The sequence below is a fragment of the Perissodus microlepis genome, chromosome 20 (genome assembly GCF_051167445.1).
Source record: "Perissodus microlepis isolate ML-2025 ecotype Zambia chromosome 20, ASM5116744v1, whole genome shotgun sequence".
NCBI lineage: Eukaryota > Metazoa > Chordata > Actinopteri > Cichliformes > Cichlidae > Perissodus > Perissodus microlepis.
In genome coordinates, this window is record NC_140480.1 from 28,345,791 (window position 1) to 28,466,014 (window position 120,224).

At 39.7% G+C, this 120,224-nt stretch overlaps 9 protein-coding genes across 10 annotated transcripts; 6 read left to right on the forward strand and 3 right to left on the reverse strand.

Moving 5' to 3' along the window:
* Window positions 1-626: 626 nt before the first annotated feature.
* LOC146364792 (inactive dipeptidyl peptidase 10) lies at window positions 627-26,277 on the reverse strand. The gene is made up of 25 exons (XM_084916657.1): window positions 25,929-26,277; window positions 20,356-20,470; window positions 18,940-19,035; window positions 18,666-18,760; window positions 17,062-17,133; window positions 13,134-13,186; window positions 12,459-12,540; window positions 11,874-11,994; window positions 11,619-11,773; window positions 11,258-11,355; window positions 10,966-11,089; window positions 8,490-8,531; window positions 8,304-8,408; window positions 7,588-7,679; window positions 6,722-6,769; window positions 4,617-4,735; window positions 4,477-4,524; window positions 4,083-4,181; window positions 3,739-3,805; window positions 3,408-3,602; window positions 3,254-3,308; window positions 3,060-3,159; window positions 2,892-2,950; window positions 2,064-2,136; window positions 627-1,965 (listed from the first exon to the last, which is right to left on the reverse strand). Exons 1-25 carry the CDS (start codon window positions 26,178-26,180, stop codon window positions 1,748-1,750), a joined length of 2,583 nt encoding a protein of 860 aa, XP_084772783.1. The 5' UTR covers window positions 26,181-26,277; the 3' UTR covers window positions 627-1,747.
* Window positions 26,278-27,542: 1,265 nt separating this feature from the next.
* racgap1 (Rac GTPase activating protein 1) lies at window positions 27,543-39,070 on the forward strand. The gene is made up of 17 exons (XM_084916658.1): window positions 27,543-27,747; window positions 28,061-28,168; window positions 28,276-28,478; window positions 28,597-28,739; window positions 28,981-29,050; window positions 30,124-30,177; window positions 30,271-30,348; window positions 30,539-30,656; window positions 31,006-31,148; window positions 31,705-31,869; window positions 31,981-32,076; window positions 33,400-33,598; window positions 33,948-34,053; window positions 36,050-36,182; window positions 37,207-37,342; window positions 37,457-37,556; window positions 37,810-39,070. The coding sequence occupies exons 2-17, from the start codon at window positions 28,084-28,086 to the stop codon at window positions 37,883-37,885; spliced, it is 1,905 nt and encodes a 634-aa protein (XP_084772784.1). The 5' UTR covers window positions 27,543-27,747; window positions 28,061-28,083; the 3' UTR covers window positions 37,886-39,070.
* Window positions 39,071-39,421: 351 nt separating this feature from the next.
* LOC146364794 (uncharacterized) lies at window positions 39,422-42,355 on the reverse strand. The gene is made up of 5 exons (XM_084916659.1): window positions 42,084-42,355; window positions 40,765-40,870; window positions 40,411-40,517; window positions 40,016-40,188; window positions 39,422-39,929 (listed from the first exon to the last, which is right to left on the reverse strand). Exons 1-5 carry the CDS (start codon window positions 42,238-42,240, stop codon window positions 39,651-39,653), a joined length of 822 nt encoding a protein of 273 aa, XP_084772785.1. The 5' UTR covers window positions 42,241-42,355; the 3' UTR covers window positions 39,422-39,650.
* A 2,127-nt stretch (window positions 42,356-44,482) lies between these two features.
* bin2a (bridging integrator 2a) lies at window positions 44,483-48,112 on the forward strand. Its single transcript, XM_084917734.1, has 12 exons — window positions 44,483-44,566; window positions 44,675-44,755; window positions 44,950-45,004; window positions 45,092-45,186; window positions 45,343-45,438; window positions 45,588-45,695; window positions 45,786-45,871; window positions 46,007-46,082; window positions 46,161-46,243; window positions 46,598-47,186; window positions 47,279-47,326; window positions 47,463-48,112. Exons 1-12 carry the CDS (start codon window positions 44,483-44,485, stop codon window positions 47,481-47,483), a joined length of 1,422 nt encoding a protein of 473 aa, XP_084773860.1. The 3' UTR covers window positions 47,484-48,112.
* Window positions 48,113-49,602: 1,490 nt separating this feature from the next.
* On the forward strand, window positions 49,603-54,304 carry LOC146364796 (uncharacterized). Its single transcript, XM_084917474.1, has 6 exons — window positions 49,603-49,843; window positions 50,205-50,239; window positions 51,213-51,272; window positions 51,419-51,478; window positions 53,325-53,372; window positions 53,473-54,304. The coding sequence occupies exons 2-6, from the start codon at window positions 50,233-50,235 to the stop codon at window positions 53,643-53,645; spliced, it is 348 nt and encodes a 115-aa protein (XP_084773600.1). The 5' UTR covers window positions 49,603-49,843; window positions 50,205-50,232; the 3' UTR covers window positions 53,646-54,304.
* Window positions 54,305-55,612: 1,308 nt separating this feature from the next.
* Window positions 55,613-60,675, reverse strand: dazap2 (DAZ associated protein 2). The gene is made up of 4 exons (XM_084917473.1): window positions 60,518-60,675; window positions 58,908-59,026; window positions 58,560-58,808; window positions 55,613-58,458 (listed from the first exon to the last, which is right to left on the reverse strand). Exons 1-4 carry the CDS (start codon window positions 60,528-60,530, stop codon window positions 58,330-58,332), a joined length of 510 nt encoding a protein of 169 aa, XP_084773599.1. The 5' UTR covers window positions 60,531-60,675; the 3' UTR covers window positions 55,613-58,329.
* A 1,933-nt stretch (window positions 60,676-62,608) lies between these two features.
* On the forward strand, window positions 62,609-73,312 carry pou6f1 (POU class 6 homeobox 1). 2 transcript variants are annotated; one of them, XM_084917680.1, is made up of 12 exons: window positions 63,138-63,367; window positions 63,669-63,761; window positions 64,312-64,356; window positions 64,694-64,886; window positions 64,993-65,129; window positions 65,676-65,901; window positions 67,409-67,668; window positions 67,755-67,883; window positions 68,544-68,777; window positions 68,918-69,053; window positions 69,137-69,305; window positions 70,766-73,312. In XM_084917680.1, exons 1-12 carry the CDS (start codon window positions 63,251-63,253, stop codon window positions 71,109-71,111), a joined length of 2,085 nt encoding a protein of 694 aa, XP_084773806.1. In that variant the 5' UTR covers window positions 63,138-63,250; the 3' UTR covers window positions 71,112-73,312. The 2 variants fall into 2 exon arrangements, with proteins under 2 accessions (XP_084773805.1, XP_084773806.1); XM_084917679.1 differs by lacking the exons at window positions 63,138-63,367; window positions 64,312-64,356 and adding an exon at window positions 62,609-62,997.
* A 2,246-nt stretch (window positions 73,313-75,558) lies between these two features.
* tfcp2 (transcription factor CP2) lies at window positions 75,559-88,417 on the forward strand. The gene is made up of 16 exons (XM_084916773.1): window positions 75,559-75,937; window positions 76,245-76,441; window positions 77,384-77,535; window positions 77,680-77,756; window positions 78,441-78,546; window positions 79,612-79,718; window positions 79,993-80,145; window positions 80,283-80,393; window positions 80,901-80,989; window positions 81,143-81,191; window positions 81,647-81,740; window positions 82,021-82,111; window positions 82,235-82,341; window positions 83,098-83,240; window positions 87,030-87,081; window positions 87,217-88,417. The coding sequence occupies exons 2-16, from the start codon at window positions 76,320-76,322 to the stop codon at window positions 87,252-87,254; spliced, it is 1,491 nt and encodes a 496-aa protein (XP_084772899.1). The 5' UTR covers window positions 75,559-75,937; window positions 76,245-76,319; the 3' UTR covers window positions 87,255-88,417.
* Window positions 88,418-88,775: 358 nt separating this feature from the next.
* csrnp2 (cysteine-serine-rich nuclear protein 2) lies at window positions 88,776-97,833 on the forward strand. The gene is made up of 5 exons (XM_084916772.1): window positions 88,776-89,467; window positions 90,983-91,156; window positions 91,270-91,532; window positions 92,414-92,710; window positions 94,721-97,833. Exons 2-5 carry the CDS (start codon window positions 90,997-90,999, stop codon window positions 95,660-95,662), a joined length of 1,662 nt encoding a protein of 553 aa, XP_084772898.1. The 5' UTR covers window positions 88,776-89,467; window positions 90,983-90,996; the 3' UTR covers window positions 95,663-97,833.
* Window positions 97,834-120,224: the final 22,391 nt, after the last annotated feature.

Here is a 120,224-nt window from a genome sequence, read left to right on the forward strand (position 1 = left end):
GAGGTAATCCCACCCCCACCCCACCCTAAACTATCTATCACTCCTGCTACATACCACTGTCTCGCTGTCTTCATGTGTGTTCTTCACCACCCTCAAATGCTTCTTTCCCACTATTGACTTCCAGATGCAGTACCATAGTCCCTGTCTGTCATATACTTACTCCAAATCCACAAAAGCACTCCTTCTGACCTCCTCTATTCTTCTCTAGCAACAATCTGAGATCAACCATGTCATCTGTACTGTTCTTTCTCTGCATGAAGCCATACTGCTGCTCACTAATCGTCACCTCTCTTCTAAATCTAGCCTTCTCATGTCTTCATGGTGTAGCTCATCAGCTTTATCCCTCTGCAGTTAATACTTTACAATACACTACACTACCCATGTTCTTTAAACTCTATACCAGTAGCTATTCTCATTTCCTCCAGGATCCTCTCACTCCCTAACATTCTCTATTAGAAATACTCCACATGATACTAAACAATCTGGTTAAAAGGTCCACTGTCCTCTCTCCTAGTCTTCTTCCATACCCCCCACATGTGTGTAATCTGGAACAACCTGCTTTCCACTCTTCATCCCCTTCATCACTGCCCTTACTTCCTCATTACTAGCAAAGAAAGCAAAATGTATTTTCACTGTAAAATGGGAAACTTTATTTTCAAGGATTTATGGGGAAAGGGATAGCTGGTTGTCTACAATCAATGGCATTCTTTTCATACCAACTGCATGCATGGTTGACAGACTGATGGTCAGGCCCAGCATCTGTGGACTGTAACATAATGGCTCAACAGTTTGTTTCAAGGAATACTTTAACTGTGCAATACATGAGAAATGGTTAAAATGTATCAAAACAGAAATGTACTGCATTTCCAAATACAGTACACAGGCCTACAATTGTTTTCATTCTTAAACTGGAGCATTTAGTATAAATACGCTCAGCCTCAAAGTCATTCATAATCACAAAATGCAAACAAAACTAGTGGATAAAGTCCACAAAATGTATTTGGCACACTAAAAATGATCCTTATCTTAGTTTATTTAAGCCGGGAACACACTACATAAAAAAAGAATTTGAAATAACTGATTTTACAGTGACATCTCAAATACTGTGCAGAGTATGCATAGCTCAGTGACCAGTGGTGACAGCTTGTGTTGTAACTTAACTTTTGTGATGCAGACATCTTGCATCACAGCTGTCCCAAATATTTGGTTTTGTAAGACTGGACTCGTTCAGATGGGGTGATCCAGCAGCTGATTTATTTTAAGCCTTTTAACGGCATTTTATGCAAATCACTAAACATGCAAGGCTGATTCATCTCTTACACTGAGTTTCCTTTAAAGTGCGTCGTGTATTCCCGGCTGTTGGCAGATTTTGCCTTTGCAGGCAAGATTTAAAATCAGCAAAACACCCAAAATGCAATGTAAACTAATCCACATCATGCAGCCATTACGACATGCACGTTTTAAAATCTTTGTAAACTTTCAGCAGAATCATTAGCTGTCTAGTAGTCCACATCTTCTAAAGTGAATTTTGTAAACAAATAGGGCCTCAAACATACATTAAAACAGCAGGAACTGTGCAACACATTATACAGTACATCAATGTTTCCAGAAGTTATAAGAGGTGATCTGATGCGGTTGGTCCCCACTCCTGTGCTCTTGCGCCTAATAATCCGACCCAAGGTAATGCATTAGATGGCATACAATCCTTAGAGTGTCCCTTCAGAAGAAAGAAAGGGGAACGCTGGGCTCAGTCATCTTCCTCCTCCTCATCCTCTATGGGATCTAGGAGGGGCCTGTGCTTCAAGCAGGTCTGGAGGTAGTTCACCACTGTCCGCTGGAAGTGTTTGATGCTGCGGGGCTCTCTTAGGATGTGGCCTTCATCTGGGTACAGCTGCAGAGAGTAGTTGGCCTCCACCTTTACCAGACGGCTCAGGAGCTCAGCGCTGTGCTGGAAGTGTACTCTTGCTTTGGATGAATACACACAAACCCACAAATAATGTAAGGAAAATTCACCCCCCAAAAATATAGCTGTCACATTTTTCATAAAATGAACACGATCTCACCGTCTGCAGTTCCATGCAGAATGAGGAAGTTCTCATCTTTCAGCTTGTTAACCTCCTCCAGCATGGAGGCAGTCTGAAAAGATTACAAAAGGGGATGAGATATTGGGTACACCTAAGCGAAATAATAGCAGTCTATCACACTGGCTCCGCAGTAAATCCCTCCTTGACAAAAAAAGTTTCAATGTTTAGTATTGGTTTAACTCTCTACCCCTTGAAAGTAGACTAGAAGTAACCCTTAAACGACCTAAGCTCTTTTCTGAACCGAACAATCAGTTTCTGGGTTTCTGTCATATTTCAGGGTTGCTTACATAGCAAAATTACTGTGTCTATATGAGATGTAAGTGAGGGTGGTCTTGACGGCTATCTTTGAAAAAAAAAAAACAACAACAAAAAAACCCAGTAAAAACTAATCTAATGGTCATCAAATCATGTATTTATTGATACACATCATATACTGAAATGTCAAAACTCATAATTAAGGTTACTGGTGAGGTTGTTAAATGTCGTCTTAATCGGGTAAAAAGTTAAAGGGTGGTGATTCAACTTAGAAATCTTCCATGAGGCTGTGGTTTTTTGTTCAGGACAATTTTATCATCAATGTATTTATAATATTTCGCACCATTCATAAATCAGCGAGGGAACACAGTACAATTCAACAGCTCTGCAAACTAAAGTCTCCAAAATGACCATAAATTGTTATTAACAACTTGGTAAAATGGTTTCGTTATTAGTGATTAACTTGCAATCAACTTCAAGTTATCTCTTAACCTATCAAAACACACTGAGACACCTGAATGTCTCAGTTCTAGACTAACTTTTGAGTCTCACCAAGTAAGCATGTTCCTCCTTTGCAGGAAGTCCCAGGTACCTCTCCGAGAATGCAGCACCTTCAAACAGTAGAAAATTTTTTACTCTGATAAATTAACAGCCTCTGAGTTGTGACACAATTTTCGTAGCCCGGTTACATGAATAGTTAATGACAAGATCTCTGCTCACTGTAAAGCCTGAAGTCAGTTATTGGTGCCACAGCAGCTGAGCACTGGAAGAGCTTATCTGTTGCTGCCAACATCTTGAGAGTTAAATAACCACCAAATGCCTGTATTGAGAAAATGAAACGTGTTAACATCAATTATATCTGCGATGAGTTTCATCCAAAGGAAATAAATGTCTAAAATGAAAAGTGCCATAACCTTTCCATAGAGGGCCATCCGGCGATCGTCTATATAAGGTAGCTGCATTAACAACCTGCGGAAACAACGTAAAAGACCTTTAGTTTTTCAATTACCAAGATTTATTTTTATATTTAATCTATAAATGCTTCTGTTTTAGCATAACTGGACTGACTCTATAACTGCCAGATAATCTTTGACTCTCATTGAGCCAAGTTTGCGCAGATCCACAGCAGTGGTCTTCTGTCCACGGCCAACCCCGCTCCTGCCATCCACCCAGGCCAAGGCCACGTTGTGCATGCTGGAGAAGACCTGAGGCCAGTCGAGGGCAAACTCCTCCGTTACAGACTGACTGCCAGGAATGCCATCTCTGAACAACAAGAGGAATAGGATCAGCAAGTGTGGCGAAATCTGTTAGTCTCGGACGAGCGATGAAAAGATTAGGGGTCACAGGTTGCAAAACAAATGGCAGCTGTCATTTATCAAGCTTGTTTAATGATACTTACACAATGATGAGGAGAGGGTGCAGGTTGGCCTCATACCCCTGAGGTAGAGATAGCTTCAGGTGCAGATCTACAGAAAGGAAACAGGGCTTGAAGAAACACATTTGTCTGCAGATATTTTTTTAGTTACTAATTACATCCCAACCAAAGGAAATTTTTACTATCACTCACAACCAAATAAAACGAATTACTGCTTTGGTCAATACTTAACTACAGTTGTCCCTTCCAGGCTGAGATTCTTGTTCTGCCAGTGCTCCATTGTTTCTACTGATATTAACTGATTGCTTAAGAAGTATACTTCTTCAAACAGAGTTTAACAAATAAGTGCAGCGGTGTCTTTGTGGTACCATGGTTATCTGCTGAGAGTGTCCTGAACAGAGTCTCAGGGAGTCGTTTGTCCTCCAGAGCTTTAGACAGACGGCTGTTATCTTCCAAGACGACATACCCTGTGGAGATTAAAAGACAAACAAACCCCCCCAATACTGTCTTAATGTTTTTCCCCCATCAAGACAGGCGCAGCATGCCACCTGGTTCCATATCATCTTCACATAAATGGCTCTAACTGAGAGCCACAAGCAGAGGGCAGTGTTCACAAGCATGACAGTAATGGATTTACACTTGGGCTCTGCTTGAATGTATTGCTCTCTGTAGGCTGTCTGGGGAAACTGCAGACAGCCGGTGTGTATGTGTATATGTGTGTATTACTTTACCATTACTGAGACAAGAAGATCTAACACTCACTGGAGGGTTCCTTTGTACTGTGAACCGTCACTTTAGGGATTCCTGGGCCTGTGGATTTTTCAAATTGACATTATAAAACCAACTGTCTGAGCAATGCAAGCCTGTATGTGTATAAATATGCGCGTGCGTGGGTGATTTACCCAAACAGTAGAGTGTAAAGTGGGTTTGATTGGGACTGAAAACGGCTTTATAGAAACGGCATCCATCTATGAGGTTACAGGTAATGCACTGGCGCTGAAACACTCCATCTAAGTCCACGCTTTGAAAAAAAGAGAAGAGATTATTGATCACATTTCAAAAGAACAGGAAAGTCTAAAGCAGTTTGATTTGCTCCAGGAGTGGGACAAATGACAAATGACAATATAAAGGAAAATGTCAATGTCAAGAGACAGACTGTTCACAGAGTTGACTTTTCAGAAACAAATGGGGTTCAATAAGGTTAGACGTAAAAGTTGTTATACAGATTGCTCTGTTAGGCGGTGTTGAGTCTCTAAATGTCTCTCCACCACAGTGCTTACAAATTACATACAGTATTAATCATAGACAAAGTTTAAGCAAGCCATCTTCCCTTCTCTATAATGGTGAAGCATTTCCCCAAGCCCGAAGGTATGTAAGCTCATAAAAAAGATATGAAAGCTAGAAGGCTGATGAGGGAACAGACAAGTGGTTTACCATAGGTGAGATCATCTGTCTTAAATGAGTCTGGCCCAAGCAGCTGGTGTGGCTCATATACAGCTGATGCAAAAATGTGCAGCTACTCTTTCTTAGCTTTATTTGATAATTTTATAGAAACATTAATGACCCCCACATGATATCCTGCTAACATTCCCACTAAACATCGCACCACTTTCTTTGGTTTTAAGTAAAGTATCTTGACAGCTATTGCCTGGATTGTGATAAAGTTGGCTTAGACATTTATGTTGCATTTGAGATAAATTAAAATTACTTTGGTCATCCTCTAATTTCTCATTTAGCAACATCCTGAGGCAAAAATAAAAAATTAGGTCTGTCACGGTTTATGGCCAAGTTCCCAGAGCATTAATGACATTTCCACCAGCCTCAGCTGCACTTTCTGTTATCTTCTAATTAGCAAATGTTAGCAAATAAGAACAGCCTCACAGAGCTGCTAACAGAGCAGCAGACTATAGGTCTAATTATATGTTAGAACAAGTAATGTTAATAAGCTAAATATCTAATTACCCTGACTACTGTCACAATGTTGCACAAAATCTACATCAGGTCAGTGTCTATGACAAGCAATTTTAACACTTAAGTGACCTTTTTGTAGTTTCATTTTATGTATCAATAACTGCATTTCTCCTAATGCAACGTTTAATCTTGAAGGTTCCACATTTACATGACTTGCTATAGCAATATAAAGTACTGTAAAGTAACTTTTATACTTTTGGCTGTATTTTTGACATCCTGAATTAACATTCTGGACCTAGACATAGAAAAACAGGTCTTTGGTCAAGAGTCAGGTACTTCTTTTTAAGCACTCTAAGCACTAAAACAACAGAAGTTGACCAGTATGCCCTCCAGCTGAAAGAGCAACAGCGATGAATAATAAGAAAAAAGTAAAACAAAGGTCTGATGGGAGTTAAAAGATCAGAGAGGTTAGGAGGTGCTAATTCATACAGTGATTTTAAAAACAGGCAATAAAATCTTTACATCAATACTAAGATCACCTGTGAGGAAATGCAGAGAGGTGAATATAGTTAATACGTCTTAATTAAATATGCATTTTTTAGGTGACTGCAAAGACTAGCTGCCACGTACATAATTATACAGCCAGTGTGAAATGAATGAGGGAACCACCTTCTTAAAGTCAGAGAAGGAAATGAAGCTAAGAAAATGATTCTGACAACTGATAAGTTTATTTTCATTAAATGAAAAGATTTTTTTTTTGCAAAGGATTAATGGTAGCCAAGGTCACCACAAGGCATGAGACAACAAACAATGTTAAAAGCAGGTTATTCAAAACAGCCAGAAGTGAGGCTGTGAAATTTTAGTTGGTTTTGGAGTACATCTCTAATTAGTAGTTGAGCTGAGAACTACTCTTTGTGTTTTTGGAGTGGTTTTTAATCTTTCATTCATCTTTCAATGGTTTCAAACATCACTTTAAACAGAGGCTCCGTATCAAGGTCTGCCTACCCTTTGGGTCCCTGGGCCTTTACCCCCATTCAAACCATTATATATCATAATCCATTACAAACTAAAATTACAATTTCAGATCAAACATTACCTGTAAAGGTGTCTGCTCTGTCTGGATTCCTCTGTGCTCAGGAAATAGCTGAGGAGGACAAAAACAAATCATAGTCATAGCACGTTACTCACAGTATAGTCCTAGCACTGCAGATAACATCTGAGAGCCCCTACTTCATCCTAATTATTCCAGATATCAATAATTCATGACAAAAATCTATTTACAGCTATTTACATACTCCAGCATGTAATAAAAAATCAGCCATATTTATTTTCTAAGGCAGAATTAGAAATGATGATTTTTCTCACAGTACAGTATTTCTCATGCTTACCATCCACTCCTGTATAAATGTAATCATAGGATTGTACACTTGTGTCAAATGTAAGTAGAACACTGTAAGTCAGAACTACTTGTCTTCAGGCACAAAGCAGCTACCTGGGGGCTTTGAGACTGAAAATAACTGCCTTTCTTTGCTTGTCTGCCATGCTCACACCTCAGTCAATCAGTTCGTGTGGGGTTTCTGGCCCCAGCAGGATAAAGACAGATTTAAGCAATAATCTGCTCTGGTCCAGTCTAAGTAATCCTTTACGCTCTTCAGATTCAATGCAATGCCTTCCAAAGTCAGAGTTAAAGCTGTTTCCTTTGGGGTATTTAACCGAGCTCAATCCTACATGTTAAAATGGCTTTTTAGTTATTTTTAATTACAATCACGTGTGTTTGGCCTGATAAAAGAGCCTGCTCCCCAGAGGTTGACACATCTAGAACTTATTCTCAGCTCACAGAGCATAATTATGGCCAGTGTTTGACTCTACTATACCCGCTGTCACTTGTGTGTTCATGGTAAGAAGCAGAGCACTGATAAAGCCTTATTCGCCCCAGCACCACACACTGTGGCTCACACATACATTTTTCCAGCCTTCTCGTCTAGGGTGCAGAGCACGGTGACGTCCCAGCTCCCTGATGTCAAGAAGCGAGGAGGGACAGAGGGGATGGCAGGCTGCGTTAGACAGAGACACAGAGATAAAGAAGTAGACACCTTCGCTGACTAAAAATAGGCAGAAGGATACAGCAAGAATGCGCCAGAAGATGACAACAAACACGAAGAAAGGGTCATGAAGTTCAGTCGAAGAAACTGACACAGAGGGAGGTGCAGGCAGAGTACTTATAATTATTACGTTTTTTTGGGGAACTAAAGTTAAAGAGATATAGGAGAGAAACCTCAGAATATGAGCCCAAAAACTACAAAGGTGTTAACTTTGAAAAGATAATTTTCTCCTGCATAGTTTATGTTTCTTATAAAGCATCATTAAACATGTTTAATTACCCTGCTCAAGATGAATGAGCTGTAAAATGGAAATAAACTGCAAAGATAAAAACAGCGAAGGACCAAGAAAATATTAATCTGCAAAATCACTCTGGGGATAAAGACTCAATTGTTTGTATAATTAGGGGGAAAATAAATGCAATCAAATAGCTTTGCCTGTGAAAGAAATGGAGGAGACGGTGAGAAAAACACACTTTAGCTTCTATGCTGAAGAGATTAGCAATCACAGTGGGGGCATTTATGTGACCTCCCCCAAATGTTAACAACAGCTTATTTTAAAAACCTCCCAAAACTGACCTGGGCTGCAAGACCAGCAATGTGGCGAAACTCTCCACGAGCACCTTGTTTTGCTGGCAGGATGGTATAGAAAACAGAGCCGTCTGCTGAAAACAGTGGCACATCCTGCCACAGAAAAGCACACAGTCAAAAGAAAGACAGAAGAAGAGGAGTGAACAGATTTCATAGGACAAAAGAACAACATACCTGTCGCTGGTTTTGCATTATGTCCATGGCCATCTTGTGTTTCTGTGAATTTTAATTTCAGATAAGGTAGAAAAACATTAGTTATATGAGTTATAGTCAAAGGAGCTTGCAAAGAAAAGCGTCTGGACTTCTTTACGCTTTTCTTTGCAAGCTCCTTTGACTACGATGACCTGGATGACTGAGAACCTTCACAGATATATGAGTTATAAAGTGCTTTATACCAATAAAAGTGAACTAAAGCAAATGAAAATAGCGTAAAAATAGAAATTGTTGTGGGTTAGTGTTCAGCTTTTATTCTTTAAACTTTTTAATTGAATAGAGTTACCCGAGGCTCTCAGTGTATTAGAGATAGATAATAGTAGAGGAGAGGGCAGTAAACACTGAACAAATATGGATTACATTCTTTCAACTTTTCTCTAATGTTTACTGTTTTTTCTTTAGCCTTCAGGATTAGTCAATTCTGTTAATGTGTTTTTATTATTGGACTCCAGTACAGCGTGCTTTAGCGCAACCTCTGATAACACATCGTCTGACTGTCACGCACAAGTCATTCTAGCTCCCTTTCCTCTTCCTTTAAGCCAGCTTTCTTTTGATTGCTTGCCCCTCGCAAACACAGGGTCTGAACTGTATGGGCGGGGCTTTTGTGCTCACACAGAAAAAAAACTTCGAGAAACCAAGCATTTAGAGCACTCTAGTACGTCAGGATTTGGCTTCCAGGGCTATGCAAAAGTCTTGAGCCACCCCTCAATTCCTCATATTTTTCTGGGAAAATGGGAAATAGATGCAGCAATGTACTGAAACATGCAAACATAAATAGAAATACAGTATATATGTCAAAAACATAATTTGTTCTGGTATTGAAAGGTGGATCAAAATCTGTACTTTTCTGTGTTCATAATTCAGTTTCGATAAGATCTCCAACACCCCTGGCTGAAGTGCAGCCCTAAACCATGACAGAGCCTTCACTGTGTTTTATAGCTGCAGACAGTCACTGTTTGATCTCTCACATGACCCCTTCTATACATACTGATGACAATACAAACCAAACATTTTGAATTTGTCTTCATCAGTCCACAACATGTTCTCACTCCCAAAGCTTAACATTTTACGCTAGGTGACAAATCGTCAATATATTACGCTTCTGGCCACCCAACACGTCCCTGGATTACGAGACTGGAAAAATGAGGAAACATGAGAACCGCTTGGAATGAATCTACACATTTACGTTTGTTTTACTTAAATGGCTTTGGGAAACACTATCTAACATCGTTAAAGTGCTGTTTAAGGTTAGGGATAAGGTTATGGTAAGGGCTGGAATACATGGCTGGAACGTATATTACCGCGGGAGTGTCATTCTACTGGATTACATCCATAACTCGGCGCGTAGCCTGAGAACGCGGACGGACACCTTTCATGTTCCTCAGGAACACCACGGTACGTGACAAAACGTCATTATATTACACCTTGGGAGTGAGTCCCATTTCTTCTATAACTATCAGACTGTAGTGATGATGATTTGAACCAAAATTTTCAAAATCGAATCCACTGGTTGTAACTTGACAAACCTCAGACTTTTTCTCTTTTTCTGTTTCCTTTCCTTAAGAAAAACTCTTGGCAGCCACCCTTCCACTGAGACCATTTCTTCATGAAGCTTCAGTGAACAGTAGATGGATGAACTGAAGGGCCAGATGGATCTCTTAAGTCCTGTGTCAGGAGTTTGCTGGATTTTTCCCCACAATTTCCTAAGTACATGACTTTCTGTTCATCTTCTGTAGATGGGAAATGAGAACAAATTGTGCTTCTCGGGACAGGCTGCTAGTAGGAAAGTCCCCAGAGATACAAGTAAATTTGTTTATTTGCTAAGTTGTCTGCTATGTGTAGACACAGCAGTGGTTCATCCCTTGAATTAGATGCCACTTTTATGCTCGAATGAGTCATCGTTCTGTGTTACTTGCCTTAACAAACAAACAGAGATTCTTCTGAAAACGGTCAGGTACAAGGATCGAACGGAAAATGAGGGCAAAAGCCGCCAATGTCCAAAGAAAAACTTTAAAAGACATTACTTTGAAAACCTGGAGAACTCTTGCTCAAGACCTCTTCAAAAAGTTACAAGCGAGTCTGGCGCCTTGGAAGCAAAATGAGGCCTCGCTTAACATTTTTTCACAGTACTGTATATATGACAAGAAGGAAATATTAAAATAGGTCCCCTTTAATATAATATTTTGGAATATTGAAGTGAGATCTGTGAGGATTTATAGAAGAGCAGCAGGACTAAAATACTGCAGTACATCACTGAAAATTCTTCTCATGCAGCAAATGACCTTAAATATTAATCCAGTCAGTGGAGATTTGGGAGCTTAAGGAAATCAATCTTAACTCCCAACACTGTGTAAATGAAGCAAAAATTCTATTACAGCTGTATATTGCAGCAGAAGGTGCTCAGATTACTAATAAGGAACAAGTGATGACCGCTCACCTCTGAGCATGCCCCTGTGGTAGCCTCGCAAACACAGAGCACAGATTGGTTCTGTGCACGATTCAGCCAACGAACTGCGAGCCGGGTGCTGCTGATCCAAGTCACCATGGATATGTAGTTGTCTCTGAAGGAAAAAAAAAAGGATACATGAAGAAAGTATTAGAAAGTGGTGCAAAGAAACTGAGAGAAAAAGAAAAACAAGCAAGAAAACTTTGGACACGTGTAGTAATTTCAGGTGTGCTTTGAATCCTTTAAGGCTTATTCTGTTTCAGCATTTACAAAGGTGTACTACCTGGCTCTGAGGGAGTCCGGAGGCATCATTTCCAGAGTGTGAGCTGGACCATACAGATTCACCACAAACAGACTGACTGATGGGATACTTGAGCCAGCCTGTGAAGAAAAAACCCCCCCAGATCAAATAAACTTTATAAAAGCAAATCTTTTTAGTCATGCTAACAGCAAGAGACCAACTGCACTACTTGTCAGTCCGCTATTTTGGTTCAGGCTGAGGCACAGCTGCTTCAGAAAGACCCTTTGTTTTTCCCTTTATAGTTTATTTTATAGTTTTGCAAACTCAACTTCAAATGATGAAACAGTGGCATTTTTCTAAACTGCCTACACTTGGTGACTGCAAAGTGCTTAGCTGTTTTCACCTTGGGGTAAGGGAAGAGCACATTGGAGGGGTAGAGACCACCTAAGAAATGAGGTATTTCCATCACAGGTGTAGCAGAGTTGTTGATGCTGAGGTATGCAAGGCGGGCACCATCCACAGACCACCAGTGGGCGGCATATTGTAGCAGCACCTCCTCTGTTTTGGAAGAAAGAACTATTGTAATATCAAAGTAAAAGTATGAATCTGCTTTTCATGACTGCTGCCGTGGAGAGTCAGCAGGTGAACTACATTTTACCTTCATAAGTCCAGTCAGAGAGGCCGTTCACCACGTATTGCTCCTGGTCAGTGGATGTAAGACGCAGGGGTTCGCTGGTCACACTCGGTTTGTAGTAGATATCTCCGTCAAACACAAAGGCCTGGCATGAGCAGCACAGACAGAAAGCACCGCCAATCCATTATCAAAGACAGCAAGGTTGCAGACTTCATTGCTGGCTCCATGATTCGAGAAGCGGACACCCTCCAAGAATGAATGAATCATTGGCTAGCACACACACACGGGTGGGAGCCAATACATCTTCACTTGCCAGTTAATAAGCTGCAGATGAGCACTGACATAGCAGCAAAAGCCAATTACATTGCAGGTCAGGTAGATGAATTATAGATGTATTATGAGCACAAAACCCCATTACAGTGCGACAGTCACTTCAGGTGGAGTTCATTGTATAAGATATTGTACCTTTGACGTTATGATGAATAAAATTATGTCAAATGGAGGATGCATTCAGCATTATTATGGATTTTAAAGGGTGATAAACACTTCCACCATACTGACAGTTTTAATTGATGCAGATGACAACACATGAGTAAGGCCCTCACTTACCAGCTGGTTCCCCTGAGGTCCCCAGGAAGCGTACTGTAGTGCTGCCTTCTGCCCCTCTGGAGGGCTGAGTTCAAGCAGATCCCTGAAACACACACAAAAACTCAAACATAAGCCCTCCATTAGGGAACACTCTCCTCTTTGAAGCCATCCAAGGTCCATCCAAGCCCTGCCCTTGAGGGAGCTACTGCACTGTGAGAACAAAGGGGCAAGATGCAGAGAGGGAAAATGAAACAGAGAACGGGGCTGATTCATGCAAGAGTGCAACATTTCTTTTTCTATATTTCTAGCCACAATTTTTTTTTTATTTCCTTAGGACAGGCAAACATTTTTCTCCAAGGCATACTCGGGCAATATTGCAGGTCCTCCAGAAATCCTTTTCAGAATAACTCCTTAGAATTTCAAGGGATCACCCACAGCTACCAAAGAGTTTTTTCCCAGAGATAATGCTGAATATGATTCTCAGGCAGTGAAATCTGAAGTACAATACAAACCTTATAGAGCCTGGAAAGAACACTGACAAATGAATGGACGTCTGAAAGAAACATGAAATACTGATTCAAATGAAACACGCTTTGGGGAAAGTTTTTTATTTTTTTTTCAATCTGCAGGTCTGCTTGCATTGGTAACGCTCATGCCCAGTGCAGCCCATGCATTAGCAGTGATGATTCCACCTACCCATTAGCCACACTGTAGATAGCATAGGAGGCAGTGAAGGACTGAGAGAACACCTGAAAAAGGTAGAGGATATCATGCACAAAGGTGTGCCGCACATAGATGAAAACACATACTTAAGTGCTCACACATGCACCTGTGCATGTACAATTAAGGTTAAATGCAAATGAGACAAATATTATGACAAAAAAATTTACAGTTAAGCATAAGCAACAAGGAGCTGTGTTTGCATCATCTAAGTGCTTCTGAAATCACTGCAAAGACTGAGTCGAGTGGCTTATTACCTGGCAAAAAGGAGCAGCATAATTTTATTCCAAAATTACAAAGGTAAAGGTTTAGTGAGCCTATAAATATTTCACTGATAATAGTTATATTTAATATTATTCTTTCACCTAACCTAGAATGGAAGTGGAAAATTGCTTCGTGCTGTAAGTATTTGCATATGCAATCATTTTTAGTAGATGGTATTTTAACACTCCCCTACTTTTTATTGAGCCAATCACATCTTTACGTCTTAGTGATATGGACTTAATTTGCAGGAGTCATTAAACTACTGGCAGCAATTTCATCCATATTACATCATAACTGAGATCTCAAGTGAATAAGAGAAAGTCGGACCTTCAAGACTGAGCAAAAGAGACAACACCAAAGACATGGCATGTGAAAGAAAAGCACAAAAAACGAAGACAGACATTTCCATTAAACAGCATCGTTAAAGTTAATATCCTTCACACTGAGCTCTATAGTGGCTGGCAGCTGTGTCGCAAACCTTAGAAAAGCATCAGAAGCTCTGAATAATTAAATTAACACGTGTGTGAACGAATTTGTGCATGTAAGTGTGTCTCTTAACCGCAACTGATCAAAGCAATAGCTAATGAATTCAAGGCAAAATATTGATTTGCACACCTCTTTTTTTAAGCAAAGAGTTGGAAGCAGCATTTGCCCACTGGCCACTAAGGGCCCCAGCCACCTGGAAAACCAATCCCTAAAGAAATTAAATGTCACATCCTCTATACAACACATTTAGTAGTGAAATTGGATTTTTTTCCCCCCTTCTTCAGTGCTGTCTGTTGTTAGAAAATGCATGAATGGAGTGACACAGCGCTAAAGCTGCAGGGATAAAGGAGTGGAAATAAATTTTAAGGCTATCTAAATGAAATCGAAATCTGATTGTAGCATAACGGCTGCGCATGAGGGGCTATGCATTAGGTGGAGCAGAAAAAGAGCTGTTCACAACACAAAACAGGAGCAAGAAAAGGAAGAGGATAACATGAAGTGGTGGACACAAAAGGGAAAGTGAGGGAAGAAGATAGAGCGAAAGAAGCCGCGACAGGACGTTAAAGGGGGGTATCAGTCTTCAAGACCAAAGGGGGCAGCACTGCCGTCAGCACCATACTAAATCAGCTATTTGTGATTTGTTTAGAAACCAAAAGATTCTGCTTGTGATTTAACATCACTGGCAGATTCTGTGTTATTGTGTGTTTGTGTGATAAATAGAAAGAGAGAGTGAGAGCATCTGTCATAAAGAGGCAGAGTGAATTCTAATGTGGTTGCCAGTAACATATCATAAATCCTCCAGATCGCGCTGCCTGTCAGCCTCCCTTTTACTACCCACCCCCTCCATGCTGCCAAATAGGGGGGTATGGGCACAACACATGATTACATTGTCAGAAGATATTGCTGGATAATGTGACAAAGACTGCGTATAGAGATTACAGCACCCTTTGCAGGAGCACAGTTATTAGAAGCTTTTGTACAACGTAAAACTCACAATGCGGAGATAATAGCATCCTTCCTTCTCAACATTGTTCCTGCCTCACATGCATTACTTAGCAGCCCCACAATGCGCTGCCTTTGATACAAGCACCCATCAGGGTTTGCTGCAGAGTGCAGACCCAACTCCCTTTGCTTTTTATTTGTCCCGAAACTACACTGTCTTGGCAGGCACCGGTTCATTTGCCTCCGCTCATCAATCCTGGTAACCTCCACCGCCGCTGAACTATTTCAACATCACTCATTTGAAAATATGTACGTCCTCTCTTTTTTGCCTTTCTGCTCTCACACACACAGAAAAGAAACTCTTAAGGCAAACCTCTTTAATTCAAATAAGCTTTAAGAAAAGATATTTTCCTGTAGGAAACCTGCTTTCTCTTGTTCCTATGTGTGGCAAAATTCCCTAACTGACTTATGCACATACTCTCTTATCAAAATCCATTTATTTTCACTCACAACTCTCCCCTAAAGCCTCTAGAGGTAGTACAAAATCCAAAAAAGCCTTTTAACTTTACACATAGCCTGCACACACATTTCTCTCTCTCTACTACAGCTCTCTCCTTCTAGTATCTCGGACATTTTTGGGTATTCTTTCTGACTAATTTCAACTGGGCATTGTATCTAAGGTCAAGCGATGCATATCCCATTTGCAAACTCCTCCATCGTTACTGCCTTTCCCCACTGCTTTCTGTTTTTTCCTCTCATTCCCTACCACTCTCTGCTCTTCTGAACGGCAAAGCCGCTGCCTGGCGCAAACTGCTTCAGTCAGCACAAATCCCCCCAGAGATAGACAGAAAAAAGTGAGTGAGGAAGATGAAGCAGGAGAAAGAAGGAGGCAGCCACAGAAAAGAGGAGCATGGAGGAGGAATAGCCCCCGCGCACACTGACAATATGCCAGCCATGCTAACACAGAAATTCATTTCTAAATAAACAAACGATTCCAGGTGCCATGCCCATTGTCTCTGATTTCTTCGAGTATGCGCACACTCTGAGCATACAGATTAGACAGGACATTTCCTGCTGATATCAAAGGAAGTATGCTAATGACATAGAGTACGATCAACCAAAGCAACCCACAATCTGGGCACGGATCTGAGCCCTTTCTCTATAGAAATGTGTGAAAGCTGATTGAATCCCCACTAACTGCTCAATAATTTAGTTAGAATGGATGCACTGTGTTTGTGATGATGCTGTAATACAGCAACAGGCTCATTCGTTCCCCCCACACAGAGAAAATATGATACGCAGTGATTAGAGCAAAAGCAGGTCTCTAAAGGAAACCCAGAGAAATGGAAAAGGCTGTGAGGTTGAATAAAGAGGAGACCGAGAAAGCATAAAAATCTGTTTAAAGATTGTTAATAAAAACGTAGGGAAATGTGCTGAGAGCCTTCATTTCCTCCTAATTCTGTTTTCTTGCCTCATCGATTACTTGCACATTACACAACTTGCCTTCCCTTTGAAGAAAGATTCACCTATTTATTAACCATGAGAGCATTTAGAGAGCGAGGTGGCTGGTGGGGGGTGGAGACACCGAGCTACGCGGTGTTAAAAGTAAAGTGAGCAAAAGATCTGTGTTTTGTCCACCCCAGCGCTGATCTGAAACCACCTGCAATTGAGATTCTCGTCAGATTCTCATTAAAAATCCCCCCCCCCCCGCGAACAGGCAGAAGTGATTTCATTACTGCAGCTCCAACTTCACTCTTCATCTCCTTGATCTCCCCTTCCCCCATTTGCACTTGTGTGCTAAACTCTTCGCGGCAATCACATTCAAAGCTTTCCTCAACTCCCTGCACGTCGTGCCATCAGCCAGTTTAAATATTCAGCCCCTCATATGTTAACATAGGTCATCGAGCAAGTGGTGTTATGGAGCTGAAGATTGCTGCAGTTGCATAAATGAGCTCACTCACACGCTCTTTTCTCCTCACACTCCTTCTGTTCTTGCTCTTCTCCTCGTTTTTTCATTGAGGCTCTGATCAGGATGCATGCCGCAATTGTTTTGCTTGTCACTAGTGGCCTGTCAGACATATGGTGGTCTGTGAGTCATAACAGCTTGTCTTTGATACTAGTGGATAATTCATGACCCTGGATAATTTCTGGATAAGATTGATGATTCTTTCTGGGGAAGTCTGAGCCCACTTGTCATTCAAAGGCAACTTACCGGTCGAATGTTATATGCCAAGAGGACAAACCTCTTGTCTGCAGACACTTGGAACTGAGTAGTGGTCAGGTCCTACAGAAAAAAAGACAACAACGCTTTATTAGAAAATCTTCTTTTTCATTCCAAAATGTTTTAGAATATTTAGTATGATAATTCCACTTTTAACTGCCTTCTAACATTTCAAATAAAGCCTGTGACTGTTATTCTCTGATGTTGAGTTTTTCCTCAAGAATCATGTCTGTCTTGTACTTTCTATAGCTGCTTTACTGGAAACATAAGCAGCCCATTATTATGATGCCGATAATGCATTTATAATTTTGTGAATTCTGCACATCTTGCAAATGCCACATAAAGTCCCAGAGGAAAGAATATGATGTAAATAACGTGGAAATAATGTGTTTTTCCAAGTGACATTGAATAAACTGAGCCACACACGCACATTAAACTTAATAACTGTCATATATCCTGTAATTTTTGTTTCCTCTGTTGTGTACGGGGTCTCCAGCCTTTCATGTATCCAGAACAAAGCCAAAGACCATCAAATATAAATTACTGCCGACAGAATATCAGTCTTCTTTTCACCATTGTGGTATTCACTAAAGCAAAGATTTCTTCAGTCCTTTTATTCAGTGTGTAACAAGACATACACAGAAAACTCACAAATAACCAAAACTACTGTTTGTTCTTCAGTGCTATAAAAAAGCTACATAGCTTCAAACATTAATCTACTGTTCTCCTTCACATTTCGACAGTTTTAATGTTTTATATTCTAGTTTAAACCAAGTAGCTGTGGGACGATTATAGTTTAGTTTAAAATTCTCGAGGACATTTTCTAGCTAAAACTCCATGTCACACTAATTCCTTCTTCAGATTACTGACTTCCTCCATAATTCATGACTTAATTAAAAATCCCTCTTACAAGCCAGTTTTGTGTCATGAGAACATGTGCCATGTGTTTAAGGCTTGTGGTGATTTAGCTTTTGCTTCCCATGTTTTTGCTTTCATTAAAATCTTCATTCACTCGTTCTTCATTGTCTCTTATACAGGTACGAAACTCTTGGAAATAAAGTTTTACTGATTTAATGTGAATTTTTTATCTTAAGGATAGACACTATATTTAGGTGGATCTGTCTCAGCGATTCATTTATTTAAGGAAATCCTGTATACTTCTTCATACCAAAAAAAAAATCTTTTTCTGGAATTGGAAACAGCAGCAAAGATGAAAAAACGCTCTATCCCAAAACGAGGAGTGACTTCTCAACCTGACAACACAGCCCTGCTTTAAGCTCCTCGGCAATGACCCACATAAGTCTGTCAGTGTCGTGCAGAGGCGGCGTTCAAAATGATGCCCCTGCTTGGGAAATTCTCTTTGAAGGCTCGTATTGAGGGCTCACAGAGCAGCCAGATTGGGGGGGAAATTAGACGATGCTGTCACTCTTCCAAATCTTTTTTTGTCTGAAGTGTGGGATGTGGAGCAGTGGGAAATACAGCATACTCCTCTTAATCTGTCTATTTGGGCATCAGTGTGCCCAGGTCTCTGTGGATATGATCAATTGTGTATACTGAAATCTATTCTCTAAAAGTTTAGTGTTCCTGTTACTCACCAGGGAGCTGTTGTCCAGCAGAGTTGTGGTTAAGTTGCTGGTGAGGCTGAACGACAGGACATGTCCCTCTCTGGTGCGAAGAGCAACTTCGTTTTCTAAAAAAAGTTGAGTTCACAGAAGAAGGTCTTGTGCTATTAGAATGAAAGAACAGAACCAGTGGCTGCTGCTGCAAACCAGTGGCTCAGTCGTAGGTGACCTCATTAAAGAGGCGTCAGACTGTTATGAGGACTTTATCAATGAAGAGTGATTTGTGAGTGAGAATATGGATCCTTACCATTCAGCCATGCCACACAGGGGTTATGAATCTTAAACTCTTCACTCTCGAGGTCCTCCATCGTGAGATGGGAGCGAAGTAACAAGTGAGACTCGTCTTTAAAAGCAAAGAGACAGCGATAACTAGCACATCGAAAACTCTCCTTTGTTTACAGAAATGCAAAGTCTGAGGCTTTTCGCAACTTGGCCTACATTCCTGCTTCATCTTGGATTCATATTTTGCATTCTCAAAGTTACTGTTATTATTTTGCAACACTCAGTGGAATATTTTCTATAATGTAAGGATGGGGGGGAATACCACTGCGAGCTTGCCTAAAATTATCAGTAGTAAAACAGACATCTCAGTTCTTTAAAGGGACTCAGTATGGCATCAAGCACAGTACAGCTACAGGAGCATCGGTGCATTTAATATTTGTACGTGTCATTACCATATTATGAGCACAGGGCAGATGTCTCATTACCACATAAGTCTCAGTTATGGAGCCATGTTGCTATTTAAATTTAATAATAATTCTCCTCTCTTGAAGAAGAACATTAAGAGTTTCATGAGACTCCAGAGCTGTCCACGCAGAACTGTCAGTAGCCCAAAGAAACCACCTCACTCAGTCATTGAATTCAGTATCTGAGTGTGTGAACTAATCTATTATTAACCGTCACAAAGTCGGACTTTTAAATCATAGCACGGTGCTTTAAGGGATATTTTGGCATTTGAGTCAACTCATTTTATGATTTCCCATTAAACATTTTCCACGTTATTAAATACCTACCACTACTAAAATGCAATTTACAACAACGCCCTTTTCCTTTTTTTGGACTCCTTGGATCTGAATTTATATTCACTGAGCAGCCTTGGGGGAACCGCTAACCTGGCCCGACAATAACAATCTACCAGCAGCTCTAATTAACAGAATATATCCTGTTTGTTTAATCTTTACTGAATCTAAAATGTGAACCCAAGAAGTCACTTTTGGAGGTTTTTATGTTCTCTCTAGTGTGGCTGTATAGCTTCCTGAATTCGTCCTTGGTTGCCTGGCAACTGCTCAGGGCCAAGAAATTGTCACCTAGATTAAAATCCCATAAACGGTTGTATTTACACTGTGTTTTTTTGTCAGGATTAAACAAACAGGAGAGACAGCGTTAATTAGTGAGCTTTAGAGGTGCTGGTAGGAGGATGCTGTTACTTCTGGAAAGAAGGGAGCTGGTTCCCTCTGTTTCCAGTCTTTATGCAACTGAGCTAAGCTGCCTGGCTGCTGGCCTCATATATTCCCTGCCCTACTATAGACTTATGAGGAGTGTATGCAATCAGCACTGCATTAGAGGTTCTTCAGTGCTCCTTAAAACATCTCCTCTCTGCTATGATACTCTTCCCCAACATCTTTCCAACTATTTTAACCATTTTCTTTGTCCACATTCTTACCAGGTGTGAGGAGGATGACGGAGAGAATGACCAGAGACATAACAGCCAGGATCACCACCATGGCGATCCCTATGCCCTTCCAGTTCCTCGGAGGACCATCTGTACTGCCCAGGTCCTTATGTTGAAGAGTACACAAACACACAAACACTGTGATGAATGCGAGAACAGCTGAGGAGGAGGACATTAGTGCTGCTTCATTTCCACAGTCACAGAAATTTCTCCCCGACAGGCTCAGGGGGCTAAGACCAGCCTTCAGCATCGTAGGGCTCTCACTGAATTACACCAATTTTCCATATGAGAACAGCACAAAATTGCTGCATATGAGAGATATGGCTTTAATTGCGGCACCAATTTTAGCCACTCCGTAATTTTTTTTTTTTTTATCTCTGCTTCATTTCACCTGTTACATGACTGATGGGCCATGTGGTACAGCTAAAACAGAGGGGGATGAGTTAAAGAGTTGTTGAGAAATGTGTTGTTCTTGTGTGCATTTACAGAAAAAAAAAAAAGCTATCTCATACTTCACCTCCAAAGAGCGGCTTTGTGTGTCGGGATTAAAAACAACAGCACTGGATGAAGTTGTTAAAAAGGCAATAAAAGGAAGAAGAAGATAATATGATGAGCAACAAACAACAAGCAATTACCAAGAGAAAAAAATTTCAAACTTTAGATTCTAGTCCTCGTGTACCCTCCGAATGCAATCAGGGGAAACTGATAGAATGAGCCTGCATCAGTATCAGTCACAATTAAACACAATTGTGTGTCATTCCCAGGCTGTGCCCTGCTCCCCTCATAATGAGTTGCTGGCACTGCTGGAGCCACGCGCCTGCTGGAGTGTGAAAGTTCAGTCACAAAGCAGCCATAAAACTCAGGCTTCATTATTTCTGTTCATCCCTTTGACTTGGCCCTCAAAACCTCGCTGGTCCTGATCACTTTCCACCAGGCCATCAAGAGGAGGGCAGCGGAAGAAGGGCATATGGGGTGCACTGGTCAACAGATTGCTGCTCTTCCGTGCTCCCTGCATGACACCAGATGCCCCAGTTCTGTGCTATACTATCCTTGACATCAGCCTTTAATATCTTAGCACTTTCTATCCCCCACACATGTGCCCTTACCTTTCTTCACTGTCTGATTTAAAGCCCCCGATACTTTGTCTATTAAAGTGCTGAAAACTGACAATGTACTTACATAGCTGGAGTTAAAATGTCTGGAAAAACTCATTTCCATGTGTGTTTCTTTATGGGTCCAACTGCATCAAAATTTTAGTTCTGAGACACATTTTTTACCACTTTCTAAAAGATTACATGTTTTCACACTCAGGGCCTGCCAGCACAAAACTCCTGCCAAGGTCTCATCTTTAATAGATCTGCTCGGCTGCAGTATCGTAACATGTTCAAAATTAAAACCAGTTACACCTGCAGGGCCAACTTGTAAGCGATGTTTGAACTTTCTGTGCAGGCCAGAGCTAGAAGATTGATGTCGAAGGCTGTGTATCTCCTGGCTGGTCTAACACTGTTTTATCACATTCTCCTGCCCTCTTGGTTAACAATTGCTCCCCAGTCTGCTTCTGTTAGATAAAAAACCTATAGTATGTGAAGACTTTGGTAGAGTACAGTTACTGAATCATATTGCACAGTTAGCACTTTTGGCTAAAAGTTTGAAAAACTGCTATAAAAAAAATTGAAGGTCCATAACAAAACAGTGGATATGCTGTAAAATGCAGTCATTATTAAGCATAAAATAAAACTGCATTGTTATTTCAGTCAAAACAGGCATTTTCAACTAAAGTCTTCACTTAACTGATACCACTACACTTTGTTTTCATTTGCATGTCCTTTCTCTCTTTATATGAGCAATATGAGACCTGGAACATCTGCCTAATGAGATGCACAGCTCTTATTATTCTCCTGAGCACAGACATTAAGCTATACTTCCAATTAAGGTCGCGCTGTTGTTAAGGCAGACAGGGGGAATCCCAGATTTCAGTATATAAGGAGTTTTGTCACGCTTGTATATGAGGTACAGAGCAGACAGACTGAGCAGAATCCCCAGAGTGAACATTGGCGAAGCTGCTAGTGCCTACTGGCTGCTGGTCACAAAGCATGTGGGAACCTAATGCAGCACAAACTGCTGTCACAGTCGAACAGATGACAAGCTGTATGACAGACCAGGTTTATCTCAGTCAGCACCCTGACGGACAAGCAAAAATATCTCCATGTGGGTTTTCTGCTGAGCCAAACCACAACTGAATCACACATAGACAGTCTTTTTATTCAGCCTGCGTGATCCCACATGAGCTGGAGTGGAATCCGGGATGTGGTGTCAGTCAAACACCAGAGGGTGCAAGATTGCAAATCAAAGGCAATACCTCTGTGGATAACTCATCCTGAAGGCATCCCCGTGAGAGGATTTTTGGCGAACCACGCAGAACTGAATTTGAAGAGAGAGAGAGGTCTTACATTTGCCAGCAGAGCCACAGGCTTTTCATTCAGCCAAATCATAGAATCAATAATGTGTACAAGGTCCAAGGGGAAACAATTAACAGTGGGAATACAGCCACTGAGAAAACTTTTAGATAGACACTCTTCGTTAAACACTGTTTCCTGCAATATATGACAGCTCCTAGTGGAAGAACCTCACAAAAACTAAGCCTGTTTTGTGCCTTCTACCATTTTGACTTAGAAATTACACTAAATAGAAGCAATTGTTTATTTACCTGCACACAAACAGACTCAAACAAACTGGCCCCCTTTCCTCAATGAAGTGCACACAAAATCAGACAATTTGAACTGTATTGATCAAGTTTGCACACTACAAAAGCAAGTCACGCCAAATACAATTACTCAGTCTGCACAGCCATGCACCACAACCGGGTTGCGCAGAATCCAGGCGGCGCTCAGAATTCATAAATTAGGCTCAGGAGACCTCCTTAACTCCATCTTCTGTGTCTTTGAAGCATCCAACAATAAATCACATGCAGGGGAATGAGGAAACCAATGCAGGCTGTTCAGGGATTCTGCTTGTAGATTTGCATACCTCCGGGCACCCACCCTACTCCACCCCATCCCTTAATACTGGCCAGTAATGTTTATTGCACACAAAACATTGGAGAAGGCATCAACAAAATAACTACCAACATATAAAAGGGAGAGATGTATTGGCAGTCACATACAGCCCTCGATATAAACAAAAGCTTCCTGATTTTAAGGATTCACAATAACAGGTTGCAAGGGACATCTGCAGATAACCCACATATGCATTATCTTGTCAATATTTCCCCTTCCCTTCATTAAAAATGAAAGTCATCATTAGAGCAGACTGCTAACTTTAGCATAGTTTGAATAAATGGTAACCAAACTGCTGTAGTAATGAGATCAAGACTGATCCGTATCTAAGGCTGTCTTTCATGAACTTCAGTGCTCTAACTCACTGCACCAGAATTATGATTTTTAGTTTCTTATCCCCCCCCCCAAAAAAAAAACACAAAAAAAACAGTAGGTGGTAGGACACCATATGGAACAGGGCAGTTCTTTTTGCCCTCGAGGCTATTACCAGACAATGCAGCAAAAGCCTTAGTGAAATGAAAGGCTGCTTTAGCCTCTACTGCTGCAAGGCTGCCCTGTCTTCTTTTCATGCTCCCCATCACACTCACGAAAATTACTGTACAAAAGGTTGCTGTACAAGGGAGCTTTTCCTCAGCGTGTCCAGCCACTCAAAGTGGCCAAGCTCCTGCCTTAGGAAATAAGCAGCATCAGTAAAAACACATGTGGGAGAGCTACGGGTGAGATATAGAGTTACAGTACAAATAAAAAAAAAAACGAACATGCCATTTTTTAGCAAGCTCTAAAGGGATACCAGCAAATGATATACACGTAATAGGTTCAGTGTAAGAGCTCACAGTGTCATGTTGGCACTTAACCAGCGTTAAGGATAAAAAATATTGCTGTCACTGCTAGTTGCATTCCTTAATGGCAGGGATTTACTGAACCACAAACAAAGCGCTATGTTTTTCTGACACAAATATGCTTTATTTTGTTGATGATTGTCACATTAAGTGGAATCCACAATCCACTTTGTACATTCTCTATCTAATATTTTGACACACCAACACACGACACAAGTCATTTTCACTTTTTTCTTTTCTGGTCCAAAGGCCAAGAGACAGATGGTGCCTCGTGAGGCTGTAGATTGCAGTCTTGTAATACTAGGCTTTATAGTGTCAATAGTATTTGAACTTCGCTGACTTGAGACAGGTGAGAGTCTATAACCCAGTGAAGCAGCAACAAACCCTCTTATTGAAAATGAACAAATATTATTGTCTCATTAATTGCTTCGCGTATTGATTGGAGACTGCACTGAGATGCTGTGTCACTTGCAGCTAATGGAATATTTATAAGCCTCACAGCCGTTTGTGGCCCTCTGAAAGAGACAAAAGTGCAGAAGGATTACAATAAAAGATTCTTTTAGACTATGATTTCATTAATACTTCCTCTCATCAGCCTGTAAGTAAAAGACTTAAATATAAGTGTGTCACTTAATGCCAGACATCTCCGTGATCTGTATCACAAATAGGCTACGTACTAATTAGATATAATTAAACTACTCAATCTAGTCTCTTGAACACTTTCACCTTCAGGGTAGCCGTGTTCTAATGACCACTTGATTGAAACCCTTTCCCAAGAAGAGTGACAGTTTGACCTGTTCATTATTTGACTTGCCAAGATTTGAAAATGGACTCTGCTGAAGAGAAACAAAAAGCAGCCAATATAAATTCCTGAATAATTCAAGATTTATTTTTTAATTTAAGGGTTAAATTCAGAGTTTACAAATGATGCCACCTAACGTACGTGTATTTTTAATTTTACATTAAACCATTTATAATGCAACCACACTTACACACCATTGGTGAATGAAAGGCAGAAATGAATCTTGCAGATCACATCCTGTGCAATAACATTTCATGTAAATGCATATCAGTGAGCTCACAAGTTGTTTAGAGGCAAAACTGTCTACTCATGAAAATACATGAATGTTACATTTGAATAGGGAATCTGTATGGAATCAGAATTACAGATATTATGGAGTATGTGCCATAACTAGCAAGGGTTTAAAGTGTAAAAAGAAGGTATTGGCTCATAATCTTTGCTCATTGACAACACATCTATGCAGCAGAGGGCTGATCAATCATACAGCGCAGCCTGCCTCTTTATCACTGTGCAGGTCCACGCTGGAGGGGACAGTCTCTTAGAACAAATTCTCACGTCTGACTGTTGGAGGAATGGGCATTGTTTCTGGTGCAGATATTTTGCTGAAAAAGTCTGCATGGGACAGAAAGACAATGTAGGAGTGACAACGACCGGACGTTAGCCCAGCCTGCACCGCAGTGCACAGAGTCAAGCCTGTCCAGGTGATGGATATTAACGAAGAAAAGTGTGAACGGGCGAAAAGGCAAAAACACCACACTGCACATCACAAAACACTCCCTTCTCTCACACACATACACGTGCTCTGAATCTAAAAAGAAAGAAAAAAGAAAAAAAGTGCGGACAAAACAAAAGAAAATGCACACATACCAGATCCGTGGTCATATTTTGTTGAGTTGTTGCAATCATTGTTATCCGCTGCAAGCTCTGCTCTGCCTCTGTAGCCTCAAAACTCGCCGAGCTGCTGCACTGTTGTCTTGCGGAGCCTTTTCTATATCCTCTGCTTCTTGCAAGTTTGTCCTCGGTGGGCTGGTGGTCCCCCTCCCCACACTCAACCAACCCACTCCCTCTAAACGTCTCTCTCCGCCTCAGTTTCTCTCTGGTTGGGTGCCTTTCGTTCATTCACTCATCTGTTTTTAGGCTATTAATCATGATAAAATATTGTTGGGCATGTAAATACAACCGTGGGCGACTCCAGCTGTTCAGCTTTTCCAGTCCCCCTTTAAAATGCGTAATTATAAGACAATAAAACATGTTGGAGGTGATATAAACCAGATTAACGTAAAAGCACTGGCAAAGGTTAGTGCCATAATTTAATAGCGTGAGTATTGCTTCTATAAGTAAATTAAAGCGCAGTGAACGCCTATTTTAATATAAGGAGTACCACAATAGGCAAGGACCTTTATATAGACACATTTAGCCAATCTGTCATGACTTGACTAGCTCATACACAATTATGAATATAATATGGCCAGAGAAGAATAGTATTGCTTTAAAAGTATGATTGGAAAAGTTAAAAGTTAAGGATGTGTGTTTTAGGGGGTCGAACAGAACACATTTATTATGGAAAAAGTGAAACTATTTGCACTCCTGTCGAAAAGAAAAATACCCATATTATAAGGTGAAGATAGTTATTTTTATAGGTTTATTAAAAAAAAAATTCAATAATAAATTATGCATAAAAATTAATAAACACAGTCTAAGCGAAAGCCCTTTGGGACGTTATGCTCTAAAAACATTCAAATATATAATTAATTTTAAGCAAAGCAATAATCAAAAATTGACACGGAAGAGTTTGATATACAGTGTAAAATTCTTAGCTGCCCTGCTGTGATCCTGGTTGTGCAGAAGGGTTCGTCCTGTTAAAAGGGAGTTGTTGTTTTTTTTCTTTAAAGTGCTCGCACAAATTGGGCTGCCTGATTTGGGGGATTTTCTCCAGAAAGCTATAGGGTCTTTACTTTACGGTATAAAGCGCCTTGAGGCGACTGTTGTCGCGAACTGGTGCTATATTAAAAACAAAACTAACTGAATTATGACCTCTGTTGGACACAAACAGGTTAAGGATGGTAATTATAGTTTTTGGTGGATCCGTGGCCCTGCAGATTCTGGCCATATTACTTGCTAGCATGAGCAGTATATGTTTTATAGAGTGTCTGTGTTTTGACAGCCGCAGCATAACGGCATTAACAGTCCAAACTCGGAAGTCGTTATTTTTCCACTTACGTGCTCTTGGGAAAAAACACGGGTCTCTATTTTTGAAAGATATGACCGGAAGTATTACTTTTTATTCTCATTTCTTCTTTGTTCTAAATTTGTTTGCTTATTTGTTTGCTAAATATTAAATGTATTATCATTAGGGTTAACACTGGATCTATAAACAGTTCTACCCATTCTGACGCAAATCTACTCGCTTACCTGTGAAGCGACTGGCCGTTACGGGGGTTTTACTTTGAAAATACAAACACGGAAGTTGCATCTATTTTTTGCGTTCACACCCGAGCCGTCTTCATCTCTCATTGGGTAGCGGTGAAATTTGAAATGCAACCCGCTCAGTGTGGCTGTAGCTGCCGAAGGATGTGGACAAAGGTTCGAAAAGCTAACAGCTAAAAAAAAAAAAAAAGGAAACGGAAAAAGAGCAGTGTGGTGGCTAAATATCACCGAAAGGCTTTTTTGTACAACGCCTCTCCAGGTATGTAGGTAACTGTTGCTTTCTGAATTTTGCAAATGGAGGAGATACACCACCTAAACTTAGACCCATCGTAATCGCCATGTTGTTTAGGCAGTGTGCGGTTAATAGAGCGTTTAGTCTTTCCTGGCGTCAGAAGAAAAGCAAAATAAGCCAGCGTGTTCAACATAACGGCAAACACATATTTGCGTGAGCATACCAAAACAGCAAGTTATCTGTTTTGGTTAAAATACTTGCAAAACTGAAAGGCAGCTAGCAAATCTAGATAATCCACAGTATTCTGTGTGGTTGAACTTTAAAATGTATTTCTTCTCATAGGGCCTTAAATTGTAAGACACCATGGAGACTGCGGTGCTGAACCTCCAGAGCTTATATGAAAGGATGAGGACGCAAGTTGACCTTCTCAGTGAGAACATTGAACCCAGTGAGTATATCATGGCTACAGGTTCTGTTGTCTTTACCTTCTATTAATTCACACAGGCACTTCAGGCCCCTATAGACTATACTAATGCTCCCATTTCCCCCCCCTAGACTTTATTCAGATGGCACAAAACTTTGATGACTGCCGTCGCAAATGGCTAAAGACTGAGCATGAACTGGGGTCATGCAAAGAGATGCTGAGAAAAACTGAGACTGAGAGGGGAGCCTTGGAGGTCAAACTGAAGCATGCCCGCAACCAGGTAGACGTGGAGATACGGCGCAGACAAAAGGCTGAGGCAGACTGTGAGACACTGGTAGGAAGGATGACTGGACCCTCATTGCCAACCCTTCTTTGTTGTTGGTGTCAATTTAGGCTACAGTGTGATTTCAATTGACTCATTTTTGTGTCGTGCTTGGATTTCTATGATACAGGACCGTCAAATTCAGTTGATCCGGGACCTCTTGACCTGTGAGGGATCCAGTAACAGCATCCAGTTAAGTGCAGAACAGCGCTCAGCTCTGGCTTTCCTGAACACAAACTGTCAGGCAACAACCAACCTTAATACCAGCCGAAGGTAAGTAACTCAAGATGTTTTATGTTAAATTCAAGCTGTTTAATGTAAAGCTCTTATTTCTGATCACTGATTGTTTGATTTTAAGGTACTTTCTCTTATACATGGGTACATCTAAACATTTCAGCCTTTTTATTGCATTACTACTTAGAGTTTTGAATCAGCCATTAAGTTAGGTGGGACACATGTGAGTAAAAGAACAGCATTAGCTGATCTGATGCATATTTTCTGTTGCTCTTGATAGACTGATGACAATAGATGAATCAGGCTCCATCTTGTCAGATATCAGCTATGACAAAACGGATGACTCTCTTGTAAGTATTTCTCTTTTAGAAAGAGTTAGAACTTGAATGTATGAAAAAAAAACCCTTTAATTTTGAAACCTTTTTTTTAACTTTATTTTTATCACTTTGTTTCAAAGGAGCAGACATAACAGAGCAAAATAAAACAGGTCACCAGGGGTAGGTGATACAATAAAACACACAGTTACTGTGTGCTTTATTGTATTACTGCTTTACTGTGCTCTTTTATTGTTTTTTGAACGTTATTTTTATCATTGCGTTTCAAAAAAGCAAACAGATTTCACAAGACAGAGCAGATCAAAACAGGTCACCTGGGGTAATACATGAAGCACACAGTAGCTAGTTAAGTACATGATAGCGATTGTTTTTTGAATTAATCCCAGGGGGGTCTACCCACGCACCTGTGGAAAATCAACAAAAGAAAATGAATGGAAGTCCAGACTAGTCCATCAAGTCCTTCCAGACCCCAGATGAAGCCAAATGTTCACGCATAAAAAAAGTCGATTATGATCAGTGCACAATGTTCAAAACTATGGTTACCACAGGAAGAATTGTCTAATTTGATATAGTTATTATATAATTATCAGTCCATCTTCTCCTCATCTAAAACTGCTGTTCATATATAACAGCCATTTTAATCAATACTTCTGAAAGGTATCTCTACAAACTCTTTTCATTCCTTTTCCATTTCATACATTTCTTTTACAAGGCCAGCCACATTCTCAAATTTAGTGTCTTCAATTTATGATACTATCTCTGAGCAGTAAGATTGGACTGCTGGACATTTCCAAAATATATGATAGTGGTCAGCCAATTTATAATTCCATTGTCAAATCCATGAAAATTCTCTCCACTGGCTACGACTGGAGGTGCTGACATTTATTTCACATATATTTTAGCAATCCTCATTTGTTGGTGTTATATTTGCTTCCTTCTCCCATTTAACTTTGAAATATAAGGTGAAGTGTTTCCTGAGAAATTGCATACACTAATACATTGTAGATACCAGATTGTTGTGGATGTTGTCCCTGTCGGTATCAATGAAAATAATTGAAATCTGTTAATGACATGCTCGCTCTTGACAGGATTGGGATTCCTCCACTGTGAGGACAGTGCGACTCAAGAAACGAGAAAAAAGGGTGTGTTACTTCTGCTCTTTCAAATTTGAGAAGTGATGACATTGTTTTATATGTAATGGAAATGAGAGTGTTAAAGTTCTGTTTTGATTTTAGCGCTCCTCGAGAAATCATGTTGATGGTCCTCCAGTTGCCTCCAAAAGGTCTCGATCAACAGGAAAAACTTCAGAGATGGTAGGTTATTTATTTAGCGCTGGGTATTGCTTTCATATATCATACATGATCTTAATCATTCATCGTTTTTGTTAGCTTTGGCAACCAAATGCTGATGGCAGATTGCAGCCAAGTCTTGCAGCTCATTGCTGTGCCCTGATGTAGTTTGGCTGTATTTGGTTATTCTGACTGTTCTTATGTATTGTGACAGGGAAATGAGGCCATTGTGACAAAGACCACAGTGACTGTTCCTGCAAATGGAGGATCTGTTGAAGCAGTTTCTACCATTGAGACTGTTCCATACTGGACCCGCAGCAGGAGAAAGACTGGTAAGATGTCTGTTATGAGGTAGTATACAGCTAAAATATCTGTGGACGCTGCTTTTATATGTGGCTTATCTATGCTGGAGTTATATTCCAGCCTGCTCAAATGATTGTGCTTAGTTTCATCCAGCTAACTTTGTTCTTCAGTAAGTAAAATCATCTACTCGGCTAACAAGATAACAACATGGGGCTCTGTTGGGTTTTAGCAAAAGTAATAACACATAATTTAATGGAAAAACAGTGTTGGATGTGTTGGAAAAAAACTTCATTATGCAGTAGGCGTGATTCAGAACTGCACGATGAAGGTTTGTGCTATTTTACAAGCAGGTATTTATTTTCTATCTCTCCTGTTCAGCTGCTATAGAATGGGACTCTGAATCTGTCAAGTCTGAGGATGTCTTCAAGCAGCCTGCCAACCCTGAGCTAGAGATGAAAGCTGCGCCTAGTACTCCACAAAGCAATGGAGGCGTCCGCCTTCATGAGTTCGTCTCCAAAACTGTAAGAATGACATTAATGCGAAAGAACAGCACTGACTGAATGTAACTAGAAAAGCACGTTTCCCTTTCGGATCAAAGGAGGGTTCTCTTTATCTCCAAATTAAATATGTTTTGCCATTATACAGCAATGGCTGAAAAAGTAAAAGGGATATTTACTTATATATTTTAAGAATTGAATATGTTAAATTATTTATTTTTTATTGACTTAATTTAGTGTTGCTATAGCAAGGGTGCACAATTAATTTCCCCAAGGGGCCACATGAGAGACTGGGGCTATTGTGGGGACCTGCACTAACATGCTTATGAAAAGATAAAATTAATATTGAACAGAATTGAGTTCAGCTTATTGGTTCCCCCCCCCCCAACAAAAGTCCCAGTTTCTCTTGCGGCTCCTTGGGAAATAAATTACCCAGCCCTGCGCTTCAAAAAAAATGTTGGCATCCATATTGACAATGTTGTTTGCTCATTTGTATCGCTATTAAACAAAGTGTCTCTGCTTCTTTAGCTGCATATATATGGTAGATAACTTCACAGTCTCCTGTGGAATGTCTTTATAGGTCATTAAGCCTGAATCCTGTGTGCCCTGCGGAAAGAGGATCAAGTTTGGCAAGATTTCACTGAAGTGCAGGGACTGCAGGGTGGTCTCGCACCCCGAGTGTCGTGAGCGCTGCCCTCTACCATGCATCCCCAACCTGGGTGGCACACCAGTCAAAATTGGGGAGGTATGTAATAAAATTTTTACTCTTCATGTGCAGGTGGATCCACTGAAATTTAATCACAGTTCTGGCTGCTTAACCCATATCCTGTCTTTGTTTTTGTTTTGTTTTTTTCAGGGTGTTCTCGCAGACTACGTCCCAGACACATCACCCATGATCCCTCCCATTGTGGTCCACTGTATCAGTGAGATCGAGCAAAGGGGACTGCATGAAGTGAGTGCTATTTCACTGTCCTAATATTATGCAGAAATGTGAAGAACAGTAAAGCCTCAAGCCCCAGTAGTTATTTTTAATGTCTTCCCTTTAAGCTGAGACAGAGCTGTAACTAAGATTTTACAATCTGTTACTGGGAGCTTAAGTTTGTAATTGGGCTATGGAAAGGCTCCAGATCTGCTGATTGCTGTTTGACTTTGTTGCCATCTCTTCTTTCTGGGTTGTTTATTTAGCACTTGTCTTACTTGCCTTTTTTGTGCATAATTATCAATTTCATGTGAAAATTGTTGAGTTTTCCCTACCTGAGTCTCTTGTGCCTTTTCTGTTTTTATTAGATATCCTTTATCTTAACAAGATGAGTTGTGGACTCATCAAACTCTCTTATTTGCAGAAATTTTGCTAAAATTAATGTGGAAATGGAGCTAAAGTCTGACTGACTGACAGATCTGCTGATACAAGCTGATTAAGCTGTTTTGTTATTGTTCTAATTTAAATGCATTATTATTATTATTATTATTATTATTATTATTATTATTATTATTATTATTGCTTGTTGCTACTCTGTGTGATTTCATGTGCTATTCTTTGCTATTTATCAGTAAATATTTAGTTGAACCATTTCTATGAAAGGGTGAAAGAGGAAGGCAGAAAATTAAGGAAATTAGAGCTAGCAAATGTCATGGGGATGTTGTCTTTTGGATATTGGATTTTTTTTATTCGCATAGTACTAAATCACAGCAGTAACAGAGTTAAGACACTTTATATTGAAAGATAAAGACCCTACAATAATAGAGAGAAATCCCCAACAATTGGACATTGCCTTATAAATAAGCACTTGGCAACAGTGGGATGAAAAACTCCCTTTTAACAGGAAGAAACCTCAGGCAGAATCATGGATTGGGATGGGCAGCCATCTGACACAACCAGTTGGGAGTGATGGGGGAAGACAGGATAACTAAGGGAGAGTTCAATCACCTGATCCAGCCCAAACTATCAGCTCTATCAAAAAAGAAATTAAGCCTAATTCAGACTGGGAGCTTTTCCATAGAAGAGGGGCCTGGAAGGCTTTTCCTCCCAGCCCTAGGAACCATAACAGCCTACAGTATAAGAGTGAAGTGCTCTGTTGGGCTTATATGGTACTATGAGGTGTCTAAGATAAGATGGGGCATTATTATTCAAGACCTCTTGTTTCTGGATTTTAGTACCTTGCTGCAGAGGTGCCCCTTCATATCAAACAGTACATTACAGATAACAGCTACAGTAATTTTCCCTAGAAACAATATCAGTATAATTCAGATAAAAAATGTTTTTCCCCTTACTCAGGCTGGACTGTACCGTCTTTCTGGTGCTGAGCGCACTGTGAAGGAGCTGAAGGAAAAGTTTCTCCGTAGCAAAACTGTTCCCGTGCTCAGTAAGGTGGATGATATCCATGCCGTCACTGGCCTCCTCAAGGACTTTTTGAGGAACCTCAAGGAGCCTCTTCTCACCTTCCGCCTCAACCGTTCCTTCATGGACGCAGCTGGTAAGCGTGTGTTTACTAGTCTAGGGTTTTGGCACAAAGCAATGTCTACTTGAAATAACTGCAGTGTTGAAAGTTAAGCAATTTATCCAACACATGATTAAATACAGGTTTCATAAGTGCTTTTGCTTTACATTTGTGATTTGTTTTGATGAGTGATGGAAACCTCTGGTGGGAATTTGCCTGGAACAAAAACAAAAGATTGATCTCTAAGTCTGTTAGTATTTTTAGTGTTTGTTTTCTACTGTAGTCAGATGCATTTTCCTTCTAGCCGCTAATAAATCCACAGAAGTCACAACACCCTATTTCTTGGTCTGTACTGAAAAAATGTGTTTTCCTTGTTTTCCCACAGAGATTTCAGATGACGACAACAGCATAGCTCTGATGTACCAAACCATTGGTGACCTGCCACAGCCCAACAGAGACACGCTGGCTTTTGTAATCCTTCACCTTCAGAGGTTTGCACCTACTCTTCTCTCACCACATAAGTCATATATACTGTTACGAAATCAGTTTTACCCCGGTTCTTTTATTCGTCGAGGCATCCAGAGAATGCACCGGAACTCAGTAGTTATTTCACAAAACCTTTATTCATCTTCATTTAAGCATGCACTTCTAGAAGGGAAGACGAGGCCTATGTCCCTCTGCAAAATCTTCACCCCTTTGTTAGTTACAGCCAGCTTTATAGAGGCGACCCCATCATAAAACCCCCATGGTGTGCTCCAAACTCTGTGTCTGTGTGTATGTGCACGAGCACGTGAATGCCTGTGTGTGCGCATACCCGTATGCCTATGTGAGCGCACTTGAGTGAATGTATATGCGTACCTGTATGTATGTGTGAGTGCACGTGAGTGACTGTGTACGCATGTGGGTGTGGGTGCGTAACAGTTAAAGCACTGTGGGTGTGTGTCTCTATGTACGTGACTCCCTGCCGGTCATAAAAATCCATCTCCCTTCCAGACCACAGTTATCCAGTTACAAATGTTGAGACCCCCACCCAGGTATCCTCTGGGGAATTTCCACTCAGCATTAACTCCTCTTTGTCTTACTTTCACAGTTCAACTGGGGGAGGATCTCCTAAAATCTACTCCTACGTTCATGACACAGTCAGGCCTTTATTTATATCCAGGGCAGTGTCAGTGTCTCACAATTCTATATCCTATCTAACACATTCCTAAACTCTAAAATAAGCTAAACATTCCTACAATACATCATGTTAAAAAAAGAAAGTTCATTCTCTCTAAAAACAACATAGCAGCGCAGTTTTGGTTCGCGAAGTTGCATCTTAACATCATCTGTCTTTACGGCAGATGAGACCAAAGTTTTTGGCCATAATGCACAGCATCACATTTGGTGAAACCCAAACAGCACAAATTATGTCAGCACAAATACATCATGAAGCACTGTGGGGGAAGTCTGATGATTTAGACTCGTTTTGGGCACCTTGCCAGCACGGAGTGGAGCATAAACTCCTCTTTATACCAAAGTTATTCCAGAGTCAAATGTTATGCATTCTGCCTCACAGCTAAAGCTTGGACCAAACTGATTAATACAACAAAAAAAAATCTAAAACTGAATGGCTGAAAAGAAGAATCAAGGTGTTGCAATGGGCCAGTCAAAGTCCAGATTTGAACCAAAATGAAATGGTGTAGCATGACGTTGAGAGCTGCAGATAAATAAATGCCCCACAAACCTCAATGAACTGAAGCAGCACCGTAAGAAGTTGGCCAGAATTCCTCCACAACATTGTGAGAGCCTGATAAGTTATTACTTCTAAGTTATTGCTGCTAAAAGTGGTTCTACAAGATATTGAATTATGGAGTATACTTAGTATTTCACAGGCTTTCAGAGTCCTGTGGTAAATTTCTTTTTCAAGCGACAGGTTGCTTTGGTAGATATATTTTAACTCTAGTCTCTCTGTACCTCACCTTTATAGAATATCGATATGCATTCTCTAATTGTAATATCAGTCGAGCTACGTCTAGGGAAAAAAGTGCAGAACTGCATAAACAACCTGAACTTTTTACTTTATATTTATTTCTGCTGTTAAACTTAAAATGAACTTTTTTTAAAGGATGCTTTTGTTTTTACTTTTTATTATATTTATTCAAAAACATGGTGGATGCTCATTTTTAAAATGTTTCAAATCAGCACATGTACTGTTGATGCCTGTGAGCCAAAAGCGCTGTTTGAGTTTTCTAAACTAAGTCAAAAGGCTTAAAGGCAGAGAGAGGCTGCTCCAAGGACTGTATACGATAAATGATTATTTTAAGTGGTGAATGATGCAAAACAACTTTCTGCAGGCACCAAATTAACATTTTGGAGCTGGACAAGGGCATTATAGGCCCTCTTTAAAATATTAGGGTAATCTCTCGGGAGTTATTTTCATATATATTTCATATTTCGTTGATTATACATCAGCTGGTCAGTACTGAATCTAATCAATTCTTTCAGAGTTGCTGACAGTTTGGACACCAAGATGGACATCAGTAACCTGTCCCGAGTTTTTGGTCCAACAATTGTGGGACACGCAGTTCCCAATCCTGACCCTATGACAATCCTACAGGATACCAAACGACAGCCTAAGGTAAGCTTGGAAGATGAGACACAGCTCTTGCATACCTGTCCTAGTGTGCACTTGTTGAGCGCCTGCTGCAAAAATAAACTAAAGAAGCGCAGCGGATGCCTCTCTTTAAGGTGTAGTTGCACACACGTTACAACTGCACAGTTTCCTTTGCCTTAAACTGAAGCAATCTGAAATGCTGAGAACAGCTCTTCATCTTTTTCAATTACTCTTGGATTATTTATAACTGATTCTCTGACAAAAGTGACCATAATAAACCAAGTCTGTGGCAAACACAGTTGGCTCATTTCAATGTGTTTGCTGCAGGCATCAACAAAATGTGTAATTTGCCCAGGGGTGGCCAGACTTCTTGCAGCTGTTCCCTTCATTACACTTCTTGTGGTTACAGTCTCCTTCCACATTTGCTGGTTGAATACTTTTAATGTGAAATACCAAGTTGGTGAAAGCACTAATTTATCTCAATGACACAAAATGACACGCAGTTTTCCTGTGAATCCCTGTGAGCTGTTATCATATAGAGATGTACCTCCACAATGTAAAGATTGTTTAATAGTTAGTGCTGGAAAAGAATGCATAAATAATTTTTAAGATGTCTTAAATCTCACAGATTATAAATGCATTATACTTTCACTAGAATGTGCAGCAAAAGCTGCCATTTCTTAAACATTTACTTCTAATATTTATAACATATTAAAGTGTTTTTGTTTTTTTTTAAAAAAATCTAATTCTGATGCATTTTGCTATTTATCAGGATGACAGTGTCTGGCAACAGATTTAATATAAATTATGTGGAATGGCTAAATCTAGGAGACTGAACACACACAACAGCTGGAGGCCACAAAAAATCTCCTTACAGTGTAATATTGCACAGAAGAAGAGCATAACACCATTATTTATTTTTTTAGTAACTCCCCTCGATCTTGCTTAAGGCAAGCCTAACTAGCGTAGCACGGGCGGAAGTGGATTAGGCAATACTCTGAAATAACCCTGATCTTTTTCCATTTTTTACTAATCCCTTTCTGTTCAGGTTGTGGAGCGTCTGTTGGCTCTGCCAGTGGATTTCTGGGCCCAGTTTGTGATGGCAGCAGAAAACGAGCAGCCGAACTTGGAGCATTTGATCATCGAAAATGCAAACTGCTATGCCACCCCTGAGAGAGCTGGAGGTTCGTTGAAACTTTCTTTGTTGTTGCCGTATGAGTGTGGGCGCAGTCGTTTCAACAGCCTGACATTTCATGGGAGGCTGAGATTGTAAATGTTAACTGTTTGTGATATTTCAGTGAGCATACTGGGACCTCTGACCACTCCGGAGTACCAGCTCAATAAAACCCCCTCCTCCAGCTCTCTGTCTCAGCGCATGAAGTCCTCTCTGACACCCAGGTAATCACATGAGCACAGTCCTCCCGGCCCTGCTGGTATTATAATCAATGATCTCATGATTAATTGAGAAGATAAAGCTACAAAGTGTTTTCTCTCCTAATTTACATAAATGCTGACTTCTTCTGACTTTCATATAACTTAATCTACTGTGCAATATCTCATTATCATTCATCAGCTCTGTTTTATTGACTATAGCTCCTAATTAATAATTCCATCATGTTTTGTTTTTTTTAATGTATGCTGTTTGTTGCAGATTTGGGTCAAAGAGCAAATCAGCAGTGGGATTTTCTCGCCAAGGAAAGTTCTTTTCTTCTCCGCTCCTCAAATAATAGCAAAGCAGCTGCATTTAATCCTTTATTCTTACTGCAATAACAGCGACTAGTTTGTTTTATGAATAACACTTAATTGTGTCTATAAACACCTCCAATGTAGTCTTCCTCTGCATTCTTAAAAATTCTGTTTCTGAATGTTAGTTTTTATTGTTTTGTTTTTTTTGTTTGTTTTTAACATTTGTAAAATGGGAATTTTTTTAATTTTATTTTTTTTTTAAAACAACTAGTTTTTTCTGTCTGTGCACACTTGTGTCTTTAGGACTGTTGCTCCTAATAAATGTCCAGTGTGGCATTCTCATTTCAGATGACAACACATGAAAATGCACTGTCTATTCACTCTTAGATAAGTGTGCTCATAGATGAAAATATGTACTGTATATGAACAGTTTTATTGTGACCCGCTTCTAAATGTAATTGTTTCCCTTTAATAGTTTTTCAGCTCATGTGTCACTCAGAAGTTGAGAAACGTATTTTTTTATTATTATTTTTTTGGTATTTCATTCTAGGTTATAGTTGATTGTGTGGCTGATGTTTGTATTTCATTTGTTTTTATTTTATTTAGATTGTCTTCATCCCACAGTATTTTGTTTAGTGAATATAATTTAGAAGTGTGCATACCCTTTCCTTCTTGCTTAATAACAAACTGTAGTAATAAGAATTCAATGAAAACTTTTCAACCAGATCTACTTGGTCATCGTCTGCAAGCTTCACTAGGTGTGGATCGTTTTAGTAAATGTCAATGATCTCATTGTCATTGAAAGGCAACAAAGCTTTTACCAGGAGTTTTGGTCACTAGTTTGTGCTGCAGGCTGTAGCCTCTGCTGCACCAGACCCTTTGGTGTTTATTGATCTGTGTAATATTTGTACTGTGGGAGGTTGCTTATAAGCAGTCCTGCACAAAAGGCAATTACAGTGTGCTATTAGCCTGTCGAATTACTGGGGCATTATTTGATAAACTATAATCACGCAGTTTGAACAAAAATTCACTATCTGAATTTCATATAAAATACATTTACAAAAATGTCTCCTGTCCTTTCTGTGAATGTTTGGTGTAGCTTCTTTACATTTTGAAAATTAATCAGTAAATGAGGGTGCAATCCCATTTAGTCTCTTTAATATCATTATGTGGGATCATCCTGAAAGGAAGGCTAAAGCTGGTTGAGTACGTGATCCATATTGCCGAAAGCCACTGGAGAGGCTTGTGCTCACATTGTTAGGATGATTAGGTGTACTAAGAGCCTTTTTTTTTTTTTTTTTTTTTTTTTTTTTTTTTTTTTAAAAATTTTGTATTGTTGCAACCAATAATATTGCTGATGTGAGGACTCCATATTTGGATTTTAAGTCTTAAGAGAAACATTGGGAAACCTCAAGAAAAATTCTAACTCCTGTAACTGATACCACCTCCTCTGATGACTGATGGTATTTCCACTTTGATGCCCATTAACATGTTTCACTCTTAATGCCAATGACGCCGGAATATCTCAAAATTATTACCAGCACTCAAAGTAGAAACATTGAATGTAAAAACAGAGGTGACTTTATACTCAACAAAAATGTATATATTCAGATATTGATCAAAGCCCCAACAAAATATTTAATGTGACTTTTATGTAAATGGTGTATGTGAAAAATTTACATTTAAAAATTGCAGACACCAAAACTAAATTACAAAAAACCTCACTCATTTTCAGTGATTTGAACGTGCGTAGCTTCTTTGTGAGAGGTAACTCTTGTTCAGTGTTCAAACATTATAAAAGTGACATCAAAATTTAGGGAGTGGCCACAGAAGGGGGGTATTTTTCACATAGTTCTGGAAGGCGGGGTCAGATCCCCACTTCCTCATGGCCTGCTTTTCTAAGATGGGGATACCGCTGACGTAACGTAGCAGGAACCAGACGAATAGAGGGGAGACCACACTGAGATACTGGGAACCCTGCATTGCTGAGGAGGCTGAGAGCCAGAGACCTGACCACTGCAGGATTTCTCCAAAGTAGTTAGGATGTCTACTGTAAGCCCAGAGTCCACTCTGGATGAACTTCCCCTGGAGGTGAGAAAGTAAATTGGACAGTACAGTTACAACACTCGGTGAGTGAGACATTAATACAGTTTAGGGTTATTCTCACTTACAGCATTATCTGGGTCACGCTTGAAAACCCATTTCTGCTGGTCAGCAATAGCTTCTGTAGCAAAGCCAAGGCCCCAAATGGTCCAGCCAATGTAGTCCCTCGTTCCCAGAGGCACATTTTGCTTCTCACTGTTCAGCATGAGGGTGGGCAGGAGGGTCATAAATACCCAGACAGCTGAAAGAATGGAGGAAAAAATGTATGATTTTCAAACAGCATAACCTTAATACTTCCATGAAATAAATGTAACTGTAACCAACAGCTCTTGCCTAGAATAAATACATATAAAGAGCCAGAAACTAGACAGTGATTTATTTGGGCAAAGTCTCCCTTCACTTGGGTGCAGTTGGTCAAGGACTCTGGTAACAAGAAAGAGGTGTTTACATTACTTCCAAGTACCTTGAACAGTCCAATACACAAAGAATGTCCCAGGGCTGTCTCTAACATTGTTAAACCTGCGATCATGACCGTCCTTCAAGATCCGCATGAAGAGGAATGTCCCCAGCCTGCAGAAAAAACATACTTAAAGTCTTTTCACATTAACCAAGCCATTATTCATTAACTTGAGTTACCTGGCTTTAAAGTCTCACATGCATTAGTTCCTCTGACCTCACCAATGACCCTCTAGGACTAAAATTACACAAAACTCTGATAAAAAAAACATACAACCTGCTCATATCTCTGTTTAGTTTTCTAGCGTAGCAGAGCGGTCAAGAGGTGTTTGGCACTTGGCATCAATACTGACTGCCTTACCTGAGTCCCCATGCTGTTACCAACCCTGTCTGCACCTTCTGCCGGGTATGACTGGCCCCTCCCCAGATACGACTTAGGTGTGCAAGTAGTATAAATGTGCCAGAGCCTGGAAAATTGTAGAGAGACAGAGTTGTAGAGTGAGGGTGGTTTGAAAGTGGGCACGGCTGGTGGCTGTACTTGTTGCAGACTAAGGTGTGTCCGATAAATCTTTTACTCAGGATACTGCAGACAATTGGTTCCAAAGTTCAAGGGTACAAATACACAGGAGAACAGTGCGGAGTTGGAAAACCAGAAGAAGACGAGTAAAAGAGAAGTGTCAAGGTGATTAATTTGGGATTTCTTTTTTCTAATTCCGTCACTGGTGTGGACAGGTAAGCAACGTCAGTCTATATCTGACAAATGTTTGAGAACTAACTTTAGGCAGACTATGTTCATTTCTATACTTCCTTATTGATTGTGAGCGTACGTTTTTTTAATAGATATCACAGGCAGATTCAAAGTCACACCAGGCTGCAACTAACATTTATTTTTTAATAATTTGTACATCTTAGTTATTTTCTCAGTTAGAAAGTTTGTAATGTGTGGTATTGATAATAATATGGGCTACATGATGCTGTATTAACCTGCACAAAACCCAATGACATTCAGTTTTCTTTCAAATGAAAAAATGACGACCCCCCCCCCCCCCCCCCCCCCCTAAAATTAGGTAACTATATGTAGAAGTACAAAGTAAAAGCTATTCAATTATCAGAATAAGTGCAGTGAAATTTGCTGTAAACTGGCTTACTGACTCATTGGGTAATTCTGTCAGCTGTGGAGTGCAGTAACAAAATGTAAAAATGATTAAATATGACACTAATATCCTCCTACAGCCATATGAAATACTGTTAAGCTTTCTCTCTGTCTCTCTCTCTTTTAACCACTGCATGATTAAAACTAATTATGAATTGTTTAATGGGGGCCCTTAAAAAGCGCCCTTTTTGACTCAACCCAGGATAGCTGTGCACGCCCCTGCTGACACATGCGCCTGTTAAGCCGAAGGAGGAGCTCCTTCCGCGCTGTTTCACAACAAAGCTGTTTTAGATAATGCAGGTTTTGTAATGATCAGTCTTTTTTTAAGTGCAAAACACGCTTTTACAAATTAAATCAGTCTACACGGATCAGATATATCGACTGTTCCCCCTTTAGATGTATTTCTCTTTCAGTCGAGTCCAGTTCGAGCACTTTTTAGTTGCAGTTCACTGACAGATAAGCAAAGCTGCAAAAGCAGTCAGTACAGGGTCGTAAATTACTGTTTAGGAAACGGGTTTTCAGATTACCTGCCAAGTCATAAAACTTCTCGGTTTTGAAAGCCGCAGCCAGAGCCCAGCCAGCCCACTGGATGCCCAGGTCGGTGATGGCACATTTGGCCAGAACGCTCCCCATGATCATGTCCTGCAGCTCGGCGAGTAGCAAGGGAATCTGCGACTCTGTCATAAGACCACTCCTCCTACGCCAAAAGTAATAAAAACACTCCGTGTAGGCGAAAGTTCACCAATATCATACTGCTGGAAGTGGGTTGCCGCAGGGATTTCTGGGTATTGTCGTTCTAAGTGGTGATGTAAGCAAGTTCCATAAGCTGCTGCCCTATATGGAAGACTCCGAGTGCCAAACGAGTTAAGTCAATGCATTAATAAATAATTAATTACATTTGACATAATAAATTAGTTATATACAATGTTAATTAGATATCAATTTAATTTATTTAAATTATTTCATAAGTTATTTATTTATTTCTGATTTCAATTAATAATGACGCAGTTAGTATGAATTAAATGCATTTATTTAATTCATTTTGTCACTTGAGGCCTTCTATAATCCCCCAGTGGAATCAGGGGCGTTTCCAGGATTTTTTCAAAAGGCCCAGAAAAGTCAAGAATCCTCAGAGAGCACAACTTCCCCCGAAGGGCAACACTAAACACTAAAACGTTGAGTTTTACAATACGATGATGTCAACTTGTGACGACGCAGGGTGTCAGACTGGAAAAATGCGAAGTGCATTTTATTCTCTCCATGCCCTTTCATATTCAATACATTTCCTTGAAATTATTTTTCAAGGTCAACTTTGACCTTAAGTGCTAACAATGAAGATCAAGGTAAAATACTAACCCTAGGTACTCATATGACCAAGGCCTAGTATATTGTTGTGAAGTTTGAAGACATTTTAAAAGTTTTTACTCATTTTCACGTTGCTTGTGACCTTGACACAATTTTCACCAACATTAAATCAGCTTGAGCTGTTATTGGTATTTACTGTCACAAAGAATTTAAACATTATATCTTGGAAACTGTGATACATTAATGTATATGTGACTTAAATGCTGCTGCTGGAGATTATTTTAATGACTTGTTGCTCTGTCTGCTGACACACAGACTCGGCTTTGTAGTGGCCACTATTGTTTATTTGCAAAAACTGTTCACACTTTAGCACTGTGGGGTTTTTTTTCCAGTCGTGCACATTGTGACAACCCTGCACTGCCATGTGTACTCAGGGTTAGATTTCTCAGTTGGTTTCCAGCTATTGTCTGTGCTTCCATCCTGCGTTGGTGCCAGCATGCTGCTGCATAAGTAGAAAAGACTTATTAGTCCATGTGCAACAGCTGTCCCAGTCAGCCTCTCCTCTGCAGTGAACCTTGAACTTCCTGCTTCATCTCTCCCCCCCCCCCCCCCCCCCCCCCCCCCCCACCCCCACAGCTGAGCCAAAACCCTGCCGCCACACTTATATACAGTAGCTTTATTTATATGTGGCTCCTGCCAATGCAGCAAGGGTCCTGCAATTTAGTTTTAGGTTGATTTATAGTGCTTAACAAATTTATTCTACCACCCAATGTAAGGTTAATGTCACAGTAATTTATTTGCATCTACTTGACGTAAACTAACAGTATTGGTATTTACCAAAATCCTTTTTAATGTTTCTTTAATGGTTAGACTATTATTATGTGAAAGTTCTTTAATAAAAGTGATATTTAAATAATAATTTTTGACAGATTTAAAAAATATTTGCATTTGTAGTTATTCAAATTCTAATAAAAAGGCACATGGTCAATGATCTGTTAAAGCAAAAAATTGCAGAGGCACATCAGACTTGCACATAAGGCCATAATATATATACAGTAATTTTAAAGAGTAATCTGCCAAGTGCCAAATAACAGTACTTCAGCTGTTTTGTGATAAAAAAGAAGACAATGCATGAATGTTTAACTAATTGTCCCACACAATATAAAACATTGTGTCTTTGTTCCACATTTAGTCTGTTGGTTTCTTGTTACTAATACAAGTGTCATCAGTGTGTGTTGCCTACAAATACGGCTAGGAATTAAATGTATCCTGTATCATTCTATTAACTGTAGTTATGCACATTTTAAACCTGATTTTACCTATTTTATTCTCTTATATTAATACTATATTGGTGTGCATTAATTTTCCAACCTGTGATTTCCATCTTGTGTGTTTCCATCACTTGTAATCACTTGAATTGCATTTAATTTGTATGGAAGGTGCAACAAACTGAAATTAATACTGTGATATAACAGCCACAAAGGTAACAATGCTCCCAGGCAAAATATATTTGAACCAGACATTCTGCAGAAGTACACCTAGTAATTGTGATGTTGCAGGACAGTATTGTGATTTTTTTTTCTCTTTTTCCTCTTAGGAATAAACACAGACAAGACAAAATATGGCAGACAAGACAAGTCCGAGAGGCAATTCTGGTGACTTTGCTAAAAAAGTCCAAAGACAGTTGAGCAGAGGCAAAGAAAAGGTACATAGTCTGCAAGTTTCTGTTTCCCCTATGGCAAGAAAGACTAATTTATTGCCATTTAATTGCTGTTTCTTTGAGATTTAGCTTTTTTCTGTGCTTTATCTGCAGGTAATGCAAAGGCTGGGAAAGTCAATGGAGACCAGAGATGACCTTTTTGAACAATGTCTCCAAAACTTTAGTGACCAGCAGGTAATCATCCCCCAGCATTGTTTTTATTATGGGAGTTGAAAAAGACTTTGAGCAGAAAGTTTTTCATATCTGTCTTAACACATTTGCAGTATATGCAAACACAGGGTTATTGAGTAAAAGCAGTGAATCAAACATCATAAAAGTTAATAAAGGTAAGCAAGATAATCATGTGTATACTTATGCTTTATTTGCAGAGTGATGGGAACCGAATATACAAGGACTTGAGGGTCTACGTTAATGCAGTTAGAGGTGAAAATAGTCTTTGTTTGAAGATGCTGTAGAACTGTGGATTTGTGCCCTCTGCAGGTCTCAAATAGTCGATTCTGCTTTATACAGACATGCGTGAAGCTTCAAGACGCCTTTCTCAGTCTCTGTTTGATGTTTATGAATCTGACTGGGCTGGAGAGGAAGATTTAGGAGCCATTGTTGAGGTCAGTGGTACTAAAAAAAAAGACCTATTGCAGCACATTTTAATTCCACAAGTGCAAAAACAGCGAAATGCATGCATCACCAGGGGAACAAGACCCCACATTTTTCTCCTTGTTATGCATAATTAATGCAATATTTATGCTGTACTTGTGATGCAGGGGGAGGACCTCCTGTGGAATGACTACGAGGTGAAGCTATTAGACCAGGCCGTGCACACCATGGAGTCCTACGTGAGCCAATTCCCTGATGTCAGGGTAAGGCAAACAAGTATGCAGTCAATATGCAGACAGACAAAGAGCCTGAGAGCAAATGCACAAAACTAAGTTAAGACAAACATGTAATTCACTTACATATACATAGACAATATGTATGACTCTGTTTTGCTCCATTGTAAAAACTGTAGGACAAAATTGCCAAGAGGGGAAGAAAGCTGGTTGACTACGACTCCTCCCTTCACCAGCTAGAGGCACTGCAGACTGCGAAAAAGAGGGATGATGTCAAGATAAGCAAGGTAATTAGAATAACATCAATATCTCTTTGTAATCAACCCTAATTTGTTATAACACATGCATTGAAATTGACTTGCTTTTTCATTCTGCAGGCAAAAGAAGAGATGAATACTGCCAAAGTTATCTATGAGGGGATCAATAACGATCTGAAAGAGGAGCTCCCAGTTCTCTTTGACAGGTCTGACAGTATATATTTATTCTGTCAGAATGAATATGAAGATTATTCAGTATTGGATATTATTCAAATATTAACTGAATTTGCAACAATTTATCTTTTTTAAACACATTACTTGTCAATGTTTGTCTCCTTTAGTCGTATTGGATGCTACGTAGCTGTCTTCTCAGCTGTGTCAAATTTACGAGACATCTTCTACAAGGAAATGAGTACGGTATGTTTGCTCTCTTATTTGTGACCCAATATTGATTGTTCTGAGTTTTTTGTTTTAACCATCCATCTTCTATTTTAGCTCAATCAAGATCTACAAAATGTGATAAAGGAGCTGCAGGCTCAGCATCCAGACAAAGCATTTGCTGTAAAAGGATTGTCCCGGTGAGAGTTTTTTTAATTCTTAACTTTAAAGCTTGAAGGCAATTTCCAAATGAAAAACATTTTTAATTTCTCATTACAGTTTCAGAAAAATGTGGAAATTACCCGCCATAGTCACATCTGTGTCTTCTCCTAGAGTAATAATACAAGCAGCATTTTCTTTTAATTATTACTTTTGCAGATTCAGAAAACATTTAATTGTGCTTTATGGCTAAATGCACTGTTGTTATAAAGCTTTATTCATTTGTGAATTGTTCCACCATATTCTGGCAATACTCCACAGTACTGAACTGAATTCTTATCTCCATGATTTGATCTTTCTCTATCTCACTCCCTCTCTCTCACTATATATTCCAGGTATGGCTCACTGAAAAGACGAAGTCTGATCTCTCCAAAGGCTTGGAAGGCCAGCTTTTCTGAGGTTCACAGGAGCTTCAGTCCTAGAACGAGCCAGCGGTTTAGTTTCAGATCCCCGGAAAAACCTCGACACAGCACCTTGTCCAGAGAAGGCAGCATGCTTAGAGGGTCTTTAGTTGAGTCCAGGGAACTGGATGTAGGGTCGTACCAAAGTGAGGTCCACAGCCCTTCTGCACAGGAAGATGCTGTAGAGAGTGCATCAGGAAGTGAGCTGAAGTCGGGAGACAACAACAGTCAAGTTGAAGGAGAAAAGGCTGTGAAAGAAGAAGAGACTAAGCCACCCGTTGAATCAGAAAATAAAGGAGATGGAAAAAAAGATCTACCAAGTGCAAGCAGCTCTGAACAAAATAACTCCTATGAATCAGATAGCTTGGAGCTCCAGCTGTCTGCAGCAGACAATGGCCCACTGCACATTGAAGAGACGGACGACAGCCCGGTAACCCTTGAAACTCCAAAACTGAACAGACTGGAGAATGGTGACGCTTCTGGCTTGAATTCTGACGCCAAGGATCTGAGCATTCCTCAGAAGGTTTGTCACTCGAGTAGCACACATGTGGTGCAGCTGTCCTTTTTTTATGCATATTGTGTCATAACTCTCTTTTTTTTGGGTGTGCTGTGTAGGACGTCCCTGCAGAGAAAGAGATATCCTCGAACTCAAAAAACACAATGGTTTAAAATTTTCATAATAAAACAAAAGGTTTGTGTGTTTCATTTTATTCTACAAGATGCCATATTATTATTTCTCTTCTTTCTTTGTCTGTGTTTCTTCGTTTGACTTACTTTATCATCAACCTTTGAACGCCAGAACCAAACAGCGCCGAACTGACTGAAGTCAACAGCTGCAGAAGAAAGAAAAAAAGACAGGGAGACAGTTGCAACTGACAAGTTCAACTGTGATTTCACGACTGACAAACTGTTGCTGTTAGCTTTCTTATTTATCTTTTAAGGAAATCAACTTTACATATATATTGGTGTCTTTGGGAAAAGCTATATTTTCATAAACTCACTCACTGCATTATTAAAACAAATACATTTTAAAATGAGGGATTTATACAACTAATGCTAGCAAAGACAGAAGCTCTACATAGGTTTACACTGCTAAAAAGATACTGACCACAGAATGGTTAATCTACACAGATATGATATGTTTCTGTCTCTGTGTAAACGTGAAGTGAATGCCACTCCACTCTTATTTTGGAACCGACAAGGAGGCGTTTTAATCATTTTAGCCTTTTAGTCTGTTTTATTATTTCTTTTTATTTGTTTTTGATTAGATTTTATTAATTATGCCTGCAGTGTGAGGACAAACTTTGTAATTCTGAAAAATAAACATAGTTCACATTTTGTTTATACTAAAGCTGAATTTCTGACTTTTTAATTTTTGGGTTATTCGATGTATATGTGCACAGGATATAAGAACATTGTGTAAACGGCAATAAAAACTGGGTAATGTCACCATTTTGTCTCTCTGCTAGTAGATGTTTAAGATGATGGGGTGGAAAATGGTGAGCGCTCACTCAGCCTGGACTTCAGTACTCATCAGATGTATACAACATTGCTTGCTTAATGATTTGACTGTCATGACAAATTATCCGTGAAATAACATAATTGATTAGACAGTATTGGAAAGGTTTGATTTGATACACATGTTTTAGCTTATGTTTCTTTTATTATAACGAAACAACATGAAGGGACAGCTTCCTGAAATTTCTTGTGGTCATCTGAGCCCAATGTGTCTCACTTCTTGATGTGGAACGACAAGCAGTTTTGTTTTCAGTTAGACAGCTGCTAACTTACTTACTGGATTTTACTGGTGACCGTTACACATGACAAATGAATGCTTACGTGTAAGAAGGCTTACCAAGCGCAACTACATCTACAGAGGTTTTCAATCTGGCTATTTCGGCTTAAGATTGTTCCTGCTGTATGTGCAAACAATGTGAACTTTGTCACATATTTAAATAATCTGTCATGACTCAGTCCTCCATATTTATGCATAATGTAAAATAAAATTGCTTTAAGGAGATACACCTACACCTATGTAATAAAGAACCCCAGACATAACTAGGATTCTGTATTACATAGATTTCTACACTAGGGCCAGCTAACCAGGGCCATCTTTGTCACAAGTAAAATTATGTTCAGGATTAGTAAAATATTTTTAGAATACATTTTGTCATAAGAATTTTTTTTTTACTTCACTTAATCGATGTATGTTCTGGCATTCTTTAAGAATTAAAACAATGTTAAATACTACTACTACTACTACTAATAATAATAATAATGACCCAAATGTATTTCAACAGGTAATAGTTTATAATACCATTGTAATAATTAAATAGGTAAATTTATTTCAACTATTAGTTATTTTCTGATTGTTTGCTATGTACTAGAACACTGTCTGCAAAGTTAAAACACTTGATAATGTCATAGTGTGTCATTTATAAAGTCTTTGTAAATGATTAATACATACCATAATGCAGCCATAAACATTACAGGCGTGGCTAGCTATTAAGTTGAAACTAATGCTCATAAATCTTGTTTGCAAGGAGTGTGAAGTAGGCAGGTGGGGAGGCGACTGAAGCTGCAAATCAAACACGTAAACCTGGAGAGCTGGTTTGTGTCCTTTCCTACTCACTGTTTACTCTGTTTTCACTTACTCTTTGGTTGGGTTAGCAAAGGATTGTGGTTTACGTTCAAATACCACGAGTCAACGCGTACACTAAACCAAATATCTTCTCATCTGTGACACCCTACACAAACCTATGCTGTATATAATTCATATCTAATGACATATGTAACCCATTGCATAAGGAATTATTATTAACCATAGTAATTAGTCATCATTATCATCGGTTTACCCTTATTAAAGGGGTTCGCGGTGGAAGTGATACATCTTGATGAGAGACGATCTTTGACATGGAGGAAAGGGAGGCGAGGCGGAAACTGAGCTCGTGTGCTTTATGACTCACGAGTGCTGGAAGGAAAACTGTGACTAGTTAACTGTATTCAACAGACGCAGATTCAGACCCCTTACCAGAGCCGCACGCCGGTTAGATTACCAGACTTAAAAAAGGCAGTGGGCGTTAGTTTTCTCCACCATAAAAGCTCTCCCAGGAGGGGGGGAAACTCAGTGAATTTGTCCGGTTTTGTGACGCGCTCCTCCGCTGCGCTGCGCCCAGACAGGTAAGCTCACTCAACAGCTGCGATGAACAATGCCTGATTGATCAGCTCGAGTTTGAGAAGTGTAGAAACTTCTTCTGGAAGTGTGTGTGTTACTCACTCGTCGGTTTTTGCCCCGGGCTTCAGGTGGATTTGTACCAGTACATTTTCAGTTGAGGGCTCCTTAAAAAATAGTCAGATGGTTGACTGTGATAAAAAAAGACAGCTGGGCTGCGAAACGCGTTGGTAACAAAGCCGAGGAACGAGGTGTTGGCCGGTTTGAGAAAACATGTGTGACAGATTCACATCAACATGTTGGAAAAGCTCTGAGCGGAAATCACCATGAGCTCGTTGTCTGTTTTTACAGTTTGTGTTTTTCTTTCAGGTATAACCGGTGAGAACAATAACCAACCATGAATCGTAAGCTCTTTCTTTTTTTTTCTTTTTGTACTATATAGACTTTTATTGTTTTCTTCCTGTTTTGTTACAGGTGTCATCTGACAGTTTGATATATTGTTGCGTTTTGGAGAAGTAAAGTTTCAATCTACTTTTACTCGAGTAGTTCTTGTTGGATAACATTTCAACTTGACCATCGTAGAGCTTCCACTCTGGTCGATTAACCGATCACTTCAGTGAAAGTTAGTTTGTAGCCATTATGTAAATTGATTATTTAAGTAAATAAATACAAGATTGCTTTCCTTTTCCTGGTCTTATATTACACTATATTGTAAATCCTCTGTGTTCAGTTTTGACTTGTTGAATGAAACAAACCATGTGTAATGGGAATTTAAAAAGTCTTCTTTAAATGTGAAAATATTATTGAAATAACTATATAGTAAAGCTGCATTTAATAGTTTCTTTGTATTTTCTTTTTTACAAGATATAAAAATCCATATATGTCTGTTTTATGTTTTTATTACTGACCATTCTCAAAGGTACTATAAACTTTTATTGATTAAAGCTCCCTATAAGTCTGTAATAACATAGAACCCAAAATGACATCTTTATTTGTCTTGCTTTAACCACAAAATGTAAATTTGCTGCAATGCAAAGCTCAGAAAGGGAAAAAAAGGCCCAAAGCGATGGCATTTTTGCTGTTTCTGTTAAATCTGTGATTATTGCAGCTCTGAGTTTTTATATTACAGTTACTAGTAATGTGTTTCTCTTTTCCGTGCTCTGACTAATACCATTGCATCACAGCTATTCAGAAAAATAGGAGTTGGACAGGTTTGTTTCAGTCCCAGCCCTTAATAATAATCAGATTACTGTGTCTCAACAGTGAATATTCCCTCCTCAGCCAGCAGCTGTGGTGTTACACAAGCCCCTCTCAGCAGACTGGGAGCTGAAGATAGAGCACTGTGACATTTTTAACATGCTTTTTTTTATCTTCCAGATACAGATAGCGAGAATTTGACAACAGCCTTTACCACCACATATAAAAGCAATAAAGTGTGTAAGTACATTTGTCTTTCACTACGATTGTTTTTACTTTGCTTAGACACAACCAACAAATGTTCTGATATTGTGACCTTTAGTTATAGTTTTTCTTATTTTAATAAATAATGTTTATTTATTTTTTTCTTCCCCCATTTTTTTCAGCCCCAGATGTGGCACTTGTTGAATCATTTCCCACACAACCAGAATCCACTACCGTTCAGGGTATGCTCGAAAGCTTTTTGTTTTATGTTTTCCTTTACTAGTTGTCTCTTTCTGAACTCACAGCATTACAAATGGCAACATTTACTCAAAGTAGAAGTATATCCTGGTGATGCACGTCTACTTAGCTCTTGTTGTGCGACTTTTTTCTTCAACTAAATACTTCAAAATCAAGAATCGAACTGTTCAGTAGTACAAATCATTTTGAAAGTGCCCTAGGTTCCTTGTCTGCTAATTTGATGCCTTCAGCGTGAAATTATTGCAGTTTGAATCCCTCCCAACCTTTAAACAACACATAAAAAAAGCTGTCCAATTCTGCTTCTTTCAAATAAAAATCCATTCTCTCAAAACCGAAGGGGAAAAAAAATCTCCTGGGTTGTCTGTATACTTTAGAATTGGTTTTAGGATTTTACTGATCCTTTTTAACATGTCTCTTATTGGTCCCAAAATGCATAGATTTTACTCTGCATTAGCCAGTTCTGGACCTTAGGTCCTCCAATATGGCTTTACTGGCTGTTCCAAAATTGATGAAGACAATGCAGCTTAATGAACTGATCATCAGCAAGTCTAGACACATATATAAACACATATGTTTTGGTAGCTTGCTGTCTGGAGCATTCAGGTGTGTGTGCAAGTGTGTGGGGACAGCTGCCAATCTTCTCAGGAGTTGACATCCCACCAAATTCACCGTCATACTGTGCAATAATTAGAGAACCTACAGAAAACAAACCAGATTCTACAGGCCCCAGTTAGCACCTTAAAGTTAATGAAAGTACAATTAGAAAAAGACTGAACAAGTATGACTTCTTTGAAAGTTTTGCCAGGAGAAAGCCTTTTTTCTCTAAACAAATATGGCAGCACAGCTTAGGTTTGCAAAGTTCTCAACAAACCCCATATCATTTTGAAATGGTGTCCTTCTAGATAGACAAGACCACGCTGAGTATGTTTGACCATAATGCAGAGCACCATGTTTGGTGAAAACTAAACACAGTATATCAGCCCAAACACCTCATACCAGCTGTAAAGCACGGTGGTGGAGGGGGTGATGATTTGGTTTTGTTACACAGCCACAGGATCTGGGCCCATCTGTCCGACAGCTAAAGTTTGGCCAAAAATGGGCCATGCGACAGGACAATAATCCTAAGCACAGGAGCAAATCTACAAAAGAAATAGCTGAAAGAGAAAAGATTCAAGGTGTTGCAGTGGCCCAGTCAAAGTCCAGACCTCGACCCAAATGAAACGCTATGGTGGGACCCTAAGAGACCCCCAACACTGGACTGAAGCAACACTGTGCCAAAAGTGAGATAATGACAGTGAAACAAAAAATAATTGCTTATTGTTGCCAAAGTTTGTTCCACAAACCGATGAATCACGCATGGCATATAATTAGTTCTTCCACATACTGCTTCTGCATTTTGGCTCAGTTTATGCTAAATGCTGACACGGTGTAACATGTCATGTGTTGTTCTTCACAGGTTGTTTTTAAAGATCTTGTAAGGACTACATAGTGTTTCATGTACTGATTCGTAAATCCTTAGAAATGAAAGCAGATGTAACTTATTACATACTTGCTTATTTTTCTATTTTTGACGGTGCTTTAGGGGTCTCTTGACTTCTTAGATCACTTCTGAAAATACATTTTTGTAGACTTTGTGTGGCAGCTTTTTATAACACTTCTTTAAGCATTTGTTTATCCTTTTTTTCAAGTTTTGTGTATTTCTGTTGTACTTTTATTCCTTTAGTAGCATTAATTTGTTGAATTGTATTTATTTTGGTATTTACTATTGTACATTTGATTTTCAGAGTACTTGGTAAACTCTTTTTAAATGTTCTATTTTCTTTCCCTCAGTGTTAACAACAGTTGCTCCCACAAGTTCAGACTCTGCAGTTATTGCAGGTAACTGTTTGCACTTTATCTTGAGATTTATTTCTTCTTCTTCTTTTTTTTTTTTGCTGCAGTTCAAAGTGTCTTCTAAACCTGCCTTTTTCCCCCCCAGTTGTTGTTATTCTCATTCTGCTGACACTAGCTGCTTTGAGCGTTGTGCTCTGCCGGTATCTGTACCACAACAGAGGGGACTACAGGACGACAGGGGAGCTGGCTCCAGGAGAGGACCCTGATGAAGAGGACAATAACAAGCCTGCACCCGAAAAAAAGGAATACTTTATATGAACCTGGTGGAAGACTTATAGCGAGTTAGTTGAGCTTAAGAAAATGATCTGTGGAAGTGTGATAAGAAGGAAAACTATTTCCTTGCATGTGTGTTTTGAGGGAAACCCGTTACTGGCAGCACACTGTGCAGAGAAAAAAAAAAGCCTTGTTGAAGATATTTTTCTTTAAAAATGCAAGTGAAACCAAAGAAAAGAGTACCACTGTGGGGGTGAATGTTGATTGGCTGAAGGAGGTGAAAGCTGAAGTTGTGCACAGGTTAGCAGAGCTAAGCACAAAATAGTTACATGATCAGTAAATGCAAAACAGTCAAATCAAAGGAGCGCCTTGAATGTAATATTTATCATCCACATTTAAATTTCTCTTTATTTGCCATTTCAGTTAGTTACCATACTTTTCCCAAACTAACCATGTTTAAGATGATTTCTGGTGCTATTATGGGCTGTTACTTTCATAGTCATTTGCTTTTAAGAAATACTTTTTTTATGCAATTCTTTTATTATAAGCTGGTCAAAGAAAGTGGTTATCTTTTAATAGAACAGGACAGCTACACAATATTTCTTGTTCTTGGTTGTGTTTTGTATACCTGAAATGGTTGCTGGTTACTTCCTTATTTATGATAAATGTGGAAGTCAATTAAACTTGTTTTTGGACGAGTGTTATTACCGTGTGACGGTGTGTGAATGTTTTAATGCATTGCTGCCCCCAGTCTGACATTGCAGACAATGCACTAGCACACTGCACATTAGACTGAATAGGTACACTTGGCTACATCCAATGTAAAGTAAAACCTGCTCAAACCAATATGTTGTGATGCTGTTTAGTCTTGAAAGAAATTCCTTAATTTACAAGCCATCTATGTCCCTTGTGAGCGACCATCTTTGAACAGAGAGGGTGGTTTACGACACTGTCTGTCTGCCACCTGTAATCCAGTTTTGACATCCCTTCCCAGACGCCTTAACGCCCATTCATATCCTGGGCCTTTTGACCTCGGGAAATCACATGATAGGGTGGGGCTAGGTTTCACAGCGGGTTTACCCGAAACCTTACCTTGGCTGATTGTGACCTACACCCGTTTTCACACCTTGTCTCGTTTGATTAGGAAGAGGATCAACAGGGGGTCCATGTCCCTGTTGGGGGAACACCCCCATAGGGCTTAAATCTGGGACTCGCCACCATTTGACCCTAGAATTGAAGAAGCTTCTTGGATGAGAGGTGAAACGTTTTCAAGCAACTTAAAGAAGTCCAGACACTTTTCTTCCTAAGCTTCTTAGACGACGATGACCTGGATGACTGAGAACCTTCACAGACGTATTTCTTAATTTACAATAACCAGAATCGCAATATTTTCCATTCTTATAGGACAGAAATAATTACTTGGCCTGATGTTGTAATGCATCATAAATTTGTAAGAACAATGAACTGAAAACAGTGGATTTGCTTCATTTTGGTTTGGGAGTTTAAGTATTCTGGGATCTTGTTAGTGTGTAATGTAAAATGGAGCATGAGATGGACAGGTGGATCAGTGCAGCATCAGCAGTAATACAGGTAGTACGCCATACCATTATGATGAGGACAGCTGAGCCTATGGCCATTAGCTCTGGGTATCAAAAGAAGGAATGAGGTTGTGGACACATGGCTGAATCAAATATCCTATGCAGGGTGCCTGGTCCTGGACATAAGATCAGAAGCTCAGACATCCAAACTTATACTAGAGTGAGTTGATCGCAACACCTAATTGGATGCTTCCTGGGCACCTTGCTTTGGAGGATTTCCTGGTACGTCCAGCTGGTAGGAGACCCATAATACACTAGAGAGAAAATACATCTCACCTGATCTGGGAACATGTTGGGATCTCTCAAGATGAAGTGAAAAATGTTGCGGGGAGAAGAACATCTGGAATACTCTGCTTAGTCTGCTTCGATTCAGAAAATTGAGTGACTGATGCACAAAAGGAAGACTTCGCTATGTTTCAAATTTCCAAAATAACCTTTATTCTAAACTTACATTTTAAATTTTAAGTTTAGTATAAAAAAGTTAAGTGCACCTAAGTTCTTTTTTCAAAGTATTCCATCTTTGACATGTCTCAGCAAACTGTAGTGACACTCATCTCCTTTAGTAATCTTAAAAGATAGAATGTGTACCAAAGTCCATCACATCACTTTAGTACATACATCTATTTTAGAAAATATTGTAAAGAGAATCCCTGAACTATAAATGTCCATAATCCTTCAACAAAGAGTGCTCCTTTTGCTGGCTGTGGTTGGCATAGCATCTACTGGTCAGCTGTAAATTACAGTACTTCATATTGCTGGGACAAAGCCACCGTTATGCTGCTTTACAAACAATCAGAGCATAGATGGGAAAAAAAGATAACGTTTGTACAGTTTCTAAGTTTTGATAGCTGTGGCCTCCTTTTCCAATGAAGCTGTATGAAATGACAGCATGAGCGGGTAAATAAATGGACATGGAGATGACTGTCACATCTGGTGCTGCAGCTTTATGTATGAGCTGCGGAGGAGAGGTTTATTAGAAGAGTGATGCAGGTTTCCAGACAGATGATTCTTCTGACTTAAATAACACTTGAAAACACTAAATGTTGGTTGACAAGAAAACAGGTTTTGTTTTCTGGCGGCCACAGCTGTTAAAACTTGATATGCTATGTCGGATACCCAGTGACACATTGACGCTTGACACAAATGAACAAGTCTACAAATATTAGCTGATAGTATCCATACAGGCAACTTGCCTATGTTTAGCAGTCTTCTTTCAGTTTGCCAGATTATGTAATATGTAACGACCCTAAGGAAACGAGTTTAAACAGCATTAAATTAAAAAAAAAAAAAAAAAAAAAAAAAAAAAAAAAAATCCTGGAAATTAAACATTATGCCGACAGTCATTTAGCCTCTTTCCAAAAGGTTTGCATACACGTGCAGGCAACTAAACAATGTGACATGTCAAAAGTTTTAAAATTGTTTAGACTGGATGAATTTTAAAATGTGAAAAGTTCTAAAAAAAACCCCAAAAACCCACCCACACAAAAAATAAAATAAAAAAATCCCCAAAACATCACAGCTTTCTTAAAACCATGAAAACTGATTTAAAGAGGAAGAAGAAGAAGAAGAAGAGCCCCTTGTCTGCAACTCCTCCGTTTTGCTTAGCAGTGCATTTCAGATAAAAAGTACTTTAATCTAACTTTTACATAGCAAAGGTGCAAAAGTATGCAGCAACTTAAAGATGCAGTTTACCCACATTAACTAACAATTGCAGTCACATCAGACCAAAGGTTCCAATGGCCAACAGTGTCACAAATTCTTGTCCAAGGAAAAGTTTGTTTTTAAATTGTGACATTTCAAATATGACGTCACAACCAAACATAAGTGCATTGTAGACCAGATCTTTGGTACAACCAGCTCATTGGTTATACTAACAAATTTATTAGCCTAACTACTTGCGTAAGTCACTTAAATGTGGAAAAGTAAAGAAACACTGAAATATAAGTCTCAGTAATTTTGCTGAAAATGTTACCTAGAAATGAATGCTATCACAAAAGGTGACATTTTTCTGTGGAGAATAAATACTTGATGATCTAAGATATACTGCGTGAAAAGGAAATAATGAAAAGTAGTTTAAATCTGTACAATAAAACATTTAGTGTATAAACTCTGGGTATCCGACTGTGAAATAGAAACAAGAGACAAAAAAGCTAAAATGTTACACCAACCACCCCTTCCCATCCATCTTTCTATTTGGATTTACTTTAATTTTTCTTTCCTTTAAGTTTACTGAAGTTAATTTGCTTAAATTTAGGGCTATCCCCAGTGCTCTTTGGCACTTGACTATGTTCATCTACAAGTTGCCCAACAAGGTACAGTAAACCACTTTCATATTGCAGTAAATCTTTTGATTTTTTTATTCTTTTTGCTTTAATTTCTTTAATTTACATGTGATTTAAATAGAACAATCTCTCAGAAAGTTCACTGTGCAACAAATTTTCCGTGGTATTTTGGATACTGTGCAAAAGACAAGACATTTCTAGCTAAAAGCATCCAGGATGCTGACTTTTTTTTTCTTCTTTTTTTTTTTTAAATAGTTGAGATGTAATTTCTCATAATCATACTGGTACTTACATGGAACTACTAGACACCTATTAATTGAACTACACTAAAAGTTTCAAAAAAAGACAAGTGGATGTTTTTTTTTCTTTTTTACTGCAACTTTGTAACTGCGTTTCACTTTCACCATAAAGCAGCTAAACTATATTTATGCGGGTCTGATATTTCAATATTTCATTTAAGTATTTTTACAGGAGTACAAGAACATCTCAGTGTAATTTGCAACCATTCAATCAAAGAAGAGAAGATCTTGTTGACAAATAAAGATGCCTGAAAGAGGTCAGATCTGGAATGACCAAAGAGGTTAGACCCAATGAAGAACTATGGAATGGATTCTGTAACATTACAATTTTCACTTGTCCTCTTCAGGCAATGGAGTTTATCATTTCATCTCTAGGTCAGAAGTGGAGTACTGTACCTTTCACAAGGGCTCTAAAATATTACATTCCATTAGGTGATATCAGTATTGTGGCATGGCCAAGCAGCCTGAAGAGGGAGGCATATGGGATGGGGAAGAACTGGGGCATCATCTGGGATGGGGACATGGTTTAGGCATGAAGAAGGAGCTGCTGTTACCAGATGGTATAACCTCCACTGGATCCACCCAGGAAGAAGTTATTCTTGCGCTGTGTCATTACAACATTGGCACCTTGCATGGCAGCCAGCTGAGCGGCATTAGGGGGGTGTCCAGGAGGTGGGGGCTAGCAAAGGAAAGAAACAAGCACAAACACAGTTAAAGAGTTCCTCATTTTAAAGTGCATCTCATCTAAGGTGGATATGACTTCTTGGGATGGACACTCACTGGGATGGAAACACTGCTGCCGGCCGTGAAGCGAGCACCAGCATCATAGCCGCCCTCCACCATCACAGTTGAACCATGCGGGTAGACTGCTCCCATTGGATAATAAGCCATGGGGACATTCTGGCCCACTGGCCCAACTGGCATATGTGGCTGCATGGGCATATACACCTGAGCACCAGGATAGGGAGAGGACATCTGAGGCACCTGACCAGGCACCTGAGGTGGAAGCACATATCTGGGCTGGTATATCTGGAGACACAGAACGGAAAACAGATTTTTCTTTTGTTTATAAATGTAAGTGCGAGTTTTAACTCTGCTCATCATTTGACTTAAATACGGATTGGTTACCTCAGAATATGCAGGTGGTGTGTCTGTGTAAGGAGGTGCCTGAGGAGACATTTGCATAGCAGGAGGGTATACAGGCGCAGTGCTCTGCTGAGGGTACACAGCCTGCTGTGGATATGAACCTGCAATAAAAGATTTTACATTAAAGGAAATAATTAAGAAAGGACAAAACTCTTAGGGACCAAACATTCCTCTGTCGTGCCTAGTGGTATTAATACATTTTCTACTGTAATAAAAATGTCATTTTGTTTAAATGTGGACAATAGAGGAATGCAACACATTCAATTTTGCTTATGGGGTCAATGTCCATTGTCCAGTGAACTTGAAGATGGCTTCTGAGAGCCTATTAGTAAGATGTAAATTTCCCCAAATATATATTTTTCCCAATAGTTACATATTCATAATCACAGAAAACCACAAAAAACAAAACAAACCCCCCACAAACTGTTTCTTCGGGAGCAGATTATAACAACTCACAGTACACAGGAGAAAAATGAATATATAAAAAAATAAGATTCAGGGTTTCTTGGCTACACACAAGTTATGTTAAGTAAAATTTGTTTTATTATTACTATTATAAGAAAAGGAAAAAAAATAACCCCATTTTAAGAAAAGGGGGGGGGGGGGGGGGCACTACAAGTGATCAATTAGTAAATCAATAGGGAATTAATTAATTCTGATATGCAAAATAATATTTAAAAGTAAGAACTGCACTTCTCCAGTTTTAACTTAACAAGTGTGACTGGCGGATATTTTTTTTCATACTTACTGCTCTTCTTAAACCGAAAATGTAACTAAGGCAATAATAGGCAAATTAAAAATACTTTATGTATGTCTGTTGTGAAACTCTAGGCCAATACAAACGCAAACACGGAAAATAAAAACCTGTCTGACTGGAATTTATTTATTTATTTTGCTTTTATCGTTGTTGTTATTTTTGTAACTTTTCTGGACAAAGAAAAAAAAAAAGAAATCCTCCTATCCCCCGATGTCGATATCGTTCTCCTCTTAAATTACACAGTTACATATTATTTCCTCGATACAGATGGCCGATACATCTTTTTAGTCAACTACAATCATAACCATCAAAAAGCTAAAGAGTTAAAATGTACAGATACGAACGAAACTGGGGACAAAAGAAATGAGTGTGTTTAAATAAAATAGTCAAATAATATATGAGGATATAATACGTAAATTGACAACAAAAGAAAACAAATATTACTAAAATGAGCCTCACAGATTATATTTGTATGATGGGTCCTACAAAAGAGAAGGAAAGAGTCACGTCAGCTGTGCCTTTAAAATGTGCCTGTCTACAGAGATATTAGCTGCCTAGAAAACATGTGACCTGCCCACTAATGGTATACGAATATAGAGAGACAGTAAATGTAAGATTTCACTGTAAACTGCTTCACTACTAACAATATAGCCGCCTTGGTTCAGAGTAGGAGCCACACTGTTACCCAGGAAGCGTCGGGTTATTGTTATGTACGTGGCTAAACGTGAAGTCCGCTTCGGAAAGCCATAACGGCAGCTCTTCGTCTCTAGTTAATCACGTCAGCGTCGTATAGCGAACAGCTGACTAATTACCTAAACGAGGTCTGGAGAAATACCTTTGTTGTTCATTGTCGTGTTATAATTCAGAGGCTGAAGAATATCAGGTTAAACGGAGCTCTGCGTATCTTCTCACGGCCTTAGTTCAGGTCACGGCTTCACACAATCGTCCACTTCCTTGTTTTTCAGCTTCTTGTTGTTGTGGAAGTGGTGACGTCACCCGTTCTCTATCTATCTGCGGTTGCACGCACGGTTTTACGTGCACGCCCGCGCCCCCTACTGGTAGAAATGGAGCAGAGGTTAGCCGCCAGCTGGAAGGAAAAAAGGATTGTCTTGGTTTTAAGGCAGAGGGCGTCAAATATACTTTTAATAAAGCCCACACTGATAAAGTTGGGCTCACATCAAGGGTCATGCATACCTAGTTGCTTCTTCTTCTTTTTCATCTTCGGGCTACTCGATGTACGAGCTGGACACCACCTTATCTGCCCCCATCTCACCATGTCCCTGCCATCCTCCTCTGTTACACCAACCCTCTGAATGTCCTGCTTCACTACATCTATGACTCTCCGCTGTGGTCTTCCTCTTTTCCTCCTGCTTGGCAGCTTACAAACCACCCACTCCACCCTACCTGCACTCTTTTCTTCACCTCTGCACTGCACTGCATTGTTTTGGATGGTTGACTCAAGGTATTTAAACACATGAACCATTTTCCCTGATACATCCCTGATGTAATCCTACCCTGACCTTGAACCCATCTGTCACTCTTGCCATACAATCAATCCTACCATAAAATTATCCTGGATAATGCTGGTGCATGTCCCATACAGTAATATCACACACAATTCGGTCCGCATGAAGGCCTCAAAAAAATCAGCAGAATTTCATGCTATTTACCTCGTTTTTATATTGTTTAATCAATCACAACAATAATAAAAATAAAAAGATCTTTGGGGAGTTCACATGTACCACATGTAAACTGCCTTCTAGTAAGAAAATATATGGACATAGACATTTATGCAGGTTAACCTACATTTATTGCTGGGCACAATTTGCAAAGGGCCCTGGACCTTGGGTTTGACATATGTACTTTAGGGCCAGTAAAATATAACAGAAATATACAATATTATAACACCATCATTGCTATTTTCTTGCGTGTCCTTAATATACTCTTGCACGTCCTATACAGCATCCTCATATACAATTTGGTCCAGATAAAGACATCAACAAATCAACAAAAATTAATAAATCAATTATGTTAAGGTCATTTCAGCTATTCATGTTCATAAACATGAACATGAATAATGTTCATGTTTATGAACATGAATAGCTCATAAACATGAAACACTCTACACAGGCTCTCTTGTGTAGAGTGTTTACTAAAACTTGCTTACTAATTAACTCTTATCAGTTATATCCTGTTTTACTTTTATATTTAGTTGTCTTTTAGGTATTATTTTAAGTTTTATTTCCTCCCCTGTCTAGTGATCTTGATTATCTGCACCCTTAGCTTGTTTTCCCCAGGTGTCTCCACTCTGTCCCGATTAGCCTTCTGAGTATGTGTGTATGTATACAATTAATCTCAGTCAGTAAAACTCCCGAAAATCATTGGGATGGCAAACCAAGCCGATAAAAAATATTAATTTTTGGCATTTTTTTATTCTGATGGGTTACCTAAAAAATTAACATTATTAAAATGGTTAGTTTTGTGTGAGTCAACTAATTTATTCATCAACTAAATGATGACCTTTGATCTCGGAACTACACATTCATTTCTTATGTATCACATTCAGAATTAACACGGGATTATTCAAAATAGCACGACTGTCTACACCATGATCAAAGGTTATATATTATCTTCCCATTTAAAAAATATGCTATGACAATCATCAGTCAGAAATGTTTTAATCCAGTGAGAAACACATATAGAGCAACCACAAAAAACATATCTACGTCATTTTAAGAAGAAAGCCCACAAGTCTCCATAATTATTTCTGCTATATTAAATAATTTAATTCTCGTTCACATAAACGCAAAAACGATGCGAATATCGTGATATTACAGACAAACAACGGTGTTGGGAAATTGAAACGTATCGGCACAGTGTTTCATGAAAGCGTCTCCATTGCTCGTCTTTGTGTGCGCTACTTCCCCTTTAAGAGAACCATGGCACCTCTCAAGTCGAGGCAGACATTTTTCAATGCAAGATTTTTTCTTGCATAAATTATGTTCATGACGTAGTGCAAAAGGCCAATTTTGTAGCAATTTTGTCCGACTTTACAGCTCAAACAGGATTCTGTGAGACACCTCAAGGATTTTTGATTATCTGAACTGTTGCAGAAAGGGCATCGTCATTAAATATTAAGAGACAGGAGATCCTAACATTGCAAGCCTCCTTATCAATGCAAATACCTCTTTTGTGTGCAGTCACAGCGCCTGTCTGGGAGCTGAGATGAATTTTTAATTATGTGTGACTGAAACAAACTGTGACAAGGACCTTTTTAAGAGCCGGGGATTACAGAAAATAAGCTGCATATACGCGGTAAGTTGAATATAATAACCGGACCGTATTCTGGCTTGCGCTTCGCGCATAGCAGCGAAATGGCGAGAGGAAATGAGTTTTGGTTAATATGCAATGTTCGTAATTAGCATAATTTATATATTTATGATAAAGAGAGGGAAATACATAATATTCGGTCTCTTGGCACGGATCGAGATGATTTCCGTCGCCTGTGCTCCGTGCTTGCTGCTTGTCCTCAAAAGTGGCCGACGCGGCGAGACTTTTATTGGCCAGGATGGGGGTGGGGAGCCCATCAACACCCGCTGAAGTTTTTGACAGATCCTCATATCTAACGGGGCATTGCAGCAGGAAACGCACCGTCTCGAGTCTTTTTGTGATCCGTGGTGGACGCGTAACCACTTAACGTCCACGACCAGCGTGTTTGATCACGTTTTCTGCTGCTTAAGTGCAAAACAGTATGGCCTGTTTACAGGCCCCTTTCAAATAGTCTACTCGTGCAATGACTATAATAGCAATGAATTGAAAAGAAAGAAAAAAAAAACCCTGTCCTCTGCATTTGGTTCTGTTTAAGCTGGGTTTGTCATTAAAGTGCAGACACTGTGGGCTTATCCGGGAAACTTGATACATATTTTAATTTCTAAAATGGTTCTACATTTTTTAAATCACTTTTTTCCCCTTTTTTGTTAACCCAGAATGCCAGGAAGACAGTGATTGTGGTGGTGCAGCAAGCCATGAACTCCCAGGATCTGCCTGCCAAAGATGCCCCACTTACTGTCAATGAGCAGGTAACACTCATGTGTTTGTTAGGGAGCAGTGGACCCCCCCCCCCCTTCCCAACCTACTCTTGCAGTGAGCTTAACTAAACATAACTTTGCCTTCGACTTGTTTGCTGCTGTTTGCTCCTGTCACCCTCCATGCGCCAGCGTGCCACTTCATAATGGAATGATTAACAGTCACACAGCAGACCACTGAGATCCTGATGCACCTTTGTGTTTTATAGACTAATAATACCTATGCTTGTGTTGGAAACAGTCTTTGAATTGCCATGCTTAATAATTAATTGTGGTTTTTCTCTCTCTAGTAACATTGTGTCTAGACATAGTCAGCAAACAAAAGCAATGCTCTTCACAGAAGCACAAAGGCAACCTTGAAGAAAGCATTGCTTGAACTGCTTGTTGGCTGATGCTCTTATCATTGTTTATGTGTACTCATGCTCTTTTCATTTATGTCTCTTTTTTTTTTGTTTTTTTGTTTGGTTCATTTTGTCCTAACATGTGCTCGGCTTCTCTGTTCTCCTTAGCCATTCACTGTCTGACTGCAGAAGTCTTTTTTCAGCCATTTAAATCCTGCACTTTGAAATTCCCTGCCAAAGACAACCAGGTATGCATCCTCCTCTCTCTTCCTGCATTGTCTCTCTGCACCTTGTCCTCCAGCCCAGGTTGTCTTGCTGCCCCTCCACTAGGTCTGTCATTATTGCATACCATGAGTCATCAGCTAAGTTCTTCCAGAGGGAATTGACAAGGTGGAGAAATACTGAATTTACAGAATTTTTGTTTTACACCCCTCTGGTGCTAGGTCAGATGAGAATTATCTCCTGTTGTTTCATAAAATAATTGCACATAACTATTTTATTACATTTTTAATACAAACTTAAAGAAAAGCAGAGGCCTTCTTTGCATTTGAGTCCTCTTAGATTTAAATCCTGATCGCTGTGCAGGTCATTGTGATGTCTGGCCATGAAACCATTCGAGTGCTAGAAGTAGAAGTCGATGCGTCTTCAGCCTCTTCAGCAGCTGATGGGAAGAGCGAATGCAAAACTGATGAGGGCGTGGCTGAAGCTGGAGAGCAACCTGATGCCAGCAGCACCCAGGACAGCCCCACAGTGCCCCAGAGCACAGGGGGTGGTGTAGGTAAATCATTGTCATCCAGTGAATTCCTAATAACATCTGTGTGATTTAAAAAAAACACAACAACTTAAAATGTAATTAATAACCAACTCTGGCTGTGCTCCTGCAGTGCTGGGTGAGCAGCAGGTGGTGTCTGTGGAGCCTCCAGCTCCTACGGTCCAAACTCTGACCCCTGCTGTTCCCATCAGCGTGTCTCTGCCCCAGCACCAGGCCGCCATGCCCATCACTGTGCAAGGCTGTCCACAGGTCTGACTTTTTGAGATGCACACACACTGCACCTCATATTCATATTTAACCATCTGAGAAACAAAGTAGTTTTGCTGTCTGATTTTAAAGGTCGGTAGAAAGAGCTCAGAGTGGGTGGGAAAGCCATTTGGATTTTTCTCATTTTACATATTATTCTTGTAGAAAACGAATTCACCAGAGAGCCAAGTGTCAGTATTATTACATTAAAAAAATCATTGTAGGTGGTTTAGTGAGGTTGTATACCGATGCCATTGTGAAAGTAAAAAGGATGAGCAAAGTTTAATCCAAGTTGCTGAACACATAGCCTGAGGCTATTAGCACAACATTTTCAGCAATTTCAGCAGTCAAAAGTAAAACCCCTAACATGCTTTTTAAAAAAAAAAAGCTTAATAGTGGAGTTTTCAGTCCACACAGTAACCGAATTATGACTATTTAGTTTCACTGTGTAGTTTCACAACAGCAAAAATAATAAGGAGACAAAATAGTCCACTGAAAGCACATTGAATACCTCGCAGGCATAAATGTTGATGGAATTTTTTTCACTAGGTGCTGACCCAGGAAAGTCTGGCCACTCTGATGACTGGTATGATGGCACAGACGGGGTCACTGGGTCAGCCGCTGCTCATTCCTCTCAGTATGCCAGGTTCCATCGGTGGCCAGGGCGGTTTGGCTGTTCTCACTCTTCCTACCACCAATGTAGCTACTCTCCCTGGTTTCACAGCGGCTAACCCAGCTGGAAGTCTCCTCAAACTGCCCTTTGCTGGCTTTCAAGGTAAAACAATGTGAATGTCTGCTTTTATTTGACCTCCTATATCTTCAATATGTCTGCATTTGTGTTGACAAGATTACAATTAAAAAATTCAACAACAAATGCAGACATCGTTATCTTCACCAGCTTTTTTTATTGAATCTTATGACCTTTTGTACATTTGATTGTGATATGAGAATAATAGTGCTTGCTTAAAGGGAATTGTTGAGTTTCAGCTCAATGAAATATGCTCTGTAAGGACCTATACTGTGATTTCAGCCTCTTTGAATGAAATAAAACGAAATTACTAAGTTAATATATCTGATGAAGTAAACTGTCTAAACGACATAAACATCTATGTCCTCCTATTATACTTGTAAATGTGTAATTGATGTTTCAGGTCAGATTTTCCATCAGCTATTATAAATTGGTGTGGTAAACACTAAACAATTAACCCCAAAAAACTAAACCACAACAAGTAAAAATGTTACCGCGAGCTACTGTAGACTGTATATAGAAAATGGACACCTGTTTGTCAGTGTAGTGTCATTGTGAAGTATCAAGCTGAAAGTTTTCTTTTCCTCAAGCTTAGCTTTTTTTTAAAGTAGTCATCACAAATACAGATAAGATGCAAACCAGTGGAAACTGCATGCTCATTGGTTAACTACTTGTCAGTGATACAGTTAAGCATACTTTGCTCTATCCTCCTTTTTGACTCTATTTTGGAATGTCATCTATAAAATGATAATCTTGCTGTGTTCAGACAGACTTGTATCTGGTGATCGAGGCCAGAAACGTATCAGGAAAGTCTAAATCAAGGCCATAGATCATGACAGGGCTGTTTTCCCATAAAATCCTATGCAACTACATGCATTTTTGCAAGCACAGTCGCCCTCTGTTGACCACTAGAAAGACTGCAGATTTAAAGGCAATTTTGCATTGGCTTCACTTTCCATTACGAGCTGCTACATCGGACTGTACTAAGTACACAGAGCTGCTAGTATAGCTGTAGACTTGCCAACATACTGTATATGTAAAAAAGTACTGCACTACCTACACACCTACACATGCACTACCTGCCATGGATGCTCCAAGCGCACAGTTTCTATGCTGATGTTAATGTCAGAGGAAGTTTGGAGTTCTTCAGTTACCGAGTCAGCAAAGAGCTGGCTACCTTTATTGGTTATTTGCTTCAGCACACTGTAACTTTACCTTGTGTACAACTTTGTGCTGAGCTGCTGTGGTTGTCAATCTTTGCAGTTATACCACTTGCAGATAATCATGGAATATAGGTGGGCAGAAATTCCACAAACTTACTTGTTATACTGTGGGTATCCTATCTATCTATCTATCTATCTATCTATCTATCTATCTATCTATCTATCTATCTATCTATCTATCTATCTATCTATCTATCTATCTATCTATCTATCTATCTATCTATCTATCTATCTATCTATCTATCTATCTATCTATCTATCTATCTATCTATCTAGCAGAACATTAGAATGTTGCATAATATCTTTCTCAGCTGCAACTGTCCTGAACTCAGTCCAGCCTCAGCTGCAAGCCAATGCACAGGCGGTGTTCCAGTCTCAGTCAGCACCCATTCAGCAGGTGCAAGCAGCCATGCAGCAGGTGACACCTCAGGCACCGCAGGTAACCGGTGCACAGATTACTGTTGCTCAGGTGGGAACAGCCCAGACGACCACTGCCACCAACACCATCTCTCCGTCCAACTTGTCAGTGGCAGCACTTCAGACTGCAGGACTCTCCATTAACCCCGCTATTGTAAGAAATCTCTTCCTCTGTTCATACCATTCTTCATTTGTCATCTTTCAAATACACAATGAACATGTTATGATCTTTGTGCCTAGATCAATGCTGCTTCCTTGGGAGCGCAACCGCAGTTCCTCAGTTCCCTTACATCCACTCCCATCATTAACAGTGCCATGTCCAGCATGGCTGGAATCACCAGTCAGATCATCACAAATGCCCAGGGCCAGGTGAGTGCCATAAAATACTGCTGCTGTAATAATATTATGTCTTCTCTCTACTTGATTGTTTCAGCTAACAGGAAACTGCCTTTAATAAAATGAAAGCAATCCTGGCAGCAACACCATTGTCCTTGCAGTAGGAGCTAGACAAAACGCAGACTAGAGCACATATTGGACGCCATTAAAAAGAGAAATGAGACAAATAAGGGATTGGCAGACAGTGTTGTTTACTTACTTAATGTGGCTCACACTTTTGCAAAACTTTTAAAATGATGCATAGTGAACTATAATCATTCCAAAGACAATTATATTGTTTTCATGCATGTCTGTTATGGAAAAATTGCCTCCAGCCTCCAGTTTACATTAGTTCACAGTGCTATTTCAAGGCAGCAGAGCATCAGACAATTTCAACTGAAACTGCTTGACCTCTAAATAGTTTCATTACTCACTCCCACCATTATTGCAGCCTTTTGGACTTGTGTAGTGTTTAATATTGAAAAATACAAGGCTTCTGTGACAGAACCTCTAATAGGATGTACTTATTCCCCAGTAGCAAAAACACGAGCATATCAGGATACTGAATGTCCTAAAAGCGGATTTAAGTGAAAATCAGCTGAGAAGTTTATATTTAAATGTTTGTTTGGATTTCATTTTTAACAATGTTTTTAGGTCATAGGGACACTCCCACTTTTAGTGAACCCAGCCTCTCTGGCTGGAGGAGCTGCAACTCCCACGCTTCCGCTCCAGGGTCTCCAGGTCCAGACTGTGGCCCCACAGCTGCTTTTTAACACACAGGGACAAATCATCGCCACTGTAGGGAATGGTCCTGCTGCAGTCGCAACTTCTGCAGCAGTTCTGCCTAAAACCACAGCTCCTCCAACACTTACCAAACCTTGCACACAGGTAGGAAATAACAAAAAGTACTGTTTGAGGTTATGACAAATTAAAATATTGTTGAGCATTTAAATGTTGGGGATTTGTTTTTGTAAAATTGGATTATAACACATTGAATCTAACAATTTTTTTAATTAAAAATCCTCCAGGCTTCAGTAACAACTGTCACCCAGTCACCGGTTGTCATTGCCCCACAGCCAACTGTACTAAAGACTGCCACCACACTCTCCCCCTCAGTTCCCATCACCTGTGGAGACACAGCAAAAGTGGGCCAGCTTGTCAGCAGTATGTACACCTGCTTCTCCTTCCCAGCCATGGATCTGTTTTAAGTAAGTAGATATTTTTAACTAGATTCTTCTGAATTGTAGAACCCCAGCAGGCAGTCAGCACAGAGGAGGGCATTAATCTGGAGGAAATTCGAGAGTTTGCCAAGAATTTCAAGATCCGTCGGCTGTCCTTGGGGCTTACTCAGACACAAGTAGGGCAGGCTCTCACTGCAACTGAGGGTCCAGCTTACAGCCAGTCTGCCATTTGCAGGTATTACCCTCCTGTTTTTGTTGCTCTCCACACAGATGCTTTTCTTCTTCTACTTCTAATTCTTGTGATTGCAGTTCATCTGTAGCCTTCATTTTATACAGCTCACTCGTCTGTCTTTTATGTAAGAGAAATGAAAATGTAACTACAAGGGAAAAGCAAAGACGCTTAGTAAAATTAGTCCTGATATTCTAACTACATACAAGCAGTTTGCTTTTAATATATATGCTCACACTTTATTGTTTAGAAAGTTGCAAGTATATCTGTCAACGCGCTTTTCAACAGTCATTAAATAAGAAAAACAATAGTAATAAAATAATTTGGTATTATAATTATTGTTATAGAAATAAGGAAAACAAATTATATTAATGGAGAGTCCTGCAGTCTGATATATCTATTATATTCTGATATAATAGAACAGGACATTACAATGTTACAACTCACACTCATTTTTCTTGGTTTTCTTTTTACACCCGTATTGTCTGTTTCCACGTGTTTAAATTAATTTATGGATCTCTCTTCCATTTTACTAACAAAATATAAAAAAATGAGGGTAGATAAAGACTTTAACACTACTGTACATATAGTCAACCAAGGTTATCAAGAACCTAGTAAATTTGCATTACATTTATTCAGTTCTCAGCGTCAGTTACAACTCTTTCTTCAGCCATGTTTGAGTAATGGCTTTTCGGCTTGCAGTCGGCATTATCCTAAACATAAATTTGTCTCCAGGGCTTTTAAGTCTTTTGTTAATTTGTCCTCAAATATATTACCTTTGGATTTTACCCCTGTAGAGTACTGTAAAAATACTTTATTTCACCTTATATCACTGCTGAATCAATGACAGGGATCATTCACACAGCAAGATTAACCGCTCCAATGTGACATGAATAATAACAAACCTACAAACACCCTGCAAATCTTAAAGCCATTATTTCAGGTAACTGAATTATACCTGTGCATTTGCTTCGGCACAGGTCTGTTTGTGCATAAATTGGACTTATGCACAGCTCATTAAGCATGCATCCAGGTTTACTGTGGAGCTGCGTAACATACCACGTATTCCCATTACTGATGTGATGATCACAGTAATTAATTTGTGTATTGGATAAAAATGTTATTGAAATTGCTGTTATTGAAATTAATATTCTCAATAACAGCAGATGGGTTGCAGGGGGTTGATATAATACATAATTAATGATGATGGCTCCATTTATTTTCATTTGAAACCAGCCAAACGTCTTTGAAATGTTACTGTATCAGATCATCAGGCTTACATATATATCCCACTGAGAAATAATGGCAATGCATGTTAGGGCCTCTAATTTGGAGATACTAATTAGTTTGGGCATGTGCAGTTTAGTGGTTTGTTTGTGCATGCACATTCAGATGATCTCTGAGCCATTTCTTGCATCCCTAATCCCTCTGAAAAAGTTTAGATTGAACTTTCTTTTCTTTTGCAGGTTTGAAAAGCTGGATATCACCCCTAAAAGCGCTCAGAAACTAAAGCCTGTGTTGGAAAAGTGGCTGGCTGAAGCCGAGCACTGGAACCAGAAAGGCCAGCAAAATCTGATGGAGTTTGTCGGTGGGGAACCTTCCAAAAAACGCAAGAGGCGTACTAGTTTCACACCTCAGGCAATAGAAGTGCTCAACTCCTACTTTGAGAAGAATGCTCTGCCAACAGGACAGGAGATTACAGAGATTGCAAGAGAGCTAAACTATGACCGAGAGGTTGTGCGTGTATGGTTCTGCAACCGGAGACAGACACTGAAAAACACAAGCAAGATCAACGTTTTCCAGGTTCAGTAGTGACCTCATTCTGGGAGATTTTCTAACCGATCTTTTATCCTTTTGGGAATTTGAACATGTAATTCAGCAGCACAGAAGTGAATTGTGTTGTAAATATGACTGAAAGAATAGCAACTTTTTGAGAAAATGAAGAAATTACAAAGATCTTTTGAAAGAGTGCTAAAACTGAAGTATAATTGTGTTCTACTTGTTTACACTACTTTTGTGTGGTGCATACTAAGTCAAACTGCATGGTCCTCTTACCTTATACAGTGATATTAACATGTTATATTTAAAACAGTTCATGAACTTTTATACAAGTGGTTTTATAGGCTATCCCTCTGACTTATGTTAAGTGGTTATGTATTAAGTCACATTGAGTTTAGTTACACGTATGTCACGCTGCGACAATGGCTTGATGTTTGAATACGAATATGCTTGGGTCAGAATGGATAATGTGAAATTTCTAGCTGCTTTAATTTATATCTAGAAAGTATTTGTCCTGCATGAGCAGCTCTGCGAACATAAATGCAATGTTGACTGACTGACATAGGACTCTGCAGGCTGTGGCTCTGCAGAGTAGTGGTTTACACATTTGCCTAACAGGAGAAAGATCCGGAGTCCTCACAAGGAGGACACACAAATCTCTTTGGGGTTGCATCGGAAGGGCATCCAGCATGAAAAATCCAAATCAAACACGTGGAGCTACTTGCTTAGGTGACCTCCTGTGAGTAAAGGAGAGGCTGAAAGTAGCTTCTTTTTCTATAAGACTTTACAGACTATATTAACATTCATTTCATCAGATTTATTAGGTCCAATAAGCCCTAAAAGTCACAGACTCCTGATTGTGTTTTGGGACAATCATAACTTTGATATATTTAGTTGCTCATCATAAAGGTGAGCTTAAAATCTGTGCTCATCCTGTCTTTAATGGATGTAAGTTGTTTTTTTTCTTTTTTCTTTTTTCTTTTTTGCACCTGTGTGAAGTGTGTGACACTGCTCCATGTCCATGAGTAACAAGTTAAGTTATCAAACTAATATTATAGTAGTCATCTATGGTGCCACAAGTGTAAACGTCTTTTTTTTCATGACGCTTTGTTTGTTTGTGACTAACTGATTGTGCAAATGCTCATAACGTTTCTATGTGAATTCACGATCGTCTGACCTATTTTTAAACTTTTTTTTTCTTTACTCTTTTTTTCATTCGGCTTTTAGGCGCTCATATTACTCTGAGTGTCTTTTGCTTTCTCTTTGCTCATTGCTTTGACTGTTACATTTTTCATCTTGAGTTTGATTAAGTATATTTGGAAAATGGGAGCTTAATTGGTCTATTATGAAGTCGATTTAAAGCGGTGTCATGCCGTTTGAAACATTAGTAGCATTTTTGGGCACTCTTAATAAGCCTAATGTCAATCAAATTGATTAAGTAAATTTAAAAAAAAGTGTGTAATTAACTGTTCAGTGAAGGAAAGCAGTTTGTGGTTTGGTGCGTTATGATATTCAGCCTAAGCGCTTAGTGAACACTTTGCACATGCAGTATAAAGCTACTTTCTGATTGGAAGAAAACAAAAAAAACAGTTGGCGCCTTCTGTACTGATGTTTCAAGGATTCTTTGCACTTTAGTGACAGTGAAGGGTTATGAATGGTTAATCTACCATCAAGGTTTCAGTTTTGATTTTGAAAGAATTCTCTTTGCTTTTTAATGTGCTTGAGCAGTAGGAAGCTTTGCAAAATGTAGCAGTACTGGCAACAGTGCAGCCATCAACCTGACAAGCAACATCTATTATTAAGATTCGCTTCCTTTTTATGCAGATAAAATGTCAAATACTGCAAAGTATAAAGGCTATTATTATTCTGTTATGAGTTTGTGAAACGAATAATACATTTTATGTTCCAGTTAATATTTACCTTTTGAGTGACGGTATGAAGGCCTTTGTTGCGGTGGACATGTACCTAACCATAAAGTAATAAATATTACAAAGGTTTTGTTTTCCTTGGTGATCAAAAAGGGAAGGCAATATATCATATTGATTAATATAAGTTGTCCAATAAGATAAATTAGATTAATGATATGAAAGTTATATTAATTTGATTCAACAACAAACATAAAGCTTTGTGTTTTTGGAGGATAAGGGAAAAAGAAAATTGGAAGCTGTTGTTTTTTTTTTATATATATAATTTTTTTTTGTCAAATAAATAAACCCATCTTTATTACTTACTGATTGTTGTCTGTTGATATACATGACTCAAAAAATGAGAAAAAGAGTGTCTTTATTAATATACATTGTGGGCCAGTCATCTTCCAAGAACTGCCCACACACTCTGGTCACAGAAGGCTGAGTATTGTCCTGCACCCGAAGGAGCCCGGGGCCCACTCCACCAGCAAAAGGTCTCACAGTGGGCCTGAGGATTTCATCCTGATACCACAATTCATGACATTCAGTACAGTGTCTCCAGTCTTTATTATGTGTATTACATGTGGTCAGTGTGAATTTGCTCTAAATTATAACGACAACAGGGCACCAGTGGCGGACCTGCGAGTTTTGATGTTCTCGAGTGAATGCCAGTTAAGCTGCATGGTGCTAGGCTGATAGCACAGGTTCTCACTGAAGGATATTGGGCCTCTGTGCCATACTCAGTGTGTTTTTGACAGTTTGCTTAGAAAAATACATCTTAGTACCCTGCTGGAGGTCATTTTGTAGGGCTCTGGCAGTTCTCCTCCTGTTCCCCCTCACCCAAAGGAACAGATACCAGTCCTGCTGCTGGGTTGATGTGCTTATTCAGCCCTGAGCTGTCCTTGTGAAGTGGCCCATTTCCAGCTATGTCCTCCACACTCTTCAGACTATGATGGGGAAACAACAAACTTTCCTATGGTGGTACAGATGGCTGTGTCATCCTAAAGGAGCTGGACTACCTGTGTAACTTGAATAGGCTGCAGAAACAAGACAATACCTACAGGACACTGACAAAAAGCAAAATTAAACCAAAATCAGTGAGGACACTGGTCAGATCACCTGTTAAACCATTTATTTTCTGGGGAGTTGGTTTGTTGTTGTCTGTCCAGAGGACCTGTTGTGACTTTCTTTTGGTGAAATTGATTCACAGTGGTTTTTACTCTCTTGACAGACTTATATGGCTGAAATGTAACTGAATTTGCGTTATACTGTGAAAATGGCGTGTTCCCTTATTTTTTTCAGCAGTGCATATTATTTCTAGGTAGTTGAACGTGAATGATGAAATGTGCTTTTCAACAGAGATACACAATTTTTTTAAAAGGTTTTCTTTGGATCCCTGTGACACAGGCTGAACAATAGAAAATGGATAGTTACAGTAGATGTTAAAGTCTATCAGTTTATGTATTCATTTTAGTTTTTTGGGTATAACATGGTGTGAACAAAGGGCAAAATTTAGGAAGTTTAGATTACATGTTACAATAGAAGCTTAATTCTCTGTGAAGGTTTTGTTCACAGCCTCAATAAACATATTCTTGCTGTGTTGGACAGGTTGACAAACTGAATGTGACCACCTTTATTCCCGCTTTTAAAAATAATTTTGTTGATTAGTTTAATTAATTATTAATTAATGATTTTTGTTTTAAAGCTTGCTTGGTTGGAGACCTTTATGGAAAAAGAAATGAGGCGCATAGTAGAAAAGGATCCTTGGGGATTTTGTGACAGAATTTATTGGTGTGGTTGGTCAAGTAAAATGATTTTTAATTTGGTGAGTGATTTTAAATATGGAGAAAAAAAAGAAAACAAAAACTTGTGATGGGTATCCTGCAGAGCTCAAATAAATTCAAAACAAAAGGATATCCAAGGAGATGAGAGATGAGTGGAGGAGGTGGTTGATCTCTCTCAGAAAACTTCCGGTGACAGCTACTTTGCCTTGGAGTTGTTATGTGACAACTAAAAAGCGTGCTATAGTGCCATATTTGCAGTGAAGAGGAATCACAACAGCATATTTTATTGGACTGTTTCAGAGTTCAGGACAACAATGTGGGACTTTGGTGTAAGATTCCACCTGAATTATAAATCTCTAATTTATGGTTTGTTGGACAACAATTTGCCAGCATCTTTTCAATTGATAATGTGTGTTGTATGTTTTAAATTAAAGAAAACTACACAAGCCATTGGATTAAATCAGGTCTTTTATGACAGTGCTATGGTAATTAAACAGATTCTTGGTGAAAGGAAAATCTTTAGACCATAAAGATGGATGAAATGCCCTGTGGATATTTGTCATTTAGGAATCCAGCTGAGTGGAATGGGCTTGTGTGGTAAATGACATTTTGTTTTATTCTGGTTGTTGTATATGGTTTATTTTAAGGAAAATGCCCCAGTAAAGGGAGCTGCCGAAAAAACGTAAAAGAAGAAAAGCATTATTTGTCGTCACTGACACGTTATAAGCAACAGTCATTGGTTATTTCAGCCATGACCTCAGCGGAGGGTGGCGGTAATGAGTCACAACGGTGTTTGCTAGCACTCTGAGACGATACAAAGAAGGAGACGGAACGGAAATTACTGCAGCTCCTTTCCCGAGGAAGCTAGATAAACAAACAAAAGCAAGACATTATAATACATATATTTAAACATCTCGTGCGATTTTGACCACTTTTTACGTATAGATATGCTAACCACAAATAAACCGAACCACAGAATAAGCTAGAGAAGGGCTAGCATCCCGGGACGTTTTAATGATTTCTAGCATCCTGCTAGCTGAACGAACTGGCAGGCTACGCAGCTAAGGTGTTAGCTCGACATGTTTATTTTAGCGCTTGGGCGAAGGAGCGTGACATGATGGCGTAAAACTTGCAGTTATTACCAAATAGTCACACTTCCCACCTAAAGGTAAGCTTTGCAGTTCCAACGACTTACGTTACTATGTGAATAAAAAAAGGTAAAGACACAAAGTGTATTTTAGCGTGACACAAGTTAGTGTGTGTAAGCAATACACAGTTACATAAAACGTGTGTTAACGACTACCATTATCTTTAACCACGGGAACGCTGCTTTCCTTAATGACACCTGACTGGTTCGTGTTTTTAACATGTTTGGGGGAATGTCCTGCTAATAAACACAGAAATATCCACTGTTTTTTAAACATCAGAGCCACACTCACTCATTTTTTTTAACTTTCTCTTCTAAATCTTGAAAGGCTGTGAGAAACTGATAACGTTTGCCTCGAGTTTCAACCGGAACTGCACTCCGTTAAAATCTCCACACCGTCACCATGGCGTGGGCTCTGAAACTGCCTCTCACGGATGAAGTGATTGAGTCCGGACTGGTCCAGGACTTTGATGCCAGTCTGTCCGGCATTGGCCAGGAACTCGGTGCGGGGGCGTACAGTATGAGGTACAGTATGAGTTTTGGACGGGTAAGGCCTTTTACTGAATGCAGTCAGTGCTACATTTATAATGGGCCATATGGTAATTTATTAGATTAAACAGTGTTGAACAGTGTTTTGGTTTCTTTATTTTTTTAAAGATGTAAGCTATCTTGTAGTTTGTCTTCAGACAGCTGCTCATGTCAAATTCATTTGGACATTTTGCGTAATTTAAAGATGAGTGATTAGGTGCATCCATTATGTGCAGTGTTTCCCATTTTCTGACTGCTACGTGGGCAGTTTGAGTGGCAAAATCTCTTCATGCTGGCAGACGTGCGAATTAAATGCCATGTGCAGATAAAGTGAAAAGCCAAAACACTACTTGGAGAATATTAGCTGGAGTCTAATAGTCTTTGAAGAAAATAGTTCCCTGGGGCATTTGATCTATCTTATCACTCTGTAGCATATCCTGAATTCATTAGTGTAATTATCTGCAGACACTTCTGTGCTTTTTCATTTGCTGTAGCTTATCTAAAAGTTTAAAGAAAATATTTTTTGCTGATTGAAGTACTTTGCACCCACCCCCATCTCTTTTTGTGTGCTTTTCTGGCTCATTAAAACTGTTGAAAGTGGTGGCTTGTTTCAGAAATTCTTGTGTGGAGAGGAACAGTGACATGTAGACTGGATACCTTGGTATTTGGTAGTGTTGCCTCCATTATAGTTACTGAGCTGTGAAGCTAGAAAACACCATAATTCTCCAGCCAGTTTTAAGTGTTGTCTAGTAATGACAGGGAGACCTTTTGTATCATGAGGCTGAAGGTCGTATCGGATCAGTAAGTATAAGTGTTTTTACTGGTTTTCTGTAAACTCTTTGAAAGAAGCCCTGTTTTAATAAAAGATGTTCTGTATTGCATAATGAAGTGATAAGAATTTGGCGGCTTACCGAGTTTGTTTTTCTTTTGTCTCTGCAGCGATGTACTTGCCCTTCCCATTTTCAAACAGGAGGAGTCCAACCTCCCACCGGACAGTGACAACAAGATCCTACCCTTTCAGTATGTTCTGTGTGCACCTACCTCGCCAGCCGTTAAACTGCATGATGAAACACTCACCTACCTCAACCAAGGTCAGCATCAGGATCCCAGCTGCTGTGTACTTTTCAACTTTGTGCAAATTTAATGATATCTAAGAGTTCAAAGTCAAAAGCTGCTGAGAGAAAATTCAGCTGCCTACATATATATTTATTTTTTATGTGGACTTGTCATTGCAGGGCAATCCTATGAAATTAGAATGCTTGACAATCGGAAAATTGGGGAACTTCCAGAAATCACTGGCAAAATGGTGAAGGTAAGAAAATCTTTAAAAATATATTTGCATAATCCAGCAGCTGCTAGTGTAAACCTGTATAAATATTATTGGAAAAGCTCCAGCCAATGGCTCATCTTGCATCCAGCCATGCTTCACAAAATCCCAGGGGGCTGCGAGTAGAATGGAATAAGTAACTCCAGGGTTAGATGAAATTAATGGATGATTCATTTTTGTGTGATTACATTTCTTATATTCAGTGTAATATGAATTTTAATCAACTTTTACTTTGAAGGTTTCTTCAATGTGTCAGAAGCATCTCTTCAGTGGTGTAAAATACAGATTGTGTGTGTCTCAGCCAACTTCTCAGCCAGTTGTCTGTAGTCTCAAAAGTCTCAAAGGCATTTTCTTAGCATTAAAACTATACCTAGAGATTAAAAACAGTCTAACAGCTAAGATCTGTTTTATTGTTTATTGCTGAAGTGTTTATGGGGAATGAAATGGCCACTAGGGAAAGGTTTTGGGACAAAGACCACATCTGGATGAATCTCCTTCACACCAGCCTTTTGTAAATTGCTTAGAATCTTATATTGTTGAGTAGTTAGGCAAGCTAATCACATCGCTTCATTGCAAGGCTGAACTAAGCCCTTGTGCTGGGGTACCAGGGTAACGATAGTGTATGTTCTCTTTAATCCTTCAGTAAAAATTACTTTCTCTGAATTTCAGAGCATAATTCGTGTGGTGTTTCATGACCGACGACTTCAATACACAGAGCACCAGCAGCTGGAAGGCTGGCGCTGGAACAGGCCAGGGGATCGCATTCTCGACCTGGGTGAGCATTAAAAATATTTTTAAAAAGCTAACAGAAAGATCAGGTATTTATTATACTGAATTTGTGCTTTGCCAGGTGGTTGCTGTGTAGCCCTATATGTATGCTAACTAGGGCTGCACGATTTTGCATAAAATGAGAATCACGATTTTTTGGCTTAGAATTGAGATCACGATTCTCTCACGATTTTCTTTTTCAATATAAATATTTATTGCACTTACTAACTGCACATCAACTTCGTAACAGTTGAAACTGAACATAAAAACAATAAATAAACATAAAAACAACAAATGTCTCACGTTTTGTCGTTGCCGCAAAATGTTGTACTGCTTGAAATTCCGTCTCCACCGTTGCTCGACACTGCGTGTATAGAGCAGGTAGTGCAACAATAGAAAAATAGTTGCGGGACAGCACTGTGTAGCGTTTGTCTAGGGTGTTGATCATTTTCCTAAATCCCTCGTTTTGCACAGTGTTGATGGGAGCCATATCTTTGGTCAGGTGATAAGTAATAGCCTCCGTAATTTCTTTGTGCCTGCGGAAGTTTGACGGGTATAGGGAAGCGCTGTATAAGGTTCCCGTTATTGATGTTTGGGTGGTTGACCGGGGCGGATTTTCTCCTGTCACTTTCTCGTCATCCCTGACGTGTTCTCCGTTGTTTTTTCCCTGCTAATTTTAGCATCACACGGCACAGCTTCTGTATCACGTGGTATAAGGCTCCGCCCTTGTCATTTGTTGAGCAGGAAGAGTGAGCGCTTGTTTTCATGCAGATTACGTCCCGGATCAAAATGCGGTACAATCGTCGTCATCGTCTTTTTTTTCTTCTTTTTTTAAAAAATCGTTGTCATTTGGAAATGAGATTGCACATAAGTATGAATCGAGATCGCGATTTTCTAACGATTAATCGTGCAGCCCTAATGCTAACAATGAAATAGTTTTTGCAGAAAGTAAATTCAGGATACCAACTGTTAACCAAAACCGGAAATTCATACTCATGGTTGCAATAACGAGAAGATGGTGTATATCAAAAGCATCTTTGATAACTGCTTGTTTTGCTTTGATCCATTGCAGATATCCCGATGTCAGTGGGGATAATTGACCCCAGGGCTAACCCCACTCAGCTTAACACGGTGGAGTTCCTTTGGGACCCATCAAAACGAACCTCAGTTTTTATCCAGGTAGCTTGATGGGCAACACATAGTAATGATTGTGTCATTAATTCTTATTCTCTGTATTATTAAATTTAAATGAACAATAGTGATATGAGGCAGTTTAGAGTGCTTTGGCGTGACGCAGATGAGCCTATTTACATTTGGTTTACTCATTTATTGTACAAGTAAACTGATGTCAGTCTGCACTTACTAATGTAACACTTTTGGCATGATTTGTTGATATTACAGTTAGGTCATCAGTCTTGTGTAGATTTTGTTTTCATATTCCTTTCCTTTTTAGGTTCACTGCATTAGCACAGAATTCACCATGCGGAAGCATGGCGGAGAAAAAGGCGTGCCTTTCCGCATCCAGATTGACACGTTTAAGGAGAATGAGAATGGAGAGTACACAGAACATCTTCACTCTGCCTCCTGTCAGGTCAAAGTCTTCAAGGTCAGAGGAATGACATAGAAAAAGAGAAAATCTGAAATAAAATCTTTAATGCACCACAGTGCAAATGTTGTATTTGGTCCCTGTGGTAGTGCTGTCCATATTCACCATCTTTATTTCCTCCACTTGACGTGTTCTAGCCTAAAGGTGCAGACAGAAAGCAGAAGACGGACAGGGAGAAGATGGAGAAGAGGGCGCCACAGGAAAAGGAAAAGTACCAGCCTTCCTATGAAACCACAATCCTGACAGAGGCAAGCATATAAGAGCTCAAAGCAGTAATCACTGCTTGGATAAAAGTAGTTTAAAGGAAATCAAAATGAATTTTAACTTAATCTAATTAACTAGGCTGCTGATGTTAGCCTACTGTCAAACTATATTATGTACTTATTTTAAAAAAGTAACAAAACATTTTTTCTAAGCATAACCAGAGAATGTTTTTGTGATAAATTGGTTATCAAAAGAAATAACTCTTAGGTTTTTTTTCTTGAAGTGACTAATGAGCTTGTCATTTTAACCTCAGAATTTAAAAAGTATTTACTAGGAAATAACAGGTGATTTGACACTTGCGGAAGAGACACAGACACAGCGAGACACAAATGATGTGGAATCATCCATCTTTTAAATCCATTTTCCTAAGCACTTAAGGAGTTTGGCTCAAATTCAGTTTAATTGAAACCTAAGATCAAATATACTGGCAGCAAAAAATACTGGTGATGTATGTAGACGCTACAGTAACACAAATGTTGGGTCTTTTATAGTGCTCTCCCTGGCCTGAGGTCACATATGTCAACAACTCCCCATCTCCTGGCTTCAATAGCACCCACAACAGCTTTCCAGTGGCTGAAGGGTATGCTGCCTGGATTACTTTAAAAATCACTATGAAATCCATGTAGTGGCCTTATTTGTTTAGTAAGGGCAACACATGAGGTGTACGTTTTTCTTAATGTGGAGTTTGTTGTTATTGCTTCTTTCTAACTGATAAATTTTTCATCCTTTGTAGAAACGGGTCACCAAACCACCAGCCTGAGCCTGTTGTTCAGGTGGCAGATGTAAGTTCATTTTTAGTTTGTGGATTTATTTGGATTTATTTTACCGGCTGCTTACCTCCTGCCACACCAAGCAACTGCATTTTAATAAGCTCAAATGCAAAGCTGACATCTGGGTGTTAAACTTCTGCCTGGGATGAGATTCATTAGCAAGTATAAAATATGACTCAGTGTGTAACTAGAAAGCATTTGATATATATCTGATTTGAGTCATATATATGTCAGATTCAGATATGATGTAGCTCATCGTGCTTATATCTAAATAGTTTTACCTGTCTCTAAAATCCTGCCTTCTAAGGTAAAATCCAGCAGCTCTTGATAATCTTCATTGATGTGTGTTTACAATTTTAATTTTTTTTATGTTTTACAAATTGACTTGATGGGGTAACCATGGTGACACGGTCTCTGACACATTGCATATGTCAGAGTATTTTGATGAATTCTTTTTTCTTTTTCAGAATTTGTTACCAACAGCAACACCACAGGATGCACAACAGTGGCTTCATAGAAACCGCTTCTCCCCTTTCTCTCGACTCTTCACTAACTTCTCAGGTAATATGGTTACCTCTTTGGCCATATCATAAGATAAAAGGCTGCACTTTAATGTGAAACTAGAAAGATATTTTCTGGAAATGTACTCATTTATTTAAATAGCACCTTGTTATATCCAGAGGTTATTCAGAGTGCTTTACTGAAGGAGACATGAGAATTAAAATCAGGTAAAAGATGACAAGACAAATTTGAATCATAATTCATAGATTTAAAAACTAATTATGTAAAAGCAACAGCGTGTTTGTAGAGACTGAGAATAGGATCTGCTTTTGTGTACCAGGGGTAGACCTGTTGAAGCTGACCAGGGAGGATGTTATTCAGATCTGTGGGCCAGCTGATGGTATAAGACTCTTCAATGCACTTAAAGGACGGTGGGTTATATTAAATTTTCCTACCTTCTTAGGATATATAATTTACCTAATTTATAAAAAAAAAAAAAGAGTATGAATGTTTTTAGGCATCTGCATTTTAGTTGTTTCTCTCTTTGAATTCAGGGTGGTACGTCCAAGACTCACCATCTATGTTTGCCAGGAATCTCAGCAGGCACGGGAACAGCATCCGAAACATGAAAATGGAGATGCTGCTGCCAGCGCTTTCTTTGGTCAGTGTATGTTCAGGGTCAAATTTAATCATTATCTTTGTTGACGTCCAAACTTTTTTTTTTTTAATCTAATGAATTTCCCTTTGGGATTAATAAAGTTTTTCTTATTCTCTTTTTTAAATTTTTATTTTGAGGGGCCTCAGTCACACTAGAGTAAAGCTAGGATTGCAACCTCCTCATAAACAGGAAAAACTGGTGGTTGGCGAGTGATTGCATTAAAAAAAAATTTATGTCTGGGACTGTTGCAAGTAGTTGTCACAACCAACTGTTGACCACTTTAATTCAAGGCAAATGGAAATGTTGCCAGGTGGGAGGAAGCCTTCTTCCAAACCATCTTTGTCGGACTCATACTGACTGGAGAGTCTCAAAAGATTGGCAAGGATGTGCAAAAAATTGTTGTCTAAATTTTAAATGCAGACAGAATGCTAACACAATGATCTCAAACCTGGTCTGTCTGTTCAAAATGACCATTTCCATAAGCAGGCTGATAACAAGTTGATTGCACGTAGTGACAAAACTTTTGGTCATGTAGCAGTCTGTCCACTGTTATTCTAGTCTAAAGTAGTGACTGTAGCCTAATATTAAGGATCTAAACCATTCACAGGTGCCCAGCCAGGAAATAGCCCCGCGCTATTATTCTTCTGAAGTCTAAGCAACAATTATGATTTAGTTTTGCTATAATTGAGCATGCCTAATATCTAGTGAGCGTCCTTTGTTGTTTAGCTTGTGTTAACCTTTCTGTTTCTCTCTCTGCAGTATATCACGCCATTTACCTGGAGGAACTCACGGTTACAGAACTGACAGAGAAAATTGCTCATCTGTTCAGCATCTCACCCAGGCAGATCAATCAGATCTTTAAACAAGGCCCTACTGGCATCCATGTGCTGGTTAGTGATGAGGTAAGGCAATCCCCCTCTTATGATCTTACTGTGAGTTGAAGATTTGCACTTTTTGAATCAGTAGAGACTTGCTGTTATTATATATGAATTCAAGCACAGGGTTTCCCCAGGAAAACTGGTAGATCTTGCGCCTTGGGTGGGTTGGGTGGATTGATTTGGTAAAATTAAATGTTGCACTGGATCCATGTAGCTAACTCTGATGTTAATTGCTAATAGTGCAGTTGCACAGGCAGAATAGTGGAGCTGTGTAAATGTACCTATATTCACAGGAGAGAGGAACAGGAGGATGCAGGAGTTTTCCTGCATGAAAATATATACACACACCATTAGGAGAGCAACAAATCACATTTAGTCTGCCTTAATTAGTGGATCGATATCAACAGGACAGGCAAATGTTTTTAAAAAAGTAGAAAAGAACCAGAAAATAATAACACGACTTGTTAACTTCTTTAAAGTTTTTGTTCTCATACTTTTATACAGTTTTTTTTAATGCTGCCTGGCTCAAACGACAGTCATTTGTGAGTTTCAACATGGGGTTATTTACCCCATGTTAGAAGACATCCTGTTGTTATGGAAAGATGTTAGGAAAGGTTGGATCACGTTATTGGCAAACAAAGAAAACAACTAAGGATACTGCTTAAACTACTAAAAGTGGGTTAAAACCTGTGCAACGCTTTGTTAAAAACTGGAAGGATAGTGGTGAACCACCATCTTGGAGAAAGAAGTGTGGTTAGAATAAGTCCTGAATGTTTGAAGATCAATGGGGGGAAAAACAGCAGTGGAATAGACAGCTATGTTTTAATAGTGAAAGTAAAAGCATTTTCCCACAATGCAAAGAGAACTCAAGGAGTTGTAACTGAACAGCTGTGTAGCCTTAAAATAACTACTCAGTAGTAATGCTAATTAGTAGGGCTGCAACTGAAGATTATTTTGGTAGTTGACTAATCTGCCAATTTCTTTGATTAGTCAATTAGCTAATGATTATAACTCTTATCTCCACTAAACTAAACTAAACTAAAATTGGCTTCAGTCTATATGTTCAAATAAAGCTTCGAATTAAATTAAAAAGTTTGTTTTCCAGTCCAAAAAAACAGTTTCCAAAGTTTACAGATGATTCGGTTCATGAATTCATGATTGCAGTGGACATGATCTGGAGTGAGGCTTGCTCTTGTTTTTGAGATGATGATCTCAGCTGCAGCTGATACCATGCGGCCATTTGAGAGGTGCACGAGCCTCTTTTAAGGACAAACTCGTCTATACGCCTGTGCTTAATACTAGTAAAACAGAATTAGAAAAGACTGTTATATCATAGTTTCTCAGATGGTGTAGTACTCAATGCCAATGAACCTGTTTAACTGATTATAAATATAGTTATTTAATGATATAGTCCAACCCACAGATTAACTACCTAACGTTGGGTGGAAGAGGTTTACTATAATATTAATGTGAGGAAAAAAACTAGGAAGTAGTTTAGCTACTCCTGTTTAATGGTTTACTATCAGATTGAACTCAATAGCTAACAAAACTAAAATGTTGTTTGCTTAGAAAGTATCATCCTAAGAAGTTTCTGACAACTAAGCTAACATAATCAAAGGAGCTTGCAAAGAAAAGCGTCTGGACTTCTTTAAGTTTACTTGAAGACGTTTCACCTCTCATCCGAGAAGCTTCTTCGGTTCTAAGGTCAAATGGTGGAGAGTCCCAGATATAAACCTAGTGGGAGTATCCCCCCACAGAGGGACAAAAGGACCCCCTGATGATCCTCTAATCGCCTGAGCCAAGGTGTGAAACTGGGTGTGGGTCCCAATCAGCCAGAGTTTCGGGTGTGTTCATTGTGAAACCTGGCCCCACCTTATCATGCGAATTCATGAGGTCAGATGGCCCAGGATGTGAGTGGGCGTTAAGGCGTCTGGGAAGGGATCTCAAAACTGGATTATAGATGGCAGAGAGTTGGTGTCGTAAACCCCCGCCTCTGTTCAAAGATGGTCGCTCACAGTGGACATAGATGGCTTCTTTCACTCGTCTTTCAAACCATCTGTCCTCTCTGTCCAAAATGTGAACATTGGCATCCTCGAAAGAGTGTCCTTTATCCTTAAGATGCAGATGGACTGCTGAGTCTTGTCCTGTGGAGGTGGCTCTTCTGTGTTGTGCCATGCGCTTGTGAAGTGGCTGTTTGGTCTCTCCAATGTAGAGGTCTGGGCATTCCTCGCTGCACTGTACAGCATACACCACATTGTTAAGTCTGTGTTTTGGCGTTTTGTCTTTCGGGTGAACCAGTTTTTGTCTGAGCGTGTTGCTGGGTCTGAAATATCATCAGGGGGTCCTTTTGTCCCTCTGTGGGGGGATACTCCCACTAGGTTTATATCTGGGACTCTCCACCATTTGACCTTAGAACCGAAGAAGCTTCTCGGATGAGAGGTGAAACGTCTTCAAGTAAACTTAAAGAAGTCCAGACGCTTTTCTTTGCAAGCTCCTTTGACTACGATGACCTGGATGACTGAGAACCTTCACAGACATAAGCTAACATAAACATTACTGTACAAACACTAACATAAACAACGTATCAACGCACTAACTTAACTCTCTAAAACAGCTCCAGGGCGGCAGCGTTTTAAATGCTTGTGCACTGCAGTAGTGCTGTCTGCTTTGCACCATCTGCATTCAACTTTGTTTTCTAGAAAATGATTTCACATTAAAAAAAAAAGTTTCCATTTTCTTCTATCCTCCTGTTTTGCTGTTTGCGCTACGTTCTTCTTTGAAAGTGTTGAGTGCAGCCTTGGAAGACAATATAAGTGATAGTGTCCCCATAGCTTCCTGTAGTCCAGCGGTCCCCAACCCCCGAGCCTCGGACCGGTACCTTTTCACGTGTGTTATGAATAAATCTAATTTTTTTTGGTACCGGTACTAGTTTTATTTTGTTATATTTATCCGCGACACATTAAAGGCTGGTCCGTGAAAATATTGTCGGGCATAAACCGGTCTGTGGCGCAAAAAAGGTTGGAGACCGCTGCTGTAGTCTATTGCAGTTACAAAAACACATTTACTTGGCATTAGCATATAACACGTGGAAAATTTAATTCCACATCAGTTTACAAGGAAACATAAAGATGGGACTCTGGAGCAATAAAAAAAAAAAAAAAAAAGATCATGTGGTCCGCTGAGTACAGATTAACCCTGTTCCAGAGCGATGGGTGCCTTAGGGTAGGAAGACATGTGGATGAAGTGATGCACCGATCAAGACTAGTGCCTACATTACAAGCTTGTGGATTCAGGATTTAGGTTTAGAGTCAGCTGACTACCTGAATCTATTGAATGACTACATTTGTTTTCATCAGCAGATTTTGTTTTTTCATCTCTCTGATAGTACAGCATATTCTGAGATGACAATGCCAGTATTCATGAGGCTCAAATTGTGAAAGAGTGGTTCAGGCAGAGTGACACATCATTTTCACACTCATCCACATCTTAACCCGAGTGAGAATCTTTGGGATATGCTGGGGAAGACTTCACACAGCGGTCCGACTCTCTCATCATCCATACAAGTTAAAAAAATGAATGCAACTCTGGAAAAAACTAAATGTTGCATTACTTAACCCGATCGAAATGATACCACAGTAAATATGTGTCGTTATAAAAGCTGTAGCTGTTGTTGCTTTTTGTTTGTCTTAAAATATTTTCAAAGAAAGACAGAAATATGGTCAACTTACGGTCTCAAGAGCTTACACAAGCATAAACCTGCAAACGATATTGTCGTTTTCCCACCTGCATAATCATTTCCTCTCCTCTCAACAGATGATTCAGAATTTCCAAGATGAAGTTTGTTTTGTTTTGGACACGATGAAAGGTATGACTATGGCAGCAAAAAATGATAGTGTATCTCTATCTGTATTTACCGTTATAGTCTTGCTGCAAGTTTATCTTAGTGTGTTTCCCTGATATTTTTTATTTTTATTTTGATTCCTATTCCTTTCTTTTTCAGATGACACAAGTGACGGCTACCACATAATCTTAAAGTGAATCCCAGGCAGGAGAGTTGTCGAGTCCTTCTCTCTTGTTTAGTCCTGGTTCAGTCAGCCCCTCTAGAGCTTTGTACTTTTTGCTGTTCCTTTATGGAGATGCCCCCCCCCCCCAAAAAAAAACAAAAAACAAACCCCAAAACAAAAACCTTGTGAGGCAGCTAGGAGGAAGATGCGACTGAAGCAGTTGCCCCTCTTTTAACTTTACCTTATCGTCTGACTTTTGAGGGAGTGACTGGTTCCACAGTGAAGTCTTACCCTGCCGTTTGCTCACTTAAATGGTTGCATTTCCCTCTGTTGGTTACATCTCAAGAAGGAGATTAATGGCACTACATCTGCTGTTGTTTGTTACCTGACCATCTGGCGTGCCAAGACTCTTTGCTTCGAGTTCAGCCGTTTGTTCTCTCTGTAAAAAAACAAAAGAAATGATGACTGTTAAGATGACAGTACTTGACTTTCAGCCTGCAATTCAGCATGAGTCCTCCTCTTCATGCACGGTTGCCTTATCGAATCCAAGCCAGTCTGCAAGAAACACAACCACTCAGTTGAATCATAGTACAACAGGTATTAAAATTAACAACTGGACAATTAAGGGAAACCGTTAGAATCCAGCTTCCCTTCCAAATATCCGAGGTTCCTTTGAAAGCTAACAATGTCTGCCTGTTACTTCTGTGGAAAAAAAGGCTACTAAACACTGTTAGATTGTCACAGTTTGTTTAGAATGCTTACTGGCACATGTGATTGTTACTTAATCGTCTTAAAAGATGATAAGCACTGTCTGTGTTAGTGATCTCCGTGGTAACACCAGCAAATTGTCTCCATCTGCTTCCTGTATCTATGAGCTTGTTTAGCACACCAGCGTTTTATTGTTTGTTTTTTGGTCATTTCCATCATAATTTTGAAATGGATCATTGTTTTAAAATAATTTAAAATAATGAATCATGTTTTTTTTGACATTTAAAAAAAATATTTTTTACGTACTTACATCTACTCTGCTTCCTTTTTTTGGATGTTACAAATGCTAATAAATTAATAAGTTTTGCGGCAGGACAGAGCTTAATGTGAATAATATGGTTTATGTTGAGTATTTTGTAAATGGAATTGATGGCTCGATAGCCGTATTTGCCCCTCATCTCATTGGCATTATTAAAACTTAACCATGTACTGGCTGCTATTTGCTGTCTTTCTTTAAAAATATGAAATAGTGTTAAACTAAATGTTCCTAAAAAAGGAGACATGATATTTTATTGGCACTATCTAGCACAGGCTCCACATCTGTCCCTTTGGTGTACAGATGTGGATGCCTAGTCACTTACATTTGACTAGACTTTAGCATGTCATATACTGTTAACCAAATTAAGCTTAAATGCAGGTTAATTTAGCGCACTACGGTTTCGTGCTTTGCACATCTGCTTCTGCACAATATGAACAAAGAAACAGGAAAAAAACTGAATAGATACTTCATTTCCCAGCATACCCCGGCGCAGGACATGCCCGTGATGTCACAATAAGTATATATACTGCTACAGGGAAGAATTTCTACCTCCATTGTTACATTGTAACAAACGGGGCCGGGGCGAAGCGGGGAGAAAGGCGTCTTCTCGCTAGAAAACCTGCAAGATTTTGACACCAAACGATAAAGAGCAGAGCGCACCGTTATTGCGAGAAGACGGCGAAGTAAGCCCAGACGACTGAACCCGCCCCGGCGAGAAGAAAAGGATAAACGAACACAGATGTCAGCGGATTTCTCCATTACACCCATTTAAAGGCTTACATCAGGAAGACAAGACACTGAGGGTCTTACATTATTCATGCTGCACCGAAAAATGTTGGAGAATAAAGCGCAGCTAACCCTATGACGCCCCTTCTTCCTATCGTCTGTCCTTTAAATAGATAGGAATGCATCATTTAAATAAAACCCGCCGGTCTTGCACAGCTCCCGTTTTCTTCGTCATCTTTCAGTGTGCAGAACAATGAGCATGAAGCCTAAGTAGCCTGAAATAGCCAAATATAAGTGTTGCAAATTGACAATCACGCAAGCTTTCATCCAGATTACTTCGGCTCCACGGTTGCAGTCTGGATACTCGTTCAGGGATCTCGGTTTTGGCATAAAAGAGCGTCTCGTAGGGCGTTGAAAGATTGATGTGCAGCTCCTATTGGAAACAGAAACGACCTACGAGTTGGTTGGAATAAGGGTCCCTGTTTCTGCCCCAGGTAAGTGGGTTTAGTGTTTCATTAACCGGGCGGTTTGCCATTGTGTCTCTGTGTGGCTCTTTTTCTCTCTGTGTGTGTGTATGTGTGTGAAATGGAAAGAGAGAGAGAGACAGATAGAAAGAGAGAGCCTTGCCTTGTCAGACTGGCAATATCTAACCTCCCCCAACACAGTCAGTCTGTATGTCCACATTTAAACAAATAGCTCCTCTAAACTGCGTGTCCCTGACGGGTAATATACCGTGAAGTCACACCTGTCGGTAAACATCCTGTAACATGTCAAAGGCAAACTTAAGTCCTGAAAGAAAAGCCTTAAAATCCTAAACTGAAATAAACATTTAATGTCAGATGTGTTACTCTGGTTTTTAAAAAAGGGCACACATTTGGTGTCATAACCACAGCTGCATCTTTACAGGTTAGGCCCTGTCCCTTACAGCCTGTCAAGGTGGGTAATTTTGTTGAAATTAGGTCAAGGTATTAGTCTTTAATGCTCATAATTATTATTAGGACATAGATTAGATAATTTTGGACTTTCCCCCCTCAGAAGTAGTTCCAGGAAAGATCACTTAGACTGCATTTGAGCAGCTTTTTGGTATCAGCACATCCCTTTTCTCTTTTTAGCTGAAGGACAAATTTAATTGTGCAGTTATTACATAAATTATGCTATAAATGTACGTGTCAGTTTGAACATTCTCCTGCAAGCACTTAAAAAAACTGAATGAAAAACTACAGAATGGGAGTTGCTCCATTTGGTATGACATTACAATATGTTGCAGGCAGTAGCATGCTGCATAGTAAAATATGAATTACCTTAAGAAGTAGCTGGTTCACACTATAGGATGTATGTTAGTAATATGGTAGGTTTAAGGTAGATGGATATAGTGTCTCTATGGGATATAATCATCGGTGTTAATATTGATGTATAATTATTTGGAATGTATCTGTGTGAATGCAGGTGCCTGTGTAATGCACAGGACATAACACAGTGTAATATCAGACATGTATTTAGCTGCTTTCATTCACCTTGTTTGACCTCTCAACAGATGCAAGTGATCAGCTCCCTCCTTCAAATTCACCCATATCGATCCCTCCCCCTACACTCAGTTTATAGCAGATTTTCTTTAGGGGTAAAAACAGATTGTGAAGCCACAGACATTATTTGCTTCAAGGCTGCTTGCATAAACTGTGCTTGCCTAGTTGCCATGGTTACATTTTCAGACTTGACAATTTCAAAGTCGGATTTCATGTGAGATGGGAGCCACACAGACGAAATGATGGAACTGGAATACAGATGAAAGGAGGCAGGAGCGAACAGATGTCACCTTTTTGTTCTGTTTGTGTTGTCAAGGGCTGACCTTACACAGGAACAGTTTGATAAAAAAATTAGCTCATTCTCTAAGTGATAACAGGAGCATTTTGTTTCTGTGGTAGTAAATCACAATGTGTCATGTGTTCACATCTTTTGAAACACATTTACTGGTGCCGGGTATGTTTTTTTGTGCTCCTCTGTGCCCCCAGATACTTAAGTTTCCATGGAGGCAGGTTCATCCCTCAGCCTCAAACGAAGATATGAAGAGGTGGACAACAGCTCTCCATTCTCTACACCTAAGGACTCTGACGATGACATCTCCAGCAGTGACAGTGCTGACAGCTGTGACAGCCTCAACCCTCCCTCCAGCACTGCATTTACCCGTAAGAATCTCATTAAAGGAAGTCGAAAGAAACTGATCAGTTAATCAACGCAAGTATTTAGTATTTGGTGTGTAAGACTATTGAAAATCTTTCTCCCTTTTTCCCTGCTTTAGCCACCTCTATCCTCAGGCAGCACAAGCCGTCACCAGGGGGGAAACGCGTACGTTTTGATTTGGTGACGGTGTATTACTTCCCCCGGCGGCAGGGCTTCACCAGCGTGCCCAGCCAAGGGGGCAGCTCCCTGGGTATGGCCCGTCACCATTCCTCCATCAGACACTACACACTGGGGGAGTTTGCACGCGAACAGGAAACCAGTCACCGGCACACTTTGCGACAGCACCTGCGCCAGGAGAAGCTGAATGCCCGCAAGATGAAGGTAGATTAGATGTATCAGTCGTGCCCCAAGAGGGTCAAAATTCAAGGCACAGTAGTATCTTCCAGCTGTGGGCACTTTGCATGTCTCCACTTGCAGTAGTGACTCAGTACATGTACTTCCGCTCTGTCCTTCAAGACTTTACAAAACTTTCTGCTTTGTGACCCCGTACAAAAACAGTCTAGCCGGGGCCCCTTTCCACAGTTCCCATGCCTGTGAGTTGCTAGGTGTCCTGCTGAAGACTAATTACCCCATTAAACTCCTGAAACAATTTTACTTCAATAACTGTTTGAGGCCAGAGAGGTAAAAGTCACTGATGTTTCAAACAAATTCACACAGATTAAAGAGCGATACAAAAGATGCATATGTGTTTATTTAGTGAAACTTAGTTTTTTCTTCTTTCCTCCCCCATAAATCAAGTCATAATCCCCTCAGATTTATCTTGTGACCCATTGGAGGGCTCCGGCCTCCAGGCTGGGAACCAGTGAACCAAACTACCAAAATAGAAAGTATTTAAAAGGAGTTCAGTTTGGACCAGCTGTAAAATGACGCTTACATACAAGCTAATGTGTATGTAACACTTAATCAACGTAATACAGCAAAAAGTTACTAATTTTCTCATGATAGCTTATGTTCATTAAATCATATCTGGGTTTGTGTCCTATAATTTATGCAGGAGTTTTAGTTTTTTGAGGCCTTTTCTTAAATAAAGATCGCAGTACTTCCTTCACCATTCTCCATTTGAAAACCCTTTGTTCAATCAGCTACAAATATAATTGTTTTTGAAGTATCACTCTTCAGGATACTTATCTACCACTTGAGCTTAAAATAGGCAGTCAGTTCCTTTTTCACCTCAGCTCACAGTTCCACGCTGTCGTCCACAGCTGACAAGGAACGGCACAGTGGAGTGCGCTCAGGCGGAGCTGCTGACTCTGGACGATGTGTCGGATGAGGATCTCGACGTGGATGGCGTGGAAGTGGACGACTGTTTCTTCCTTCAGCCGCTGCCCACCAAACGGCGTCGAGCCCTCCTGCGAGCCTCCGGCATCACCCGCATCGATGCGCGTGAGAAAGCTGAGCTCCGAGCTATCCGCCTCTCTCGGGAGGAATGCGGCTGCGACTGCCGTTTGTACTGTGACCCTCGCCATTGTGGCTGCAGCCAGGCTGGTATTAAGTGCCAGGTAAGAGCTGTTGAAAGCGAGTTGGGTGCATTTGCAGAAAGAGGAGAGCTTCTTTGCAGTTTGCTGAGACTAAAAACTTCAAAAACACATTTACAGTATTTGAATTGTCTTTTATTTGAATTGAACTCTTGAATTAAACTGTGCGTGACATTTTGCTGCTTGTACGCTAAGAGGGAAGTTTCACTGCAAATCAAGCCAAAGTTGCTCTGAGTGATCCTGAAACATTTCTATCCTGAGAGAAGTGGTCTCCTCCATGATTACAATGGCCCCCTTTGAGTTCAATTACACGCTGTTGCCATTGCAGCCTACAGATCTCAACCCAGCTGAAGACCTGTGGGACATTTCGGTCAGATGTGTTGCAGAGCATCACCACCATCATCATCGTTATGACCAAAATGAGGGAATATCTTTTTGAAGAATGGCGTTCATCCCCTCAGGAGAGTTCAGTTGCACTGATGCATGTAGATGCCCAACAATTGACTAAAACAGTTTATGCTGGTTTTCAGTGTTTCTCCCCTAAGATAAAATAAATAACAATAAATACATGAAAATAACGAAACCAAAATATTTGGTTGTTCCGTAACAGTGTCTCCCCTCATTTACGGCCACGCTAGTTCCTGTCATCCTGTTTCTCTGTCGGCAGACTTCAGCCTATGTCTGTCAGAGAAAAACATGTAGCGCAGTAGCAGAAGAGAAGATTGTGACAACTTGTTAGCCTGCAGCGCACACTTCCCCACAAAAAAGCAAAGGACAGGGCGTCAGAAGACTTCAACCTCCTTTCCTTTCAATTTGTTTTTCACTCACTTGTAGGTCTGTGAAGGTTCTCAGTCATCCAGGTCATCGTAGTCAAAGGAGCTTGCAAAGAAAAGCGTCTGGACTTCTTTAAGTTACTTGAAGACGTTTCACCTCTCACTTGTAGGTGTTTTGACATTTCACAGGGGGAGGGAAGCGCATTAGTAAATAAATAATAGAAACAAATGATGACTGACTCCTGTTTTGTTGCTTCTGTTTAAGTGTGCTGGTTTCGTGCAAGGCTACATGCCGGCTCGCTGTCACATTGTCATGGCGTTCTGGGGCTCTCGAGTATAACAGAGCCATTGTTAATATTATTAATAACACTGGTGCTCTCCCTACGATAGCTTAAAATGTCTGCTATGAAAAAAGCCTATTCATCTGATTTTATGCGGGGTTTTTTCTCTCTCTTTTCTCGGCTAAGGCGAGTGCTGAGGCGGAGAGATGTGATCAAAGCTGGGTTTTTTTCTTAAATCTTCTCTTCTTTTTAGCACGATCATGAAAAAAACAACCAAAAAAACAAAATACAAAGCCAGTTTCTAGCACTTTTCATGAAATCTGGTGGTTAGATGGAACACGGGGAAAGGAAGGTCCTGTTTAATTGTGGAGCAGATATATGTCAGCTAAATAAACCAGTTCAGTGATTCTAATAAGAATATCTTTATTCTTTGGTCATTTTTAAGCAGCAAGTTAAACAGTGTCACCTCAAAAGCGTGAATGCATAGGGAAGCTGTGTTGAGTAACTTTGTTAAAGTTTTGAGAATTTACTCACTTTATGTGTTTTATAGAGGCAGATGCTTTATTCTGCTTGCTCTGTTATCTCTTTCCTCACTATTACAATGCTGTTATCTGATCCAGAACCGGCTGCACGCTTTTATTGATCAGTGCAGTGAAATCAGAATTCATAAAACATCGGAATGAAGCAGTAAATCAGACATTGTGTTATCATTTATTTATACACCTGGTGTATAAATAATAACCTGAATCTTTTGTCTCATTTGCTTATATTTTTACCTGTTAGGAGGAAGTACATCTCTGTCTCAGCCTGACATGTTGCACAGTAACCAGATTATCTCTTGATTGCCATGATTTCCTAGATTTTCCTAGATCTCCTGAACAACCGTAAACACTTTCATAACTTATGTAAATTTAATCAGTATTTAAGCATTTTACTTTCAAGATGAAATGAGAGTAAATTACCTCTGCCTTATTCTTCAGGTGGATCGAATGTCTTTCCCGTGTGGCTGCTCTAGGGATGGCTGCGGCAACGTAGCAGGTCGTATTGAATTCAACCCTCTACGTGTCAGAACTCACTACCTGCACACCATCATGAAGCTGGACGTGGAGAAGAGGAGGATGCTCATACAAGGAACAGGAGACCAGTATGCTGAATCAGACCCGCTGTCTTCCCCCTCCTCCACGTGTCCCACTTCACCGGACCTTTCTTCAGTCGCTGGCCTGGACTCGGAGCTGGAGGAGAGCGAGGTGCAGTCGGTCGTGGAGGTTCAGGATCTTCTGGCGGAGCAGGATATACTGGAGAGGGAGAACGAGACAGCCGTGCTGCACCTGCAGAGCGCAGAGGAGCAGGAGAGGAGGGAGAGGGAGGAGGCTGAAGGGGAAGCAGTGCAGCCAGAGCTGAGTGCTGATGGGCTCACAGAGCAGCCTCTTTGCCTCCTACCCAGTGCCTTGGGAGGGGAGCTGCCTGAGCAGGCAGAAGTTCCAGGTGTTGAGCAGGTCCTCCTGCAGGGGCCTTTCCCTACAGGGGCTACGGTCTTATGCATCACTGACAACCAGGAGGAGAGCCCCTCTGACCTCCTCAAAGACTCCTCTTCCCTGCTCTACTATCAACTCAGTCCCATAGAGCCTGGAGCCTTTGAGACGCTGCCCAGAACAGAGGAAGCTGAACAGGAGGAGCCTTTGGTGAGGGAACAAGATGCAAGAGAAGATGAGTTTGCAGAAAGGAAACAAGAAGGAGGAGAGGAGCTGAAGGAAGATAAGCATGAAGACAAGCCTTTGACCGATGTTATTCTGTGCTCAGAGGAATGCGTGGCAGCAGTGGAGGAGAGGCCTGCGAGTCCTCAGCAGAAGATCCCGGAAGAACAGTGCCAAGAGCAGTCGTGCATGAAGAAAGAAGTAGATCCACTGCCTCCTGAAGTTTAGTACTAGCGTCTCTGCAGATAATTTGCACAATAGCTTCATCTAAGATGAGTAAATTACACATTTTACATGTATTACTGCTATTATCATAAATAACTACAGGTCTCCTATAGTGACTGTCAATAAAATATGTGAAGAATGAGCTTGAGTGTTACACAAAGGAGGAGAGATGCTGAAAGCACATACAGATCACTCCCCAGAAGTAATATGGATGCAGTTCAAAGACAACATTGTAGGTAATTCTGTTGGGGGTGATGAATGCGGCCTTAATGGAAAAAAAACACGGAAACACTTGTGCGTAGGAGTCGATTAGGAGTACAGCGAGTAGTGTTTTGTTAATTTCCAGCGCAGCAAACAGAAAATACAGTGTGTGAATGCTGACATAAGCCTTTTGTTTTGTGATGTATAAAGGTGTCAACACTAAACACAAATTGTTTTTTCAGCGCGCAGGAAGCTGGTGTATTTTGATACTTTACCGGCTCACTTTCCATTACAGCAATCTCACACTGTAATCAAGCCAAATGAAGGCCTCCGATCCAACCTTCCCCTGAAAATAGACCTAATAATCCTGGAAATACTTGTTTTTGTGTACTGTATATGCATTTGCAATGTGCAGGACAGAGATGAAGTTTCTTTGATCTGTATGCACATTGCGAAATGAGGGCAGCAAACGTCGTGGCTCTGTCGCATTGAGAGGAGGAGGAAAAATAATTTTAAAAAAGAGCAGAAATTAGCACTGGCTGTAGTTGTTACTCCGGACTGCTCGTACAAATGCAGTCGATTTGTCAAACAAAAAAAAAAGTTTACTTGTAGTTGCAATGCCTATGACATTATTTCTTCGAGTAATGTGTCATTTGTGGATACTATACTATTGGTTTTGAAGTTGAAGTCGTTGCAGTTCGTTTTCTTTGGGAATGAAAGGAAATGTAATTTTTTTTCATACTGCTACATTATAATGTCATGTTATGATGAGTTGCCAGAATAGCGCTTCCTAGTCTTTTTTTAATTGATGTTCTATAAGAAAGCGAGGATTTTGAATCAAGTCAAATTTCCCAAGAAAACAGCAGTAAGAGTCAAAGTCAAACTGAGGCCTGTGCTGTTGGAAGTAGTTATTATATGAAACAATGTGATGCTAGTAATTTATGGATCAGATTGACATCGACCTGAATCTGCGTGTTTTATGTTCCGTCTGTATGTGTGCGAGTGTGTGTACATCTACTTTACATTTGTACGTCTGAGTGAGGGAGGAGGGTATGTACTGTATTAGAGATTGGGAGGTGCTGGCGAGGACACGCATTTCATTCATGACAGGTGCTGATGTTACAGATTTACAGTTTACAGGATCTCCTCCCCATTACCACGAGAAACAATGTTTCTCCACTTGATTGATGTAAGAAGTACCAGAGAGCCTCTCGTAGGAACGCAATAGCTACTGCACTGCAAAAATCATTAATGTGGTGATTATGGAATGAGGTGTCTCATGATTATGTAAATGCAATCGTATCGCATTTCTGCTCTTTCAGTGTCTTTTTTTCTAATCTCGGTCTGATTAGTACTGATCTGCGTAAGCGTGCCGACTCTTCTTACACAAAATCAGTCCTTTGTTTTGTTGCCTATAATTACAGCTGTTGCTTTGTGTAACTGCTCGCCTAACACAGGATGTGCTGCTGTGTATGAGATGTCTGATGTGTTTCTTTGCCTTTTTTGTTTTGAAATTGTCTTAATCTAAATCTGCTTACAAGTTGCACCAAAGCAGTGGTTTCAAACCTAATTAAATGATGCTTTCATCCATCAGATTCTAACAAAGCAGTCTCCTCTAGTTATTGTGAGGCTGCAGATTTATTGTGGCTCTTTGTGTTTGCGTGACTTGCCTTGATATAGTACCATCTTTGAAGTGATGATGATTACAAGCTGCCTATTGTTGAGCTTTTGTCCTCGGCTTTCTACTAATAAACTTAGGTTTGGGACCACTGCACTGAATTAACTCCAGTACACTATGTGATCGTGTGTTTTCTCTGCGTGAATGGAGTGTGTGATTGTTGAGAAGACTGATAAGTTTAGACTTCATCTAACAGCTGTGAGAACTACTCTCATGCTAACTGTTGCCTAAAGTGGACACAAAAGATTTTATACAAAAGTAAAAACAATAAATTACTCATTGCAAAAAGGATAAATGTTTCTGTGTGTTTTTTAATAAAGAATAATAAGTCTGATATCATTCCTGAGTATTTGTAATCGCAGTAATTCAGACAGATTATGTAGAATCGATTAGTATAAAAATATTACACAATGAAAGGTTTGATATTATCAGCACGCAATTATGTATCGATTTAGTTCACAAAAATACATTTTTATTTATTTTTTTAAATACTTAATTTTTGTTGCATGCACATAAAACACAGACATGACTGTAAAAACAGAAATACACAACTAAGTATATCACATTTTTCTTAATAGTTTGAACTGAAACAATCTACAGTGCAATGAAACAGTTCATTCATTGTTTTGCAATGCAAAATTGAGTGATTTCATTATTAGTGTCTATTTTAAATTTTTTGCCTTTACCATTGTTATATTTTTAGAAAATTGACTGAAGAATGCGTGAAAATAGCAGGTAATATGTCGTAATATGTATTATTGAAAATGAAGTAGAAGTGGAAAACGAAAAGCCTTTCTTCTCATTTAGTTAAGTGTTACGACTTATGGGTGTCCACGGTGCAATATGATGTGTCACCGCTAGATGGCGGCATAAAATCAGTACAGTATCGGTGATACGGCTTCCATTCTCTGCAGTTACCGTTAAGAAATCTAAGGCGCCACATGTTAACTATGGCTCCGAATTGTAGTTTTAAACGACTTAACAGATATTTAAAAAATTAATATGTATAATAAGTATGCCAGCTAGGTTAACGGGTTTCCTCTTTAACAATCATTATTATTTTTTTATTTTATTTTAAATGTCATTGATACGGGTTTAAGTATTCAAACGGACCATTTCAGCATTGCCCTGCCTATGCCTCTTGACGTTTTCTTACATTTACAGTTCAGTGGATGTACCAGCCAATTGTGGAACAAAAAATATTTTCCCTTTCCTATCTTTAGTTGCAGGAAACTGTGAGCTAGATAAGCTATCGCCTCTGTTTTCCATTGGCTGCTAATATAATAAGCTCTTCTAAAGGATACAAGTGTAAGTAAGTGTACAGCTCTGAGGTCTTTGCTCTGGGATCCAGGATGCCACTGCACTTACATTCACTATCTGGCAAACAGCTCTGCAAGCCAGTCACTGGTAACTCTGGTGCAGACAGAAATCATACAGTGACTGTGTGAGTCTCTCAAAGATTGCTATAATGTAATTATATATTAAACAGCTCCATTTTTAGACATGAACTTCATTTTCAAGTTGAGTTTACTCCTCAGCAGGTCTACAAGAGGTGTGTCCAGTCTATGAAAATAACCCTAACTTCCAAGACTAACATTATGTGACCATAGTGATAAAACTTTAAAATGTAGCCTGCAATTAAATGTGTACGTCTACAGCAAGATATTACTTATAATTACTTCATAAGTAATTATAAGTAGTGCTAAATTAAATCGTGATTCTAAATCAGCTATTGGTGTGAATGTGAGCGAGAATGCTTGTCTGTCTGTGTGTTGGCCCTGAAATAGACTGGCAGCATGTCCAGGGTTAAACCTCGGTTTTACCCTATGCCTGGTGCCCCTATGACCCTGGAATGAATAATCAGTTCAGAAAATGGACAGATTTACAAAGTTATTGTTAATATTTGTATTTCTTTTTCATTATTTTGGCCACAACTGTGAGCAGGCAACTTGAATAGCTGGATGCATAAAAGAGAACCTGCTGAACCTTTATTTAATGTGGACTGGAACTGATATGAGGTGATTTGCTGAGGTCTGCTAGAATCAGTGGTATGCTCAATTTATCTGAAATAAATTCCCCTCTTTTTGTGCCTGTCACCGTGTGTTTGTGTTTTTATGTGTAGAATCCAGGATTGAGACTAAAACAACAAGCATATTACATCGGGAACAATTGTGGCAGTGGTCCATGGCTCTGAGAGCTATACATCATCTGTTTAGCCTTTCCGGCCTCTGGCTTTGCATTGTTGAACTTCTCCAGTGGCCGGAAGAACTGATAGCTTTCAGGATGATGATGGAGGCCATCATGAGCCTGTGGAAAGACTTAAAGAAAACAGTTAAAAAAACATTGTAATCAGAGAGAATCACTCCCACAGTCATCTCAGAGCGTGTTGACATATGTGCTAAATCGCCAGCTTTATCTAGGCTTTAATTTTACTGTTGTGACTGGACAGATCCATGAAGAGCAGCTGGGTGTTATGAGTGACGTATGTGACATGGAAAATTGCCACACCATCTCACTCCAGCCTCCCAGTCTGAAAGTGCTGCTCCAGCGCCTGGAAAGAATGCTCTCTGCCCCCCCCGTCCGTGACGCCAGCGCTATGGCATCATTAGTCCTTCACCGAAACCGGTCCGTTTTAAATGGAACTATTCATAAAACTGGCTCATGTTATTTTCACTAGTCTGCCCCGCTCGTCACATGCTGGCTGAACTGAAGAGGGAAATCCAGACCCTCTTGTGCAAAGTTCATTCTGTGCACTCGGGAGAGAAGATCGCAATAACCTTCTGAAGGCAGGAAGAAGGAAACAATGGGGGCAGTGAAGGTAAAAACAATACTGTGGCTGCTCAAACTTTCCCTCTTTGCCCACTGGTGAAAATACAATATATCTTCCTGAACTTCCATCCATTCGCGTCCGCTTATGTCATAGGGCGAGAGGCAGGGTACACCCTGGACAGGTCGGCAATCTGTCGCAGGGCCAACACACAGAGCCAGACAACCATTCGCACTCACATTCACTTGCACATTCACACCTATGGGCAATTTGGATTAACCAATTAACATATCCCCACTAAGTGCATGTCTTTGGACAGTGGGAGGAAGCCGGAGCGCCCGGAGAGAACCCACGCAAACACGGGGAGAACATGCAAACTCCACACAGAAAGACCCCGGCCTGATGGTGGAATTGCTGTGTGGCAACATTGCTAACCACCGTGCCACCGTGCTGCCCCATCTTCCTGAACTTGTCGCACATTTTATGCTGATGTGTTAGAAACTCCAGTCTCTATACTTACCATTATACATATATTTATATATTTTGTTAAGCTCTTATTAAACGTAAGTTTGCCTAAAGGTAACAAATTCCCCCCAAAAGCAAGGAATCTGAAAACTCCTGGGACATATAGCAACAACTTCAATTTTTAAACACCTTATTTTTTTGAAACTTAAAGGTACTGCTGAAAGGTACTGATAGCTGAAATGTTACTTTTGCAGGAACCAGAGAGTAATCCTGTGTTTCTGATACGATGCCAACATAACAATAAATGAAAGATAATAAATGATACATTTGTATTGTAACCTTTTAAATTTAGCAAGGCAGTTGACATGCAGTTAGAAATAATAAAAATAAAAATGTATACATTACTTTATAATTCTGTTGTTCTTTTTGTAAAAAGATTGTGTTTTAATAATTTCTGGTAATTGACTTTGTCGTATTGAAAATGTGCAAAAACACAGCAGCCCAAAGCGGAAGATTCTATTATGTCATGTAGCTCTGGGTATGGGATGGCACTGACAGAACAAGCAGATAAAAACAAAACAATGCAAGTCGACGAAAGCCAAACGACTCTCACCAGAACCAGAAAAACAGCTGTGGACACACAGCTGTGTGAAATATGGTGTGTCTTGCACTGACTGCTGGTCCCCAAGGACATGTTCGTCATAGCTATCCAACTTCCCTAACAACAGCCCTAAAACACCACACATTGTGGAAGTAAGTTAAAAAAAAATAGCAGCATGTAGTTTCAGTCTTGTGCATGTTTCCCTTTGTTTTTTCTTAAATGTTCCATGTTCTTCCTTCCTTTCAGTCTTATAATAAAAACCATCCCATTAGCTAAGCACCTGGCGGCCCGCCCAGCTTCCCTCGAGGTGGAATAAATATCTATATGCTTACAAAGTCTCTTAACAAAAGCCAGTATGGATAACCTCATTTGAATGTTTTCTATTTTACCCAATGAGGAATAAGAGGTGACTTCATATCAGAGGCATCTGGGGGAAGAGGAATCTCTTGGCTTGACCTTTGCAGCTGTCAGGATGCGTTCAATTTGTGTAAACAAAAAAGGGGCCTTTAAATTGCCTGTTGTTAATTGGTCAGTAAAAGTGGTGCTCAATTTTGGTGGTTAGTGTCTTTGCTTGCTGAGACTTCTCTTCATGTTTATTTCAAGTCTCGAGAGGCAACTGAATGGTCGCAGTGGTTGATGTTAATGAGAGAAACGCAAGTTTCAGGGAATGTCTGGTGAATGATGACATCGTCTTTGTGTGTGATAAAATGTCGTTAAAATAAGGTTCTGACCCGTCAAACCACATTTTAGCCACATCTCCACCGCGGCTCTGGGGATGGGAGTGTCAGTCGGCCCATAACGCTGTTCCACGTTGAAATATATCAGCACTAATTTGATGGATTGCATGAAACGTCGCAAATATGAATGTGTCACAAAGCCAGGCGTCCTTTTTGTTATAAATAGTTTGTCATGTTGGAAAAATCTTTTTTTTTTAAAAGAAAATTACAGCTTCGCTCTGAGAGTTAAATGTAATGTAACACACGAGAGGCCCAAAATTATGCCGTGTTGTGCATGAAAAAAAAGTTAAGCTTTTCTAAGCATGCATTTTTTATCAGTACTGTCGTGGCTCTGTTCATCTGTTGATTGCTGCTGATATGTGTCCAAACTTCTTTAATCTTAAAGTACTTACTTAATAATTACAACTGATTTTAGTTGCACTGTACAGCTGTACTAACTGGTAGATTAAGCCACATGTAGTAATCTAGGTACATACATGTCTTCTTTATGTCTTCCTGTTATTTCAGTGTTCTTCATAACTTCTTCTTCTCTTTCTCTCTGTTTTGTCTGATTTTATATTTGTTGTTTTACCCCTTTTTCTCTTTTAATACATGACTTTCCCTGTTTTTAGTATGTTATTTTTATGCACACGAAGCCCTTTGAACCTTTACATTTGCTACTGGTGTAACAAATAAAACTGACTGTACTTGACACAATCTGCTGGGGTGGTCCTTGTTTCACAGAGGTGGTGGGAACAGGAGATAACTGTGCTTTCAGAAATCTGGGAAAGGATACAGAGTCACTTCCTGTCCATGTGCCCTATTCCCTAATGGACAATTAAGTGAATCATGTAAAAGTCCCCACTTGTGGCAAATGTCTAACCCCCATTACAGCGGCCAAGTCACTTAGCTTAATTAAAACCATGCCCCAACTTCATATTTTTTGTGTTTCTCCCATTCTCATAAAAACCTAGCAATGATAGTCATCCTCAGCAGGGGCCAGGCTGTGCTGACTTTTATAGCAGCTCAGTTTTCAGTAGTGGTATTGTACACTGATGCTTTAATCGAATGACCTCATTTCCTGTAACAAAGGGGTTCATTGGCCTACCTGTAAAAACAATGCGCTGCCCTGCTGCCTCTGCGGGTAAGACTTTCCATACTGTGTGTGCTGAGCTATGTATGTGCAGTGTGGAGTGTGTGTGTGTGTGTGTGTGTGTGTGTTTAGGGCAGTGATGACTTTCCATACTGTGTGTGCTGAGCTATGTATGTGCAGTGTGGAGTGTGTGTGCGTGCGTGTGTGTGTTTAGGGCAGTGATGTTGGTTGGACTGAGGGTGATTTCCAATGTGGAATAATCTGCAGGGTTGCAGGAAACATATTGCATTAAGGGGGTTGCAGGTGCAGTTGAGTTTGAAACTGATAAGAAATATTATGTTTTATATGATTGTTTTTTCCCCCCCCCAACACACTTATTGGAGGGATTCTGTTAGGGGCTATATTCAACTAATGCAGTGCCTGTTTGAGTAGCGAGCAACACATGCTACAATTTCAAGTGTTTCCTAAATGCATCACTGGAGGCATTCATTAAGTTCCTATATGACAAAAGGATAGATCTAGGGAATCACTCACTAAATGCATGTATTTTACAGCTTTTTTTAAGTCTTGGTTTTTATGGGTTAAAGTTAGATTTGTTTAGGATAACGATTTGTCCCTTAGTTTTGTTGGTTAAACTTAAAGGGCTTTAAAGACTTGGGTAGCTTCTCCTCATAAAGACAGCCAAATAAACATGTCTGTGTATATTTATGCCCCATCACACAGAACATCCTATCCATGACTCAACACCTTATCACAATGGAGGCATTTTTGTACCTCAGTGATTCTAGGATCTATGTTGCTGAGGGCAATTTACCTCTTCTTTCAAGGCAATTTTGTTCTAGGTGAAGGGCCAGACTATGTGCGACAGTGGTTGTACATTCTGGACAGTCACATGATGAGAAGAGCAGAACTGCAAACTAATCACCACCTGGAGGTGAGTTGGATTAGGTGGTAGGCAGAGAGTGCTGGACAGGCCTGGCGTACTCAAACATACAGTGTTTGCAGCATAGCTTCAACAGCATTCCTCAAAAAGGAGCTTTGGCCTATTTTTGTGAACTATCTAATCCATGTACAGATCCTGCCAGAGCTTGGTCTGCAGTGCAGCAAGTCAGATTTCTTCTTGGTTGGTGTTGGACTCTGTCAGGATTGTCTGTCATGGTCAAGAGCTGGAGGAAGTGGCTGAGGATCGTCAGGTCTGGGTGTCTTTACTTAGACTGCTGCCCCCATGACCCACACCTGGATAAGTAGAAGATGGATAGTTGGATGGATGGATACAGGGTGGAGCGGGCAGCAGTCATTCTGGGGGAAACATTGCTCATCTAACTTGAAAATCAGCAATGCATTTTATGCTTTCTAGCTGACAAAAAAAACAAAACAAAAAACAGACACAGAATGAGTTGGAGACATAGAAAGCATAAAAAGATTGACATAACCACCATGAATCCGCCCACTGGCTTTGGACTCTGCATTTAATGCTTCAAACTTAGCATTTTTGCAGACATCATTTTGCTTTTTGGAACTAGTAGTTACCTTTATGCATGAAAGGGTGGAATACTCATTTCTCAGCTAACACTTTTAGCTTTGTTAGGATGCTGAATTCCCAATTTATGTGAGTGCATCATACAGACACACATTACTAGTAAGTAATAAGTAAAGGACTTTTAAAATACCAAAACTGAAGCACAAAGTTTTTTGATGGTCTGTGTCACACAACAAGCCATATATTAGTAAGCTAATCCATTAAAATTCTCCCAAAGGCACCAAAAGTCTAGACACAGTAGAAGGTCCAGTTTAATGACTCAAAATAGTGGATGAGGCCTAACAGAGTAACTTCAGCTGTCTGTCAGGATTCATGTCAGTCAGTGCGACAACGCCCCCAACTCGGTTATCCAGTTGGATAAGTTATTAAAAAATACTCAAAGATGTTCGCAGTGGAAACAATCCACAGGAGATCAAATCATTTTGTGATCCATTGACTCATTTTTAAGCTCTGGAGGTTGCCCATAGGAGTAAAAAGAAATAGATATGCTGATTAAAATTATTACCGGCTACATCGATGCAATGTGGAGTTATTTTTCCAGGTTGGCCTAGGTTACAGCATCAGTTACGGCGTAGAGTTACAGAAAGGTTTGGAATTACAACACACCTATGGTGTAGATTTAATACAGAGGTATAAATCCAAAATTATTCAGGTCCTTGGCAATACACATGCACAGACTTGTCAAGACAGTGACAGGACTGAGAGACCTTTTAGATTGTTAGTATGATATTAATTGTGAACACCACTTGCTTTTTTGTTGCATTGTTACTGCTTTAAAGAAATTGGGACAAAGAAAAAAAAAACATTCCTAAATATAAAAATATGTACTTTTTTTTTGTTTTAAATAAACCTCCTGTCTTTTGGTGCCCCAGAGTGTGCTGGGAATAGAGACTTGGTCTCAAGTTACAGCTGGGAAAACAAGTGTAGTATGAGTCCAACAGGTGATGGGCTTGATGGAGAGGCTTGTCATAACACTGCAGTGCTCCACCACTGCAGGCTTTCTCCTGGAAATTAATTACACATCAGGGGTGACTTCAGATGATTATTTATAGCCCATCTTGGGGGGTTTAGTGGAAAGGGGAGCTGCTTAGAAAGAATGGAAGTATCAGAGAGCTGCTCCACTGGACACTGAGTGACATCCCTTTGACTTGTGGGCTAAACAAAGTAATGCGAGGTCATTCAAAGTTTGACTCTTTAAAGACCTGCTCTGCATCTCTGAACTGCTGTCAAATTTTAAATGTTGGCAATCAGTAACAGATAACAGATCAGTTCAACCAAATGAACACGAGGTTAAGCTGGCTAATGCTCTGGAATGTGGAGTGGGTTTTTGTTTACTCTGTCCTACCTTCCTTTTGGATTATTTTTAGTTCATGTTCATTCAAGTTCATGTTCCATATAAATCACTGAGAAGCAGGACAGGCAGAAAAAAATGCATTTAACCTAGGATTCAGATTCAAAAGACTTCAGTGCAAGCATGCTGCGTCACCTGAGCTGTGCAAAGCTGTGCAAAGATAGAAGACGATGCACCATCAAGAGGGTAGACTAAGAAGGTCACAATAGTGCTGAATGTCAATTTGATCTCCTGCTTCTCTCTTTAATGACCACACACTCCCAGCTGCTCCCGGAGAAAATGTTATGGTTCAGCACTTCCATGAGATGTGATGGCTTTCCCACCAGTCACCCTGAAGGGAATCACAAAGAAATCAGATTAACTGGGATCTTCATCTGTCTGGGTTTGTAAGAGTTAACAGAGACTGATGAGGCGTTCCTAAAAAAACATCAGAGGATGCTTCTGTGATCTTGGTACAGATTTACTCCACTCCCATGTCAGACAGCATCCTGGGAGCTGATAAAATATTTCAGTAGAAACCCAAAACGCCCTTCCCTGAGATTAAACTCCAGGGAGGAGAGAACAAGATGTATGGAAAGACACAAGGGGCTCTAGCTGCTATAAATCCTAGGCATAGTAACATGAACTGGAGAGCAGCGACATGGTTAATGAATATGTCCTGATCCGCTTCACTTCACTCTCTAGTGCCTTTTCCCACAGGCCACCACTTTTCCTTCTGGTCAAAACTAAGGCACTGAGAGTAACTGCTGACAGAACAAAGACATATAAATAGATGCAACCAATGTACGTCTTCCTGGCACAATGAAACAAAGCGAAATGTGCATTGTGGGCACCGACTTCTCTTGGATGTTTTGGCTACTGTATGTGAGCGGATACACTCATTGTACTGTATGCTGACTCTTTTCTGAGCAGACGCCATGGCTTCCATCCCAGTGAGTGATGGGTAAACCCAATATTTTATATCCCTAGCTAACAAAATTTCCCCCCTGTTTTTCCACTACTGAAGTGCTTCCCTCTTTAAAGGCTTCAGAGTACCCTTTTAAAGTGGGAAAGCCAAAGTCTCACATGACCTGCTGCTCGTGCTGGCACTGGCGTGGTAAAAAGAATGAATTGATGAAGAGGATCCAAAAGTGACTCCAGTCCAGATTTCCATTTCTGACATTTCTGACTCCAAGCAAACACAGCATTGTGTATTTATGGTGAACCTTTTAAGAGGCACTTCAGCTAAATCAAATTCACACAAACCCACACACCCACTCGACACCCCCCTGGACACATACACACACAAATCTCGGGGCTCCTGCACTCTGTGTTGGGTGTCACCGAATTAGAGGGTTCTGTAGTTTCTCATTGACACCAGCCTCTGACCCTGTGGGGCTTTCTTTGCCTTCAGGCCCCTTCATTAGGCTCCTGCAGAGTGTGAGCACTCACCCAGGGAGAAGAGGTCGTCTCTCAGCTTTTTACTAATCACTATCTCCCTTTCTGAGCAGGGAGACCCCCTCACCAGCAGCTGGCAGGTGAATCAACACACTCTTTGTCAAATCACCTGAAGGCTGCTGCTGCTGCTGCTGCTGCTGCTGCTGCTGCTGCTGCACAGGGTGGGGCGGATGGGGGAAGGAGATGGGTGGAGATGTGTGATAAAAGTGATATGATAATGTGGAAGGTTTGGGAGCCCTTGGAGTTAACGCTTGGATTTAAATCACTGTTAGAGCAGGGTGTACCCATGTTAATGAAGGAGGCATGTTATAGCCCCAAGCTGTGCTAATAAGGGTACCTGTTGCTTTATCCCAGCATGCATGCATATGCATGTGGAGGTTGTTGCGGGAAAATGGAGCTGCAGAGTCAGAAAGTCTACAGGATATGGGTGGAAAAAGTCACACTAAGAAGAAAGGTTCCACATCTGATGAAAGAAATCATGCACAAACTTATGGATGGTTGGGTCAAAGACTTTTAATGCTTATCTGCAGCTATTAAGGAAGCTGAGACCATTGGTTAGTTCAGATTTGCACAAATAAGAGGGGAAAGCATTCTTAAAGGTAAATAATTAACACAAGTTATCATGCTGAGCTAATCTAGAGCTTTAGAGCTGCTGGTAATGGCCTAGATTTTATTCTCTTGGCAAAGCTTGGCTAGCTGTTTTCCATTGTCTAACTCTTTTTGTGAAAGCTAATGCTTTCACCATATTATTGCATTTGTACTTTAAATAATGTCATTTGGGTATTTCTTGATCCTTCACTTCCTTAGCTACTGTATATGCATATAAAGGAACCTGTATAAAAGTCCCATCATTCAATCTGTGACTTTGCAGCAGGAGATAAGCTTCACTGCGTTTTTATCTCACTTTATGTAAATTTCAGTGTAGTGAGTTACGTTTAAGTATCTGTAATTCTAAAGAAAGAGCTCTTTTTTGTTCAGTGTAGCAACATGTCATTAGAAACTGCTATATTTACAACTTCTTCAAAATGTTTCCTTAACAAGATGTGTGAAAACCTCAAACTGACATTTTCCACAGCTGTTCCACACACTGACAGGTTTTCTTGTTTATCTATAAACCACAGTGACAACACATTGCTTTTCAGTTTTTACATGTGCTTATAACCACCTACAAAGCAACAGCACTTTCAAAAATACATATTCAATCCCCTTTCTTACTGAGAGTCAAATAAAATGATCAGTATGACTTTCATGACTGTAGGATGTCTGTAGGAAATCTCCAGCCAACAAGTTTAGAATAATGTTTGGAAACCTCGAGCTTGGCCCTGAATAAAGTTGACACAGGCTGCCTACCAGCACATCTAAACATTAAAGTGCATCTATCTTATCAATTCAAGGCAAGAAAGCAAACATCTGTGTTTCTCTTAAAATGCGACTCTATTCTTTTAAGTAACCTGTGCACACATACTGGTGATAAGTTCTTGCTGTTTTTCCACTGAGGCATTGTAGATGCTTTTTGGCACCAATGTGTATCTTATGTGGGAATGCCTTTCTGTCAGATCACTTGATCTTTTCTCTAACATTTTCCACGACTAAACACTTTGCCAAGTATGTTTTAAAGACAACTGGAATGGAAGAAAATCTGCAGTCTAGCAGTCATAACCAAACCCCTCAAAATTACAATCTCTTTTCAGGAAATAGTTACAGCATGTAACTCCATGTAAAACCACAGCTTGTTTGTGTTGCATCACCGATGTCCGACTCAGCAGTCTCCCCAGTGAACAGATGTCTCTTGAACTTGATCTTGCACGGTTGAGTCACCGACTAAAGATACAGATTCAATTCTTCATTTTTTACAGCAATACTTCTTCATTTGTAAGGACTCTTTTTGCCTGAAAGCCCTTTACAATACATGCAATTGTTTCATTAACAGATGATGTAAATGTGAAACTTTTGCGGTAAAGATGAAGAAAAAAAAAAGAGTGGGCCACCCTCAGATAATTCCACCATGATGAATAAAGATCCGGATCCCAGGGCTGGAGAACAATCAGCTGCTGTTCTCACGAGTACAGCTAGACTTGCCTTCAGTTCCTCCGTGATGTGGGGTGAGAAAGAGGCTGCTGCCTGTGAATCATTTCATATTCATTTTTGCTGCTATATAAATATACAGATGTTTGTCCTGATATCACCTCAGTTTTCTGCTCACTGAGATCTTCAGAGGGATGCGAGCAGCTGGAAGACTGAGACCAGAGGAACCAGATGGTACTTGTGGAGTGCAGCCTCTTTCATTGCTATAGGGTTGTGGACCCTCCAAACACCTGGAAATAGTGTGGGCATAGAATTGCAGTGTTTGCCAGAAAATATCTGGCATTGACTGTTTGTCTGAAGTTTCATTAGATTGACATGTGCTGAAAAGTGAAAAAAAAAAAATAAATCACATCTTTAGAAACTTCTGTAGTTTTCCATCAGCGCCATGGATGAAAGAGATTTCTTTAACTCAGAACATAATGATTTATGAATAGTTTCCAATGTGTTTTGTATGAAAATATCTCATCTTTTACAGTTAAAAGGCTCCAATAGATTGCATGCTCTGAATTTATCTCATTTCTCTTTTGCTAGGCGTGTGGTGGTTTTAATTGGCTGCAGGAGGTTCGCCTGACATGACTGCTGTGGAAATAGCACATTACGAGCAAAGGAAAGCCTTACTCATACAGCGCACACATAGAAGTCTCAGTAACTGTGTCATCAGTGAGCAGGCAACTCAGCTGAGAGAATGAGCTCCCCACAGCCAGTAAATGACTCCACCCAGCTGGTCTCTGTTGTCTTTATCCAAAAACTCCCCTCTGCACCTCATACTAACATCATCTACATGGCCTGCACCACAACTGAGAGACATGGAAGCAATTAGCAGCAAGCACAGAAACATATTGTATAGGCAGGGTAAAGTCCAATCTGAGCTTCCTAAGACAAGCACTGGCTCTGTTTTAGCTTGCAAGAAAACTGATTACTGATTCATAAAGCTGTCAGGAGTGGTGTAAGGAAAACAGAAACTCTTTATGGATGTCTTATTCCAAAATGAGTGGAAATCCCACATGGAAAAGACATAAAAAAAACTTGTTGACAAGCTGACTTGATTCATATTTAATTCTTAGAATTATTTTGGCTCACAAAGATGCTTTTGGGCTGCATTCCTGGCTAACTAACACTCTGAACCATATTAGTTTCACAAGTAATAGAAAGTAGTCTCATTATGGGTTAGGTTTAAGACAGTTAACGGAAAAAACAATTAATGGGCCAGGGCATGGTTTTTGGAAAAAAGACGGACTAGTAAAGAGACATTTAATGAAAGCTGCAATCAGATTAAACGAATCAGGACTTTACATTTTTGGATTAGCTGACTAAATGTCAGAATATTTCAAAATCTGTTGAATGTAAATTGTTTTCTTCGATGCCTCCTAACATTATGAACGTGGACTGTTTATTTGCTCCATACCAACAGTATATATATGAAGTTTTTGTATGTTTTTTTTAGTCTTTTAAATGATTGCTGTCTCATTTTCAAAGTGTGTCTTAAAGTGAGCGAGAGACCCATTCTGCATGTAATGGTTCAAAACCCTAGGTTCTTTGTGAAAACATTTTCATGGCAGAAATCACCAGATTACAGATTTTACAACTTTTTGTTACTGGGGTTTTGAATTTAATTCCAGCAGTTAATTCTCAGATGTCAGAGCAGTTTGGATGCAACTAAAATATATTTTTCCAAACCAGTCAATTGTAATATTTGCATGACCAGACTGGTTAACAGTGTTGCCTTGGTTAAAGGTTGTTCATAGTGCAAAAAGAAAACTAACTGGAATACTTTATAAATGGTCAGCACTAGTGTGAAATATATGCAGTTTATAGTAATTAGTTTATAGTTAATATATGCAGTTTATAGTGGTCTTTATCCGTCTAATTAATTCTGAATCCTGATGATATTTATTTTCACCACTCAATGCAACATTTCCTGTGATCCTCCCATCGTATCAGTGCTTTTCTTTCTTGTTACTCCGTCCTTCCACCCAGCCGGAGGTCATTATCATGCATATGGGGTATTACATAGTCAACAAGTTATTTCTTCCAAAAGTAAACCAACTCCTTAGTGACTGTGGTTCTGCCAGGTCCTGATGAACGGAGGTGGATCTGTCCAGAAAAGCTGGACGCGCCCATGACAGCAGCTCCTCAGAGAATCCAGCTCTTCTTGTTACTCATGGAAACCAACATGTTAATACACACAACTTTGCTGCAAGACTCAAATGTTCCGGGTTGTCCTCTCCTTCTTACAGGGGTGGGACAGTGGGGGGTAGCTGTGCTTTGATACATTCTTTACACTATATTTGCATCAGTCAAAATGACAGAGGCAGACTGAGGGATTTCTTGTAAAAGAGAGTTTTTTGTCCTTTTAACAGCTCCTTTACCTAGGCAAAATGTACACAGTGATCTGTGCCAAATCCCTAATAAAAGCCAGGCACATGGTGCATGACGAGTGAGGCTTTCACCACAAAACTCCAGAGGGAAGCGCAGCAAGAGTGACGAAGAAAAAGGAGGAGAAGGTGGGATGTAGGCAAAACTTCCCAAGATCTGGAGAGATAACAAACTTTTAACCATTATACGCCCCGTGTAGTCAGGCTGAGCTATGCAAGCATTAAATCCTTATTTGTTTCTGGGATTTCTCCATTCTTTCGCAAGATGAGTACTACTGACTGATAAGAGGAAAGTCAGCAAAACACTTTACTGAGATAATTCTTTAAAACAGAGCCAGCTGCACTTTTGAGAAAATTATCTCCCGCTTGACATCTTATTGATTTGGCTTAATGGATAAAGCACCTAACTGCAACCACATGCGCGCACACACAGATAACCACCCAGCATCAACTTTGAACTCACTGACAGTTTACTGAAACGCTGCCAGAAATATTTTAGAAGATAAGCAAGTGCTGAGAAAATGTTAAAAACTAAGAATGGTGTAATACTAATGGAAAAAGAGGGGAAAACAGTGGGATAGTTGGGTAATTTAGGACGCTGAGACCTCAGATTAGGTGATTCATCATCATAGTTTTGTGAATCAGAAGTTTTATCAAGACCACCAGACTTTTTACCCTCCTCTGCTGGTCATGTGTGAGACATCGGGCAACTAAGAACAGAGGCTCCACTTTAGTTTAGCTTGTACTCAAATCAGGTCATAAGCTTAAACACTGAGTACTAGTACTGTGTGATGAATGGTACACAGAAGTCTGCTGCCTTATTTAGAATTGTACTTGGAAGAGAGTTTGAGTCACAAGACATTGACGGCACAGTCTCTCCCAAGGGAATTCATTACAGAGAATGAATCAGCATTTTACACAAACACAAGGTGTTGGTGTTTATGCTCAGTAGGATTTGCGTGAGTTCGATATTACCATGAATGGTCAGTCTCTACTTAGAGTGAGACATTTGGTCTCCAGGTTGTTCAACATGAATCAGCATTTAGAACAATGCCGTGACTTCCTGAAGGATGCTGGAAATGGAAAAGTCATCTTTCAGTGAATTTTTCATTGGACAATGACATGAACTGAAATGAAACTGTAGAGGAGGCATAACCTCAACTTATGTTTTCATTATTGTTTTATTTCATAAATGAGCATCATGACAGATATTTAGACATTAGCTTTTTTTTATTCTAGTTACCTCATCAAAAATGGGCGTGACCCTTCAAATCAGGCTCTATTAAAAACAACTGTACTTAGTTTGTCATGTTTCTCTGGAAAAATGTTGGAGAACCCATAACCACAATAACTAGAGAAAGACTATTTACAGAACATTGTTTGTTTCATTTAGAGGAGACCTTAAAGCTCATACTCCTTAACAAGGATGTCCAAGTATTTCCAAAAATAACATTAACAGCTATCAATAGGTGTACAACTTATGTCATGTAAAAAAAATGTTTTGCAGTTTTGCTGTGTTAAAAAAAAATCTGTTAAAGTGTTAAAAAATTAATAAAACAAAATGGTTTGTTCAGCTGTCTGATGCAAGCCTTCCGTCTCCTGTTTTATGAGAACTTTTATGAGAGGTTGGCAAATGGCAAGATAATGTTTTCCAATTGTTTTCTACCTGGGTGTTCCACTATAAAGAATTTATTTAAAGTGAAATAAGAGTTGAAGCTTTGTTGTTAAAAATGTATATTTTGTCATTTTCCCCACAGGGCAGAAGCTACAGCTGTAGCAGAGAGTAGGTGGTCTTTCTCTAAAAGCCCGGAGCTGCGTTATATTCCATTACTGGTCAGGCCACAGTTATGTGTGGCCAGGAAAATGCATTTTAGCCATAAAGCAATTAATGTAATAACAAGGGTTTTACATAAATTCCAAATGAAAGTAAAATGGGTGCTTTTATAGTGACAGAATTCATTGCGGTCTCAGATTCAGTAACAGGAATGAAGACATCAACACAATTGCATAAACAACATGTGACGTTAAGTAAGCTGTGAAGTGAGTCTCCGTTCCCTGAGGTGAAGGAGATTCATTAGCGGCACGAACAAGCAACATTCCTTAAGACAAATGCAGGAAGACTGGGAATTGTTTGACTTCAATGCTTGACTGTGCTGGCGACCTGGCACTCTCCTAATAATGCAACACAAACTCCCTGATAAAATGTGCCAGGATGTAACAATTGAGATTTACACAAATTATGCTAATACACAGAACCAGGCTTCATGCAACGGATAAACCTGTATTTTCTAAGCAAAACAAAAGGCAAGATGAAAAAGTTATTTTTCCTTTTTTTCACTCCAGAGCACGCTGTTTGAATTATGGATTCTTTAAAGACCCATCGTACAAGCTGTGGCAGATTCTGTATCAAGTCTCAGTGATGGTCTTAAAAGCGCAGGCCTTTGTAAAAAAACGATTTTCCATGGAAATGTACCAGAGCGGGATGCAGCAGCAATAAAATACCTGCCTGTGTGGTTTTTCCTGCTCTTTGATACGTGCTATTGTTTGAATTTGAATTGACTCACAATGCGGTGATCTGCTGCTTACAACACCTGCTTATTTATTTAAAGGCTTATCATATCACTGAACAAATAAACTCAGAGAACAGGTGGAGATGTTTAAATGATAACACATAAACTTTGGCGACGAGTCAGATTTCAACTGGAGGAAAAACCTGCAGTTGAACCATAATATTACTACAAACCCTGAATCCTTTCATTAGAGAGGACACTTAATTTCCACTCTACTCTACTCTGTTTGCTTGTGTGCACGGGTTGGTTTGTTTGTATCCCCTCCACCAAATATTTCATTGAATTCCTCATCAATAGAAGCCCACCAAAAGCTGATTTGAACATGCGGGGAGTTTCCCATTACCTCTCGTCCTGTGCCTCCTTTACTCCTATAAGGGTATGAGCTATTACTAAAGAGCTTCAGACACACTGCACATAACCTTGCTGTGACTTGTACATTAGCAAGCTGACAGCATACCCTCTTCATGTTGGTTCAGACCAGCTGATACTAATAATGCACTGATCATAAACCTCAGAGGGCTTCTATATAAGGCTGCACAAGCATTCATGACACCTCGGTGGTCTGCACAGCATTGACATCAACATTGACTTATAAGGAGGAGCCGCACAGATTAAGGGGAGTCAAGGGATACTACATTTTTAATGGGCATTTGTTAGTCACCATACCGAGTAGTGTCTTTTTAAGGTTTCCAAAGGGTGACATGGCTGAAATATGGGACATTCTTTTGAGGCCGCCACATAGTTTACGACCTACTGTGTTGTTCATCAGCCCCAGTAAGCAAAGTCTGGACAGGAAATAACACACAATACATCAGGAAGTTGACAGAGATGACAGATAGGGTAGAATTAATGGCATTTTACCCTGGCAAGTGGCAAAACTGTAATGTTGGCCATATTGGAGTAAAAGCTAATCTATTCTAAAGTATCTCAAAGCAGAAATTCATGTTATCCACATGATGGATGTGAATCATCCCCTAGGTTTTCCTCCTGTGTCACCGTGAAATAAGTATTTCTTACTAGTTTGGTGATTACTTAAGTTTCAGAAGAACCTTTAACAACAATAATAACGGTAAATATTTTTTGTAAGACTTATTCAACTTATTCAATCTTGTGGCTGCAAAACAAGCCTGAATCATCACCCCTTCACCACCATGCTTGACAGTTGGAATGAGGTGTTTGTGGCGTTTGTTTTGTCAAATGCGGTGCTGCTTTATGGCCACAATCTGCACTTTGCTCTTGTCCGTCCAAAAGGATTGTTCTAGAATTCTTAGAATTCTTGTGGCTTGTTCAGATGCAGCTTTGCGAGTCTTAGGTGTGCTGCCATGTTCGTTTTAGGGAGAAGAGGCTTTCTCCTGGTAACCTCTTCAAAAAAACCCAATGCTTGTTCAATCCTATTCTAATTGTACTGTAATGAACTTGAACAGTTATCATGCAAACTGAAGCCTGTTTAGTCTGAGTGGAGCTCTTTTTTGCAATTTCACAGGAGTTGCAGTCTGGCGTCGGGGTGAATTTGTTGGGAAGATTGTGGCTTTTTGTTAACACAAACCTGAATGCTCCAGACCAGCAAACTGCCAAAACTTCAGCTTTTATAGAGGTGGTTATTATAGAGGTGCGTTTTTCACAGGATTGCGGAGAATCCTGTGAAAACTTTCTTATCACACATGATTTAAGACCCGTTTTTCCTTGTCCAATAATTTGATTTATGACCACATATCAACAAAAAACATAAACTTATCATATATGCTTCCATTTTAGTATTTTAAAACATATTTAGTAGGGTATTTTATTCGTGAAGAAATCAAGTGAACATTGCACTTGGGTATATACACAGTAGCCTTTGAAAAAAAATCATTAATCAGCCTTATATCTGCTGAGCCAAAATTTTAAACAAGCACTGCTGTGTCTATGTGAAGCCTCACAGAGCTGCTGAGCTGTAAATTAGTTGCTCTGAATCAAAAAGACAACAGTTAAAATGCTATAAGCACAGAGGAGGTTGTTTTAATGATTCTGCACTGCATGGTTCTGTGTAAAGAGAGTGATAAATGTGAGCTTACACTTCAGGAAGGAAGCACCAACCTGAAAGCATTAACCAGAAACATTCAGGAAACTATGAACATGTTGCCCCTTATATTGGTGTAGATGATGATAGTAAATGTAAAGATCACCCTTGGTGTATTCTTCATCTGTCAAATTAAAAGCAAAACGATGTGAACGTCATTATTTTCATCAGTCGTATTTAGAATTTTTCCATCAGTGAAATAAAATACATGTCTTCATTAAGTTGAAGAAGTGCTGAATGTCACTGCATTAGAGTGTCATGCATAAGAGTTCTGATGTCTCTATTAATGGAGTATCTGAAAGCACGATCATGCATGCGCTTAAACTGGCAGTGGGTGCTCTTAATTTTCCTGATTTTGCAACAGTAACATGAGGCTATGAAAAAAGAGCATATTTTTTCTTTGTCTGTGAGTAAAAGAAGAAACCGTAGCTATATATATATATCGATTTTTACTCTAGTGCAGTTTGTTTTGGTCCCGCAAAGACGGGTGCGTCTGTTACCATATGAGCTCTATCAAACATATTTAGCCGAGGGAGTGGGTGTGGGAAAGCAACAGAAGCAAATCGGAGGGAATGTGTGAATGGTTATATGTGTGTGTGTGTGTGTGTTAAACAATACCCTGAGGCTCTCTCAGTGCTCACACTGATTCAGTGCCCTCTCCTGCTGTACCCCCAGATCCACGCATTTTAACAGTCGCATTCCTTCGCACAGGGGCCTGGCGGCAGCCCTGTAGTGCGCCTGCCCCAATAGCAAAACAAGGGGGTCAGGGGGCATATCATTACTCTGTGAGACATATAGACCATCCAAACAAAACAGGACACCCTGAACGTGAATGCAAAATTGTCCAAAGGGCAGTGCACACATTTTTTTTTGTTCAATAATGTGTTTTAATTCAAATTCTACAGTTTTGAGACCTCAACAGTCAATGCCTTCTTTTTTTATAATGTAATAACATATAAATGTTGCTTCCTGAGTCCAGCTTGAAGTATTTAAGCACTATTAAGCTTCACTGCTGATACCAGTATTAAAGTGTGTTTTCACTCTCTTGCCAGTCTTGTTCCATGCTCCATAGCCAGGTGCTGGCATTTTGTCTCACTTTATCAGCCTGGACACTCTGAATCAGTGACCTTTCTCTAAAGGATGTCAAGTATTTTATGCGGCCTCTTAAAAAGTTGTGTATTTAGGCAAACATGTCAATTGAGGGACCACAGAGACTAAACACTCCATGAAGCGCAGTGAGCTGTAAATGCAGGCAGGTTAGAGAGGCTTTGTGTGTGTGTGTGTTATGGATCGTAGAACAAGGCTGGTTGAGTTGATAGTGGGGTCGTTTCCCCGCTTTAGTACCCTGCTTCCTTAAACTGATTTGCAGATGCACATAAAAACCAAAATTGCTCATTTTCAGCCATTTTATGACTCTTTTAAAAAAGGCAACAAAACAACGGACACAGTTTGATTTATCTTACTACCCACACAAGTTGTCTCAATTTGTTTGTATTGACAGTAAAAGCTCACAAGAGGAAACCATAATGCACCAGGGTGGGTAAACTTTCCCTTGTAAGGAGCCTCCGGAAAGATTTCAACATCTGAAACAATCATATGATTCAGCCACTGTGTTGCTAAGAGCTTGTGTTGAAAACAATAGACGGGCTTCTCAGCAACACGGGCCGGCTCAGGACTTCCACCCCATCATGACAAATCTGTCATCCAGTATGAAGTGTCTCATACTAGCGGGAGATATCAGCAACACTCACCACCCTTCTATTATAAACATGGGGAATGTTACAGAGTGCAGATGGGAAAGCAAAGCTGATAGGAACTGACTGCGCATATATTCAAGGTGTGTTTGCGAGTGAAGTGTAACAGAGTGAACAGTATGAACCCAGTGAAACAGGAAAACCAGGCAGGCTTTTACACTAGAGGAATTTCCTGCCTGCAAGATGTGTGTCATTGTGTTTCTCCTGGTTAGGAGAAACAGACAGACAGCTTTTAGGCTTACCATTTACATTAGCTGAAGCTTCTAATTTCAGTGTCCTATTCCTCTCAAAGTCTTTGTTAGGTTTTACACAATAATTTAGCCCTCTATTCAAAAACCACATTCTCCATCATTGGCATCATTTTTCTTGATTAGAAAAACTTTTTATTCCGAGCAAAATTCCACTAAATGTTAAAAACACAAGAAACAAACAGAAGTTAAACTTCTTAATCATTGTCACTCGTGACCTGTCTGTGTTTGAACTACTGAGTTATCTGTTGTGGCTTTTATTTACTGTCTGTTTCCCGGTGGTAAAATGGTGTTTACTCTGTGACTTAAAAGCAAAACAGTTACCGTCAGGGTGTCTCTCCAGCCCCGTGGAGCCTATCAGTATCATCTCACAGTTGGTGACACAAAGAGAAATGAGATCAGGAGGTGGGATGGAGGTTGGTGTCTTCTGGAACAAAGATTAATAGCTGGTAATGACTGTTTGCTGAATTAGAGCTGGAGATTACCTTTATTTTGAAACTTCGAGTATTTTACAAAACTGTCTTCTTTGCCACAGTACACCTACAGCACAACCTAATTTCAGTTGGCGATTTGAGTGTTTGTGGTATTAGAAACTAATGTAGTGTTAAGCTGGTAGACACAAACTGCTTAGGAGGTCTGGAAAGCCTGATTCGTTCTCACTTCACACTCCAACATTTTTCATCTTTAAATGTAAAGTTTAGTCTTTGCATCCCAAAGCACTCTTCACAGAGCTCCCTCTATTTAAAAAAGCTTAAATGATTTTATTCACTGTGAATATATTTTTTACAGTTGAAGTGCACTGCTCTATTGCAGATCCACTTTAAAAGGGAGAACAAAAGAAATAACTGTTATTTATTAGTAACTTAGTCTTATATCTAAGCTGGGGCCACCACACCCTTAGCTTAAGACAGTGGTTTTCAAACTGGGGGATGAGCCCGCCTGGAGGGGCACATAGTCTTTGCAGGGGGTCATTGAATACCAAGGAGTGAAAATAACCAGAACAAATGTGATTTATTTAAGGAGAATAAAAAGTGAGAGTTTTCTGATGCTATTAGACTAACCTTTCATCAGAAATTTCTTTGGATTTATTTTAACTTAATGATTAATTGAAAACGATGTCTGTTCCTTCTTTGCCTTTGGAGAGAGACCTCGACCTTGTTGCACTGTGTAAACCAACCGAGAAACAGAACTTACCCATGTGAAAGCATGATTTCACACCTTCACATCTTGATATAGCTGTCCTAACATGTGATAGATGCTTGTTTGTTGTAAAGCATATCCTCAGTTATTACAGAGAAAGAGTCAAGAGACACTATACGTGTGTATGCATGTGTTCGCATACACGTACGTACTGCATAGAGGCTATACCACAGTGCCAATATGTCAGTTCTATATTTAAAATAGTTGACCAGCTGTGTTGAGTCCTGTGAAGTGTGCTATAAGTGTTTTGCAGCACTTCAAATCTGTTGCCATAGTGGCTGAGTGATGATGTCAAAGCCCAGGCATTGGAATAAAACCACACCCCCTTTTCAACTGAAAAGACAAGATGGAAAATACTGTTCAGTTAGCCAGACTCAATTACACATCACCGAAAGCAAAAGAGACTCTGGTTTTAGGCACAGAAC

What these genes read in the sequence shown, in the direction of transcription:
- LOC146364792 (XM_084916657.1), bottom strand. Translation starts at nt 26,180, where the DNA reads ATGAACGAAAGGCACCCAACCAGAGAGAAACTGAGGCGGAGAGAGACG. An exon ending in ACTCTCAGCAGATAACCATG is followed by an intron (nt 3,806 to 4,082) that starts GTACCACAAAGA and finishes TCCTTTCTGTAG; the next exon opens with ATCTGCACCTGAAGCTATCT. An exon ending in GGATGGCCCTCTATGGAAAG is followed by an intron (nt 3,160 to 3,253) that starts GTTATGGCACTT and finishes TTCTCAATACAG; the next exon opens with GCATTTGGTGGTTATTTAAC.
- racgap1 (XM_084916658.1), top strand. Translation starts at nt 28,084, where the DNA reads ATGGAGACTGCGGTGCTGAACCTCCAGAGCTTATATGAAAGGATGAGG. An exon ending in AACCTTAATACCAGCCGAAG is followed by an intron (nt 28,740 to 28,980) that starts GTAAGTAACTCA and finishes TGCTCTTGATAG; the next exon opens with ACTGATGACAATAGATGAAT. An exon ending in GTAATCCTTCACCTTCAGAG is followed by an intron (nt 34,054 to 36,049) that starts GTTTGCACCTAC and finishes CAATTCTTTCAG; the next exon opens with AGTTGCTGACAGTTTGGACA.
- LOC146364794 (XM_084916659.1), bottom strand. Translation starts at nt 42,240, where the DNA reads ATGACAGAGTCGCAGATTCCCTTGCTACTCGCCGAGCTGCAGGACATG. An exon ending in TGTGTATTGGACTGTTCAAG is followed by an intron (nt 40,189 to 40,410) that starts GTACTTGGAAGT and finishes CCATTCTTTCAG; the next exon opens with CTGTCTGGGTATTTATGACC. An exon ending in AGCGTGACCCAGATAATGCT is followed by an intron (nt 39,930 to 40,015) that starts GTAAGTGAGAAT and finishes TCTCACCTCCAG; the next exon opens with GGGAAGTTCATCCAGAGTGG.
- bin2a (XM_084917734.1), top strand. Translation starts at nt 44,483, where the DNA reads ATGGCAGACAAGACAAGTCCGAGAGGCAATTCTGGTGACTTTGCTAAA. An exon ending in ATTTAGGAGCCATTGTTGAG is followed by an intron (nt 45,187 to 45,342) that starts GTCAGTGGTACT and finishes CTTGTGATGCAG; the next exon opens with GGGGAGGACCTCCTGTGGAA. An exon ending in ATGATGTCAAGATAAGCAAG is followed by an intron (nt 45,696 to 45,785) that starts GTAATTAGAATA and finishes TTCATTCTGCAG; the next exon opens with GCAAAAGAAGAGATGAATAC.
- LOC146364796 (XM_084917474.1), top strand. An exon ending in ATATAAAAGCAATAAAGTGT is followed by an intron (nt 51,273 to 51,418) that starts GTAAGTACATTT and finishes CATTTTTTTCAG; the next exon opens with CCCCAGATGTGGCACTTGTT. An exon ending in AGAATCCACTACCGTTCAGG is followed by an intron (nt 51,479 to 53,324) that starts GTATGCTCGAAA and finishes TCTTTCCCTCAG; the next exon opens with TGTTAACAACAGTTGCTCCC.
- dazap2 (XM_084917473.1), bottom strand. An exon ending in CACCACCTGCATATTCTGAG is followed by an intron (nt 58,809 to 58,907) that starts GTAACCAATCCG and finishes CTGTGTCTCCAG; the next exon opens with ATATACCAGCCCAGATATGT. An exon ending in GCAGCAGTGTTTCCATCCCA is followed by an intron (nt 58,459 to 58,559) that starts GTGAGTGTCCAT and finishes TTCCTTTGCTAG; the next exon opens with CCCCCACCTCCTGGACACCC.
- pou6f1 (XM_084917680.1), top strand. Translation starts at nt 63,251, where the DNA reads ATGGGGGTGGGGAGCCCATCAACACCCGCTGAAGTTTTTGACAGATCC. An exon ending in TCCCTGCCAAAGACAACCAG is followed by an intron (nt 64,357 to 64,693) that starts GTATGCATCCTC and finishes ATCGCTGTGCAG; the next exon opens with GTCATTGTGATGTCTGGCCA. An exon ending in TCTCCATTAACCCCGCTATT is followed by an intron (nt 67,669 to 67,754) that starts GTAAGAAATCTC and finishes CTTTGTGCCTAG; the next exon opens with ATCAATGCTGCTTCCTTGGG.
- tfcp2 (XM_084916773.1), top strand. Translation starts at nt 76,320, where the DNA reads ATGGCGTGGGCTCTGAAACTGCCTCTCACGGATGAAGTGATTGAGTCC. An exon ending in GTCAGGTCAAAGTCTTCAAG is followed by an intron (nt 80,146 to 80,282) that starts GTCAGAGGAATG and finishes GACGTGTTCTAG; the next exon opens with CCTAAAGGTGCAGACAGAAA. An exon ending in TGCTGCCAGCGCTTTCTTTG is followed by an intron (nt 82,342 to 83,097) that starts GTCAGTGTATGT and finishes CTCTCTCTGCAG; the next exon opens with TATATCACGCCATTTACCTG.
- csrnp2 (XM_084916772.1), top strand. Translation starts at nt 90,997, where the DNA reads ATGGAGGCAGGTTCATCCCTCAGCCTCAAACGAAGATATGAAGAGGTG. An exon ending in CTCCAGCACTGCATTTACCC is followed by an intron (nt 91,157 to 91,269) that starts GTAAGAATCTCA and finishes TCCCTGCTTTAG; the next exon opens with CCACCTCTATCCTCAGGCAG. An exon ending in AGGCTGGTATTAAGTGCCAG is followed by an intron (nt 92,711 to 94,720) that starts GTAAGAGCTGTT and finishes CTTATTCTTCAG; the next exon opens with GTGGATCGAATGTCTTTCCC.